The 144,179-nt window shown below is 41.8% G+C and overlaps 6 protein-coding genes across 18 annotated transcripts; 1 reads left to right on the top strand and 5 right to left on the bottom strand.

Annotated features, from left to right (window-relative positions):
- Positions 1-25,406: 25,406 nt before the first annotated feature.
- Positions 25,407-35,506, top strand: REM2 (RRAD and GEM like GTPase 2). Of its 2 annotated transcripts, none has more exons than XM_072150557.1 (5): positions 25,407-25,648; positions 27,531-27,857; positions 27,956-28,029; positions 28,288-28,495; positions 32,440-35,506. In XM_072150557.1, the coding sequence occupies exons 2-5, from the start codon at positions 27,539-27,541 to the stop codon at positions 32,715-32,717; spliced, it is 879 nt and encodes a 292-aa protein (XP_072006658.1). In that variant the 5' UTR covers positions 25,407-25,648; positions 27,531-27,538; the 3' UTR covers positions 32,718-35,506. The 2 variants fall into 2 exon arrangements, with proteins under 2 accessions (XP_072006658.1, XP_072006664.1); XM_072150563.1 differs by lacking the exon at positions 25,407-25,648 and adding an exon at positions 26,647-26,858.
- A 13,089-nt stretch (positions 35,507-48,595) lies between these two features.
- On the bottom strand, positions 48,596-62,662 carry RBM23 (RNA binding motif protein 23). Of its 6 annotated transcripts, none has more exons than XM_072150517.1 (14): positions 62,429-62,661; positions 61,272-61,371; positions 58,294-58,372; positions 55,383-55,424; positions 55,143-55,304; positions 54,648-54,707; positions 52,922-53,039; positions 52,675-52,827; positions 51,156-51,293; positions 51,000-51,065; positions 50,299-50,503; positions 50,004-50,093; positions 49,832-49,916; positions 48,596-49,600 (listed from the first exon to the last, which is right to left on the bottom strand). In XM_072150517.1, exons 2-14 carry the CDS (start codon positions 61,345-61,347, stop codon positions 49,597-49,599), a joined length of 1,278 nt encoding a protein of 425 aa, XP_072006618.1. In that variant the 5' UTR covers positions 61,348-61,371; positions 62,429-62,661; the 3' UTR covers positions 48,596-49,596. The 6 variants fall into 6 exon arrangements, with proteins under 6 accessions (XP_072006618.1, XP_072006633.1, XP_072006649.1 ...); XM_072150532.1 differs by having other exon boundaries at positions 55,383-55,421; XM_072150548.1 differs by lacking the exons at positions 61,272-61,371; positions 62,429-62,661 and adding an exon at positions 58,653-59,054 and having other exon boundaries at positions 58,294-58,376.
- An 8,913-nt stretch (positions 62,663-71,575) lies between these two features.
- On the bottom strand, positions 71,576-85,138 carry PRMT5 (protein arginine methyltransferase 5). 2 transcript variants are annotated; one of them, XM_072150506.1, is made up of 17 exons: positions 85,053-85,138; positions 83,319-83,437; positions 82,365-82,450; positions 79,308-79,442; positions 79,112-79,230; positions 78,985-79,034; positions 78,709-78,872; positions 78,246-78,407; positions 78,012-78,089; positions 77,637-77,695; positions 77,064-77,186; positions 76,804-76,979; positions 75,112-75,221; positions 74,639-74,732; positions 74,203-74,319; positions 74,048-74,112; positions 71,576-71,933 (listed from the first exon to the last, which is right to left on the bottom strand). In XM_072150506.1, the coding sequence occupies exons 2-17, from the start codon at positions 83,419-83,421 to the stop codon at positions 71,781-71,783; spliced, it is 1,794 nt and encodes a 597-aa protein (XP_072006607.1). In that variant the 5' UTR covers positions 83,422-83,437; positions 85,053-85,138; the 3' UTR covers positions 71,576-71,780. The 2 variants fall into 2 exon arrangements, with proteins under 2 accessions (XP_072006607.1, XP_072006600.1); XM_072150499.1 differs by lacking the exon at positions 85,053-85,138 and adding an exon at positions 84,823-84,982.
- A 2,056-nt stretch (positions 85,139-87,194) lies between these two features.
- Positions 87,195-108,818, bottom strand: HAUS4 (HAUS augmin like complex subunit 4). The gene is made up of 9 exons (XM_072150488.1): positions 108,676-108,818; positions 106,687-106,826; positions 102,736-102,867; positions 102,523-102,660; positions 102,334-102,430; positions 100,316-100,461; positions 88,285-88,415; positions 88,142-88,210; positions 87,195-87,950 (listed from the first exon to the last, which is right to left on the bottom strand). Exons 1-9 carry the CDS (start codon positions 108,695-108,697, stop codon positions 87,767-87,769), a joined length of 1,059 nt encoding a protein of 352 aa, XP_072006589.1. The 5' UTR covers positions 108,698-108,818; the 3' UTR covers positions 87,195-87,766.
- On the bottom strand, positions 93,201-95,614 carry LOC140128727 (uncharacterized). Of its 3 annotated transcripts, none has more exons than XM_072150435.1 (3): positions 94,275-95,614; positions 93,892-94,024; positions 93,201-93,819 (listed from the first exon to the last, which is right to left on the bottom strand). In XM_072150435.1, exons 1-3 carry the CDS (start codon positions 95,519-95,521, stop codon positions 93,517-93,519), a joined length of 1,683 nt encoding a protein of 560 aa, XP_072006536.1. In that variant the 5' UTR covers positions 95,522-95,614; the 3' UTR covers positions 93,201-93,516. The 3 variants fall into 3 exon arrangements, with proteins under 3 accessions (XP_072006536.1, XP_072006545.1, XP_072006529.1); XM_072150444.1 differs by having other exon boundaries at positions 93,201-94,024; positions 94,275-94,384; positions 94,493-95,614; XM_072150428.1 differs by having other exon boundaries at positions 93,201-94,024.
- Positions 108,819-110,904: 2,086 nt separating the features above from the next.
- On the bottom strand, positions 110,905-143,439 carry C1H14orf93 (chromosome 1 C14orf93 homolog). 4 transcript variants are annotated; one of them, XM_072150455.1, is made up of 7 exons: positions 143,337-143,439; positions 135,755-136,739; positions 134,393-134,731; positions 133,096-133,157; positions 132,904-133,007; positions 128,876-128,988; positions 110,905-111,443 (listed from the first exon to the last, which is right to left on the bottom strand). In XM_072150455.1, the coding sequence occupies exons 2-7, from the start codon at positions 136,292-136,294 to the stop codon at positions 111,042-111,044; spliced, it is 1,560 nt and encodes a 519-aa protein (XP_072006556.1). In that variant the 5' UTR covers positions 136,295-136,739; positions 143,337-143,439; the 3' UTR covers positions 110,905-111,041. The 4 variants fall into 4 exon arrangements, with proteins under 4 accessions (XP_072006556.1, XP_072006563.1, XP_072006578.1 ...); XM_072150462.1 differs by having other exon boundaries at positions 135,755-136,749; positions 143,320-143,392; XM_072150477.1 differs by lacking the exon at positions 143,337-143,439 and adding an exon at positions 142,869-142,927 and having other exon boundaries at positions 135,755-136,749.
- Positions 143,440-144,179: the final 740 nt, after the last annotated feature.

The raw sequence follows: 144,179 nt of genomic DNA, 5'->3' as shown, positions 1-144,179 counted from the left end.
TATGGGGTTAAATTGTATTTTATTTTGATTTTATGAAAATGATGGAAAGGTTCTCAGCTTTGTTGTAGAGCACTTTGTTCAACTTCATTGAGCCTTGTAATGGAGCACAGTTTCTACATTTTTATTTTACCTTCCCTTTGGCAATAAATGCCACCAATTACTCAAAAGTGCCAAATGTTGATTGGTTTAAAGTGTAACTTAACTTCACATAGGAGTTTAATATATCAGACCTAATGGTGCGGAATCCGTACTACAGGGAGAGACAGTGACAGTCTAAGGCTAGCAGCATCGGAGCCTGGCCAAACTGGAATTACGATTACACTTTGGCGCGGCTGTTCAGCACTTGTAGTCCCATCTTTTGCACTGCCGATCCATGAAATGTGACCAGTGCACTGTCCTTCTTCACGGACCGACTATGGTTGTGTGCCACTTGTCTAAGAGCTCTGAGAAGAGCCAGAGTCATTACATGGAAATGGACAGCATTCGGCGAAGAGCTTACGCTCCTTTGTTTTGCCCTTCCACCTGTTACTGCTCCGCACATGTCTCCCAACATGTGAAAGTGAAGTTCTGCTTTAAGCCTGATGAAATTGTGCTGTTATTGCAGGCTACCAGCATTAGCCACTAAACTATGAACCTATTCAGTGTGGATGCAGTAGATAGAACATGTACATGGATGTTCAGCTCTTTACACCGTGTCTATTTGGTTTCACTTGATCACCACCCATTTTTAGGCTGTTTTGACAATTGGTGAGATAGAATTCCTTTTTCTAGATGAACATTACTGAGCTTTTCCAGACTCCTTTGTGTGGAGATGTATTTTTCTATTGATAAGTATAACTGAATCTCTGAGTATTTTTCCTTTGGTGCACTGGATGTTTAGGTTTAAGAACAGTATTGTGCTGTATTTTGCCTGGGGGAGATGTTTTCCAGAATAAAAATTAAATGACAACTAAAAGTGCATATCCTTCTGTAATAAAAAAAATATCCTTTCTGTTCTGTTACAGACACGGTGTGGCTATTTGCCACCTTGTACTTTCAGGTAAAACAATAACCCTCTACAGGGAGTAATTGGTTTCAGCAAGTGAAAGCCCCATGGGGTCATAAGTGGATGGCCTGTGTAAGATTGTATTATGCATATAGGGGGCTGAATATTTTTTAAAAGTTTTACTCTCTATTTTACTTAAACCCTTAAGTCCAAATTCAGAAAAGAGTACTACTTCTAAAATTTCTAATTCTGTGTGTGTAGATCCAGTTGTTCCCCAAAATGACTGTGGCGCCCTCTGTCGGCCCTCTATGCAATGCCACAGCTGTAAATGACATCCCAGATGCTAAGGAAACTGATCAGGATGTGTTTTATCTTGTCACAGAATGGGTTAATGATTGTGGATTTGTACGCTGTGCTAAATTATTTATTTTCTGTGTTTATAAAAATAAATCTTTTACTGTTCTAAAACATTTGTAAGGAATTTCATTTTGAAGCTTCACACACTTCTTTTGTTGTAGTATCTTGTGATAATGTAGTACTGTGATTCCTCAGACTATTGCTATCACTGCCTATAAGCTCCACTAATGTGGTATTTTTATTCTGTTTCTTAAATGGATCATTAACACCCTATTCATGCAAGGTGGCACTTGCAGTGTGACCTCCACACAAATGGTACATAAGTCCAGTTGGATACGTGTCATTTGTACAGGTCACCGCTGACGTCAGATGGTGCCCTGCTGGTGATGTTGGAGTGGGGCAAGGCGATTCTCCCTCCTTTGGCTGAAAAAAAACATTAAATTACAACATAAGTGTAACAGCTCTTTAAGGTCTATGCACACACTCACATCAATCAATTTCAATTATTGACTTGTATGTGTTTTTAGCTTTAAAGTATATACAGTTTCATCTCACACTGACAATGCGATCTCTATTTCTTCTCTGGCTTCTCATAAATGATCTTTGTATTCATAAACCAGTCTAAAGAGCTTTGAGATGAAGTAGATAGCGTGTGAAGCCTGTCAGTCAGTTTGACACATTAGCTATTGAACAGGCTTCTACAGCTTGTATTGTAGAGATTATACATGAAAGCTGTAGAAGAAAAATAATGCAAAACCCATTTTATTTTAACCCAAAATGCAGGAACCACAATAAAAACATTCCAGATTTCAGTCTGAGGAGCGGCCGGTGATGTCCATTAAGTGATGCCACACTGATTTGCAGAACGCCAAACAAATCATTTTTTCCTTATTTTCTTTCTATGTAGGAGCCACCAACCTATGGTACACGACTCAACAATTGAATCAAAAAGAAACTTGTTGGTCCCTAACAGGGAAATGCACTACAATAAAAAAAAACAATTGATCTATATTATAACATAAATGTACGGTTGTCCTATAACCAAATTGGTATACCATACCAATGTGTTTCAACCTTTTATGTATGGGCTCCTCAGAAGCATAAATGTCAGGACCAAAATATAAAAAAAATTCAACAAATGGAGAGGGAGAACAATCACAAGGTAAACTTTGGATATCACCAATACATTCACATGAACGTAAAGGGGGACCGAAATCCGCCTGCCCTAGTAGCCATTGCTGCCTGCTCCAGTAGTTCCAGTGATGCCTTCCTCCATGCCCAATAGCCAATAATTAAAAAAAAAACGTACCTAGCTGTTGTCGGCCTCTTCTTCAGAGTTACGGCACAGGCAACAAATGCTGACATCAACCTGTGCTAGGTCAGTTTCAGCCATCCAGCCATAGGCCTTTTATTCGGCACAGGCTGACGTTATTTCACGTTGCCTGAACCGCAACAATGAGAAAGATGGAGAGCAGCAGAGCATGGGAGCTGAGAGCTTCAGCTGTGTATCTGGCATCTGCCATTCATTACACCTGTCCAGCAGAGATTCGGCTATCTAATATATGTAGGAGTTTTCCTGAAAAATACCTATATGATTAAAAACCACTGAAATATGGATTAAAGGACATCTACCATCAGATTGCCTGATGGTAGATGATTATTTCTTACCTCCCTGTCGTGTCCAATCTTCTTTTCTTATAGCTTGGAATGGCCGCATTTCAATGACATATAAGTTTTATAACACATGCAAATTAGCCTGCGCTGCTCTGCAGAGCACCACCAGGCTCTGATGTCATATAATTTATTCACGCTCTGGAGGGAGAGAGGCGATGATGTCACCAACTCTCAGAACGCTCTAGGGGCGGTGCCAGCTGCTCCAGGGCCTGAATAAATTATATTATGCTGGAGGTGCTCAGCAGAGCACCTCAGACTAATTTGCATAAGTTATAAACTTATACCTCACTGAAATGCGGCCAATCAAAGTTAAAATATAAGAGGATTGGTACACATGGGAACCGGGGCGGGGAGGTAAGTAATAATCATTTATCATTAGGTAATGGTAGATTTCCTTTAAATATGCTTATAATTTCATAGTTTCATAGTTTATACGGTTGAAAAAAGACACTTGTCCATCAAGTTCAACCAAGGAAGGGTAGGGATTGGATGAGGAAGGGATTTAGGGGAAACAATTCTATATAACATAACCATCAATGGTATTTAGGTGTAAAAAGGCATCTAGACCCTTCTTAAAGCTCTCTGCTGTCCCTGCTGTGACCAGCTCCTGAGGCAGGCTATTCCACAGATTGACCGTTCTCATAGTAAAAAAGCCCTGTCGCCTCCGGTGATTAAACCTTGATTTCTCCAAACGGAGACAGTGCCCCCTCGTCTTTTGATTTGATCTAATCTGAAACAACTTACCACCATATTTTTTGTATGGACCATTCATATATTTATATAAATTTATCATGTCTCCTCGTAGTCGTCTCTTTTCCAGACTAAATAAATCTAGTTGTTTTAATCTTTCCTCATAACCAAGACCCTCCATACCCCTTATCATTTTTGTGGCTCTACGTTGAACCCTCTCCAGCTCCAGGGCATCCTTTTTATGGACCGGTGCCCAGACCTGGACAGCATATTCCAGATGAGGCCGAACCAATGCCTTGTATAGTGGTAATATTACATCCCTATCACGAGAGTCCATACCACTTTTGATACATGACAAGATCCTACTAGCTTTAGAGGCAGCTGATTGACATTGCATGCTGTTATTCAATTTATGATCTACTAGTACCCCCAGGTCCTTCTCAACAAGGGACTCTCCCAGATTTACTCCCCCAAGGACATATTTTGCCTTTGGATTATTGGCCCCCAGGTGCATAACCTTACATTTATCCACATTAAACCTCATTTGCCAAGTGGATGACCAAACATTCAGTTTGTCCAAGTCACCCTGCAGCCTATGAACATCCTCCATAGACTGTATTACACTACACAGTTTGGTGTCATCTGCAAAAATAGACACAGTGCTATTAATTCCTACCTCTATATCATTAATAAATATATTAAATAGTAGTGGGCCAAGCACAGAACCCTGGGGTACACCACTCATAACTGGTGACCATTCCGAGTATGAATCATTGACCACAACTCTCTGGATACGATGCTTCAGCCAGTTTTCAATCCAATTGCAAATGATTTCTGCCAAACCAATAGCCCTAATTTTACCCATCAGACGTCTATGAGGGACAGTGTCAAATGCCTTTGCAAAGTCCAAGAACACAATATCCACAGCTGCTCCTCCATCCAGGCACCTGCTCACCTCTTCATAGAAGCAGATAAGGTTAGTTTGACAACTTCTATTCTTAGTAAACCCATGCTGGCTATCACTTATTATTCTATTTGATGTCACATACTCCAGTATATAGTCTTTTACTAACCCTTCCAATACTTTCCCCACAATGGAAGTTAAGCTTACAGGCCTGTAATTGCCAGGCGAAGTTCTAGAGCCCTTTTTATGTATTGGCACCACATTTGCCTTGCGCCAGTCACTTGGCACCACACCAGACATTATGGAGTCCCTGAAGATTTTAGACAGTGGTACAGCAATAACAGAACTGAGTTCTTTAAGAACTCTGGGGTGTAACCCATCTGGTCCAGGAGCTTTGTACACATTGATTTTATTGAGCTTAGAGTGGATAATGTCTACATTTAGCCAGTCTAGTATATTACAGGGTGCATGACCTGCACTGGCACCACCCACGTCAGAAGTTCTCTCTTCTATTGTATAAACGGAGCTAAAAAACCTATTAAGTAACTCCGCCTTCTCTTGGTCTCCAGTCACCGATGCCCCATTTTCAGAATAAAGGGGTCCAACCTGTTGTGACCCATTTTTTTTTTCAACCGTATAAACTATGAATTTATCATCCATCCGGTACTTTACCCTCTGCACACTGCTCTGTTCCCTGTCTGTGATTTCATGCCTATTAGAGCATGTTATTTTTGTTTTTGCTAATTGTCTAATTTCAATCTAGTTCCTAATTAGTGGTTGGAGACCATTCTCTAGCAAATGAGCGTAAGGTACTGATTCACACAACAATAAAGTCTAATTAACCCCTAAGGTTATTCTCGCTAAAAAATAATTTTTACGTTATTCATACCAAATGTGCAGCGGCAGAAAAGGTTATATCATTAGAAACATCTGACATTATTTCAGAAATCCTGTAGATGCCTGCCCAAAAGAGCAAGTAAAGATGACTTTGTAATTTAGCCTTTACTGAATCAGAGGAACAGCTCATATTTTAATGACTCATGTAAGTTGGTGGTCAAAAGTGCAGGTATAGCTATAATCATCTCCTGTTTTCAACCAGTTAGTCATAAATTCCAAATCCTATCCCTTTGGCTTGGGAAACGGGTAAATGCTGCAGTTTTTTATCTATGAGTCTAATAAGCATGTTCCTTTCCTGAGCAGGATTGTCCAGACTGTATGCTACTACCATTACTCATATGCTGATAAGGCCCATTTCACATCTCCATTAGGCCAGTTATTCATTTTAGTTATTTTGAGCCAAAAATGAAGTGGTTAAACACACAAAACAGGTGCAAGTCTTTTCAGTATACCTGACCTCTGTATAGTCGCTGGTTCTATTCTGCGCGTTCAGCCATAAATGGTTTTGGCTCGAAATAACTTAAGAATTGAGACTTGTGAACTGGGACTTTTCTGGTCAGTATTTTACATTAGCCAAAATCTGCAAAAGTATAATGCAGATTTGTACATCTGGGGGGTATTTTTGATATACACTGGCGCAAAGATGTAGATGGGTTGGACAAAGTGCTTAAATAAGCAAAAAAAAGAGAAAGGAAAAAACCTTCGCTGGTAAGGACAGTGTGCCTCTCCACTGCTACAAACACTACTTAAGTAAAAAACAAGGATACCTGCGCTGGCTATAAAATTAGGACTATTAGGTTCGGATAAACGCTATACCACTAACGGATCTACAATGATTTAAACATCAGTGTGCACGATGCACTAACCTGTAAGTGGCACCCCTCCTGTGTGGGAAGTTTGATTCCTTCCGTTTAGTGAGGTTTTGTCCCGTAGGTCTCGTAAATCTCATGTAGAGCAATAATCTTTTCGTGAGGTGTATTTCACTTCGGATAGCGTTTCCAAGCCAAGTAGTAATCCACAAAATGCAGATCAGCACGCGAGCCCCGGCCGGTGGCTTCGCTGTATCTGACTAACAAGGTACCGGTGACGTCACCCTAGGTACGGTCCGTCTGGTGCAGACCTCAAGATTTGAGCCGAACCGGCATCGGGAAACACGGGGTGCCGGCTGTGACTGATAGCCGGCACCCCAGTGTAACACCCGCGATCGGAGTTGTCTCTGATCGCGGGTGATTAACCCGTTAAATGCCGCGGTCATCGCGACCGCGGCATCTAACATGCATATGGGGTGTCTTACCCCCACGATCGGCCCCCCCGAATCATTTTCGGGGGGCACCGATCACTGCTACGGTATCACTGGGGTCCGATCTGGACCCCAGTGTTACCTGCAGGAACTGCCGGTAAGATGGCGTCTGTGACGTCATCTTACTGGCAGAGTGCCACCCTATGCAAGTGCATAGGCTGACACTGATAATGCCCTGCAATACATAAGTATTGCAGGGTATTATTATGAACAAGCAATCAGATGATTGCTTGTTCATTTCCCATGGTGGAAAAAGTGAAAAAGTAAAAAAAAAAATTATTCAATAAAAAAATAAAGTAATAAATCACCAAAAATGCCCAAAAGCCCCAAAACATATAAAGAGACATATAACTAAAAAAAAAGTCTAAATCATAACACAAACCCCACATATATAGTATCACCGCGTCCGTAACAACCCGTAGAATAAAAATAAATAATTATTGAACCCGCACGATGAACGCCGTAAAAGAAAACTGTTATAAACCCTCCAAAAATTATGATTTTTACCTATTCAATCCCACAAAAAATGCTATAAAAAGTGATCAAAAAAACATATGTACTCTAGAATGATACTGGTGCAAAGTACAACGTGTCCCGCAAAAAACAAGCCATCAACCAGCTCCGTAGCCAAAAACGTAACAAAGTTATGCCACTTGGAAGATGGCAATACAAAAATGATATATTTTTCCCCACAATAGGGTTTTATTTTACAAATTTAGTAAAATGCAAGAAAATATATTCGTGTCTGGTATCCCCGTTATCGTATCGACCCATAGAATGAAGATAATATGATTATTAGTCTATACGGTGAACACCACAAAAAAAAAAGTAAAAAAAACAGAAGAGAATTGATGCTTTTCTACTCCTGCTCTCAAAAAGAAGTTCCTAAATTTTCAACAATAGGTGATACCAACCCCAAAATGGTAACATTGGAAAAAGCATCTCATCCCGCAAAAAAAATGCCGTCACATGACCCTAATAGCGCAAAAGCGAAAATTTTACAGCCTTCAAAAGAGGCCAATGAGGAAAGTAAAATCCTGGCAGCTGCAGGGTGCTCCTTCCCTTCTGCGCCTCACTGTGCCCCCATAAAACAAGTAACGGCCACATGTGGGGGGTCTCTGCACTCGGGAGAAATTGTAGAACAAATTGTATGGTGGGTTTTGTATTTTTATCTTTTGGAAATGTGTAAATTTTAGGGCTAAATGAACGTATAACCGGCACAATTTGACTATTCTAAATTTCGCCTCCATTTTGATGTAATTACTATGAAGATCTCAAGGGGTTAACAATCTTCGTAAAATCTGTTTCTGATAGTTTGAGGGGTGCAGATTTGAAATTGGGTTGGTTATATGGGGGGTTTTGATGCTAAATATGTAAATTTTCATTCAAAACTGTATTTATCCCCAAAATAGTCAATTCTGAAAATCCGGAAAAGCGCTATTCGATTTGTAAGCCGCGTGACATCAAAATAAATTATCCAGACATTTCAAAAATAGTGAAAATGTAAAGTAGACAAATGGGAAATGTTATTCTGCAAGTTATTTAGGTGGTAAATGTATCTGCCTGAAAACGCAATGATTTCAAATTTCAAAAATGGCAAATTTTTCAGAAAATTCATCATATTATCTTTTTTTTGTAAATAAACGCAAAACTTATCAGCCAAAATTTACCACTAAAATGAAGTACAACATGTGGGGAAAAAACAATCTCAGAATCGTTTTGATAAGTAACAGTGTTCAAAAGTTATAACCATATAAAGCGACGCATGTCGGAATCCAAAAAATGGGACTGTCCTTAAGGGGTTAAACCTCCTTACATTAGCAAAATGTTCCCCATGCATATATATGATAATATGAAGTCACAGCATGCCTACATAGAGACATGTGATTTCATCTGATCAGATATATGCATGAGGTACAGTTTGTGAATGTTAGGAGTCTAAAGGACCTGAGATGATATTGAACTGGTCAAATTACATCACTGCTGAACGCTTAGAAGAAGCTGCTGGATTCTAGTGATGGGAAGTCCACCTCTTTTTAGTGAGCTGGATCATGAGGCTCTACTCACTAAAAGGAGTCTGTTCCTCTGGCTCTTGAACGTCTCAATGTATAATAGAGAGCCATCGTCAGCCACTTTAGTGAGTTAAAGGGGGCGTGGTTACCCATTTAGGGGCTCACACACAAGAGCCAGCTCTTAGTGCCGGCCCATTTGCGAACGATCCATCACTACTGGATTCAGCCCAAGGAGGCCACGCCCCCTTGACACCCTCATTTGGCTGTATGCAAAGCAAGTTTATAAAGATGATTTATCTGAGGTAAACAATTTTTAGCTAAAAGAAGGGTGTCTGTTAATAGGGCTCTGTGGAAACCTGTCACTAACTGTATTTGTAAAAGTGTTGTGACAGGTTTCCTTTAAACATACAAATGTTACATCTGGCACAATACGTGGTTTATGCACCGTGCAGTGGCAATATCCTGTAATCATAACACTTCCCCATTTTTTAATTTTTAAGGAAGGGAAAAGATGATCAGTAATCAAATAACCAAATCAGTATTGTAAAGGATAGAAAAAGAATAAGAGGACATATCTCAGTATATGATACTTATGCAGTAAAGAAAACAGGGGAATAGACACAACACAAACAAAAGGGGAAGTCTAAGGGAGGCAGAAAGGGGAGATGGGGGGGGGGGTGTAAATTCTAGAGTTTGCAAATTGATTTTTCAGGTAAATCAATCAGTATGCATTCTACTCCAGTAATTGCCCCATGTCACCCATATTTTATCAAACGTTTCCACCTTAAAGATTTTTTGCCCATGAAAGAAATTCTCAAATTAATTAAATTAATGTTTACACATTAAAGACCATTTTAACCCTTTATGTTACAATTTTACTCAGTTGTATTGCTGTTTTAGCTCCTATCACTCAGTGAAGTTCAGTTCAAAATTCCAGAGTGTGGGCTGGACTCTCTAACCACACACTTTATGATCTATCTAGTTCTGTGAGCTGACAATGTGCTTAGATTATCAGGGTACAGGTTTATATACACTTTAATTTAACTTCTGAACAGAAAACCAAGATGGCAGAAGATACAGGGTCGGAAACTAGGGGCAACAGAAATTGTGTACACCAGGACTTAAAGAAACAGGTTGGAATTATATCTGTGAAATGCTATATTTTTGTTAATAACAGTGAATTAGAGAATGTGTTATCTTATTATCCTGAGTATATTTAAGAAACTTGTCTTTTTGGGAATACCCCTTTAATATTAAAGAGGGCAGTAAAATGTTCCAATCTGCAAACCTCTTGAATTCTTCCTAATAAATCTAAAAGTGATTGAATTTAAGGCCTTTTTTGACTACCCTGCCACAAGGTATCTTGCTGCTGTAAGTTTGGAGGACCCATTTGGGGTACATTCAATGGCATGATCTTGGCATCTAGAGATATTGGTATCACGGTCGCTGCACGTATTTCCTTTTGCACCATTTTCCAGTATGCAACTATATTGGGCCAGGTCCAATAAATGTGAAATAAAACTTCAACTGAGGAACCACACCTCCAGCGTCTGTCACGAGAGTCTGGGAACAATTTATGGAGTAAGGTTGGTGTATAATACCATAGCATGGGAATTTTAAATTGGCTCTCTTTGCATGTCGTACATATAGTTGTTTTAGTAAAAGTTGGTAAATATGCGTTTACATCATAGGACATGTCTTATGTACGCATATATTGTATATATTTATTTTTTCTTTCTCATCTTATTTATGTAAATACATGCATTGCTTTTATTATATTCCTGGATTTTAACTTTAGTTTTATCGTTTTATATAGTTACTTGGCAAACCGGTTTCCATCCAGGGGTGGCTTCCCACATGATGTTATTCATGAATATCAAATACATACTTGTGAAGGTCTGGATATCACACTGGTTGGTCCACGATGGACCCGTATCTGGTGTCTGCAACTAGTTTAATGAATAGAGGATCTGGAGGCTGCTGGTGCCAAACGTGGATCACATGATGGGATCACAACGGACCATCCAAACAATTATGTACAAACTTATATACAAACTTTATATTACTCTGTAGACAGCAGTGAATGTTTTGCCTGTAGACTTAGATTTTATGTAAGTGAATGTAAATATCTAATTTGGAAAATGTGTTCTACTACGATTGTATTGTATTGGTTAAGGCTGATGGGAAGGGAGTGGCTGACGAGCACAGCGGGGACTGGTCAAACTCTGTAGTCATGAATAAGAACACTTAGGTGTGCTAGAAACGCGTTGACAAGCCTGACCGTTCCACCTGTATTTTACCTGTTGGATGACATGAAGTACTAAATAAAGGCAGTTTTATTCTGCACAAAAGCTGGATCCAGAAGTATTTCTTGTGACACGGAACTCTGGATGTTGGCAATTTACTGTACTTTAGCCCTAGGCTACAATAAACAGCTATAACGGTTATCAAAGGCGTCTCTAATGAAGCATTATTGTTAATCCTGGTTTTTATGACAACCCAACATTTTTAAAATCCAATTGTCAAAGAGACCAAAAATTTGTCTGGGTTTACAATGATAAACTATACAGTTCCGACTTACATACAAATTCAACTTAAGAACAAACCTCCAGAACCTATCTTGTACGTAACCCGGGGACCGCCTGTATTATCATGAACAAGCAATCAGATGATTGCTTGTTCATGTTCCATGGTGGAAACAGTGAAAAAGTAAAAAAAAAATCTTATTCAATAAAAAATAAAGTAATAAATCAATAAAAATTCCCATAAGCCCCATAACATATAAAGAGACATATAACACAAAAAAAAGTCTAAATCATAGCACAAACCCCACATATATAGTATCACTGCATCCTTAACAATCCGTAGAATAAAAGTAAATCATTATTGAACCCGCACAATGAATGCCGTAAAAAAACTGTAAATAAACAGCCAAAAATTATGATTTTTACTTACTGAATCTCACAAAAAATGCAATAATAAATGATCAAAAAAACATATGTACTCCAAAATGATACTGTTGCAAAGTACATGTCGCGCAAAAGAACAAGCCATCAACCAGCTCCGTAGCTAAAAAAAGTATAAATGTTATGCCACTTGGAAGACGGTGATGCAAAAATTCTGGATTTGTCCCCACATTAGGGTTTTATTTGGCAAATTTATTAAAACATAAGAAAAAATATTCATCTATGGTATCCCGTAATCGTATCGATTACAGGATAATGCTCATGTTAACGCATATGTTAACATTGTGTTAACAAACACATGCATTAACAATGCGTTAACGGTTGTGTTTTGTAAACGCAAGTGTTAACAGTTGTTTAATTTGGCAAATCTCTCTTCAGATGTTGCAATGTGTTCTTAAACGCATGCGCTAAACACGGCGTGTGGCTGCACCCTCAGAAGTAAGGCCTCTTCAATCATTTTGTTTATCACATCTATCAGGTTTATCGTCCGTCTCGTGTTGTCCCCCGCCCTTATCTTCAGACCACAAATCCCACCTGGTCCTTACTGACCAGATATGGGAGCCACCATTGGCAAGAAGCTTTGTGAATATTTAAGGTGCACATTGAGGAATGCAATTGGTCTATAATTTGCACATAGATATGGATCCTTATCTGGTCATAGTAATGAAGGAGTGAAGTAGGGAAGGAGGGACCAGACCATCATGTGTTTAACATTTTAGTCATATGTCCAACCAATATTTCTGAGAAAGTTTGGTAGTAGAGATAAGTAAAGCCATCGAGGCTTGGCACTTGCCGTTGGGCAAATCTTTTAATACTCCCTTCACTTCCTCCATAGTTAAAGGGGCATTTAACACTGACAATGTTGGGAGTTGAGAGGACTTTAAGTAATCCTAAAATATTGCATCTCTAAGAGACGATTTTAGGGCAATGTACTTGATAAGGATAGTTTGACTTTTTTCATAACTTGTGTATTGGACTGTGCTGTCCTCTCTATTAATTGCCTGGCTAATAGTGTGTATGCTTTATTTCACCTTTCGTTATATCATTGTTTAGTATAGACCATCAGAGGTTTCGCATTATGCATTTCTAAGTCCCATATATTATTCCTATACATTACGACTTTATTTGGGTATATTTGGGAATGTTAATAATTAAGTCTCCCACAACTTTAGCTGGTTTCGAAGTTCAACCAGTTCCCCCTCTACATTTTTCTTAAGCCTAGCCCCTACTGCTAAACAAGCCCCTTGTGCCACAATTTTGTGAGCTACCCACAGTGCAAAAGGGGAGGTGATTAAGTTGAGGTTACCGCTAAAGTGATCTTTAACCCTTTACTAAATTGTGACGTAGAATTACTTCACATGCCGGCAGCGGTAGTATGGAGAGGTAAAAAATTGGGTGTTTGCTGCATATTGAAGCAAATGCCCACCGGTAACACCTGCAGTCGGTGCTGGCTCCAATCGTGGTTGTTAATCCTGTAAATGGCTTGGGCAAAGCTGCTGGAGAAATTTAAATCCTGGTGGCACGTGGGAGTTGCCATCTTGGATACAATCATCACTCCCTTCCTTTACAAGGTCATCGGGGGGGGGGGGCGCCGATCGGTTCCCATGAAGACCTTACGAAGACCCGAGGCTGTCTGAATTTAACCCTTTCATGACAATGTGGTATTTGCACGTTGTCATGAATGAGGAGGAAAATCCCCATATACTGTCATACTCTAGTATATGGTAGGATGAATCGGACAACCTAGGGTTAAAGTATACCCTAGTGGGTCTGAAAAATAGTATATAAGAAAATAAAATAAGTTTAAAAAAATTATATGAAAAAAAAAATTAAAATAAAAAGTGATCAAAAGACCGTACAGTGCCAAATCTGGTAGCATTGAAAACTTTATCAAAAGTCACATAAAATATTGAATATTAAATACTACCACTATGAAGAGCCATTTGTTTTGCAGAAAATAAGCCCTCATACAGCTTTTTACATGGAAAAAAAAAGTTATAGATTTTTGAAGGTGTGGAGTAAAAAATGGAAACGCAAAAATGAAAAAGGGTCTCGACGGGAAGAGGTTAATACCCCAAGCTATCTCCTCTCTGTTAAGAGGGTGTCTAAATATAGATTTGTTTAGGCGCCATCTACACGCTCTGGTATATGTGACTGCATCCTTCAGGTGTACTGTGACAAAGTAATACTATCTATCTCGGGATTTTCCGTGAGGCGAAGAGTTTCCTTTAAAGAAAATGATCCTGGTGTGCCTTTTATGGGCAGGGGAAAATATGCAAAGGTCCAATCCAGGGGATTATCTATCCTGCACATATCTTAAAGAGCAAGCCTACGAAAGCCTAAAGACAAGTTGCGTTTGGTCCATCCTGGAGGGTCATCTCTTGAGGAAGATCTGTCCGAGGTGTTAGAGAAGGTCCTATTAAGGTCTCCTTATAAGGAGGGCGGAAGGTGGCAGTCTTGTTATTCTATTAATTACTCTAGTCAGAACAGAAACTTGGTTGGAGTTGGGGGCATAAATATTACATAAAGTTAGTAGGCTACTATTTAGCTTCCCTTGTAATATTATAAACCTACCACAAGGGTCTAGTTATGAGTCTGGCACTCTAAAAGGGCAAGGGCAAGTAGCTATATAAAGCAATATAGCTACTCCAACCCACTGCCTTACATGAGATATTGGGTATTGTCTCTGTGCAAATGTGAAGTTTCCAGTAGCATCATAATGGGTCTTCTGTGAGAAGACTATGGAGCACATTTACTCACCCGTCCCGTCGCGATCCCCGGTCCGGAAAGTTCGACGAGGATTCGGAGTTGCCGCGATTCACTAATATTGTGTGTCCAATTTCAATTTAAATTCCATGGTTTGTCCGAATCAGTAGGGTTGTCCGACGGGCACGCCCCCCCTGATTTGTGTCCCATGAAAGTCGGCGCCTATGCGGATTATTATTGTAGTTTCCCTCTAAGGTCCCTTAACAGGATCAATCACAGGTGTGGAGAAGGGTCTACAATTATAATCCAGATCTGTCAGCACCTCCTTGCTCTTCCTGCACTTTAACTCACTTAAAAATAATACTGAACGTGGCATGTCTTTGGCTGCCTGTGACTGCAGGAGGAGGTATTGAGTGCAAAATGGTGACCTGGGTGATGGCCTGGGTGCCCACAGAGAGGGCTCAGAGTGCCACCTCTGGCACCCGTGCTATAGGATCGCCACCACTGAGCTCGAGCAATAGCCCATTAACAAAGATAGTAGCTTAACCATTATGATCTGCTATGGGGGAGGAAAATAACATTTGTAGCTTGCCCCATCGCTTAAAGGGGACTAATGAATACCATGGCTCGCTGGAACTATGATTTCCAATCCACACTCTTGTGTACCACCCTGTAATGAATCAGGAGGGAGTGGAGAGAAAAGAAAAGGACACGTGGGCAGGACGACAGGGGTAGAAAAGACAAAGACTATACAAAAATACCAAGACAAAAATGTCTAGGTAAGGGCTCATTCTATGTAGGTTCAGTCTCGCGTGGAAAAGCAAAAGAGAAAGTACAGTTTCTTTTACTTGAAGAAAGGGTAGTTGTTCCCTGGGGGCCGCTAGTTAGCCCAAGAAAGGTAACAGTGAGGAAGAGCTCTAAGAAAATTGTGAATCCATCACCTGTTATCAACATTTTAACTCTTGGGGGAAGGGCCTAAATGTATCATTACCACTTTTATAGATTAATCCTAACATGTGAATAAAAGTGTGTCATATTAAGTCTCTTCTATTTTCATTTCCAGTCAGGGGACCCTGCTAGGGCTCCCGCAGCAGCAGTTGTTATTTTTCTCTGTGAAGGTTGAAGGTTGCCAGGCAGTGGAGCTGGTAACGGATCCTGTATGTCACAATCTGTCAACTCTGTTATAGGAATATCTGAGGCAGCACAGAACTGATCCATCTTGATGGGTGTGTAGGGTAGCCAAATGGCCATTCCTGGAGGCTATGGGAAGTGCAAATGGGAAGGCCCAACAATAAGGTATAGAGTGATCTTTTAATGTTTGCAGTAACAGACGAAGGTGTCTTCTCTTTTTTAAGGTGACCCAGGAGTGGTCTGGGTATATCTGTATTTGGCTTCCTTGAAATGTGATACCTGGTGACTGTTTGGTTTTAACCAGGATAGTCATGTATGCGGTAGATAATATCTCTGGGCTTAGCCACCTTGCTTTTAGGTTGAAGGGTCAGTGCGTGCTATCCATTTTAATTTTGTGGGTGGAGGCCTCCCCCAAGATTTGTTTAAAGAGCTTTTCCAATGTGGCCAGGACATCCTCTGCAACATTCGTCTCAGTTAGGTCCATTACTCTCAAATTATTCCTTCCACCAATATTGTCTAGGTCTTCTATGTGCCACTACAAGGCTCTTGAAGCTTGTACCGCAGTAGTACATTGCAAATGGGAAACATAGGCACATGTGTCATCATGAGATTCTTCCAGATTCTTCAGAGTATGCGCTGACTTTAGTGTATTTTTAAATTCAGCCATTATAGACTTCTCAGTGTTCTGTGTGCTGCTCTGAGACAAGTGCACACGGCAGTGCAGACTCATGATGCTGGGAGCGTGCAGCCGTAGCTAGGTACGCTATAGTAAGGCATCTATTCTCTGACACCCTCTGCCGCTGATTGGATGGTGTCAGAGATTATTAGCATAATCACACACCCCCCCACCCAGGCTGCAGCTCCTCCTCTCTGACGATAGCACAGTGAATGGTCAGATCCCAGGGCTCATATCTCAGGAACGGAGGGGGCTAAGAGGAAAATTCAAAGTGCCCCTGAATCAGGATGCAAGTGCCTATATGATGGCATATTCACTTTAGGATGTTTGGAGTGGTGAAATGTCCTCTTTAAATGTACTCACGATAACAAAATAACACATTCTCTAATTCACTGTTATTAACAAAAATACAGCCTTTCACAGATATAAATCGAGCATGTCTCTATCAGTCCTGGTGTACACAATTTCAGTTGTCCCTGGTTTCCAACCCTGGATCTTCTGACTTTAGGGTCAGCAGCCTTCTTGCTTTTCTGTCTGATGCTGTGGAGCCATGCTCCAGAAGTACTGCTGACCCAACGGAATTGTGTCTTAATTTTACCGGAGTAAAATAAGCCAACTAATAGGGGGTGCAGAGTACGACTAGACCGTCTCACACTAGGAAAGATTTATCACCCAGCTCCAGACACTTATATGAATCTGGGGAGAATAAGACTGTCTAGTCTAACTCTGCATTGTCTAACCTTAAGACACTTTTTATAAATCTGCCCCATTGACTTCCTGCTGGCAAACATCAGCAGCAGCAAGAGGACAGCTACAAGCTACAGTCAGATAAGTTCTTTATCTGTGAGGGAGGCACATCAGATCTGACAGTGTATGTAGATGAGATGTAGCAAGAACTGGAGAGTGTCATTGTGTGTAATAAGCATCTCATGGATTTCATCATCTCTGATCTGTCTCTCTTTCTATGTGTCAGATGCTAGTAGAATGTTCAGAAGGTAAATTAAAGTGTATATAAACTCTGCACCCTGCAATCCCCGAAAAAGGTGCAAAGTTTGACGAAAGTGCAGCGTGTGACCCTTAGTAAATGAGCCCCAATGTGTCTGCTTAGACACAATCCCTGCCCACACTCTGAAATTTTGTACTGACCAGCTGAGGGAGCTAAAACAGCAATAAAACTAAAACTAGAGTAACATTTTTAAGTAAAGGTTTAAGAATGACCTTTATTGTGTAAAATTTTTCTTTCATTGGCAAATCCCTTTCAGCTTATAAAAGAAAGAATACTAAAAAGTGTATTTCATACCCTACCTGAGGAGGCTTGTATCTTAGTTGGGTAAAAGCTGGTGACAGTTTCCTTTAAATGTCCAATGGTCTGGGTGGCAGCTGCTTTAGAAGGTTTTGATTATGTGTTTGTCCTAAGGGACATTAGTCAAGCCAGGAGATGTATCTTCTCTGCCCAATGAGTCCTCAGGTGACTTTTATACGTACAATGTTCAAAGAACTTATTCTGTGCAATGTTGTGTGAAACTGAGTATAAAAGGACATCATCAATTATTGTATCACCATCTAAGTGTCCAAGGGTCTTGTACATCTCTCTTGGTATAATCAGCTTGTCCAGTGCATAAATAAAATGTACGGTTCTGGCGTGTCAATCTCAATTTCATTCTAAATATACATAAGTATCATTTGCCAATATTTACTAAAGCTGTTCTTTTTATCTAAATGGAGAAATTTTGAGTTGTTTATGTCAAATGCATTAAAAGAAACCTATCGCTGGGATAGGGCTGTAACTTCTACCCAACCTCCCTGCTGCCTCTGCATTTTCCCCCGCACGCATTGTGTCGGAATCAAACAGCAGCACAGATCTCTTCTCTGCTGGATTAGTTTATACAAAATGTCGTAAAAGCATTAGGCCTTTTAAAAAATGTGCACATTGCATTGATTTCATATAATGGGCCATTTACTTACAGGTCACTAGAGTTCACTAAAAGTGCATTGTTTGTCTTTAATGCAGTGTGCGTCTATTCACTAAGATCGTGCGCCAGAAATCATGAATGTATCACTTCCCCGCTCAGGTCCGTCAAAGTTCCCCATGTTATTTGTGGTGCATCTTTAACGTAGGGCGTGCGACACAACTTGAAAGTTAAATCTCACACTCGGACTGTGTCCAACGGCTCGCCCCCTAATTTGTGACGCATGGAAGCCAGCACAGCTGCGCCACAATCCGATAGCGTGCAACACAATCTCAGCACACACACTTCTTAAATACCAGTGCAAGCCGTTTTAGCCATGGTCTGACAAGAGTGCAGCTTGCAACCTTTAGTAAATGTGCCCCACTTCATAAATACTGGCAATTAATGATCAGCTTTAATAAAATGTCTGCCCATGCATATACAGATAGTTAGCAAATTAACCCCTTCTGGTCTAAGCCATTTTAGGGCTTTAGGACCAGGCCTGATTTTTAAAATTTGCCCTGTTTCATTATAGGAGGTTATAACTTATAATCTCAGGGATTTCGAGACTGTTTTCTCGTCACACATTGGGGCACATTTACTAACGGTCCGCACGGCGCATTTTTGTCGGGTTTCACAACTATTTCCGATTTGTGCTGCATTTAAGTGGGGTTTTTGGCGCACGCGATCGGATTTTGGCGCAATTGCGCCGACTTGCATGTGACACAAATCGGGGGCGTTGCAGACAGACAACCCAACTGATTCGGACTAAGCGCGGGTTTTATAATTCAAATTGTGTCGCAAGACAAGCACTAACATATACTGGGAAGAAGATGGTGACCTCCGGCGGACCTCAGCGGGGAAGCGACAGATGCAGGACAATGGACGCACGATCTTGAAGAATCGCACCGGACTTCAACCTCGTCGGAGAACGCGCCTTGGGGATCGCGACAGAATGAGGTAAGTAAATGTGCCCCATTGTACTTCAAAGTGACAAAAACATTTTGATGATATCTTTTGTGTTCCGTTATGAAAAGAATGGAAATGTATTATTCATTTTCAAAGTTAAAAATTTTCTGCATTTCAGGCAGAGTCATAGAACTGCCATGACTAAGAACGGCTATCCCGTGGCCAAGACTACTTGCTATAGAATTTTAAGTACTTGCCTAAATAAAGATATGAAGTTGTTCCTGACAAGGCTGGATATCGGAATTTTTTCAGTTGTCCATACGGCCCGAGCGGAGGGGCGATCCGTGCCCTTTACACTTTACACTGCTGGAAGCTGAGCTGAATTTCTACCATTATTGATATAGTCATAGAACCCAAGTAACTTTATAATTAACATTTCCCAAATGTCTGCTTTATATCGGCGTGGCTTTTTATGCATCCTGTCTCTTTTTTAGGTTGTTAGGAGGTTCAGAATTGTAGGTGCAATTTTTCTCATTTTTATGAAAATCGCTAAAACCCTTATTTAGAGGCACCTGCTCAGCTTTCAGTGACTTTGAGAGGCCTATATAGCTGTAAAACCCTACAAATAAATGAGTTTTAGAAACGGCACCCTTCAATGTGTGATAAATCAACTTTAAGAAGTGGGTTAACCCTTTGGATGTTTCACAGGGGTTAAAAACAAAATGGAGGTGTAATTTACAAGCTGTAATTTTTTTTAGACAATACATTAATTTTTGCCACAAATTAAACCATCACAAAGTATTAAATGACAAAAAAATTTCACAAAGTTTGATATCCAATTTCTTCCAAGTATGAGGATGCCCCATGTGTGTTGGTAAACTGCTGTATGGACGCACGGCCGGGCAAAAAAAGGAAGGAGCTCCATTCAGAGCAGATCTGCATTGTCACATTTTACAGGCTATAAACTGTTTATTTTTTTGTAATTTGGACATATGGGGGGTTATTTTTTTGTGGATGAAATCCACTTTTCAGGTACATCATTTCTGGGGGTTCAATAGCTTATTATCAGATTTTATTAACTCTTTCTTAGCGGTGGTTAAAAAAATCATTAATTCTTGTTTATGGTTTTTAGCATTTTTTCCCCCGGACATTCACCATACCATAAAAATAAAGTGTTATCTTTGTTCTATGGATCATTAGGATTACACCAGGACATTGTTAGCAGTAGTGCTGGGAAGTCTGGCTCTTTTTAGTGAGCTGGCTCATTAGGCTAGGCTCACTAAGAAGAGCCAGCTCTTCTGGCTCCTGAACGTCTCCCTATTAAATCTATAATAGGAAGCTGCAGGCCAGTCAATCACCCCACACCACTCCACTTTTAAGCCAATTGAATCGGAATGAAGGGGGCGTGGTGAGACGGTTAGGGGTGGGGTTAAGTGAGCCATCGGCTCACTGAAGGCAGCCGGCTCCCGTCGTTCACAAACAAGAACCGACTCTTAAAGCCAGCTCATTCGAGAACAACACATCACTAGAGAGCAGAGCTACAAGCTACAAGGAGATAAGTGATCCAGGGGAAGGGGGTGACAGGCACAGATCTGTGAGATGTAGCAGAGCTAAAAGTGTAACTATGTAAAAGTCTGTCAGCCTGTGTGTAATAGGTATCATGCATCATGCATCTCTCATCTGTCTCATCTCTCTCTGTCAGTGTGTTAGTACAATGTCAGAAGCCAGATGAAAGTGTATATACACCTGTACCCTGATAATGTAACCACTTTGTCACCCAACATAACTAGATGGATAATACAGTAATGTTTCTGCTTAGAGAGGCTCTGCCCACACCCGGGGATTTTGCACTGAGCAGCATAGGGAGTTATAGGAGCTAAAATAGTAATAACACTGAGTAATATTGTAAAGTAAGCGGTTAAAATGATCTTTATTGTGTTAAAATCACTAGGGGATTGAAATGTAAGAATTTTCTTTTGTGGGAAAACTCCTTTAACCGCATAGGGCAGTGGAGTAATGGGGGGGGGGGAGTCAAGGAGCACATAAAAGCATCTCCCATTCCTTTCCACTCGTATATTCCTTTCCACGGGGTAGGGACTCAAATGGCAGAGGATCACGAAGCTTCATGTCTCTTTGTACCCCTCTGACTCCATGGGGGACATTTATCAGGGCTGCTATGTCTGAAACTGTTGTAGAAATCCTGAAATAATCACAATTGCTAAAGAGAATTGTAATCGTAAACGTGAAGCATGGCACATCCGGTGGGGGAATGGACCATAGCAGTGCATATTTGTAGAAGTAGATGCTTTGTGGCTGCCACACCAGATACATCAGGAGCCTAAACACATGCAGCAGCGTATTATACATTTCCCCCCATATATATCTAACTATAGACCTCCACTGCTGTCCAGGGATGGGAGCAATATGAGAGTATTCCTGGGTCAAATGGATATATACTGTACCCCCCCCCCTCCTCACACAACCCCCCAATGTTTCCCACTCTCCTAACACAACCCCACCATGTTTACCCCTCTTCTCTCACATTCTTTATACCCCCTCCCCCTCTCCAGCCCTCTTATAGTCTACATACCAATGCTGGTACACTTCATTTCCCCGTGGGCCATGTGGACCAATTACATCATTACCGGTCCTGGAGGGAAATGCAATGTACTGCAAAGGTTTATTGCATTTTTGCAACGATTCGCAGCAAAAACACAATGAAACTGAACCGATGGGCGAGGGCTGTACTAGCCCACAAGATTGCGCCACTGTCATCTAGTATGGGGTCCGCCCAAGTCGATTTTCTTGAGTCGCCTCATGGGCTTACTCGGACCTGTTAGTTTATCTTTAAAAAAGCTCCTCCTATGTTGCACTCATTACCCGTAGTAATTGCAGCCGTATAAAAGACAACTTTCCACACAATCAATCACACTCCTTCTCCACCAATGTCCAGACCAGGGCTGGTGTCAGCACAGGGCCCACATAAGGCTGTACATAAGGAATCCACAGGGGTAAGGGGGCTGTATCTAATGAATCCATAGGGGGGGGGGGAAAGGGCTTATAATAAAATAACTATAAGGGGGCTGTTCAGTATGATAAACTAGGGAATGTTTTAGGGAACAGGAGACTGTTTTAGTTTCTGAATTTTTAATGCCACCATGTGAGTTCACTGCGAAGGGGCCCACTGAGGCTCTGTTGCCCAAGGGCCTACTGAAACTATGAGTAATAAAAAAAAAATGTAAACCCCACCTTTCTCTAGAAATTCTAGAAATTGCAGCCATCCTGCAAAAAAGGACACCTTACACAGCTTTGTACACTGAAGTATGAAAAAGTTATTAACATCAAAATATGGCAAAGTGAAGTCTTTATGTGGTACTAAAGATTTTATTTTAAGGTTTTAAAACCTATATAAATTTGGCATTACCGCAATAGTACCAACCCAAAGAATAAAGGGAGCTGCAATTGGGAGCACACAGTGGAAGTCATAACTACAGAGCCCACAAGAAAATGGCGCAGATGCAATTTTTTTACACTGCATTTGGAATTTGTTTCCAAGCTCCCAGTACATGGCATGGAATAATACTGAAACTAAGGAGGACTAGGTCGTCATAGGAACACTCCAGTGAAATCTGATTTATTGAATAAGGACCTGAAGGGAGGAGCATGACTAAACCCTACAGTCATGCTCCTCCCTTCACCCCAATCCTCACCCCAGCCCCTTTCTCCCCAGCCATTTTTTTTTTTTAATTTATTTGTGGTAAATTGATTTAAAGCGATCCGACCTCTTACTAAATAAGAGGTCGGATTCTCCTATCTTGTGTTCTCCTATCATCAGGGGGCCGTTAACACATCCTCTCCAAGCCCCCTGTCTGCGGGGACCTGTAGGAGATGCCGGCTGCAGACTTTCTCCTATACATTGCCGGGCGGCCGCGCTGCACTTACAGCAGCTGCAGCTGTGCCAGGCTTACATACATTGCCGAATCGCTGAGAGCCGGCAGCGATTACGCAATACATAAGACGCTGCCGGCTTCTCCTACAGGTCCCCGCAGACAGGGGGCGTGGAGGGGGTGTGTCGGGCCGCCCCCTAATGAATAAGGCCGACCGCCGGACACAAGATAGGAAAATCCGACCTCTTATTTAGTAAGAGGTCGGATCACTTTAAATCAATTTACCACAAATACATTTTTTTTAAACAGTTTTTATTTGGTTTTGCATTTTTCACACAAAAAATTGACCATACAACAAAAGTGAGGGTATATCGCCCCCTTCAACAATAAACAAGACAAAACATATTGACATTACAACATGGTGCTATGTTTTACATGCTAGGAGTACCCGTAGTTCACATGGCAGAGTGGAACATCAAGATTGGGATACATCATATTAAATATTAAGTTACATAGCAAGTTTATGGTATTCTTAATGGACCCAAGGTGCCCTTCAGGTTTTCCAAAAGGTACCACTGAGTGAGGGTGAAAGGTTGCATTAGTGCTGTGATTTCCCTTTCATTCAAATAAACAACAACCCATTTCCTCCATCTACTAAAGAAATGTTTAGTCTTTAATTTTTTACTCCTCTCCGTCTCCAGTCTTTCTATATACAATTGATGCTTCATTTGTTCTATAATCTGTCGTATGGATGGAAGCTCAGGTTCCAGCCACATTCTCAATATACTTCGAGTGGTCATAAAAGTAATGACATGAAAAAGCTGGGGGATAAATAAGGAGCTATCCTCTGATTCCTCAAGGAAAAAGGTATAATATTGGTTCTAATGGGATTACCCATCCCCACACCTTACGACACATCTCCTGGATCTGTCTCCATAACTGTTGTACATCTGGGCATGACCATAGGCCATGAAACAGATCCGTGGCATCTTCTTGACACTTAGGACAGGCCGTTTTTCTGTCTGGTTTTGCTGGAGAGGAAGGGAGATTAAAGGCATATATTGCCCTATGAAGTATGCGAAAGTTTGTGTCCCTCCATGTTTCATTCAGAACTACTTTCCTGACTGTTTGCCAGCCTTTCACTAATTTCTCCCCTATATCTGTTGTTGTGATATGGCTAGACCATGAGTCAAAAGCTGTTGCTTCCACCTTTTCAGTTATTCTATTTCTTAACTTCGCATAATAAGAGGATATATTGTACCCCCTAGTATCTGGAAATCAAATGGGTTGTTGGATATCTCCTTACTTACGTCACTCAGTTTTGTCATAATTACATCCCTCACTTGGGCATATTGGTCAGTGCCTAAATCAAATTGTTGAGTAAGTTCTTCCATTGTCAACCAGCGAGGTTCAGAGCAGTGAAGTAGCTGCCCCAAATTTATTATTCCTTTTTCTCTCCATTTATGAAACAACCTATTGCTCCGACCCTGCGGTAAAGCAGGGTTGGCCCAAAGCCGCAGGTGTTTTGAAACTGCATAAGACAAACCAAATCTTTTTCTCAGGATTCTCCAGGATGCTGTAGTATCTTTACATATGATTGAACTCTTAAGGTTATATGGTACTTGCGATAGTGGGGAATGCAGTAGTGCTGCTGGGTTGTAAGGGGAGCAGAATGCCTCTTCTAATTCGTAGTCGGAGTAAGAGTTTGTCCTATGTGTCCAGTCAAATATGTGTCTGGCCATACAGGCCAAGTTATATGTTCTTATACATGATAGTCCCATGCCCCCCATTTCTTTTGTCATGATCAGTTTCTCCCTTTTAATTCTGGGTCTTTTCCCATGCTATAGGAAGCGGGAAAATGCAGCATTCATTTTTGCCACATCCACGTGTCTCAGTAATATTGGGACAGTCTGCAACAGGTATAATAATTTTGACACACTTCACAAATAAATTTTTTAAAAAACTGTCTGGGGTGGAGTGAGGATTATGGGGGGGGGGCACATTTTGTGGGGTCATTTTCGGGGTGACAGGTCCTCTTTAAGGCCAGTACATGCTGCATTGTGTTCTATGATGCCACATCTATCACCACCCCCTATAAAATAAGCTAAATTCCCATATATGGACCTATTTCTAGAAGGAGCAAAACTTAATGCTTCAAGTTATTTATTCCTGAAGGAGTTAAATACAAAAAAATTTCTCCTCAGCAATAATAACACTACCATGCGCACGATGGAGCACAAAGCAAAGAAAGCTGAGGCATTATCACATTATCTCCCGTCATGATAGAGTGGGCATTCACCAGGAAACATTGCCGCTACTGGAGCAGCTGAACCTTCAGACTCATCTGGCAGTAACCATCTGACTGACAGAAGAGCGCGGGAAGCATCTCCACGTGATCTGAAGAGGGAATCCCCTGACGTCAGTGCCTCATCTACATATCTATCGTCAGGAGAGGGAGGGTCTCCCCAGCCCATGGTGTGTGTCTACTGGGGGATATTTAAAGGAATGGGGAGGAACGGAGCAGATGGAATAGAGCATCTGCCACATAGAGGACTCAGGCAGAAGACAGGGACAACACACAGGTGCTGAGCCAGGGGAAATACAGGTAGGTGGCAGTGACTAAAGTCATTGGGATCTTCTTTATTATGGATGGTATGAATAATATGTTACAGCAACAGAATAATCACTGAAAATACCAACAAAGTTTATGTAAAATTACACCTTTAACATGTCTTGTACAACTGTGCAGCCTGGCAAAGAAGGGGTTACCAGCAGCCTGTCATAATCTATGTGTATCTGTGCCATGTACCTGTCTAGCCAGAGAGCAAATAAGCAGGATTGACTTTTCTATTATCTTAAGCAGTATTATGCCTACCAAAGCTGACACTGGCATCAATAGACTGGCATATACTGGCAGAAACAAAGACCTGCCTGTAAAATGTCACTGACTTGTTATGAGCCATGGTGGCTGCAGCGGGGAATGTATTAGTCATTGTGTCTCTAGCTGCTAGTCATGACAAAAATGGAAAGAGTTAATTATGTCTGCAGACTATGGAAGAGCAACTGTACGCTGTAACAGGGTACAACCTGTTTTACTGACCATGAGTGGTCTGCAGGGTTTTCTAAATAATACTATTCAATAGTCTAATATCTCCATTAGTAGTTCTAAGAAAGGTGTCTGACATGTGAAACTGGCAGAGCTGATCATTGGTAGCACTGATGGGCAGAAGTAAAGCCAACTATCACCAACATACAGGTGTCCTCTATGGGCACTACGTGATTCATCAACCAAATTGCGAGATGCTTCCGTTATGGCAGTCTTGGCACGGGCGGCAACGCTGCAGAGAGTTATATCACATGCACTGAACACGTTGCTTTGGCATGTGCCCAACCTTATGCTAACCAGAGTCTTGACAAAGAAGACATGTTCATGCAGTGTAATGACTGGCACCTTTGGATCAGAATAAAAATAAATCTTTAAAATTCATCTCAAGAAAAGTTTAGATGATTTGAATGCAGGATGTCAGCATTTTAAAATTCTTTGTTATTGCAGGTTTTCATCAAAGCTTGATAAAAACCAAAATAATTAAATATCCCTGTATTTTTTCACCAAAGCGGACGCTTCTCTGCATTAGACTCTTTCTTTTTTGTCTTGCGAGGGGGTAATCTCTCTTTGTCCTGGATACTGATCAGAGATGATCCAGGATTAGAAAGAAGGCAGAAGTATGATTATACAATTCTGAGGTGCCGACATGGCAATAGAGGGAACCTGGAATATAAGAGCAGTTATTCATAAACGATCCAAACAATTTAACGTAAATATATTATCGGGTAACTTTTGGATTCACTTCTATGTAATGAATGTGTCTACACAACTGTTTAACTACGCTTAAGACATTGTATAATCTACATGTAACATTGTGGTATATCCTATATTGTGTATTCTGATGCCAACCCTTAAAGGTACCAGGGGGAAGAAAACAGTGTTGTTCTATTAAGGAAGACTTAATATATTGCTAGAATATATTAATGCTCACATGATTGTCCACTACTGATCTAATAAGGATCAAAATCATTTTCTAAATGTGGTAATTTACTAATATTTTGTTTATTTGTATTTGTAGTCGCATAGTGCAGAAGCAAGAAGCCAAATTGTAGTTAGTAAATTGCCAGACATCTAACGTTCTCATTTTTTTTACACACAGTAATTTTATGACTACAATTTAGAGCATAGCTGAATATATGGATTAGATCCATTATTTTTTGTAAAAATGAATGCAAGCAGTACCATAAGAGACAATAAAATAAGAGATAAATACGTAGATCTATCGCTGCATTTTTAGGACCCATTTTTAGGTTGGATTAATCCAAAATAGTGATTTGAATAGTCCTCACTTTCAGTTTTAGATAACAATAACATTTTTCTATATACTTGTTTAGTTTTTAGCCTTCTAACATTTTTTAATTTCTGACATTTTTCCCCCCAGATATTGACATGACACTAAACAAAATAGAGAAACTGGGGGGCCTGCGGCAACATAGAGGAAGCCTTCCACTTCCGGCTGACTCACGCCGGCGGGGTAGTATGCCCTTGCCTTACAAACATCAGCTGAGGCGTGCACAAGCTGTAGATGAGCTTGACTGGCCAAGTGTCCATTCCGGGTCATCTGATTCTGTGAGGTCTTCAGACAGTAGCCCAGAGCCTGGCGTCTACAAAGTGATGTTGCTTGGTGACCATGGAGTAGGAAAGACAACCCTTGCTGGCATATTTGGAGGCACACAGGACACCTTTTCCCATGAATCTGACCATCCAGGTAAATTTCTTTGCTGCAGTATTATCATTTTGGGAGGGAAGGGCAGACATTTGTAATAGAACTAATGTTGACTTAGGTTATCATTCTGTTGCCAACAGAGGATACCTATGAGAGAAATCTGGAAGTGGATGGAGAGAAAACAACACTAATGGTATACGATATTTGGGAACAGGTAAGTGCCAAGTTTTCATAGACCTAATAATTTCCTATGCTATAGGTCATTGAAAACTGGTCAAATAGTAAATTCTACATACCAATTCCAAAATAGAGACACCTAAAATAATGTAAAGCAGTATGTCTCATATATTTTTAAGGGGTGTTATATGTGAGTACTTTTGTAAAGAGGATTCAGCCTATTGTGCATGATATGTTATATACCTTAAATCATAGATGTGTTTTTCCCCATGCTAAATGTGACTCTTATCTCCAGTCAGGACCACATACCTGGATGCAAGACAATTGTCTACAGATGGGTGATGCCTTTCTCCTAGTCTTCTCAGTGACAGATCGCGGTAGTTTCCAGCGTCTACCAGGTCTTCTTCTGAGGTTACGAACTGCACGACCACATCGTCAGATTCCAGTGATTCTTGTTGGCAATAAAGGAGACTTGGCCCGCTCCAGAGAGGTCAGCATGGAAGGTACTATCAATTTCAATACTTCAATACTTATAGTAAAAAATATGTAAAGTTGACTATACCTATTACACAGCTTCTGGTTTCTCCATATATTCAGTTAAGCATGCATGTTGCTTAAGGGCCAGTAGGAACCACTAACATTATGTAAGTGTCAGACTTTTATGTGATCCTTGAGCTTAACACAAAATTCTACTCATTGTAAGTAAGATAAAAATGGGAAGCAGGTGCATGGCATCGGTATAAGCATCCACCACTCATCGGCAGGAGAAGCATCATAGCAAGAAGAAAAAAAGGGCATGGGCAAATAGTTTTATAATAATTCCATTTATTGTTTAAAAACTATACAGCAGCATGTTTCATGCTGTACTGTATCTCATGAAAAAGGGCAGCTAGCCAAAAACACATTATATAGTTTTTAAGAATTAAATTGCATTATCATAAAACTATTTGGAGAGTCTGTTTGGCTACCCTGTTCCAGGTTTTTTTCCTCACAACATTGCTACTGATTGAAGTGGACACAGCACAGTTCAACAAACTTTACTTCAGTAAAGGACATAAAGCAGATCGGTTACAGAGAGCAGCACATAGTATTTACAGTCTATTAATAATGGCACACAGCTTGACAGTTCTTAGTAATATGTCCAACTTAGCAGCTGCAGTCTCTAATGAGCTCAGAGCTTAGCAGTTACATGCCTCTGATTGGTACAGAGCTTAGCAGTTACATGCCTCTGATTGGTACAGAGCTTAGTAGTTACAAACCTCTGATTGGCACAGAGCTTAGCAGTTACAAGCCTCTCATTGGCACAGAGCTTGGCGGCTACAAGCCTCTGATTGGCACAGAGCTTAGCAGTTTCAAGCCTCTGATTGGCACACAGCTTAGTGGTTACAAGCCTTTGATTGGCACACAGCTTAGTGGTTACAAGCCTTTGATTGGCACAAAGTTTAGTGGTTACAAGCCTCTGGCACACAACTTAGGGGCTACTAGCCTCTGATTGGTACAGAGTTTAGCGGTTACAAGCCTCTGATTGGCACACAGCTTAGCGGTTACAAGCCTCTCATTGGCACACAGCTTAGCGGTTACAAGCCTCTCATTGGCACACAGCTTAGCGGCTACAAGCCTCTCATTGGCACACAGCTTAGCGGTTACAAGCCTCTCATTGGCACAAAGTTTAGTGGTTACAAGCCTCTCATTGGTACACAGCTTAGTGGTTACAAGCCTCTGATTGGTATATAGCTTTGCAGTTACAGGTCTTTACACAATTATCTTAAAAAGCTCAGTGGTTTTAAGCATTAGATGAGCACATGCTTAATGGTTACAAAACTATAAGTCATACATGTCAAACACAAGGTTCACAGGCCGAATGCAGCCTTCCACCTAAATTTATTTGGCTCCACTGAGGTGCCCTGCCACAGAGGGGATGGTGAATGTTTCTTTATGTAACTACTGCTTAACATTGTGCTTAACCCCTTAACGCTAGAGCTACGGCGCAGAGGTATAGGGAATGTATGAAGAGGGCTCACGGGCTGAGTCCTCTTCATACAGAGGTGGGGGTTGTTGCATACTGCAGCAAACCCCCACCGCTAATAACCGCGGTCAGTGCTTGCACCGATCGTGGCTATTAACCCGTCCGTTGCCGCCGGCAAAGTCGCCGGCGGCATTTAAGCGATCGGTTGCCATGGTAGCCTCAGGTCTTCGTTTGACCCGAGGCTTAATGGCTTCTGCAGATTTGTTACAATGAGCGAGTGGCTCATTGTAATGAATGAGCTGCAAAAATGCCATATATTGCAATACAGAAGGATAAATAACATTACGGGAAAGTTAAATTTGTTACGCACAAAATAAGCCCTCACACAGGTCTGTACACATAAAAATGAAAAAGTTATGGATTTTTGAAGGTGGAGAGCGAGAAATGAGCAAAAAAAAACCTGCGTCCTTAAGGGGTTAACTGTCTACAAGTAGTTATAGCGTATTAAGTCTTACATTTACAATCAGACCTTTTGGTAGCCATAATTTTGATTTGAAAATTAATTTTACACCCCTGAATCCAAAGCAGAAAGCAAAGGGTAAAACCTCATGTTTCTGCTATGGTTAAAGCTGATGGCGGGCTGATTAACAATATTCAACGAGGCTAGAGAGCAACCGTGTCATCCAAGACATACAGGTTGAGGCCACGTTCACAACTGCAGTTGAATTGCGATCTATTTGCAATGCTCAAAGGTTGCATTCATATCATGTTTACGCTAAACACATTGTCAATATTATGTTGACAAACACAAAACAAATACCAAATGTGAACACAGGCTTAGGGTCAAAACCATAAGGTGCGCTAGAAGACATCACTGGCTCCACCTTAGTGTAAAGCCAGTGAGATTTTATACTGATTTCACTCACATGACCAGAGACCATTCTAACCCCCATGCATGACTTTAAATAGTATGGTATATTTGGCACAGTGGCATAGCAAAGATTGTGCTCAGTTCAGAAGCAATACTTTGTTAGGGGTTCTGGTCAGAGTTTAAGGCAGGTTGTGCTGAAGTAGCTTTTCTCCTTTGGGAACACAGTATAAGATATGTTGGGTGGCACTGATCAGTGTGTTCAGACAAATTTTGTTTAATGCTATGGGTAACAAACATTTAAGATAACTTTTGGCCTTTCTTTACATCAGGTTTTAAACAAAATACCAGTGTATGCTCAAAGTGAGAGGAGGAGTGAGCATCGGCAGCAGCCAGTGTCTTCCAAGTTACGTCACTTGTTTCTCCCAAGTGATGTAACTGTTCTTATTTGAATATTTAGATCACTGGGGACCTCCCCAGTTTATGATCAGCAGAGGCAGGGGATGGACACAATACAGTTGAATTCATTCATTGGCTGGAAAAATGCAGCTTGGAGCATGACTTGTCTACTGTCAGCTGTAATGTGGGTTTAGACTCCCTAATCTATCAACAACGTAATCGGTTGTCTATAGGCAAATACAGCTACTAATTGAAGTTTTATTTGCATATGCATAAAAAGACGAATACTTCTGCGTTGCTTCGTCAGTTTATCGCTACAAGGGTAGTGTTTTTTTTTTCATTCTGACTCATCACTATTATTGGTGTTGGGAAGCATTTAGGACATCATAGACCTTTTATGTGGAATGAAAATTAGAGATAACAGTAGCTTTAAGGCTATATAAATAACCATAAAAACACAGGTAAATGAAGATTATAAATGCTTCCAAGTACCGTAACTACAAAACACCCATAATAGCTAAAATTGTAAAACTGTTTAAAAGGAAAAACTGTCTTGTTGCCCAGAACATCCAAGTGAAGCTCAACTGGCATTTCACATTCTGTAACCGAAAGCTATGGTGCAAATGTTTGTTATGGATACCCAAAAATTCTTACTTTTAGATAATTTCATAAATTTGTCTTGTGGTCCATGTAGATTATCTGCTACATATATAGATTTTCAGTATAGTCAACAGGATATAAAGAGGAAAAGCGAGAACTGTCCGTGATAGGCTTCCAGTGAGAGGTGCACCATTTGGTTTTTTAAATACTTTTACTCTTCTGCTATCCAGAACTGCTTTTCTAAGCACAGAAATCTCTAGTTTAGTAACAGGACACTTATTTTGCACTTTGTATAAAATCATTGCACATTAATAAAAATTCTTTAACATTTAAAATTGTTGCATGTAACACAGGTAATATCCAGCCACCCTTTCTCTGCCCAAATTAGTCTAATGATTCATACTGCCTTCTAATTCTGTGCAGTGTACAGAAGCTTTCAGGACATGTGTTGACCCTGAACGCTCCTAAGGCATTGTATTGATCTCTTCCCCGATAACTTAATGTAATAATCCTACTCTATTTGTATTTTTTTCATGGTTATCTATTACCGTACTCCACAACATCAATATTGCCATGACACTGTTGTTTACTCAATTTTTATTTTAATCTTGCAGAGGGACGCTCCCTGGCAGGCATGTTAAGCTGTAAGTACACAGAAACATCTGCTGCCCTTCACCATAATACTCAGGAGCTGCTTGAAGGGGTTGTAAGACAGATTCGTTTACGAAAAGATGAAGGAGAACGCCCTCTACAGACAGCCACACTCTTACCACCAGGACGAAGAGAGAGTTTGACCAAAAGAGCAAGGCGACTCTTGCAAGGGATTATGGGAAAACATAGAGGATTCTTTAAGCAAAGATCAAAATCATGTCACGACCTATCTGTACTGTGAACTATCCTGACCATGTGCCATAAAGGAGTCATGTGAGTTCATGTGGCCAGTCCACCAGTTGAATTATCACCATCTTACATGGGGCTACATCAGCATATGTGCTCCAAAGAATATTCACATCATCAAGCCAAAAGAGACTTGCGATCAAGCAGAAAAAGAATAAAATATCACTATTATTAAAGGAAGTCTTACGGTTGATTCCCCAAATATCCCTCATCTCCGTGCAATTTTTATTATTTTCTAAAATGTACGCTATGGGGCACATTTACTTACTTGTCCTGACGCATTCCCCAAAAGTGTACTGTCCGACGATAATGCACTCTGCCCCAATTCACTAAGATGGTCTGATTTCGTGCTTGTGCCGATATCCCCCCTCAGGTCCGACAAAGTTCACTATCTTCTTCCTGGTGCATGTAAGTGCTTTGTCTTGCGACACAATTTTAAAGTTAAATCCTGCGCTCAGTCCAAATCCGTCAGATCATCCAATGGCCCACCCCCCGATTTCTGTCGCATGAAAGTCAGCGCATCCACGCCACAATCCAGTCGCGTGCGACATAATCCCTTGCTAAATACCTGTCACATCGGCTTAAATCCCGAAAACGTTGGCAAATCTGACGAAAGTGTGTCTGCGCAGGGATGACAGCTCTAAATGCGCAGGGGGACAACTCTGTAGAGGCTACTTGGGTGTGGAGTAGCCATAGTCCGCGCAGCTCACAGAGGTTACTCCATACCCCGGTTTGCATAAAAATTAAATAAAGCTTTAAGACGCATAGGGGGAGGTTTACCAGTAGCGTCTGAGAACAGAACATGGCGACCAGTCAGAGCTCATCTTTCATTTTCCCACAGCTGTTTATAAAATTAACGCTTCTGATAAATCTCCCCATAGTATACATTTTAGAAAATAATAAAATAAACAATAATAAAAATTGTATGAGGGGTTATTTGAGGTGTGTACCGTCAGGGTCAACCAAGTATGTAGATTCCTGATGATGGATTTCCTTTAACCTCACTGCTTGATGTGCCATTCATGAAAGATTCATTACATTTCTAAAGGTTGGGATTGATTGTATAACGAATGATAAAAGAATAGGATTACTTTTTTGTTTTATTTTATTCTTTTTTTTATGCCATCCTTCCTCTTATATTTAGATAATCCAGTGCAAACTAGGATTCTAAGTGAAAATATTAGAACCACACAATACAATGATTGTAAATGATAATTTAAATAATCAGTGTCCGACAGCATAAGTGAATGATCTAAGTATATATAGTAGCGCAAAAAAACCTTCATGCAGTGCTATATTTCATTTTCAATTGCAGGATACTACATTTTGCATAACATTCCATAACTATAGGATAGAAACAAATCAGTTTTTATTTGTATCTTGTATTCATACCAACATTCTTATTAGATCCTTATTGGTTTATACCTGGCATAAAAAGTGTGAAAAATGCCCAAAAACTCTGCTTAAATGTACCCTAAAAGATATTATCATGGTGTTACAATAGAACCTGTGCACCTTGGGCAATAATAAAGCAGCACTGTGATACAGTACTTTTTATACATTTATTTATTGTACTTTTTTTTAATTGTGCCCTACTTAGAAAAAGAAGAAAGAGTATACAGGTGCATTGTATAGTTAGTGCCTGACAAGGTCTATTTCTTTGCTAGGAGACCATATGGATTTTTTGAGTTGTAACTAACAAAAAACAGTGGCGTAACTAGATGCTGGTGGGCCCCATTGCAAAGTCTGTGCCAGGCCCCCGACTATAATGTATGGTTTATAGTAATAGTTTTCTCATATGGGAAAGTGACACTATAAGGGCCCCCTAAACCTCTTGGGCCCAGATGCGATCACAACCTCTGCACCCCCTTACGTTACGCCCCTGACAAAGAATGAACCATTGTCAGGTCTCTGCTTAAAGGAAATCTACCATTTAATTTTATGCATTATGAAGCAATCATACCTTGAGACTGCTGTAGAATATCTTGTTTAGTCCCTGAGCTGAGTGGTTTTGTTGAAAAAACTATTATAACATTCAGGATCTTGGAAAAGCTGGATTGCCTTCAGCCTGTATTAAACGGAGCTTCCTGAACTGTCCTGACAGAACTAATCAATCTGAGCTGGATCACTCATATACAGCAGTTGGGGGGTTGATGCTGTGATTGATTACTTCTGCCTGTCATGCACAACACAGTGATTACACCATCATCTGTGAGAGGCACAGAAGTGACAGAGCTTCATTATCATCATTTTAGAATTATTTTTTTCAGCAAAACCACTCAGCTCAGGGTTAAACAAGATATGCTTCTGCATCAGTGTAGCTATAGCATTCTCAAGGTATGTTTGCTTCATAATGCATGAAATTAAATGAAAGATTTCCTTTAAAGATCATAGGGCCGATACTGTGCTCTTTCCTATTTCGTGGGCTCTGACCAGTTGCCTTTCCAACAACCACCATCTTCCACTTCATGATTGCTTTTGTATTACAGTCCTGCTTGCACAATATGTAACACAAAAGGTTGACAAACGTGGTATCCAGTGGAGTGGTTCTTAGGGTTGCCATTTTGATTGTGCATGACGGAGTGTGGTATAGATGTAGTATACACAGCACTTTTATGCTATAATTCAGCAAAACGGAAGATATCTGATAGATATTGTGCATAGGAGGTGCTGCTGACCTCATGCAGACTGTTGGGTGGTTTGGGAAGGGTTGTGTTTTAGCATGCCCTCCAAGTGAAGAATGTGTAATGCTCAAGCAACGAATAAACACATTTGACTTCTGTGTGTGTAATGTTATCCTTTGTAAGCTACTGGTGTACTATCCATGCTCTATGTTTAGGGCTTTCCCTCCACCTCCATGATTTTGCACAGTACCTTTGCAGTGAGTATACCTTACTCCTTCCCCCTCCCCATAACAATCTCCCTGTCTTCTAACCTTAAAAGGAGAAATTCATTTGAACAGACTTTGTTGTCATGGAGACCAGAAGCCAACTATATTATATTGCTCCCCTGTATCTGGGGGAGACGTTGCCATGGGAACTCATACATGGCATCCCGTACCACAGTGAAGGCTATTGTGATAAGATTGAGAGGAACACAAATAACGAAATTATTCTTTAACCAGCCATTTCAAGGCCTGCAGAAAACATCGCAGGTAAAGAACTGCAGCAATGTCTGCCAGGGAGATCTCGCTACATAGATCTCTGCTATGTGCTGCTTATAATTTTCCATAAATTCTAGCAGAGGTACAGTGAAGCCTTTTGCTGTCAATACTAATAGTGATCTGATGGTAAAGATTTTTTTTTCTAAATGCAAACTGAGATCAGGCTGCTAAAATGCCACCACTAACCCCTTCCTGCCAATGCCGTTTCTTGGTTTTTACGTTTCCATTTTTTGCTCCCCTCATTTAAAAATGTATAGCCTTTTTATTTTTCCATGTACAGAGTTTTATGAGAGCTTCTTTCTGCACTGCACTGTACGTCCTAGTGGCGGTATTGAATATTCTATGCTGTAGACGAGAGGGAATAAATAAAATTCCCAAAGTGGTGAAATTTCTGTAAAAATGCATTTGGGCCAGTTTCCTGTGGGTTCTGTTTTTATGGCTTTCATTTTTAAAAAAAAATTAAAACCTTTAATTTAAAAAAATTATTTATTTCTCCATAAGCTGACGCTAATAAACGAAAGTTTAATGTATCAGTTAAAAATCCTATTGACATCAATGTAAATTTTATGTCATTCCTTATGCAGGTGGGTTTTTTTTAATGGAAAAAATAATGGCGGCTGCAATACATTTTTTCCGGATGTTATAATTTTTACAGTTATTACATAATAAGAGAGAGATAAAGATAGACAGAGTTGGTTAATCTTTTCAGATAGATATAGACAGAGATATTTAATCTACCGTATATACTCGGGTATAAGCCGACCTGAGTATAAGCCGAGGTACCTAATTTTACCATCAAAAACTGGGAAAACCTATTGACTTAAAGATGAGCCTAGTGTGGGAAATGCATTGGTCACAGTCTCCCAGTATATAGCCAGCCAGCCCCCAGTGGTATATAGCCAGCCCCCAGTGGTATACAGCTAGCCCACAGTGGTATACAGCCAGCCTGCCCCCATGTAGTATACAGCCAGCCTGCCCCAGTAGTATACAGCCAGCCTGCCCCCAAGTAGTATACAGCCTGCCCTCATGTAGTATACAGCCAGCCAGCCCCCAGTAGTATACAGCCAGCCTGCCCCCATGTAGTACAGCCAGCCCCCAGTAGTATACAGCCAGCCTGCCCTCATGTAGTATACAGCCAGCCAGCCCCCAGTAGTATACAGCCAGCCTGCCCCCATGTAGTATACAGCCAGCCAGCCCCCATGTAGTATACAGCCAGCCCCCAGTAGTATACAGCCAGCCAGCCCCCATGTAGTATACAGCCAGCCCCCATGTAGTATAGAGCCTGCCAGCCTCAGTAGTATATAGCCAGCCCCCAGTATGACCAGCACATAAAAAAATAAACGCAGTACTCACCATTCCGACGCCCCAGGCAGATCCTCTTCTATCTTCATGTGTGCTGTGGGGTATCGGAATGGTGAGTACTGCGTAAATTTTTTTTATATTAACAAAACTTGAAAGGTTCTATACTTGGTAGGTTCACCACAGATTGGGCCGGGGCGCTGCCATTCCGACGCCCCAGGCAGTTCCTCTTCTATCTTCATAACGCTGCGCTAGCACACAGGGGGCGACCCTCGGCCCGATTGCAAATGGGATATGCGATCGGGCCCGTCCCCTGTGCGCTAGCATTGCGTTATGAACGCAACGCTAGCGGAACCTGCAACTGTGGCTTGAAGGGCTGTGAGGCTGCTGAAAGGAGAAGGAAGACAGAGAGGGGGAAGCTCCGGACCTGAGTAGAAGACTGAGGTAAGTATTATTCTTTTATTTTTAATGGTCACATTTACTAGTGTAAGGGTTGTTAGTAATGAATGGGTAAAAATTAGGAGGGGGCTGTAAATAATCCATGTGGGAAAGGGGGCTACATATAATGTGAAATCTGATGAGGGGGCTGTATTTAATAAATGGCGGATGAGGAGGGGGCTGCATATAAAGTATTGGGGGTGAGGAGGGGGCCGCATATAATGTATTGGGCGTGAGAAGGGGGCTGCATATAATGTATTAGGGGTGGGGAGGGGGCTGCATATAATGTATTGGGGGTGAGGAGGGGGCTGCATATAATGTATTGGGGGTCAGGAGGGGGCTGCATATAAAGTATTGGGGGTGAGGAGGGGGCTGCATATAATGTATTGGGGGTGGGGAGGGGGCTGCATATAATGTATTGGGGGTTAGGAGGGGGCTGCATATAATGTATTGGGGGTGAGGAGGGGGGCTGCATATAATGTATTGGGGGTGAGGAGGGGGGCTGCATATAATATATTGGGGGTGAGGAGGGGGCTGCATATAATGTATTGGGGGTGAGGAGGGGGGCTGCATATAATATATTGGGGGTGAGGAGGGGGCTGCATATAATGTATTGGGGGTGAGGAGGGGGCTGCATATAATGTATTGGGGGTGAGGGGGGGCTGCATATAATGTATTGGGGGTGAGGGGGCTGCATATAATGTATAGGGGGTGAGGAGGGGGCTGCATATAATGTATTGGGGGTGAGGGGGGGCTGCATATAATGTATTGGGGGTCAGGAGGAGCTGCATATAATGTATTGGGGTGAGGAGGGGGTTGCATATAATGTATTGGGGGTGAGGAAGGAGCTGGATATAATGTATTGGGGGTGGGGAAGGGCTGCATATAATGTATTGGGGGTGAGGAAGGGGCTGCATATAATGTATTGGGGGTGAGGGGGGCTGCATATAATGTATTGAGGGTGAGGGGGGCTGCATATAATGTATTGGGAGTGAGGAGGAGGCTGGGCTGTATATAATGAACCCATGCCGTTACACGAGTTTACTGCAAAGGGGCCCACTGAGGCTCTGTCGACCAAGGGCCCACTGAAACCTGGAGCCGGCCCTGCATATATGTATATCACCCTCCAGACACTGAGGGTTTAGTACATCACTCTAGTGATTCACAACTCTTCAGGGACTAGTTGTCCCATTTAGTATATACTTAGAAACCCCCCCCCCCTCCCTTTCCAGTCAACAGGGTGCCAGTTGCCTGTATGCTCAGTAACCTTGTTGGTATAAATATGAAAACACAATACGTCTATATGGACTACTGGTATGGAGTTACTACTCAGAATATGTATAAATATATATAGAGACGATACTAGCTACTCTGCGTACTATGTAGTAACACCACATGCTTATACTGCTAGGCTGGAATCACTGACATGAGGTACAGCTCACTGTGTAACTTGAGTTAATGCCTGTTAGAGTTACACTTTGATGGTAACAGTCCGTTGACTCTATACACTGATGATACTAGACTCTACTCCCTAACAGGAGATACTGCTCACTATCTAGCTAGAGCGATTAATTGTGTACTGACATTGTGACACACTGCTGGTTAAAAAGCAACAGAATAAGCCCCACTACATGTTTCACCAAATCATCATACAGGCCAGCTGGCACCCTGTTGACTGGAAAGTGGGGGTTTCTAAGTGTATACTAAATGGGACAACTAGTCCCTAAAGAGTTGTGAATCACTAGAGTGATGTACTAAACCCTCAGTGTCTAGAGTGGGTTTTCTGGGTGGGTTTTTATTTTTAAATACCACCGCCAGCTTTGCCTGAGGCATTTAACAGGTTAACACAAGTGATCAGTTCTAGCATCGATCGCTGGTGTTTTCAATGGATCTTCTTATATTTGTTATCCATGGTCTCCTTACTTCTAAATTCAACCCTTAAAACTTATGAATGCTATGGGGGACGTTATCAGTGCCCTTCTGTGTGTTGGCTTCTCCTTTCTCTGTAATGGTCCTAAAATAATAACTGTATCATTTTGGTATGCATCCAAATAACAGTGCTACACTTATCTGGCGACATTTATCATAAGACAGGCTTCTTGCGAGAGCTGTTTGTATTTCTAGCTGCACCGCCTTTCAGATTCCTTAAAGTAGCTGTGACCCTTTAAAGGGAACCTGTCAGCAGAAATTGACCTAGTAAACCACTACCAGAATGTTGTCAAGCAGCTGAATACCTTTTAGATCAGATGTCTTTCATGGGCCAGTGTTCATCCAGAAAATTAACTTTGAAGTGAGTATAAATTGGTTGTATAAAGTCAAGGAGGAGTCCAGAATCTGATAAAGCAGATCTGGTGCCCACTAATTGAGCTAAGTCCGGAACTTGCTCTTCTGAATTTAAATATGGAGATACTCCCGCCAGAATGTAGATGGTCTGTAGCTAGAATGCTAGCAGAAGCAAGAAAAGCCATAGCATTATACTGGAAAGAGCCAAAGTGTCCAGATTTAAAATCAGTTATGAGGAATTTTAAGCAAATCTATCAATATGAGAAAATTTTGAACAAGAAAGCCATCTTAATAACAACCAACTTTGATAGTAAAAGGTAAAAATGGATACTGTATGCATCGATCAATGATATATTTTTATAAAAGTTTAAAGCCTTCTATATAATTGTTTTTCTATTCTTATTTTTATTTATTTATTAATTTTTTTTTCTTCTCCCTCTGTCTCCTCTTCTTCTTTTTTGCCGTTTCTCAAGTGCCTACGAGATATTAAAATCTCATGCCTTAATAGGGAATAGACATATTTATGTCTGTTAAGTAGCTGCATTATGTAAAATAGTACCTAAATAGATTCACGACATAGAAACACGTTTTGATGGAACCTTATATATGCTATGATGTACTGTTATTTGTATAAATGTAATGTTAAAATCTTAATAAAAAGAATTAAAAAATAAATAAATAAATAAAGTCAAGGAGGCAGAGATTTTAACACTGATCTCCAGAAGTCCAGCGCATGATGTCAATCACAGGGGAGGAGGGGTTCTGAGGCAGGGAGAGCTTAACTTCCACATTAAACTCCCCGTCCTTGACTTTATGCAACCCATTTACATCTCACTTCAAAGTTGATTTTGTGGATGATGGAACCACGCTGGACCATGAAAGAAACATGATGTGGAAGGTGTAATCGTTTATTAGACCAATTTCTGATGACAGTTTCCCGTTAATGAATGTTTGAAGTGTTCTTACACACTGTTTGCTGTCCAAAAAGTCACAAAATGCATAGAATTTAGCAGCATCTGCCCCAGAAGTTGAGTCACTATTCCTTGAAAAGTCATAAATCTGGATTTACACACTGCTGCACTATCTATGCTTCTGTGTTTCCAGCAAAGCAGAGAGTAATAAGGCATCCAGGCTGAGATGATGGAGTCCATATCACAGAGTTTAACTAGGATGAAGTACAGAATGTTCATATGATGATAAAAATAGATCTTTTTTCATCCATATTATGAAATATTAGATCTCCTTCTGGTTACTATAAATTGGATGCATGGAGCACAGGGGATGTGTTTGTAGCCAAGGAGCCTGGAGCATTACTATGCTGGTATAACGTGTGGATGCATGGTAGAACACTCATGCTCTCTTCTCATACAGATGGCAGTAGACCATATTTCATCATTTATACTTTTACAGAAATGGAAGGGAGGCCCTCAATCTGGTGAGTCAATCTGCTTTATAAAAGGAATGGAGAACAAGCTCTGGGACTGGCAGCACTTGACTATTGTATCTTTAAAAGTCCCTTCAATACAAATTCTTTTTATGGGCGGTACATAATTGTACACACAATGGGGCACATTTACTAAGCTCCGTGCGCCAGTTTTCAGTCTGACTTTGCCGGCTTTGTCCGTTCTTTCTAGTGCAAACTGCTTGTACAGGCATTTAAGAAGGGTCCGTGCCACATATTTGTCAAATGCAACCGTTTTGTGGCGCAGATGCATTAGTCTTCATGTGACACAAATTTCTGCACTGAAGGGGGCGTTCCGGGGCTCACTCCTCAGATTTAACATGCAAAGTGCGACAGAAATGTGTCCCATGCCCCATGTTAAAGGTGCACCAAAAAAAAGTGGTGTGCTCTGTCGGAGCAGTACAAGGAGCGCCAGATTTATGAAGAACGGGTGCTAGAAATCCTAAATCTGGCGCCCTCTGCACACTTCACAGGCAAACTGCACATAAATTTCTAGCCTAATTCTTGCCCAAAAAAACTGGCTTACACCTTTTACGGCATATTTATACAGAAAGTCTGAAAGAAAATAGTTGTGTGTTCAACTAGTACAACAATTTGGAAATTTGTTAACTAAAATGGGTGTGGTTTAGGTTTTGTTAAGCCCTACAATATATTTATTAAAGTAGGAATTCGCATTTGTGTCGGACAATAGACCAAGAAAAAATTGTTCTGCAAAATGATTTTTTCTCTAGCCAGATGCTTGAAAACTACTGGTAATGCATGAGAATGCTGGGAAAAAATCTTCAGGGAAGGAAATAAAAAGTTGTCGCAATAGATATAGAGAAATTGCCTCTCTAAACATAATTCTGAATTATGGCTTTACAACAACAAAGCACACATACCTTGTGGTGTGGTAGGAGCTGTATGCAGAGGGCTCCCTGAGCTCCCATATTGCAGCTCTGCATTTTTCAGGTGCAATATTGGGCCCAGCTAATAGTCAACAGGGCTTTTGCTCTAGAAGTAAAATAACCAGCTCACTTATACTACCTTTTTAAAACTTTAATTTCCGATATTTTTTGGTAAGTGACTAGTTTATTTCAATAACTTTGTAATATATCTTATCATTGGACACTGGGGGAGATTTATCAGAAGTGTCTGAAGGCAAAACTGTTCTAGTTTCCCATGGCAACCACTCTTGGCTTAGGTTGAATTGTATAAACAGCTGTCGGAAAATGAAAGCTGAGTTCTTATTCATTTCTTTGGGCAACTAGAACAGTTCTGCTCTCAGACACTTCTGATAAATCTCCCCTCCTGTCTCTATCTTTTGTTATCAGCTCTTATACAGCCTTTTAATTTCAATGCTCAGATGTATCTGCAGCGAGGAACAGTGGGGAACAGACACAGATCTCAAGGAGCTAGATACCTCTCCCATCAGAGCTTAACAAACATCTATACTGTTCAGTACTGTACTGCTAAACCCTACTGGAATATTGCTATTACATTGCTAAAGGTTTACTGTTGTCTCCCCCTCTATATAGGCATTTGGAGTAAATCCATCTTTTCGTGTTACAATAAATTTTAATGAAACATAAGAGCTCAGAACCTTGGGTGCAAGTGATAACCAAGTAAAACAAATGTACAGTACTGTATAATATATTGTTGAAAAGACACATAGGAAAGCTTAGTACTATGAAATCATGCTGTGCACAAGCGGCTGGTGAGAAAAGCACTCAATCAAATGAAGAATAATTTATATAACCATCTTGAGGAAAGAAAGGCAGAGAAAAAAAAAGAAGAGAATTGAACAAGAAGAGTGTGGATGGGGGTACGGTAATAAGGTCCAGAAAGAAACCACAGAGGTTGCACTATGGGCAGTTAACTGCCCAGATAGTTAAAATTGGGCATGTTTGCCATTTAGAACAAACAATCTCCTAGGACCCATACTACAGTTACTATAGTGCAGTGGTGGCGAACCTATGGCACGAGTGCCAGAAGTGGCACTAGGAGCCCTCTTTTTGGGCACCCAAGCCATCAATATAGCACTCAACATAGAACCCAAAGAATCATCCTGCAGTCCCAGGCGACTCAAAAAATGATGCTCTCAGTGCTATTTTAAAGAAACACATTCTTGATTGCTTGGGACTGCAGGAAGAGGTAGAACATGTGCAAAGGGGAGGATTATCTTTAGAGCTCCTCTAGGCTTCTTCCTGTACAGGGGGGACCATAATGAGATGCTACAACAATAGTACATAGTGAGATAATACAACAAATTTTCCCTTCTTCTTTCAAGTGTTTTGTTGTCCTCTAGAGGCCGATATGATTAAAAGCTGTGGTAGAACAGGTAGCAATAAATTACTATTTAAATTGCCGTGCTGGCACTTTGCAATAAATAAGTGTGTTTTGGTTATAGTTTGGGCACCTGGTCTCTAAAAGGTTCGCCATCACTGCTATAGTGGTTCTGAGAGTCCCTACTTCCCCAGCAGGGACTTCTAGCATCATGGATGACTATGACACAGGGAGTATAGGCTTCTGGCAGTCTTTGGTCAGGAATATACAGGATATACAGGAATGCACAACTGTGCAGCAAACCATAAAATGTGAAGAACATAAACGCAAGTGCCATAGCCACATGTATGTCTTCACTTCTATAAACCAGAGAAAAAAAATACACTCTGAAAATAACTGTGCCAGAATTTATAACATATGCAACAACAACATTGCTTCTCTAAAGGATGCCTTATTTTTTCAATGTATCATTTCTATAACAACATATAATCTTGCCCATTAGTTTGTCTTACACACATAATCGTAATCGTTACGGGTCATTTATAATGAGTTTGCGCCAGAAAGAACAGATTTTTCCGACTATCCCGACTCCTCCGGTTTTTTTTGGGGGGGCGCAAGTGGGCGTGGCATAACTTTTCCACATTATCCGTCACATTTATGTGTATTTTGTCGCCATTTTTGGCGCACAACAGACCAGGAAAAAAATGGCCAGAGAGCAAAATTAAGGCACAGTCCATGTAAGATTTTGGCACACATCTCATTGATGTCGGCATTTTTATGGCGCACGATTATTACCATCTACCCATTATTTACTTACAGCCATGCGCCACTTTAAAAAATAAGACTGTGCTTTCCAGAGACTGATCTCTGATGCCGACAGTCGTGATTGCGCCAGAATTAGTAAATCCCCCCCCAATGAGTTGTACGTCTGTATACACATGACAATGTATGTTTGATAAAGATTTACTTCAGCTAATTCTCATACAACTATGAAAGATGTATTGCTGTTCTATGGGATGTAAAATTCTCATAGCTGATGTCTTTGAGCCCAGCATTGAGCTGTGGTCTCCTTTAATGTAAACTCAAGTAGAGACTGCAATCAGCTACTATGACAACTGGCTCTTCTGTGCCTGTCTATCAGATATGGAAGGATAGGAGGGGCTCACTGAAAGGGAGGAAAGTGAAGGTATTTGTGTGTGGACTGTCACATAGATATGAGTCATCAATTACTATCAATCTTCAGCAGAATGCACCTTGTTCTTGATGCCAACCTAGTGCACAGCATGTACATATTTGGCAGCACCACTTCATCATGAGCAGCAATTTGTTACTGATGGGTTATACATGTAAATCTTAGAACTATAAGAACATTTCTTAAAAAAATGTGCTTTATGCTTTAATTCCCCAGGGTAACTTCTTCCTTTCGTGAATGGAATTAATAGTCCGTAAGCCAAATAAACATAACCGTTTCCTGTTCCGCATCATCTGGTTATCGTGCAATCTCACCAGAATCTGGCTCTAAGTGAGAATTATTTCAATTCAGTGACAGCAAGCAGTAGAAATGTATGTGTCCTTAAAAGAAACTTACCATTTGATTTGATGCATTATGAAGCAAACATACCTGAGAATGTTTTAGCTACACTGATGCAGGATAATATCTTGTTTAATCCCTGAGCTGAGTGGTTTTGCTGGAAAAACAATTTTAACATGCAGGACCTTTGGAAAGCTGGGTCAGGCTGACTCACATAAACACATTAGACACAGGAGCTTGTAATTACAAATGGAGGTTAGTCAAGACATGACTAATCAACCTGAGCTGTATCACTCATACACAGCATATGGGGGATGGTGCAGCAATTGATTATTCTGCCTTCAGGGATTACAGCATCCTCTCCGGCAGAGGGAAAACTCACCTGCTAGGAGAAGCGCTGAACCAGCCATAGAAGAGACAGAGCTTCATTATCATAATGTTATATCTGTTTTATCAGGAAAAACCACTCAGCACAGGGATTAATCAAGATATGATCCTGCATCAGTGTAGCTACAGCATTCTCGAGGTATGTTTGCTTCATAATGCATCAAATCAAATGGTAGGTTTTCTTTAAATATGTACAAAGTATGCAGATGTGTGAGTGTGTATTTATTAGTATACACATGCTAACACTTAATTGGCATCTATATGTATACCATACAGGCCAGTATATATCCCTGGAGTACATAACCTTTGGCCCACACCCTTTTGCTAGGCAGAGGCAGCATAAAAAAAATAATGGTCACTTTCATCACTAATGGAAATGCACATTGGTGCAGGAGCCTGGGTAGCAGTAAGTACATCTGACAGAGAACTGATGGCAGAGGAATCAGGGGACCCTCCAGTGCTAGTGGGCAGAGACTGCAAGGCCAGGGAGCTTTGCCAGAGCTGCTCCCAAGTCATGTCAGCACAACAACCAGTTGGGCAGAACCCACATTCTGCTTCTGGTTTTAGGCACTCCGTACTTCAGCTGGCAAGGGGCAGTGAGGAAGCTGTGGAGGAGGGACCACTGGGAGCAGAGACCCCAAAAGATCCCATCATGGGATGCCTGCAAGACTTTGGTGTGCAGTTGTAGGTGCTGTGAAGTTGTAGGTGTTGGTGTTCACGACTTCCAATTTCTTTGATGATCCTCCTACAATCACTGGATGCCAACGAACCAAGACTGCTGATTGAGATGCTTCGCTCTTGATGAAGATACTGTATGCTCCTACTAAGAACTTCTATTAGAATCTAAGGTTGAGGTTTTCATGTACGGGGGACGGGTCTATAAACTTCCATTAAATGCTGCATAGTGATCGTATATAATAATTGCGTTAGTTTTGAGCTGCTGATCTTTACATCTTTTATTTTTGAATGGATCTGTTATGCTGGATAATGATTATCTTTATATAACCCCATCAAATTTTGTAGCGCTTTACAGATTATGGGGAACATATGCAAATAAAATATGCCATAACATAGTCATATGAAACAAAATGAGTGAGGCCCTGCATGCATGAGGTTATAGTCTGAGGATAACAGGTGTTGCACTTCTCCTTTGCTATGGGTCGCTGGAATTCTCTCATATGTGAGAAGGTTTACAAATATCTTGTAATTTCAGGGGTGGGGGGGTTCTTGGTCAAGAGACAATCTATTTTATAAGCATGGTCGGAAGACCCTTTCCTGTAGGGTCCTATAAATCGTTTTGGGGGGGGGGAGCATAATTCTGGTACCCATGGGGGAATTAGTTAAGTGTATGTCCTGGAACATCAGGGGGAACCAATGCACAGGATGATTTTTGATTATATGAAAGAACAATCAGTATCTATCCTAGATAGACATTCCAATGCTCATATTCCAGACGGGTCAGTTTGCTGGCACATAGGTCACTTCCACTTCTGTGTTACAGTTCATTTGTATTTGAGGAAAGGTTCATTGGGGTGCACTGCAGAATTTTCCACTCAGAATGCATTTTAGTTGTGGTTTTTGGGCCCCCTCCTTTCTCTAACAGGATACTTGAGAAGGCAGCTCAGCTTCTGGAGGACCCTACGATACTGATGGGAAATATTAATATGGTATGGGATAGTATAGTGGATAGGTTCCCAAAGCCATGATCCTTGAGGTCTGACATCCTTGGCTTGCTGATGGGGAGAAGTGGATTTTCTTGACATTTGGGGAGAAGAACCCTGGGGTAAATCAGGTTTCTTCCAGCCATGGTGCATTGTCCAGAAGTGCCATTATATTAAGGACTACAGGAGTGTGGCATGTCTACCTCAAATGTTATTGGATCACTCTCCAGTACTTACTTGCTAAAGGTTTGTAAAAGATTATTAAACATGGAGAGCTGTACTAAGTACACGCCATTGTGGGACAACCCTGTTTTAGGGGAAGTGTTTATGTTACAAGAAATGCAGAGTTGAGAAAGGAGAATGGTAATTAAACGAGGTGAATTTATAAGGGTTGTTGAAGCCGTTCCAGCAGGTTCTTCCAGTATTTGTGCTTGAGGCAATGTTTGTTTTATGGCCTGGTGTGGTGGCATCACTTTGAAATAAACTCTCTACTTTCTTGACATCTTAACACTGAAGTTCAGCTGTTCCTACCTTAAGAGGTAGATCCGAGATGGTAGGTTTCCTTTAAGGTAGATCCGGTGGCAGGTTCCTCTAATAAATACCATTGGAGCCCTTTTTAGGGCTAATCTGTCACTGGCTGATAAGTTTGTAAATCTTTTATTGCCCTAATATGCAAATTAGTGAAAGAGGCTACTGGGACGTGGAGTAGCTAGAGCTAAAGCACGGCGCGGCTACTCCATGCTCCAGTAGCCTCTTGATCCTCCTACCCGGAGATCTTCAGCGCCCAGCTCTTGGGAGCTGTGTGCACTTGTCCACGCGCTCTGCATAGAGTATGTATGAAGAGCCAGCAGCTGCGTGTACTCGGCTCCAATGTCGCAGCCGCCAGCTCAAGCGCAGACAAGTGCGTGCAGCTACCAGGAGCTGCGTGCTGAAGACATAGTAGATGGATCCAAAAAGGCTACTGGAGCGAGGAGTAGCCGCACCATGTAGCTTCAGCTCCGGCTACTTCATGTCCCCAGCAGCCTCTTTCACCAATTTGCTTATTAGGGCAATAAAACTTTTCCAAACTTATTGGGCAGTGAAAGAAGAGCCCTAAAAAGGGCTCCAATGGCATTTATTAGAGGAACCTGCCACCGGATCTACTTTAATAGGTCGGCTATATACTGGGCTGCAGAGGGCTGGCAGTCTATATACTGGGAGGGGAAATGGTACTGGCTAGCTATATACTGGGGTTGGGAATGGAAGTCTGGTCAGCTTTGTACAGGCTGGAGTCTGTGACCAATGCATTCCCCACCTGAGGCTTATACTTAAGTAAATAGGTTTTCAGTTTTTGTGTTAAAATTAGAAATCTCAGCTTTGTTGTGGAGAAATAATAAATACAATATAAATTATTTATATAATTTATTGAACTTTTTTTTTTAAACAAACAAAAAAGAATGACATTACAAAATAAGCTGAAATTATTAAACCTCAGATTTGGTTCAATTTTTGGGAAGAATATTTTAACCGTTTATTGTTCTACAATAAAGGAAATAACGTACTCACAGAGCAAGTCGGCCATACAGTGCATAGGTGGACCCAGGAGCTAATAGGCGATGGATTAGGCTGCATGCCTCACCTCAGATTGTGTAAGGTTAATAAAGTCGATGCAACAATTTTTATATTTTAAGAGTAAGCAATACAACAGAGGCCACCTTGGTCACCACCAGACTCTTTAAGTTGACAGTAATGAACCAATTCCTGCTGTTAATGTAGTAACTGCTACCCATAGACAACTGTGAGGTCTTTATAAGAAAGACATATACAGTATGACAAGTACTATGATGAGCTGGTGTACATACATGACATGCAAGTAGTAGATCAAATTTGTCAGGTTTATGCAGGACCAAATAATTTTTTTTTTTTTTTTGCTTAACAAGCATCTCAAATCCAACCACATCTTGCATGGTGGTCTTCAAAGTCATCTTCAGTGTAGAGTAGTATGCTATGCCTGCATTGCATATGTACACAGAATTCAGCCACACAAAAATCAATATTTACATATTCTACAAAAAAAATTTACAGTTTACTCTGAGGTTAAAGACGAGTGTAAAGACATGTGAAGATGGGTCAAGTATCTACCAAAAAAAAAACAAAACAAAAAAAAACAAAACCCTACTTTAAATGGTGAAAGAACTCCAACCACTGATATTAATGCTGAACGTGTAGGAACATGTAGATACGTACAAAGGGCTGCTATTTCCAATCTAATTTTTACAAAAATAAAAAAGGGGCTGATTCAAGGTTCCCTCACCCAATCAGCAAGATATACATGAAAAGGATCACTACAGGTCGGTACAAGAAGTCTCAGAATGCTTCAGAATCTGTAAAACAAATTGGAGCCTCTTACCTGTGGAAAGATAGGAAGGAAAAAAAAAAATATATTGTTTAAATTCAACACACACACACACACACTCTCCTATCCAGGTCACAAAGCGACCACAGGTGGTCCTTTATGCCAACGGTATACATAAAGAGATTAAAATCTTTTCACCAATAGGGATGTATAATATCCAACCCTTTTTGTCAGGCAGTTACCATATATGGCCATTTACAGAAGAGTTTCCTCACAATTACTCACATAGTTTGTGGGTTGAAGAGGTGTAAAATGGGGAAGCATTGTGTAGCCATAGACTGGGCGACCAAGTTAAGAGCTGGGTTGAAAGCTAAAAAGAAATATAAAACAGAACTTCTTTCAGGAAGGAGGAGTAAACTCTAAATACATTTATGTATACATTTAGTCATGGTCTCACCTGAAATGGCAGGGTTCAGGGCAGTAATTGGAATTGCTCCATTCAGCTGAAGAGCCGCTTGTGCAGCAAGAGGAATCTGCAGTCCAGTCCCTGATGAAAACCACAGAAGGAATATTGTTGGTAGAGATCAGCCAAAAATGACATTTATCATCGTTTCCTTGTTAGACAATCTCCAAACAGAAAACAAAACCTAGTCCAACCTGACAGTACTAAATATGGGTTTACAGATCTTGAAAGGTCTTGCACACAATTTTTACCATGCTTAAAGGCAACATGTATGTGCAGATAAACCCACCTTCTGCTAGTTTAGCCATAAGCTGCAATCGCCCGGTTGCTCCCAAATCAATTCCGCTTCGTTCAAGGTCGTCATTATCAAGGAATGAGGTGTCAGTGGTGCCATCTGCTCGGTCCATCACATGACCAACCCTCATTGGTCGACCAGCCAGTTCAAATCCATTCAACTGATCCAGAGCCCTGCGGGCACATTCAGCATCTACAAACTGAGGACAAACACCATATTTTATAGCTCCTCATCATGTTGAAAATAAGCTACATAAGACAAAACAAATAGAGAAAACGGGTTATTCTACTATAAACACCCTCTCACCTTACTGCCTTTTCAATGGGCAGTAGGCAACTACACCAATGAAAAGTATAGCCAAACCTGATAACCAGGGGCTTTCTAGTTATTCACAAAAGCAATGATCATCACCACTATTTTGCATCCATGCAGTAAATCTGTCACAATTCACAGAAGCAGCAGGAACATTTTGAATCCAATATCTCAACTTTCTGATTGTGCTGCAACAATTAACCTGTAAGTTAACAGGCTGCTAAAAGACCACGGGGTCCCGGCTTTCTTTGACACAGTATTATGATCCCACATAGGCTGATGTCCATAGAATTTTCAAAAACCTTTAAAAACCTTTTTTTCCAGGCATATTATTGAGTGTTTCACATGACTAAAATTGAAAAACTTGTCAAAACATAACTCACAGTAATGAAACCATAGCCCTTGGACCTTCCAGTATCAGGTTCTCTCAAAAGTTGAATATTTTCAATCTGTAAGAAAATTGTGAAAACCATATTGTGAAAATTATATGAAAATTATCTAAAAGTAGATCTCTAGTAAGCAAGGCAAATGGTTGTTACCTTTCCAAAAGGTTCAAAAATGCCCCGTAGCATGTCCTCTGTAATGTTGAAGTGTAAAGATCCTACATACAGACGTACAGGTCCAGAGTTGCCTCTCTGTAAATTATTAGCCATGGCTGCCAAGCGGTTTTTCTCAGCCTAAAAAACAAAAAAAAACAATAAAAGTCAATATTTGATATGGAGATCCACCATGTCAATAGATACAATGAATTCAGCAGCACTCCATGTAGTGAATGAAAAAACAAGTGGATTTATTCCAAACACATCACAATGTTTTAGCTTCTACATGGCTTGACAAAGGCTTCATGTAGAAGCTTAAACGTTGTGATGTGTTTGAAATAAATCCACCTGTTTTTTCATTAACTAAGTGAGGTGCTGCTGAATTCTTTGTATCCATCTATCAAGGCAACATGCATGTACAGATTAACCCGCATTCTGCCAGTTTAGCCATCAGCTGCAAGCGTCCAGTTGCTCCCAAATCAAATCCCTATGGAGTCTCCTATCTCCCCTATATACAGCTATCCCCAACTTGTCGGACCCCACTGATCTCCCATTAATACCCTAGCTAAATGGTCAATCCTGGAGAACGCCTTTAACCCCTTACCGACGCATGACTTGATCTGTACGTCAGGCGTCGGCTGTGGGCGATTTGAGAGGGCTCACGGGCTGAACTCTTTTCCACAATGTATTACAATATGCGATTTGCACATTGTAATACATGATGTGTAAAATCCCCATGTACTGCCATACTGTAGTATGGCGGTATATGGTAGGATCAATCAGACAACCTAGGGTTAAAATAGTAAAAATAAAAGCCTAAAAATTCAAATCACCCCCCTTTCCCTATAACTGATATAAATAAACAGTTAAAAAAAATCAAACATGTTAGGCAACTCGGCATCCAAAAATGTCCAATCAAAATAAAAATAACAGTTTTTTCCCTGCAGTTAACCCCATAACAGAAAATAGCGTCCGTAGTAAACAATGTCACATTTTGCCATTATGAAAAATATAAAATGGTAGCATTGAAAAGTCATCAAAAGCCACAAAACAAAAAAAAAAAAAAAAAAAAACACCACCCACAGTTCCCTTTTAATTTCTGCAAATGTATGAAAACATAAAACTTAGATTAATTTGATAGCCCAGTGATCGTACCGACCCAAAGAAGTACGGGGGACATATCATTTATGGAACTCAGTGAAAGCAGTAAAATCCAAGCCCACAAGAAAACAGCGCAAATGCATTTTTTCACCAATCTCCCTACTTTTTGAATTTTCCACTTTCAATTACATGGCATGGAATATTAAATAGGGTCACTATAATGTGCAATTTGTTACGCAGAACACAAGCCCTGATAGACCTCCTTACATGGAAAAATAAAAAACAAAGTAATTTAGGATTTTTGAAGGCAGGGAGTGAAAAAGTAAAATGCAAAAAACAAAAAGGGACTGGTCATTATGGGGTTAATCCTACATTGTCAACCGTTTCTTTTTGGATAATAGGATTTCAGTTTTCTTACCTGCGAGGCCTGCACAATGATTGGAACGCCCAGCAATCTTTGCCCAGTTAGCCCGATGGCAAGAGGCACAGATTGAAAGTCAACAAATTCAACATATGCAATCCCTTTTGACCTTCGAGAGTTTCTGTCAGAGATTATCCTCACATCACGCACCTGAAAATGTAATTGAAAAATTCAGCCACATGGCAACTAAATAAAGTTAGAATAAGACTTTTTTTTTTTTTTTTTTTTTAAACGGTTTACTAACTTTGCCGACAGCAGAAAAGAAATCTTCCAAGTCTCGGGGACGAATACGTGCCGCCAGCTGCATACAGAACACTGTACGCGCATCCCGTTCTTCTGGGGTCAAATTAGGTTCAGGCTCCCTAAAGAAAGCAAGGTGGCATTTTAAATTTTAATTTCCAAATTTCCTTTACTATACAATATGTTAACTAGAAGGTTAGGGACGTACAACTCGTTGCACCTATGTTTATTAACAGCACCACATAAGTTTGTACAAACATACAAAACCTTTCTGGGTTACAACAACAATGGAGCATTGGGTTCAGGAAATCTACCATCGGGAAACTACTTTGTGAATGTTGCTTATGGCTGCAGCAGCTGCATCTAGTTTTTGGCTTAATCCAGGATGCAGCTGCTGGCAAAATAAACTTTAATTAGCATTTTAAAGAGAACCCGTCATGCAAAATAACCCCCCTAAACTAAATATATTTTCATAAACTGCCATTAGAGAGCATTGCCTCTATCCCTTCATTGTCCCTCTACATGCCTGTAAACCTAAGCAATGAGGTCCTAAATCTGTATGCAAATGACCTGTGAAATGTCCAATGAAGCATTAGCATATTCAAGCTGTCCACTCTATTCATGAGTGGGAGGCACAGCCACACCCCCAGTGCTTGACTGACAGCCTGTATAATGATGTGAGGCTGTATAATGATGTGCTTCCTGGTGCTGGTGGCCACACCCCCTGCAGCCTGTGTGTACATGTGTGTGCGTTTAGGAGAGATACAGCAGCTCCAGGATGCAGCCATGTTACAGCAGAACATGTCAGATTCATGTGTAGCTGATATCTGTCTCTCAACTGTATATTAGGAGGCTGCAGCACACACTAGCCATGCTTTACTATACATTACACACAGACATGAGCAGGGGGAGGGGTAACAGGGGTGACATCACTGCCTCTGACCATGTGACCAGCCTCATTTACATAATAAAGAATAGATGATTTTACAATGAATAATGTATGAAATAACTAGATAAAGGCTGGGATGGGATCCTTGTGAGCTGCTCCAACAGGTAGAGGTGACAGGACTAGTGGCAGAGACCTGATGACAAGTGTCCTTTAAGCAAATAGTTTCAGAGGCTATAGGGTGCGTGTAGTAGCCCAAGAGAGCTCCAGGGGCTAAGATTACTTCATGACCCCCAATAGCCTCTTCATAACCGCTCGTCTTTCTCTTCATTTAGCTGGACTGTAACAGAGCTCTTTACAAGTGAGGCAGCTCCTTTTCTCATGCCGGAGACGCACTTCTCGCTCACTGAAGGAAAAAAGAGGAGCTAATGCACATAGCTTTATCCTCTGCTAGCGTGCCGCGCAAGCATAGAGGCAAAAAGGCTCGTTTACAGGGGCACGGATTAGACAGACCGCAGTGTGGGACATCAGCAGCGCCGGAGGAGGAGAGTACACGTTTATTAATTTAAAAAGCCCGCCCCAGTACTGCTCCAAGTTATTAATAATCCAGAATAACCCCCTTAAGCCCAAATAGGACACTGTGTCACCACTACAAAATCACCATTACAATGCTGTGCAAGGCTGTAGAGCCCGGATGAACATACAGTTGGCCTATTCCACAGGGCTTTAGCAGTCACATATGAATAATTCAATATCAGAAGTAGAACAGCACTTTCATACACCACATTTTCAGACTATAAGATGCACCTGTTGGTCACACACGCGCGCGCACGCTAGAATATACCTGAGTGGGCTCTTTTCTTTGTGTCTAGGACTTCGACTTCTGCTGCGTGTGTAACGCCGCCTATTTAAGGAAAACACAGTAAACACATTGGTTGCTAGGATCTTCCATTTAAGGTAATCAAGATTCAATACAGTAGGCAGAAAAAAAAAAAACTAATCCCGTTACAACCAAATGAAAAAAAGGACCTAAATGACTGTTTAAATTAGTTGACAAGATCACTGATTTAGTTCTTTAATGGGAATGAGTCACCAATTTTTGTTTTGACTCATTAAAACCAGTTAACAAAATCAATTACTTTTTGACGTTCTGTCCATAGATTATGGAAACTGTTGTGTTGCCGAGTTCCAATAACAACATCAAGAGTTTTCTAGGCATTCTCTGTACAAATAGCAAGTGTATTGTCAGCAGCAGAGGCATTGAAGTTATTTTCCATAAAGGAGTTTAAGGGACACCTTCCCATAGACAAACAATATTTATTCCATAATTTTTGCTCACCCAGAACTGCGATGCCTTGAGCGTTCTTCGCGTCGTCGACTACGATCACGGCTCCTAGAGCGGTACTTCCTGCCTCTACTACGGCTTCTGTGGTGGCGGTCACGACTTCTATGTCTATCTCTACTGCTCCGTCTTCTGTGCCGGTCTCTGCTCCGACTACGGCTAATAGAGGACGTGGATTAATTTACATAACTCACATTTAGTTTTAGGAAAATAACGTTTATTTATTAGTTAGTTTACCTTCTACGCCGATCATGGCTTCGAGTTCGACTCCCCTTTCTGCTGCCAAGAGGGGGAGAGGGGAAATGACAATAGTTAGTGGTTTGTGAAACATTCTGTAGGTCTCCCAGTCCCCCTCCCCCTCCATTTTTAGAGAGTCTACCAGCCCTTTGAAGAGGTTGTCCAGGATATGTCCATTGAAGGTACAGCTGTGCTCAAATAACCAATGATTTACCCAAAACTGCCAGAAAAAAAATTTACCCATATCCGGACAATAGCCAAATCATAAAACGTCACTTTTATTATTATAATCTAAAATAGTAGTAGCATTGCTACTGGGTGCTTCATGAAAAACAAATGTGCTTAAAAACAGTGCGACAGTTCTCTGGGCCTATAATGACCAGTTTTATATTTCTGTATTCTGTAACGTACTAGGTAGCCCCACTATGAGTAATGCATTATGTGGGGTTGTGGGGAACGGGCTTAGACAGCAAGTAAAGCGTTTATTCACATGCTCAGATTGGGCTTGAAATGATATAGAGCAGGGGTCTCAAACTCAATTTACCTGGGGGCCGCTGGAGGTAGATTCTGGGTAAGGCTGGGCCGCATCAAGTTTTCCACACAAAATGCGCTTACAAAATATCATTATTCAGATTCAAATGTCATGGCGTCTCCCAGCGCAAGGAAAGCCCCGAGCGGGGAGACGTGTTCTCTCTATGAACGTGTCCTGTGCACCGAGGGGTCCCAAGCTCCTACCGCACTGAGCCCAGTCAGGGACACTCCATCCCCCCCTCCCCCCCGGTACTTGCCTCCCCGTGTCCCTCCCATCGAAGAAGATGAAGTCGCCGCTCTGACCTGCACCAAGTGCGTTCAGAGCGGCGACTTCATCTTCTTCAAGTACCGGAGGGAAGGGGATTAACCGGTTACGGGCCCTTTCCTGTTTTTTCATGTCCATTTTTCACTCCCCACCTTCAAAAATCTATAACTTTTTTATTTTTACACGTAAAGAGCTGTGTGAGGGCTTGTTTTCTGCGTAACAAATTGCACTTCATAGTGATGGTATTAAATATTACATGCCATGTACTCGGAAGCGGGAAAAAAATTCCAAATGCAATGAAAATGCATTCGTGCCATTTTCTTGTGGGCTTGGATATTACGTCTTTCACTGAGCGCCCCAAATGACATGTCTACTTTATTCTTTGGGTCGGTACGATTAAGGGGATACCAAATTTGTATAGGATTTATAATGTTTTCATACATTTACAAAAATGAAAACCTCCTGTACAAAAATTATTTTTTTTGATTTTGCCAACTTCTGGCGCTAATAACTTTTTTATACTTTGGTGTACGGAGCTGTGGGTGGTGTCATTTTTTGCGAAATTTAATAATATTTTCAATGATATCATTTTTAGGACTGTACGACCTTTTGATCACTTTTTATAGATTTTCTTATATTTTTCAAAATGGCAAAAAAGTGCCATTTTCGACTTTGGTCGCTATTTTCCGTAACGGGGTTAAACGCATTGTAAAAAACGTTATCATATTTTGATAGATCGGGCATTTTCGGACGTGTCGATACCTGATGTGTTTATGATTTTTACTGTTTATTTATATTTATGTCAGTTCTAGGGAAAGGGGGGTGATTTGAAATTTAATGTTTTTTTATTATAATTTTTTTTTTTTAACTTTTTTTTATTTTTATTTATACTATTTTTCAGACTCCCCAGGGTACTTTAACCCTAGGTTGTCTGATCGATCCTATCATATACTGCCATACTACAGTATGGCAGTATATGGGGATTTTCCTCCTCATTCATTACAATGTGCTATCAGCACATTGTAATGAAGGGGTTAAAACGAAATAGCCTCGGGTCTTCGGAAGACCCGAGGCTACCATGGAGACAGATCGCCGCCCCCCCGATGACGTCAAGGGGAGCGGCGATCCCAGGTAAGATGGCGGCGCCCATGCGCCGCTATCTTTTTGAGGCTGCCGGCAGCATTGCCGGCAGCCATCGCTGTGAAAGCACCCGCGATCGGTGCTGGCACCGATCGCGGGTGTTACCGGTAAGCCTTTGCTGCAATATGCAGCAAAGACTTACCGGCTATGGAGAGGGCTCAGCCCGTGAGCCCTCTCCATGCAGCGCTTCCCGACGGTGCTTTTCTAGGTGGGGGCCGCAAAATGTTGTCCCGCGGGCCGCGAGTTTGAGACCCCTGATATAGAGGGTGGTCAATAGCGGTATTGTCTTTAATCATAATTCATGTGCTGTAACCTTTATCGTAGTTCATGTAAATGGCGTTACATAAAAGCCGCTCACAAAAGCTAGCAATTGAGACACGTACTGCAAAAATGTCAGAAAAACTGGAGCTGTTGACACACTACTAATTAAAAAAAAAGATCCTAACATTAGCCCCCCCAACATGTTTCACCAGAGAACTGGCTTCATCAGGGGTTTGGGCTAATGCAAATAAGCAATGGGCTCTCTTTACTTCCTTCATACCAAGGATAGGACACCTGTAAAGCAACACTCCAGGAAGAAGTGCAACCTACTGTGCATCTCTATGATGGCTTCTAAGCCCCTCATGCACAGAGCAAGGCAGTGAACTTTTCATTGTACATAAATTATACAGTATTGTTGTGGATTCCAGGGGGTGACTAGGCTGCCACGGTCTGAAAATTATATGACGCAAATCCAACCACTTCCTGGGTTTCTCCCAACACTGGATGAAACAGTGACCTGCTCTAAACATTTAATTTGATGTCGGAAGTTACCAAGGAAGTCAAGTGCAGTGGTGTTTGGGAGAATTGGGAGCATGCGAAATGGGTGTAATCATTTTTTATGCCACTGGCTTACTATGGAGCACATTTATTTTATTAGACAACACACAAATTGTTACAAGAAATGTTAGCAAATAAAACAAATGACTGATTTACCTGCTGCTGCTACTGTGGCTGCTACGGTTTCCAGAACGGCGGCGACTTTCTTGGTCCTTTATCTCTCTACTTGGAATTTCTTCCTGTTCAGCCCAACAAAAAAAATGCCACACCGACAGAAGATGATCAGGCAGGTCCGATGACAGACAAATATAGGAGATGTGGCAAGGTGGGGGGAAATAGCAAAAGACATAACATAAAAAAACCTATTAGCCAATTATCAAAACAATAGTTTGGGGAAGGAATTAGGGAACTGAATACAAAACATGGACTACCTACATACAATCTTTGCAATAATGTGACCTTTAATGAAAGATGAACAAGAGATCAGCAAAGTGGTCCTCACATTTATACCTTACCTGATACATAAATAAGTTATTATGGGCAATTTCCCCACTGTATCTTGACTCTCAAACTCCTCGGCCTGGAGCAAACAGAGGGCATATTGCTTTATGACGTTTAGCAATTACACACTCAAGAGGCTAATATGACAGCTACACAGAAACAAGTGAAGCTTCTGACAAATCATTGAGACTCATTCATGCAATAGATTTAAAAACATACCAAAATTGCTGGAATTTCCCTTTTCTATTCAGAACTTAAAATTTCCAGTTGACTAGAAAACATCAACTGCTAATCAAATGTCTAGAAGTTTTGTAAAGATCATAAATTGTCATTTGGAGATCAAGAAGTAGAAAATTTAGTATTTGCAAGCTCCCCTTTTTTGTTTAATATGTAAAAGGCGGCTTCATGCTCCCACATCAAAATACAAAATACAAGTAACAAGAGGAACTAAACCTCAAAAGACAAAAAGAAACATCTTTTCTTTGATCCTGTTGGTTGTCTTGACTTCTGTAACTTTTCAAGCCCCTTCCCCAGTTGAGCAGGGCAGGGAGGACTAGGTTCTATGAAAAGAAAGGGAGCAGCGTGTTATTGAGCGAGTGACAGAGTGTATTTAAAGGACCAGGAAACAAAACACTTGTGTGAGTTTTCTAGACATATCCCTATTGAGGTAACACTAGTGTCCATACACAGCACCACAAGACATTAGAGATCTGTGTTACCTTTGTAGAGCATCTCACAGTAACACAAAACTCCAAAGAAATGGAATTTACTGCTGCAGGGTCTACAAATATTAACTTCTTTTACAGAGGAATTGTACAGTAGTATTTTTCACTGTATTCTTTCTATACTGCAGTTTCTATTGAGCACAATCCTACTGCCTACATTAGGTACTAAGCAGCTGACATCTCAGCCTCAAATCTGCATGTAAGCATACAGATATTTTCATAGGCGCGAAGATTTATTATTGTATACCTTCCTGCCATAGCTGGACTGCAAACAAAAAAACCTCCAAAATTTTTAGAATACTAAGTGCATCAACATGTTTAAATAAATGATTGATAGGTCGTAAGTTTAAAAAGAATATGTTAGCAGTGTGGACTATACAAAGCTGCATACAGCATTAGGTAGCAGCACTGGAGAGCTGTGTAACTATACCTTGAGTGTTGGTAGCAGAAGGACCATAAAAATGCATTTCTATTCCATAACTGTAGCTGGATTTGGAGCACTGGTATGTGTGAGATTTCTTCACTATACTACTGCATAACCCCTCCCCCGTTCGATAACAGGCTTCTGTTTGAATACTACAGCAGTTACTCAGGCGGAGGGGTTGTGCTGTGGTCAGCGAGGAGATCTCATGCACCAGTGAATTAGAGTACTCTTCATGGCTTCTATCTAACAAGGTCTTCAACTTCCTATGATTAAAACTGCTGATTGAAGCTGTAGTCCTTTTATTGACAATCTTATATTTAAGCCCAGAATAAAGCTCTAGCTGCAATACTTGGGCTACAGAATGAAGGGTTTTACGTCGTGGCTGTGTGTCTAATGGTAGTGGAAGAAATATCTGGTACTGTAGTCAGACATAAATTTCAGCTGAACATGCGGCTATTGAGGCCACTGGCCAATCATCTAATCTAAATGGGGATGACCAAAGCTCCTCCTATAGGAATAGCCACTCATTTGCACAACTTCTGAAGTTTACGGCCAGCTGAAGAGCAGGGTACAGTGTTGCAACCTTTCTGGTGAAAGCTATGAAGTGACAGCTGCACATCACAAATCTGTTACATAAAGCAGTATTTTTTGTCTTCATGTAATGTAAATATTTAGTGCAGTTAGAATATGGGTAGATCAGTCGGGATACAACTCCAGGACTATAGCTTGATACATCCCCATCAGTGGAGTTACAAGATATCATCTTGTAGTGCGGGCCTTAGGCTACATTCACACTGCCGTATGGAGGACGTATATAAAGCCGATATACGTCCCCCATAAACGGCAATGGGTGCACATGTCCTATCTTTCTCCGGAATACGGTGCCATGTGCCATATATTCTTATGGAGAGAGGCGGGGGTGATTGGCGCTCTCCCCCTCGGCACTGCCGTGCTACGGTACGGCGGGCAACAGTAGTGTGAATGTAACCTTAATTTCAACTCTTTAGATCATTTTTGATCTAAAACGTAAACTTCTTGTGCGTATTTCTGCCTGGGACATTTTTCAAAATGAGCTCTGTGCTGCGCTTTTTACTATTTTAAACATTACAGGTTTTATTTGTTTACATAAAAACCTATGTACCGAACATCCTGGCAGTAACGCCACATGCACACAAACCTGCTCATACAGCCAGCTGCAGGAGAGACGATGGTGTCAGTGTGCTCCTCACTTCTCCCCTTTGAAAGTCGAGCGGTCGCCGTCCTGGGCCGGTCACAGTGTGTTGACACATTATCTGCTCACCAGACCGTGAATGACACCATAGATGTCCATGGGGGCTGTGATCTGGCCACAAATTGTGTGGCCGGATTTTGTTTCCCCCATAGGTTTGTGTGCATGGGGCCTAAAAGTGTTGAACTATACAAGAATTTTAAAAGAAAAGAGGAAACCTCTCGATCAACTAAACTGTAAACAAAAATATTTCAACTTGCCTCCTTATCTTGGCTTTGATAGGGAGCCTCCAGCATTGTTTCTATCACAATGTCAAAGTCATCGGATGCCATGTCTGCTCACAGGGGAGTTTTGTTCTGCAGAGAGATGGAAAATTAATTAACTCACAATATACCAATCTATATTCAGCAAGTACTACAGAGTACTACAAAAGAAATGCATCCTATATTGCAACCCTGTCTGCAATGTAATGGGGATGCAGTGGAGGGGGGCAAGAGGTGTCCCCAACCCCTTCCAAGCCCAAGCGTATGGATAAATCATACAAGAGGCTGATGCAAAAATTAGAGATCTGTTACACTCTGATTAAAGTACTGATATTTCAAAGGACCTTCCATAACACGTCTATTATTAATAGTGAGACGTGGGCTACTGTGCCATTTCTTCAGTTATTAATCAAACGTGTAAACAAACGCATGAGCTGTCAATTCAATGTTGACAGCAACGTAATCCAACAAGTCCAACAAAAAGTGTTAATGAAATGTATTAATGTTATTATGATATGTATTTTTGGGAGAATTTCTACTCAAGCTAAATAATATGGGATACTGGGCCAAAGACTACCACAATAGACAGGGGTCAAAACATGGGAAAAACCAGACTAAATAATATATGGTCTTATTTTATTTTCACTAGTTATCATTGTGTAGGTCAAGGTTGGAGACAGACCTGGCGCCTGTAGTTATAGTGTAGGTTATGGTGAGGGTGCTCAGCAAACACTTGTGAGAAATGTCAGCAACTAACAGATGGATGAAGAACTGTCACCTATTCTGTATCATAGATTGTCAGTTCTTGTGGGTGGGGCCCTGCCTCTTATTGTTTATCTGTATTATGCTGTATATGAGCTCCCTGACCTGTAAAGTGCTATAAAAATATAATTATTATGGAAGTGGTAAGGTCCCTATGGAGCAACACTGCCAGACCTCATATACTACAATGATGAAACCTGAAGAGTAAAGACCGTGCACACAGCTCACACATAATCTACAAAGCCAGCACCTCCCGGTGTATCCCCATATACATCACATTCGTCCGTCATTATCCGTTAAGCGACGCACTTATACGTCACACAGTAATACACAATACACCATGTCATAGGACATTCCCCAGCTGAGACTATCCAGAATGACCACTCACCGCTCTCGTCTGTGCACGGTAAGCTCTATGACTAAGATGGCGTCTGGGCCTGAAACCTTCCAGAAGCTTCTCTTCCAGTGATGAAACCAGACAGCCTGGGCCAATAACACTCAGTGGCGTCAGAAAAGTAGGCGGGCTTAACGTGAGCCAGTAATGCAAACTCAGCTGTTAACTGGGGTGAGCGAATCAAGGAAGAGAATCAAAAAGAGGCTTGAGCCGCTTAGTGTCCCCGGCAGGGACGGGAGAAGGAAGTTAAGTAGCCGGAAGTGTAACGTACTGGCTGCCGTTAGTTTCTCATGCAGTGCACTATACATATACACAGATGCGTCATATTCATCTGTATGAAATCCTGCGCGTTCATGTCACTTCACAGGCATTGGCAGTCGTGGCACTGTGCGGGCATATGTCTCCTCTAGGGTCTGTGGCACACTACCACTGACAATATATATAATATATTTATTACACAAACGCACATACATCTCTACTTGTTCCACAATGTTTTTAACATAAGTAACCGCTTTCTGGAGCCCTTTCTGATTTTTTTTTTACTCCCATTTTCCAAAAAACTCAATTTTGATATTTTCTCACAGCAAAGTATGAGGAATTATCTGCGGGACCATTTGTACTTCCCAGTAGCACCATTCAATATTTTGTGCATCTTGTTAGGCTGTAGCAGGCGTGTGACAGTAATAGTATAGGGGACATCGGGAGCGTTGGGACGGAGAGGGCTCATATTTGCAGCAAACACCCGTGGTCAGTGCTGTTATTAACAGTGTAAATTCATCTGGCAAAGCTGCCGGAGGCATTTAAATACCGCCATGTTGGGTTATTGTGCGGGGGCAATCAGTTACTACGACAGCCTTGGAGTCTATACTAGACTACCAGGCCTTGTCATTCTACCAGTATAAGGTAAAAGCGATCAGGCACCCAAGGGTTAAAGTACCCTTGGAATGCTAAAAAAATAATAAAATTAAATATATATATATATAAACCTAAAATTTCAAATTGCCCCCTTTCCATAGAACTGATATAAAAATAAACAAAAAACATCTTAACCCCTTAAGGACACAGCCATTTTACAGCTTAAGGCTGGATTCACACGACCGGTGCCCGCCGTACCGTAGCACGGCGGGCACACGGCAGCGCGCGGGGAGAGGAGGAGGGGGAGAGCGCTGCTCACCCCCGCCCCTCTCCATAGGGATATATGGCGCACGGCGCCGTATGCCCTTAAAAAATAGGACATGTCCTATTTTTTCACGGGGCACGGAGCAGTACGGTGCCGCACGTGTGCTGCACCGTACCGCTCCCGTAGGGCGCCGTGCACCCATTGCCGTCTATGGGGGACGTATATCGGCCGTATATACGTCGGCCGTATATACGTCCCCCTTGCGGTAGTGTGAATGCAGCCTAAGGCTCAGTCCCATTTTTTGGATTCTGACTTGTTTCGCTTTATATGGTTATAACTTTTGAACTCTGTTACTTATCAAAACGATTCTGAGATTGTTTTTTCCCCACATGTTGTACTTCATTTTAGTGGTAAATTTTGGCTGATAAGTTTTGCGTTTATTTACAAAAAAAAAGAAAATATGATGAATTTTCTGAAAAATTTGCCATTTTTGAAATTTGAAATCATTGCGTTTTCAGGCAGATCGATTTACCACTTAAATAAATTGCTGAATAACATTTCCCATATGTCTACTTTACATTTTCACCATTTTTGAAATGTCTGGATAATTTATTTTGATGTCACGCGGCTTACAAATCGAATATCGCTTTTCTGGATTTTCAGAATTGACTATTTTGGGGATAAATACAGTTTTGAATGAAAATTTACATATTTAGCATCAAAACCCCCCATATAACCAACCCAATTTCAAATCTGCACCCCTCAAGCTATCAGAAACAGATTTTACGAAGATTGTTAACCCCTTGAGATCTTCATAGTAATTACATCAAAATGGAGGCGAAATTTAGAATAGTCAAATTGTGCCGGTTATACGTTCATTTAGCCCTAAAATTTACACATTTCCAAAAGATAAAAATACAAAACCCACCATACAATTTGTTCTACAATTTCTCCCGAGTGCAGAGACCCCCCCACATGTGGCCGTGACTTGTTTTATGGGGGCACAGTGAGGCGCAGAAGGGAAGGAGCACCCTGCAGCTGCCAGGATTTTACTTTCCTCATTGGCCTCTTTTGAAGGCTGTAAAATTTTCGCTTTTGCGCTATTTGGGCCATGTGACGGCATTTTTTTTGCGGGATGAGATGCTTTTTCCAATGTTACCATTTTGGGGTTGGTATCACCTATTGTTGAAAATTTAGGAACTTCTTTTTGAGAGCAGGAGTAGAAAAGCATCAATTCTCTACTGTTTTTTTTACTTTATTTTTTGTGGTGTTCACCGTATAGACTAATAATCATATTATCTTCATTCTATGGGTCGATACGATAACGGGGATACCAGACACGAATATATTTTCTTGCATTTTACTAAATTTGTAAAATAAAACCCTATTGTGGGGAAAAATATATCATTTTTGTATTGCCATCTTCCAAGTGGCATAACATTGTTACTTTTTTGGCTACGGAGCTGGTTGATGGCTTGTTTTTTGCGGGACACGTTGTACTTTGCACCAGTATCATTCTAGAGTACATATGTTTTTTTGATCACTTTTTATAGCATTTTTTGTGGGATTGAATAGGTAAAAATCATAATTTTTGGAGGGTTTATAACAGTTTTCTTTTACGGCGTTCATCGTGCGGGTTCAATAATTATTTATTTTTATTCTACGGGTTGTTACGGACGCGGTGATACTATATATGTGGGGTTTGTGTTATGATTTAGACTTTTTTTTTAGTTATATGTCTCTTTATATGTTTTGGGGCTTTTGGGCATTTTTGGTGATTTATTACTTTATTTTTTTATTGAATAATTTTTTTTTTTACTTTTTCCACCATGGGAAATGAACAAGCAATCATCTTATTGCTTGTTCATAATAATACCCTGCAATACTTATGTATTGCAGGGCATTATCAGTGTCAGCCTATGCACTTGCATAGGGTGGCACTCTGCCAGTAAGATGACGTCATAGACGCCATCTTACCGGCAGTTCCTGCAGGTAACACTGGGGTCCAGATCGGACCCCAGTGATACCGTAGCAGTGATCGGTGCCCCCCGAAAATGATTCGGGGGGGCCGATCGTGGGGGAAAGGCATTTAACGGGTTAATCACCCGCGATCAGAGACAACTCCGATCGCGGGTGTTACACTGGGGTGCCGGCTATCAGTCACAGCCGGCACCCCGTGTTTCCAGATGCCGGTTCGGCTCAAATCTTGAGCTGAACCGGCATCGGCTCAGCGTCCGATATATCGGACGCTGAGCGCTAAGTCACTGAGCTCAGCGTCCGATATATCGGACGCTGAGCGTTAAGGGGTTAAACATGTTATGCATCACCGCGTCCCAAAATGTCTCGGCTATTAAAATATAAAAACGATTATTCCCGCTGTTGAATGCTGTTCATCCTACAAAAGATGAGACACATATCTGTAAATTGTAGTATAAAAAAGTTATTAGCACCAGAAGATGGCAATTTTAAGAATTTTCTTTTCGTACTAAAGGTTTTAATTTTTAAAAATGTATTTAAACAAAAAAAGTGGCGCAAACTTGTTTTGTTTTGCCAATTTCACATTTGTAATTTTTCCCCGGCCTCGCAGTACACGGCATGGAATATTAGATACTATCACTGTAAAGTAATATTTATTACACAGAAAACAAGCCCACACTCAGCTCTGTACATGGAAAAATAAAGAATTTATCGATTTTTGAAGGTGGGGAGCAAAAAATGGAAATCAGTCTGAGGGCCTCTCGACATTGATGGATTTTATTGTATGCATGCACCCCTGCTGTAACAGTACCTCCTGCTCCCGGCCAAGGAGCTAGGGAGAGAGCAGACGGCCCTCTGATGTCACCTGCCGGCTCCTAGTACTGTTAGAGCGGTGGGACGTGCATACACTAAAACCTGGTGATGCAGAGAGGCGCACCTCCGACTCATTTACATATTTTGTAAAAGTCGTTTTAGCAGCAAATATGCCCTTTCATTATGCACTAAAAACTATTCTGATTAGTCCATAAAGAAACAAGCATGCAATGTTGTACATCTACAATCAGTCAACCTGAACTTAAGACCCCTAGGCAGTGGTCCCCAACCTTTTTTTGCCCAGGGTCCGGCTCTGAGCATAATTTTTTTCCAGGGGACAGTGGGCAGGGGGGATGGGGTCTGGTGTCATTGTCTCATAGCCAAAAATGTATGTTTCCACTCCCTGTGTGAAAAAGCTCCACCTCACTTATATTGTCCCCTTTTCCTGTATGGCAAACCTCCCCTGCTTCCACTGTCCCCTTTCCTGTAGCTGTCCCCCTTCCAGTAGCATTCCCTCTTTCCATTGTCCCCTCTCTTGTAACATGCCCCCTTCCAATGTCCCCTCTCCTGTAGCATGCCCCCCTCCAATGGACCATCTCCTGTAGCATGCCCCCGTTTCAATGTCCCCTCTCCTGTAGCATGCCATCCTCTTTCCCCTAAATACTCACCTTCTCCATTCCCCCGCAGCAGTTTTCTCTTTTGCATTAATGTATGGCTCTATTGTCGGCAGACACAATGTTATGATATAATGCACTGCTCTATTGCCAGGGTGCGTTAACACGGAAATGAAGTAAGAGAGGACTGCTCGGGGTCGGTGAGTATTTTTTTTTTTCCAGAGATTGCCCACCACCCTGGGCCAGGTACTCCACGGGCCGTCTTGGGGGATGACCCGATAGTAGAACACTGCCCTAGGGGTCATTTTCACTATTTATTTTATATATAAGTTTTCCACTGTAACTGGGGCATCTACAGTGGGGAACAACTCCCTATGGGGGCATATGTCTGGGGCATAGCTAAACTGGGTCTGTTCAGGCAGTTCTTGGCTCCTCTATTCACTGCATAGTGAATAATGCCGCATGTGGCAGGAAGAAGGGGTAATAAACTGTTACTGCCTTCTCCACAAGAGAAACTGCAATGGCGCCAAATGACTAGGGACCTGCACTTTCTGCTATCTAAAGCCAGTTGTAAAAAGTTTAAAAAAAAAAAACAACAAACATTCGAATAGAACATTTTCATTCATTTGGTGTTCTCAAATTTCAATAGTGATGTTTACACAATAAAGATACAGTTTAATCTCTTACTTGAATCAGTTTTATTGCCGTTTTAGCTCCTATCACTCAGTGATGGTCAGTGTAAAATTCCAGAATGTGGGTGGGAACTCTCTAAGCAGACACTTTCTGATTAATCTGTTCTATGAAATGTGTGCTGACAATGGGCTTAGATTATCATGGCCGAGGGTTTATCTACACTTATATTTAGCTTCTGAACATTCTAGTATCTGACACAGAAAAAATGAGAGATGAGACAGATCAGAGATGACAAGATCCATGAGATGGATATGACACACACAAACTATGCTACAACTGAGCTATTACATACACAGAGTGCCTCCCCCCCATGGATAAAGACCTTATCTTATATGTAGCTTGTAGAGAAAGTCTGTGCATGATGCTGCTTGCAGGCAGGAAGTGTCTGTGTGTGAGCTTGTCTTCTAATGCAGAAGTGAGGGACTTGATGCAGAGAGGAGAAGCTATTCATGAGAATCTGCTATGCCCGACCATAATCAAAAGATTGTATACACCTCCCTCTCCCTTTCTTTCATCTACTCCCTACACTCTGCTTAAAGGCCCCAATACCCCCCTAGTTTGTCCCCTCTTCCACCCTGTTGCTGCTCTCCCAGAGACCATCTGGGCTAGTTTGTTTTATGTATTGTTTTAATTTCCTATAGAAAAAAAAAGACGGACACGCACATTGGTCGTGTTTGTAGAATTTATTGTTGAGCTTGCATAAATGACATGTACATTGTTGCCATTCTATGTAACGACCTGTTTTGCTGTCTGTCATCAATAAACGGAATTATATATATAAAAAAAAAAAGATCTGTGAAATGCAGTATTCTTGTTAATAACAGTGAATTAGAGAATGTGTTATTTTGTTATCCAGAGTACATTTAAGAATCTCGTCTTTGTGGGAATACCCCTTTAATTATTTTTTTTTAGGAGATGCTTACCCTTTTATTTATAGAAAATGTATACAGGAACTCCAGCGAGGGTGAAAAAATAAGATATCAAAAAATATTTAGAAAAAACATTAAAACCTAACTTTTAATCCCACGATTAAAAAGCCATGTGCACATGGAGGACAGAAAAGCCATGGTTTTTCTCTCCTCCATGTGCACATGGCTTTTTAATCGTGGGATTAAAAGTTAGGTTTTAATATGTTTTTTCTAAATATTTTTTTGATACCTTATTTTTTCACCCTCGCTGGAGTTCCTGTATACATTTTCTGCATTGTCTCGGAGCGGCCCGACCTTCATACTCCGTGCTACCAGTTCTCATTCGACAATCTCTTCAATGTTTGGTGGGCTGAAAAAGTTTTTTCTTTTATTTATACCAGTTTGGGAAATGTGCAATCTTTGATTATTCTTTTTATTAAAATTGTGAAAAGTAACAATTCGGACTTTGCATAATAGCATAATGATTTTCACATTTTCTTAGATCTGTGTGTGTTGCCTGAGAACAAACAGGAATAATATATGCATGCTGTAAAAGGGTATGAAGAGCAGGGCTGCCATCAGGGTCAGAATAGTTACTAACCCTGGCAGTAAAGGGACCCTGACTCAAAGTATTCGCTCTAACCATTCCTGATTATTTGTACAAATTTGCAGCAGAGCTTCCAGATAACTGTACTCCAGCTGATAGAAAATACAGACTATTAATGCACTGCTCACTCTGGAACCGAGCCAAGTAAATATTATGCATTAAAGGAAATCTACCATTTATTTTTATGCATTGTGAACCAAACATACCTTGAGAATGCTGAAGCGACACCGATACAGAAACATATCTTGTTTAATCCCTGAACTGAGTGGTTTTGCTGGAAAAACAATTACAAAATTATGATAATGAGGCTCTTGTGGCTGCCTCGGTGCTCTCCTCTTACCCTTATTATGCACTGCTCCAGCGTCATCCTGCCTATAAGGCGAGAATACTTCATCACTGTGTTCTAGTGATGGGTCGTTCGCTCATTCGTGTGAACAACGTGAGCCAGCTCACTAAACCCCGCCACTAGACGGCTCACCACACCTCCTTTAGCCCCATAAATATTTAATAGGGAGCCGTTCAGGAGCCAGCTCTTCTTAGTGAGCTCATTATGAAGAGCCGTAATTCCCATCACTACGGTGTTCCTTGAGAAGCAGAGGTAATCGTCCGCAGCACCATCCCCCGGCTGCTGTGAATGAGTCATCCAGCTCAGGCTCATTAGTCCTGTCGTGACAGTTCAGGAAGCTCAGTGTGTAATGTGTTGCACCCAGCTATAATTGTTATTGGAGCAAAACCACTCAAGTTCAGGGAATAACCCCTTCATGCGCTGCAATGGATATATCCGCCACAGAGCTATGAAGGGTGTATGAAGAGGGCTCAACGCGTGTTAAAATCTCAGCATACTCCACTTTTGCATCTCACACGCGTGAAAAGACGCACCATACAAGTCTATGGAGATGCATTAAAAAAATGCTTTGCACTCAGACATGCAAGTGCAATGCGTTTTTCACTGATCAATTGACATAGAAAAGATAGACCTCAGTCCCGAGTCTTCTTCCCACGCGTGAAACACATTGAAGATGCATTGGAAACACAAAAAAAAAGCGTGAAAAACTGAACAAACTTACTGAAAAACAATTGAACTCTGAAGATAAATGTCAGTTTTTTCATCACTGACCAAACCCTGATCACACCCTGATCAGACTCTGACGTTATCTGCAACGCAAGTGTGGAAGAGGCCTTATGTTTTATCAGCCAGTTGCATAATCACCAAGAATAGATATTTATCGCCATCTACTGCCTCTTCCTGTTACTACACATTATTGTAGGTTTGGAAAGTTTCTTGCACAACACAATAATAATAATAATAATAATAATAAGAGGAGAAAAAAAAAATCTTTGAAGATGCATTCACACGTTGCATTTTGGTTGCGTTTTGAAATGCATTACAACAGCTGAGGAGGTGATTTGCCCAATTACATAAATGTTTACCTTTGTAAACAAATGTTAACAGTGATGTAATTAGGCAAATCACTTCTCAGCTGTTGTAATGAGTTTCAAAACGCAATTTGTGAACACAGCCTGAACAAACATTGCAGCCTCCAATAGTGAGAACAGCTTACCAACACCTGATCCTTTACTCCAATACTTCAAAATGTAAAATGACTGAGCCCACCACCAAGCATAACAAATTAAATTGCACTTCATAGTGACGGTATTTAATATTCCATGCCATGCACCGGGATGCTGGAAAAAAAAATTACAAATGCAGTGAAATTAGTAAGAAAAAAAAAAACAAAAAAAAAACATTTGCGCCAGTTTCTTGTGGGCTTGGATTGTAGGGCTTTCACTTTGCGTCCCAAATGACTCGTGTACTTTATTCTTTGGTTCGGTAAGATCACAGGTATACCACATTTATAGGTTTTATAATGTTTATATACAGTTACAAAAATTAAAACCTGTACAAAAAAAATTCTTAATTTTGCAGTCTTCTGGCGCTAATAACCTCTTCATACTTCAGTGTTCGGAGCTGTGGGTGGTGTAATTATTTGCGACTTTTGATGTTTTCAATGTACCATATTAAGGTCTGTACGTACTAGTACATCACACGTTTAATAGATGTATATTGCTAAATTACCTAATATCCTGCCCCCCACACATTACAAAAAAAAGGAGTAAAGTGGCCAACCTTTTTAACCCCACTGCTATCCTCCAACCTCTTTAGATTATACAGCACCTTGACTTTAACTTAGAGGGAAGAGGCAGATTTTTGCAGTGTGCTACAATATATAAAACTTAAGATAAGCCGCACATGGACCTTATAAAAGTTAAGGTAGTATTGGGTGGGCAATGGCAAGCTAACAGGTTTTCTATAAAGTAAATTTAGCACCAAGTCTAAGGCCCAACGTAGATGTCCAATTTTCTAAATCCATGAAAACACACACACACACACACACACACACACACGTATAAGGTAAACATTTAGAAGTTTTTATTATTTCTATTATCACATAATAAAAAAAGAACTAAGAGGGAACCATGTAAGTTTTACAGAAGATTTCTGGTAAGTTCTATACTCCACAATCTAGGAAGTTCAATCTGGAGCTATCCATACAAGGTCTGTATTAAATAGTCTGCTACTAGTAGAGATCACAGCCTTTGTCCTGCATGATGGTCACAGACCAATAGTGTAGGAACGACCAGTGGGGTTGTGAATTGCAGAGCAGTTCGGAGAAGTTACAGCCCACTCATACCAGACTTTCTTGCCATTGTTACAACGCCAAAACCGTACACATACTGTATCTCCCTCTTGTAAAGGAATGGGTTGCTGCAAAATAAAATGAGAAAAAAAAAAATACAATGAAAACAATGCACAACCTTATGTCTAAAGTTATCTATAAATTATCAGTGAGTCAATCTGGCCCAACACAAGTATTAGCTGGAAGGATTGTGCAGATGGTCACACGCTCCATTCATCTCCATTAAATAGGTGGAAATTGCATCTTGGGCTACTTTCACAGGCCACGAACAAGGGACCCAAAGTCCATTTTTTGTGGCCCACGCATACACTGATGAATGGAGAAATGATTCCCATTCTCAGGCTAGAATAGGACCTGCCTTGAGTTTTGAGTCCCAGGGAGTAAATGCATAAAGAGGCCCATGGAAACCACAGTCTCACCTTGGGTGTGCGCGCTAGATGCTGAAACAGCTAGTACGCATCCTAATAAATATTTGTGTGCAAGAGGCCTTATGGATAAGGTGCGGCGACTGTGGGAAAATGCTAAAGTGCCAAACAGGTTTAATAGCTACAAAAAATGGCTTAAAGGACACCTGTCATCAGGTCTCTCTCACTATTTCTGCCACCACTACCTGTTGGAGCAGCTCACAAGGATCCCATCCCAGCCTTTATCTAGTCAATTCATAAATTCATCATTGTAAAATCATCTCTTTATTATGTAAATGAGGCTGGTCACATGGTCAGAGGCAGTGATGTCACCCCTGTTACCCCTCCCCTCTCCCTGCTCATGTCTGTGTGTAATGTATAGTAAAGCATTGCTAGTGTGTGCTGCATCTGCTGACATGCCGCATCCTCCTAATGCACAGACATCAGCTACACAAGTACGTGACATGTTCTGCTATAACATGGCTGTCTGGAGCTGTTGTATCTCTCATACACACACAGGCTGCAGGGGGCATGGCCATTACACCATTATACAGGCTGTCAGTCATGTGTATAGGAGTATCTCATACACACACACAGGCTGCAGGGGGCGCCAGTACCAGGAAGCACATGGAGGAGCCATTACACCATTATACAGGCTGTCAGTCATGTGTATAGGAGTATCTCATACACACAGGGTGCAGGGGGCGCCAGCACCAGGAAGCACATGGAGGAGCCATTACACCATTATACAGGCTGCAAGTCAAGCACTGGGGGTGTGGCTGTGCCTCCCACTCATGAATAAGCTGGACAGCTGAATATGATAATGACTCATTGGACATCTCACAGGTCATTTGCATACAGCTTTAGGACCTCATTGCTTACGTTTACAGGCATGTGGAGGGACAATGAAGGGATAGAGGCAATGCTCTCGAATGGCAGTTTATGAAAACATATTTAGTTTCAGGGGTTAATTTGCCTGACGGGTTCTCTTTAAGAAACAATTACTCATGCAGCAACAGCGATTTTAACATGGGTTCCATAACTGTTCCCTCTCAAATTTTAAAGAACACCCTACCAAAAAGGGCAGCTCACTTAAATATTCTCCTCTCCAGTGATAGCTATTGGTAGAAGTGGACCCAATGTAAGACTTCAAGTCAATGTAACTGGCAAAATGTCTTAAAGTGGTCCATTCATAATCTTTGAGAATGTTCTTGCAATGAAAAGTTTTTAGGTTTCCTAGTTCTCTGCTTGCGGTCAAGCTTCACGGTTTACTTCATGTGGCTAAGAACTGGTCCATGGTCATATAATGTGAAACAGATGAACGGCTCGGATTTCCATCTGTGATATAACGAGTCGTGCATCTGTGTGACATCACATGACCAGGGACCAGTATTTATCAACCTGAAGTAAACAATGAAGCCTCCTGTTGAATGACAGTAAGCAGAGATCTGGGAAACCAAAATAAATTGATACAGAAAATATATTGAAAAATTGTATAACTTTTCATTACACAAGCAATAATTATTTGCTGAAAGTGGACAACCCCATTAAAGGTCTGAGGTGACCCATGTTTTAATTCTGTGAAACAAAGGTTTGCTTTTTCTCCTTATACAGAAGATCTATCATGACATGGTGAATAGTTCAAAGCTGGTATTAGTATTCCCAATATTACCAGTATGTCAAGCATTATGTGGACTTTATTTGTCTGTGTTAATAAGGCATTGAAAGATCTGGTCCTGGACCTATTGAGTGAACTCCAATTCAGAACACCCCCTTACCTTTATTGGAAAGAGAATGGGAAACCAAGAAAACATTCCTGGCGAATGTGATTCTGGGCATATACCTGTAAATTGATATAAATAGGAAAAATACATTTATGCAGGCTCAATCGACAAAGCCAAAAAGTCTTATGCTGTAAAGATCAAATACTAACTTAGAGTGACATCCTTATAGAGTGTCGTATGAAAGTAGCCAGCAAATCCATGCAGTACAGTATTAAGCTTTATGTCATATTTTAGGCAGCAGTAACGGTTGTTGTCAATCACAGGATCTGCAGAGAAAACATGATAATCTATGACAGAAGCACAAACCAAGTATAAACCAATATTAGCTACAAAATTCATCAGTATGGACAAACCACTTTTTCCAACCAGAAAGAAGACTTAAAGTGATAAACATATACACACAAAGACTATTAGGCATATTTACTTAGTAACCCAAGCAGCTACAGGATAAATCTGAGCTGTGTGTCAAGGTTTAATTTTACTATCAAACATTTCGATATATTGTGTGGATACATGAAATAAGATCAAGATGGAAATACTATTAAAAAATAAAACTCACTAGAGAAATACTGTAAAAACACTCACCTTTATTGGGATGTTGAAAAGTGAAACAGGGTAAGGGAGCTGAAAGCTGGTGGAAGTTGTGCAGCCTCACAACGTACGGCATCTCAAACTGAGCCTGTAACGTGAAAGAGAATATTCTGCTGTGACACCATAGCACACTTTACAATTAAGAAGAAAAATCCACCATTTTATATTATGCAGCAAGTGGACAATTCAGTACACAAAGAAGTATAAGAATAAAAATATCTAATCTAATCACATACGCATGAATACACCCTCATGGTTTGGAAAACAGAAAGAAAGGTTTATGGTCTCTGCACACTCACATTAGGCCCAGCAGTATAGTATGAATAGACAGCAAGTCATTCAATAGAACATATGGCAAGTGTTTGTCGGATTTGGTCTCATTATTAAACTCGGAGGTTCAGGAGCAGACATTTGCTTAACCCAGGTTTTGACTGAAGTGAAAAAGATTACAATGACTTCCAACTCACCTCTGGATCTCTGTCCTTTTCTCTGCATGCCCTTACTTCATTGTAAAGTTTTGAGGAAGATATAGGAGCCAAATAGGAGGTATATTCCCCAGGAATACTTACACCACCCTCTGAAAAGAAAAGAATCAAGTTATTAGTATCTCTATGAGCAGCATTTATATGGCTCTTAAAAGTGTTGACCTAAAATTTTGTCATCTCCAATTCTCAAATACAACGGTCAGGTTGAGCATGTCCATCCACTACATATGGGACAAGTTATAGGTTGAATGCATCCAGGGGAACAGGGAAGGATGCAATCATAGGCATCCTAACGGTTGGACCTGTTAAAGTAATTCATTTTACTTAGATTAAATATAGCCAATAGAGAGTTCATTATGGTTTCATTACTTTTATATGCAATAAGATTATCAACTTCTTCACTATATGTGAGAGTGAAGGTAGTCCCGACTGGAAGTATATGACACAGGGAAGTGGTGACTTCTTAGTTAAACAATGGTTGGCCTTGATCTTACCGCACTTTTCTGTGAGAAAGGGTTTAGGAATATAACTAGATGTCTGATTACAATATGATGATAACCTTTGTCTACTTATTCTGCTATGTTTGACTTATTAGGCAGTTATACTGTTTATGTACTATTTTCATGATTCTGCAATGTTCTTGTCTATTTTTGAGGTAATCCGCCTTTAGTTATTTAAGTAAAACCTAAGCCCTCCTATATTTACAAGGGTATAAAACAAAGATACACAGGGGTCTTATCAGATTTCCGTGGCTACAACTATACTTGTTTGTGTCTACGTTATTTGGCCAATATATATTATTTAATTACTTTCTGCCTGGTTGAAATTGGACTACTATTAAAATTTGGAGGCCCCGAATAAGGTCCTGAACCCTGGTCTGAAGACTGAACGGGAAGAGCAGTCCCTTGGTTGAGTAACGCTAATATCCTAGGTAAGTGAGCCCTTGACTCACTGCTTTCCTAAGCTGAGGGGCGCTTTGTGGATCAGTCCGGATTGCAGGTTCCAGGAATCATCGCAGGTAGATCGTAGTTAATTTTTATTCCTTTGTCTGATCAGTGCTTTTTGATATAATATTTTTGAGGGGATTTGGCTTTTGATGATAAGGTTTCTTTTCCATTGGCTTTTGGTTATAATGTTTTTCTTTCCTCTTCCCTGGTTTTTGATTTTTGGTTTAGGTCTCTGAGTACTGCAATATTTGCACACGGCCAACTACTTGGTATATTTACTATATTTTCTGATTTACTGTGAAATGCTACAACTGTTACTGACCATTTGCATAGGTCTATCAGGATAAGCGTGTATACACCAGGGTGTTTCTGTGTCTTCTGTCTATGTTGTATGACTCTTTGTCCTTACTGATCTGCAAGCAGGCGGGATCGCCTTCCTAGCTACAAAGAGGAATTCCCCAGAGAATATCCTCAAGTTATATGGCCAGGATTCTGCATCTAGCTCTCCCCACCTATTTTATAGCATCATCGATTCCATGAGATAAGCGATAAATGGAAATTTCCTTTAAAGCTGCTAATTTTAGATTTTCACTGAACCTAAACAAGATGCACATTGATTAAACAATAAGCAAATTTAAGGCAATTGCTTCCACTGTCTCTTAGGAAATGTCCAAATCAATGCAGTTGTCAATATATATGTGTGTAGAGAAACTAAGCAAAGTCAAACCTTTAAGAAAGTGCTGGGCTCCATCCAGACATTCGGGGGACAGTTCATTGTCTCCAAAAGATCCCAAGAGCTCACTAACAATAATATCTGCTTTTTCAGGAGGATTCCATTCTCTCATATCACTGGACACCACAGTGACCTGACTACCCCATTCTTCATAGCGCCACCCTTCCAACCTAGGTTGGAGAAAAAAAAAAAAAAAAATGATTGAGGTGCAAGATTTGGAATAACTCTTAAAAGTCTCAATGCTGTTGACTCACGTAATTACAGCATTAGGATTTTTCTCCACCGCATACACTTTTATTAAACGTTCAGCTTGCTTGGCAGCTCTTAGTGAAGCATTCACCAGAGGACCTCGGCCTGCTCCAAGAACCATCAAAATCCTAGAAAAGGATATAAACTAGCTGAAATATCTGACTAAGTAGATGTATGGATCCATCACATGTTCACTAACATTTCAACATGCTTTAAATAAATAAGTAGTGACTACAAGAAACTTTGCAACCAAAGGCTTTGTTTTCAGAGTTGATTGGGAGGATATTGGAAAAATCTGTTGTTTCTTTTTAATATTATTTTATTACCACTTTAATGTATAGTGTTCACTATGAGGTTTAAATAACGTCATTCTCCATTGTGGAGACACCAAATCCGTTTAATTTTTTTTTTCACACTGCCTATTCACATTCTTATTGTGTTTTGGCAGAGAGAACAGTAACGGATAAACTGGAGTTGTAATTCATATATTTTTTTTTTATTTCAGTAAGATGCCAACAGAAGTTACCCTATGAATGTAGAATCAATGTACAACTAACACAAATAATATAAGACCTTACTGTGTGTTAGTTTCCTTTTCTTCCTCTGGAACCCTGTCCAGCAAACATTTATACACCGCCTGTAATGGAAGTTATGTTTTAGCTACACATAGTCAGCAACATTTGCAATGTCAATAAATCTGACTTAAACATTTAGGATACACTATAATGGCCATCATGATCAATTATTGCGATCTTGCCCATAAGAGACGAGGGATTGCACTTTCACTCTGCCTCTCATAGCAGAATAATGAAGGCGTATGGGTCATCTTTTGTGGCAGGTTGCATGGTTGCATGATGATGCCATAATCACAAGAGATCATATATTGCTGATCAGCCAAGTTAGAACCTTAATATGCAAAAATGACAACATACAGCAGACATATCGAACCGTACCTGTTGGTATTGTGAATATTTCACGGGATCCTTCTCAAAAACTTCATAGGTTTGAGATTCTAGGTTATCCATCAGTGGCTGTAGAGAGAAACAAGTAAAAGAACAATTCTGTAAAACAAACTGGTAATGTAATCTGCTCAAGTGATTTATTCACAAGAATAACCAACACAATGCTACAATCAATTAGGGAAAAAATGCAATTATTGCTGGTCTCTTGATATGTACATCTCTTACCTGGAGAGGTGACTGTAAATAATCCTCATAGCCTTTTGCAAACATCTCATAAGAATTTGGAGGGGGGCGATTTTGACTCAAATACTCTAGATATTGCAGGTATGAACAGAAATCTTTTTCGGAGTGATGATGTGACCCAGAAATTACAAACTGCACCTCCAGCTAGAGACAAGATAAAACAAGTTAGGGCAATATACCCATGTGGCAAATGAAAGGGGTTGGCCACTAATACAGAAATTTACCAGGGTTAGTACAGGACCTTAATAGGTTCACCCATATTGTACTTGCACGGGTAAACCACCTCTGTAGTAAAGGGGGGGCTGCAGGTGACCCCCAGGCAGTAGGACTTGCTTTTACATCTGGTATCCTGCTGGCGGGTCACATGACCCATGGGTGAAGCTATAAAGGTATTTTATTTAGCCTGGTATTAGTAACCCCCAAAAATATACTGCTCCAAAGTTACCTTAAATAGCCGAAAGATGAGTCGCTGGTGTTGTTTGGACAGGACTGGGAATCCTTTCTTGTTAGTGAGGAATATGCTGGTTGGAAGTACAGCTGCCTTGATGGGTTCACCCAACCAACGATCTATCACATTAATACCTGGCAGATCTGCGCCAACTTCAATAGCTAAAGAGAGGTAATTCAACATTAACATTACAGTGGTCCTGCCCGCATTACTGTCAGATGGGATTATCCAAATCACATATTCAGGATTAGAGCATTAGATTAATCATCTCACCCAAAGCTATTTTCTTGTTGTAATCACAGAGTGTCCTGAAATTATGCCACCTATAGTGCAATAATGACACCAGTCAGCAATATTCATTTCTGATGCCTCTCTGTTCCTACTCTGTCTCCCTTCTTACCAAATCCATGTCCTTTCTTCTCCGACACTATCTTCACCATCACAATCGTGCGCTGGTTCATTTTCTATAAGGTCGTCCCGCAGATCATTGGAAGCCATAAGTGGAACCCTCATCCAGAACTAAAGCAAAATAAACAAAAACATCACTGCAACTATCTGTTAGCCACCAGTGACGACAATAAACAGCGTATACGTACCATGGTGGAATGATGGCCAGTGTGGATGTGGTTTAGGAGGAGCCGAGCCAAGTTGGTGTTCTCCTCCTCAGTAATTGGAATAAGAAATGCAGGAAGCCCCAGATAAGCCGAGAAATTTAACTCCTGTAGCAGAGCCTGCAATTATAATATCCATTTTAGGGAACATTGAACTTACTACCTTTATCTCATTTTAGGAGAGCTAAATTGAAGAAAAGTCATTTTAAAATAAGATTTTTTTTTTTAAACAAAGTTCACCGTACAGTTTCAGTAAAATAAGTTGCTAGGGACTTTGTGTTTGCGGCAATAAGACATGGACATGTTGGTGTGCAGCTGGCCTTATAGGCTGTTTTAACTATGGCTATTTCCTGATCTCTGCTTGCTGTCATCCAATAGTAATATTCTTTGCTCACTTGCAGTGTCCATGGTCATGTAATTAGCTCGGCTCGTTAGCATCACAGATAAATTAGAGCTTTATTATATAATGAGCCTTGCACCTGTGTGACATCACATGACCATGGGCAGATTTATTACCATTTGAAACAGAGAGCTAGAAAACAAAAAGCAAAAGATACAGAAAGTATTCTGGAAAATTGTATTCAATTTCATTTTACTGATAAGAACGTTTGAATGACATCTGCCACCGGGATCAAAGCTTGTAAACCAAGCACATTGACATAATGGTGTGTGCCCCCTCTGGCAGGATCTGATCTTCTTTAAGCTTCATATGCCCTTGTTTTTAAGGCAAAAAGGCTTTAACGTTATGCAAATGAGCCTGTGGGGCTCCGACACCTAAGGCTTATTTGCACAATCAAAAAAGGGACCTAAGAATGTAAAAGAACAAATCCTGCCAGAAGGGGCACACACCAGTATGTCAGCATGCTTGGTTTACAATCTTTTATCCTGGTGATAGATGCCCTTTAAGCCCATTCTACAAGAGTTGTGTTAATTCCAAGAAACTCGCTCAGTGCGTACTGTATGTGGGATTTACAAAACCATACATCTAGTCACATAACTGAACTGACATGCAGAGTACTGTTCATCAGTTCTAGATTCTGACCAGCAAATTCCACATGCACGCAGAGCAAGATATCAGGAGTTAAACACAAAAGAAACCAGCATACCTTAAACATACACCCTCAGGTACAATATAATGGTTTAGATCAGGGGTGCAGAACTCATGGCCCACAGACCCTTGGGTTGAGTCCCCAGTGCAGCAATAGGGCTGCCCTTTTATTACATTTTCACCACAATTCCCTATACAGCCGGGCAGCTCAAGGTCCTGAGGACAGGGTGGAGGGATGAACTAGATTATATATTGTATAATAGTTCTACTCCTGCACATAGGAGGGCAGTATTATAGTAGTTCTACTCCTGCACATAGGAGGGCAGTATTATAGTAGTTCTACTCCTGCACATAGGAGGGCAGTATTATAGTAGTTCTACTCCTGCACATAGGAGGGCAGTATTATAGTAGTTCTACTCCTGCACATAGGAGGGCAGTATTATAGTAGTTCTACTCCTGCACATAGGAGGGCAGTATTATAGTAGTTCTACTCCTGCACATAGGAGGGCAGTATTATAGTAGTTCTACTCCTGCACATAGGAGGGCAGTATTATAGTAGTTCTACTCCTGCACATAGGAGGGCAGTATTATAGTAGTTCTACTCCTGCACATAGGAGGGCAGTATTATAGTAGTTCTACTCCTGCACATAGGAGGGCAGTATTATAGTAGTTCTACTCCTGCACATAGGAGGGCAGTATTATAGTAGTTCTACTCCTGCACATAGGAGGGCAGTATTATAGTAGTTCTACTCCTGCACATAGGAGGGCAGTATTATAGTAGTTCTACTCCTGCACATAGGAGGGCAGTATTATAGTAGTTCTACTCCTGCACATAGGAGGGCAGTATTATAGTAGTTCTACTCCTGCACATAGGAGGGCAGTATTATAGTAGTTCTACTCCTGCACATAGGAGGGCAGTATTATAGTAGTTCTACTCCTGCACATAGGAGGGCAGTATTATAGTAGTTCTACTCCTGCACATAGGAGGGCAGTATTATAGTAGTTCTACTCCTGCACATAGGAGGGCAGTATTATAGTAGTTCTACTCCTGCACATAGGAGGGCAGTATTATAGTAGTTCTACTCCTGCACATAGGAGGGCAGTATTATAGTAGTTCTACTCCTGCACATAGGAGGGCAGTATTATAGTAGTTCTACTCCTGCACATAGGAGGGCAGTATTATAGTAGTTCTACTCCTGCACATAGGAGGGCAGTATTATAGTAGTTCTACTCCTGCACATAGGAGGGCAGTATTATAGTAGTTCTACTCCTGCACATAGGAGGGCAGTAGTATAGTAGTTCTACTCCTGCACATAGGAGGGCAGTAGTATAGTAGTTCTACTCCTGCACATAGGAGGGCAGTAGTATAGTAGTTATATTCCCGTACATAGGAGGGCAGTATTATAGTACAGTAGTTACATTCCTGTACATAGGGGGCAGTAGTATAGTAGGTGTATTCCTGTACAAAGGGGCAGTAATGTACCTGCTGCATGGGTTCAGACAATTTCCATCGTTATTATCGTCTTGTTTGTGCGCTGTATTGTAGTCTGCTCTAGGGTCTATGTTAATTATTGTACAAATACAGTGTTATGCACTAGTGGTTTCTGGGGGGTATTTGCTCTGTACTTTGCTTTTTGGAGCATCTAAGGTTTTGGTTTATAGGGTGTCCCCCGGAAGGGTTGCATAATAACAATGTGGCCCTCACCAGAATTTACTCCACTAAATTAAAACTCATCCACTATAGTACCAGTGTAAATTGCTATGCTATCGTGTGGACTCCCCCCAAGCTACCATGCCATGACTTCTATGATCAATTATCCTCCAAGTGCACCAGATTTCCTATAGAAATAGAGGATCTTGCAAGTCACTTGTTCTGCCAATGACAGGGAGTCCCAGCAGTTAAATCCCGCATGACCGCACATTTATGATCCTTTTCTGTGGATAGTAGAAAAATATCCTAAATGGAAAAATCTCTAATTAGCATTTTCTCTTACGGATTCTGAAGCTTTGCGAATTGAAGGTATTTCTGAATCTGCTTTGATCCATTCGGAAAGCTTCCCCACAATAAGGGTGTTCCAGTCTGGAAGAAGAATATATAATTATAGATTGAATACCATAAATTTCACTCCCTGGTAATTTTGACACTGGGCAATTACAAATGGTTTCCTCTATGTATTAAGTCTAGGTATCAGTGTCCCTAAATATTCAACCTATGATTACTAAAGCTCTAGAGAAGGTGGAAACTGCCTCTATCATTCATTGGGAGGATGAACCTGATCAAAATGGTGCTAATGCCAATATTTCTGTATTCCACAATTCACCAGTATGGATCCCGCTGTTGTATTTCTACCGTATACAAAAAATCTTCAGGTCCCTTATTTGACGAAAAATGTAACCCTGAACCCGCTTACTCAAATGAGCTTACTGTACATATAGTAATTGAACAGCATGTAGTGAGCCCCCTCTCGCAGTGTTTGGTGACAGACTGTTCTGTTTTCGACCTGAGGACTGTGGAGCTTAATGAAAGGCATGAAATTCCAAACATTATCAATATATATTACAATTTGAATAATGGAATATATATCCATGGATATGCTATGTATATAAAGTGGACAGACATATGCAGCACATATTTTATATGTTTCCCTACACTTCCCCTACAGGGTGTACAGAATGAAAATACTTGAGAATAGGACATGCACAATAGGACAGTACACAGTATGGCCATTGAAATGGATGGGGCCGTATGGTACATGTATATACAGCCAGTTTCATACGTTAGTGTGCATGAGGCCTTCTGAAAACGCTATTCCTTTCTAATGGAGTTCACCTCTATTATTACTACAAAGCCTGATACGACCCAATTAATCTTGTATAAGATTGAGAAATGTGTTACCTCTGCAAGACTCTAAGATAAAAGAAATATGGGGAGCCATTCAACAACGCACCTCTGCCAGAAAGGAGAAGATCTGAACGAGTCTGTGGTCCAGGTCGAGACTTGGCGGGCTCCAGATGGAACTCTCTCTTAAAGCGAGGGTGGAATATCGGCATACACAGGAAGTCAAAGCTACAGAAAGAGTGAGAACCGTACACTAGGTAGTGCCAAAAACTAAGTACATTGTACATTGGATAGGATTGTATGTACTCTCACTTAATCACTTACTGTACTGAAGTAGAAACCAAGATTGGGATTATTTACATTATCAGAGATGTTTAACGCAGTAAGGACAGGTTCACACCTGCGCTTGCCAGGTAACGTTACACATTCCATTATTAATAGCTGATGTGCATACCCCGCTATTAATAACTGATGTGCAACATAACGTCCATTAAAGATACCAGCAGGCTGAAGGACTGACATACTGGTGTGTGCCCCTCTGACAGGATCTGCTCTTCAAACTTCTTACACCCCTGTTTTTAAGAAAAAAAATGCTTTAAAAACGCTCCATTAACAACTAAGAAGCCCAGACTCATTTGCATATATTTAAAAGACCCTTTTTTTTGTAAAATTCAGGACATACGAAGTTAAAAAAAAGAGCATATCCTGCCAGAGGGAGCACACACCAGTATATCATTGCGCTTGGTTTACATTCCTTCACCCTGGTGGTGGATGTCTTTTTAAGTCCGTAGGGAGCTGAGGACCTTCCATTTTTAGTTTCAATTACAATCTCCAGAGAGCGTAACAGAAAGCCTGATGCAGGTGTGAACTGGAACTTGCTTTGGATGCTTCCTGTTAGGATATGCCCGGAGGCATACATCGGCGCTGCTCACCCCCGCCCTTCTCCATAGGAATATACAGCGCACGGCGCCGTATTCCGTAGAAAGATAGGACATGTCCTATCTTTCTACGGGCTACTGAGCGGTACGGTGCCGTGAAGCCATGGAGGTGTATGGGGGACGTATATATGTCCCCCATACGTGTGTGTGTGTGTGAATGCAGCCTTACACATACTCTAAAGCCCCACATGTATGGACAATGTTAGTGTGTGAATACGTATAAATCCTAGCACTAGTGGTTGTGGAATTACTGTTCTGGTAATATATCATGTCCTGCACTGCCAGGCACCCGTGACGGGGTGACACAAGCACAGCCTGCACTACCACACACTTTATAGAAGAATTCCCATACTTTGTGAATGGAGGAACAAACAGTTCACAATGTTAGTGTTACCACTAGTGATACTGGCAGGAGCGGTGAAGGTAACGGGACACGGCCGCCTTATAATAAGTATCAATGGCGGTCTGGCCTTGTTGATGAATGAGTGACGAGCATCACCTCAGGGAGTACCTGAGGGCAGCTGTGTATAATATCTATCTCCTGAGCACATGGCTGCGGGCACAGGCACCGGCACGCCGTGCACTGGTGATGCTCCATGTGTGCCAAACCTACATATCACATGCACATGTCCCCTTATTCCCCACCCACGTGACCAGAACGTAGCGCAGTCTCACCCCTGCTTAGCAACAGCCCCCAGGGTCTCGGCCACATCAGGGACGCAGCTAAGATCCCGACCGCTAGACACCCGGCCTCCCCCGCTGCCCGCTGACGCCATCTTGAACAGAGAATCACTCCACGCGCGCTGGGCAAGCCACACCCCTCCCTTGTGACAACTGTCACGGTCATCCAATAGTAACGAAGAATGTGCGGTGAATGAGCAGCCAATCACGTCAGCTCTAGCTACCTCTGTTCAAGAACGTAATGGGGTGTTGGTATAGCAGAAGCAGCAGGTGCCTATCAGGATGCTGTTAGCAGAAAAGGGGCGTTCCGTTTAAAGGCACTGGCGTATTCTTCGTATGGGAACACGCCCATACAAAACCATAGCAACGGTCAAGCAAACCAATCACGTTAGCAGGAATTCCCCTCATAGGATCTGATTGATCAGTCAGTACATGTCAAGGGGCCAGTGGCGCAATGGATAACGCGTCTGACTACGGATCAGAAGATTCTAGGTTCGACTCCTGGCTGGCTCGAATTGACATTTTTTTTTACTTTTTAGCGTAAATGAAGATCACAACAATCCTTTCTGACTCATGTATATTTGAAGCGTACTTGTTTTAACTATGAAATTTCTTTATACATAGATAAGATCCTTTACTGGGTTTAATCTAATTTTAGTGTTAATTTTACTGTTCCACCACTTGTATCTCATCCCTGTACTGTGACATCACTGTATGTATATCTGTACTGTTTCACCTCCTGTACATTATCCCTGTCTTGTGACATCACTGTGTGTATTACATCTGTACTGTTCCACCACTTGCATCAAATCCCTGTTTGAGACCTCACTGTGTGCATTATATCTGTACTGTTCCACCACTTGCATCGTATCCCTGTACTGTGACATCACTGTGTATAATAGCTGTAATGTTCCACCACATGTACATTATCCCTGTATTGTGACATCACTGCATGTATATCTGTACTGTTCCACCACTTGTATCGTATCCCTGTACTGTGACATCACTTGTCTATTATACCAATAAAGCATAATAACAAGTGGAGGAGAGAGGGAAAGCAGTAAGGGGGGGGGGGGGGGATGAGAGGGAGGAGAGAGAGAAAGGGACAACATTAGGAGGGGAGTGGGAACGGCTGAGAATATACAGTAGGGTCATTGATCTAAGCATTATATGGTGTGGGAATACTAGCTAGTGGGATATGGAGCAGGGCAAGGGGCAAGTTTTGAGAGGTTGGTAATCTTTACTGTTACATTACTTGTATGTTGTCCCTGGATTGTGACATCACTGTGTTTATTATCCTTATGCTTCAACAACAGATGCCGACACAGCGGATAAGTGGCAATAGAAAGAACTATGAACTCATGATTCTGCAGCATATCTTCTGCGCTTCACCTCTGATTTTTTTCCCCAATGAAGGACGCAGGAGAGGTGAGCGCTGCCACTCTTGCACAGTTTGATGAGCTCATTGTAACTATGGCCCCTTTGAGAGATATATATAAAAAATGGATGCACTAGCATAGCCTCGCTTGTACATCAAGGGAATTGGATCATTTGCCCAAAACAGAGATTTGGGAAAACTTTAAACTGATGCTTTAAACAGCATGACTGCACGGTGGGACGGCGCACACGCCATAGCAATGCAGGACTCATCACAGCTTTTACCTTCTCAAAAGTCACTTGTGGGCTAGGAGATCCAGATATAAAGAAAGTTTCTTGGCTTAAGGCAAATTATATTGTTCCCCTGAGGATCTTACATGAAACACGTGGCAACCTCCTTTGTCTAGTTAGGGCGACTTGGTCTGCATAGGGAGAGTTTGGGGTATCGCCCTTGTTAGTCAAATTGTGGGGACCAGGGTTTGTCACAGAATACGACAGAGAGAGGTGATGTGCATTAAACATCATTGAAGACCTTTTTGCTCTGAATATACGTGAGACCTACCCTTTACTTATTTATTGTAATTGACTGTACCCCATATTCTGTTACCCTGTAGGGGTTGTTTTCGCAAATTGTGATTCAGGTCTGGCAGTCCAATTACCCCCTCACTCAATTTTTGTTGTCATGGTAGGTCAAAGGAGTGATGCAAGACAATAATGGATTTAAAATATTAAATGTTATGTTTTAGATATTCACTACATCCTGCTGTACCCTATAAGGCTGCATTGACACAGCTGTTAAGGGACATTATATACGTCCCCCATGGGCCGGCAATGGACGTGCAGCACGGTTCAGGAAAAGATAGGACGTGTCACCCCCTCCTCCTCTCCCGGGCCCCATCGCGTGCCCGCAGTGTATGGTACGGCAGGCACACGGTCGTGTGAATGTAGCCTTAGGTACCAAGCAGGAGACACATACTGTAACACACATAATAGGTAATAGTAAGCTGCTTTTATTTTATTATACATGGGTTTGGAAAGTAACTTGGTGACAAAGATGAGATAAAATATTAAAAAGGTTTGAGAAATTTATTTACAATGCATTAAGTTACATTTTTAACATTAGAAGAAAAAAAGCTCTTAAAATATGCCATTAGGATATTATGTATTGATATTAGATTACACTGCCAAGGGTGAGATTTCAGAGTGGGAGAAGACCAGGCAGGAATAGGACAGGATCAGCCACGTAGCAATGAATAAAGTATGTTTGTTATGTAGGAAGCTGAGCACTATTAAAGTAGAAAACTATAATACTACTATAACAAAATATCAATAGCTCAGCTAGATCACTGAATATATGAAAACATCTGCCGTTCTGCTTGAAAAGAAAACATTAAAATGGCCCCAAATCAGAGTATACGTATGATTCATGTGCAGAAAGACAAAAAAAAATTAACAGAGAAACTGATTAGGAAGATCCCTGAGTCGCAAGTATACAATTTTAGAGAAGACCATTCCTATTGCTTAAAAGGCTGAGCTTGGAAACTTCTGATTTTGTCATCTCTCACGGTAAGGTTTTGCTCAGTTCCTGAATTGCCCAGCGATTGTCCTTAATTTTATCTCTTAGGCGAGTATATTCTTGGACAAGCTCCTCAAATTTCGTGCCCAAGAATTCATAGGAGGCAAGGATCTGTCTGGATGCTGATAGTTCAGTCTTCTCAGATTTCACAGCAGACTCCAAATTGGACCTGAAAATTGGAGTAAGAATTATATTCCCTTTACAATGGTTCTCCGGTTTTAAAAAGCAATCACTTATCCTATATATAAGAGATCAATTTAGATGGGGGTCTGACATGTGGGACCGCTGCCACCTGATGTACACAAGAAGTTGAGACTACAACTCACAGGAACTAAATACATATCTTTCCCCTTGCTTTACCTGATGTATTTGTGAACTTCAACCTTCTCAGGAGTGTAAGTATCTGTGAGAACTTGAAGCTCTTCTATCCTGTAAGGGAAAAGAAACGCGGTGAGAAAGATCTGTTTGAACAGAATGAATTAACGCCTTTCTGCAATTCTTACCGTAGTTTTAACAAGTAAGCGTTACTCTTGGTTTCCAAGTATTCAGCGTTCATCCTGTCTATGTCAGTTTGTGCCTGAAGACGGAGATCTGAGGCAGCCTGCCGGAGGAGTGCGAGGCATCGTAAAAGCACCTAAAACACAACAGCAGCCAATGAAATCTGAAAGCTTTAGTTAACTTTAAAAGCAAGTTTTCAATCTAAAGCCATTATCCAGTGTAGTTACTTTAACTGTCATCTGAAAGAATAGGTGTGCTATTGAAGCCCCAGTAAAAAACACTTTATTCCACACCTGTACTACTTACCCTACTGCAGCGTACATAACAAAAGTGCCCTGTGAGACAATATCCCTGGGCGTGGAAGGGTTAAATCAGAGCTACTGGGTCCTATAATACCCAGTACAACTCTGTTAAAGACATGTGCCTCCTTAGGCTGTCTTTTTTCACTGAAAATTGGACTCTCTATGAAAAAGAATAAAAATTAAAAACTTGTGAACCCTTAGAATTAAAAAAAAATAAAATAAAAATAAAATAATATATGATAGAGAGCGCGAGAGAACAAGAGAAATATATATTAATATTTCCAAATTAGTAAAAAAAAAAATCCCCACCCACACTATGAAAAATATTGCAGTTCTCGCTCCAGTTATTGCCATATAATTAAAATTATAAATGACTTGCCTACTGCGTGACATTTTACCTTTATGCTAATTTGAGGGAGAAAAAGCCTTTGGTACTGTACCAAAAAGAACTTTTCAGTTTTTATAACTTTAACCCCAAATTTAAAAAAAAAAAAAAAAAAAAAAAAATTGCCTTTTTTTTATGGAAAGGGCCAGTTAAAATGACCACCACCAATTTTAATTTAATCCCTTCCACCAATGCACCTTTTACCCTTTTTATTTTGCCACGTATGTAGCTTTTTAAAGGACTCACTTTCTGCATAACCAATTGTTCTTCCTAGTGGCAGTATTTTATATTCTATGCTGTGTATTGGGAAGTAGGACAAAAAATCCAAATGCAGTGAACTTGACAAAAAAAACGCTTACGCTGCATTTTTTCATGGGCTTTTACAGTTTTAAAATTCTAGGATCGGAGTGTCAGCTATCCGAGCGGGCGTGGGATATCCAGTAGTCAGGTACTTTATACATACAATGGTAACGCGCCGATTCTTATATGGTGCAGATGATGGCCCATTTCATAAAATAGAGTAAACAATATGTACTATCATTGGACCTAACATGAGATAGTGATGACAACTTTGGCTTTCTCTGTGAAATTACAAACTGCAACCACAAGATATATATATGAAAGTCAGATCCCCAGCACCAGCCAAATCCACCCTATAGTATCTATAGAATGTGTGTGTTTGGAGAGGAACAGGCAGCAGCCTTGCATCTGATCAATATAGGCGTTTTTAAACTCTGCCCATGAAGCAGCGAGGGCCCTGGTAGAGCGAGTCTTCAGGTGACTTTGAAGCATACAAAGCATTAGGTCAACCTGCACAGAGATGGCAGACCTTATCCAGGCGGCCTCGGTAAAAGAAGCTTTAGCTCACTTGTTAGCTCCCCTGGATACAATAAATAGGTTGTCTGATTTTCTAAAGGCTGCAGAAATGACAGAACTAAAGGCAGGTTTGGTAGACTTAGATCTAACGGAACTTTGTCCGAAAATCCGAAAGCCTGAGGTAATTGGTTTTGGGGTTGTCCAGAGACGAGATAAAAAGAACCACTAGCTTCCCTCGATGTCTGAGGAAGGAGGAACTCCCTCCGAAACCTCACAGGACTCACCAGGCGTTCAGCGTCTCAGTGGAAGCCATGGAAGTATGGACTTTTAATTTGGACTACAGCATGCTACAACCGAAGAGGGGTAAAGTACTCATGCCAAATGTGTCTTTTTGTATTGCTTAAAAACCAGTGATTTTCAACCTTTTTTGAGCCGCGGCACACTTTTTATACTTAGAAAATCCTGGGGCACACCACCAACCAAAATAGCACAAAATGACACTAAAACAGTCATATTATACATATAGTTAATAATATAGATTCTAAATTTATTTTACTCACTCATTGTGAAACCTGGGCCTGTTTCGATAAACACAAAAGGGATATCCTGGTAGGAATGGTGGAAAGACACACATGAAGCTCTTCCTCAACAGTTCTCAGTTTCTCCCTGTTTTTAGTATATGGTGCTGATTATTATGTGGCTCATATACTGCAAAATAAAGGGGTACAATGAGAAGTACTATGGCCATGAGGCCAGAGTACAAGTGTCAGCTCATATACTCAGCATATGAGCTGGTACTTGTAGTACTACAGCCTCATGACTATAGTATTTCTCATTTTACATTTCTCTGGGAAACAAAACAGAGGGGGTACCATAGTAAGAGGAACTTTCCTCGCGGCACACCCGACCATGTGTCGCGGCACACTGGTTGAAAATCACTGGCTTAAACTATAAAGTATATTGAACTTGACGGTGGTCTAAGTCAACTTCAATCCTTAACCTGTCCAGGTCTATGTTGGGCAGAGAAGGACCTTCAAAAGGGTTTAAAAGATCTATGCCTCAAAGTTTCTGTAGGCGGCCGGGAACCCCTTCTTTTTGTCCCCTGCTTTTTTGAGGAGGTCCTCCAGGGTTGGGCCAAACAGGGTCTTACCCTCTCAAGGTATGCTCAAGTCCACTGACCAACTCTTCAGCCAGAGAGCACGCCTAGCAGTATTGGAAAACGCTTCCCCCTGGCCGATAGCCTCACTGCCTCTACCGATGTGTCTGATAAAAAGTTGCCCCTTTTCGCACAATAGACACTGAGGAAATGAGGTTCTCTCTAAGCACTTTACTTTCAATGTCCACACGTAATTGATCAAGCCAGAGAACTAGGGAGTGGGCTACACAAGTCGCAGCGACATTAGGCTTAAATGAAGCCGCTGAAGCTCCCCAGATTTTCCTCAGAAAACCTTCTGCTTTTTTTTGTACATGGGGGCCTTAAGGAACCCCATGTCTTTGAAAGGGAGAGAGGCCTTCTTTGAGATCTTGGAAATAGATACATCTATCTTGTGGACCCCCACCCTAGAGGACAAGTCATCTTCAGCATTTTATAGCCCTTGGTATGAACATCCTACGGTCCGGTCTCTTCCATTCATTCTTAATCAGCTCCTTTACATAATTATGAATGGGAAATACTTTCTTTTGCTTATCCTTCAGCCCCTCAAACATTACATCCTGGACGGATTTTGGTTCTCTCACTTCTTCAATGTCCATGGTAGCCCAGACTAATTGATCCACTGGTCTCTTCTGGTAAGAAGCTTGGCTTCCCTGAAGCATCCTCCTCTGCTGTGTCAGATAAGGACAACGAGTGGCTACCACTCAGCTGACCCTCTTCCTCCGAGACAGAATCGCCATCCCCTTGTACAGTAGTAGAACACCCCAAGATATGACAAGGCAAAACCATACATACATTCTTTTGCAGCTTTCTTTAGGGAGTTACAGACTTCTTCCCCTATGATGGTACAAAAGGAATCAATTAATGCTGTCGATACTATTCTTCCCCAAACAAGGTGCACAAGTAAGCTTCTGATAGCCTGAGGGAAGTTTATCCTCGCACACCCTAAATTGCTTATGGCAGGTTTTAAGTGTGGCTTTCTTTGGGACATCCTCACCCTAAAATACATGAGGGGGGAACCCCATTAGCCCAGAAAGAGAGCGGTATCAAACGGACTCACCACTTAGCTGTCCGTACCAAGAATCTCAGTTGGGTGCTGGTGCAGAGTCCACACATGGACGCTCGGGTGATGCACATCAAGAGCCAAACAGCTACAGGGGAGTTTTTTATCCAGCTGTCTCCGCTCCTCCCCCTGGAGTATTAACCCCCTCCTAGCAGCGGCTGTAGTCACTCATCAAGGCCCTGCCAGAAGGATCTTCTTAAGGAGGCGAGGCCCACACCTCAGGCTGATGCTGTATTGCCAACTCCCTTCTGCCACATCAATTCTGGGGGCCGCGCCGCCTGCAATATCATCAACCGGAGCGTTAATCTCCAAGCCCCTGTTTGAGCCCAGCCCGCGGCACCGCCACTACTGGTCGGCTCCCACTGAACAGGGCGTCCAGGTAATTTCCTTCGCCCCAGCACTCAGGTTCCCTCCGGGACAGGAAACCAATGAGGCTGGTGGGGGGGGGAGCATTCATTTTATGCTCGGGTTTCCTGTCCCAGGGCGGACGCTCTCTTGGTTGGTGCTGTCGTGACGAATGAGAAAAATCCACATGAACCACATAGAGGTATTAAAAAGCAAACCTGTCACCAGGGAACCCCCACAAGCCACACACAGTACCTTTTAGAGGTCTCTATACATGTTTCATTGATGCCTCTATCCATGGGATTAGAGACCGCATTGAGAGAAAAAAAAAAAAAAAAAACACTTACTGATGTCCACCAGTCATGGAGGAGAGCTGCAGTGTACAGTGTGTATACCCCACCTTCTCACTGAGGAGGAGGTTATGAGAGAGACAGTGGATCTGCTGTAGCATAAACCACTCCCTCAGAAAGTAGAGCGACTCTGGCTGTGTGAAGGGCAATTCACCTTTCTCTTCATCTCCGCAAGGAGGGTGGGATAGGTTGACTGTATACTGCAGCTTCCCACTTCTGTGTCCGGAACAGAGGACATCAATGAAAGTCTTTTTTTTAGGAAAATGGAGTCAAGAATCCCATGGCTAGAGGCATCAGTGAAAAATAGATAAAATGGTGTGTATGTGTATTGGGGGAAGGGGGAGGGGGAAAGAGACCTGCTAACAGGTTCTCAATCACAACCCAGATTATATTACAAAAAATGGACCAATTGTCACGGCAGGGAGTTTATTAACTGAGGAGCACAAAACTGCGTTTAGCAGAAGAAATTGTGAATTAGACTCACCGGTAATTCGGTTTCCATCTAGTCCTCCATGACGGCCCACTAGGAGGATGACCCTTGACCTCTGTAGGGACAGGAAGCAGAGAGGTTAAAAGCCTCCCCCCACATCCTCCCGCCAGTGTCTACCAAATAACTACACCAGTGGAAGATACAACATATTTTTATTCTGTCTTGTTAGAATCACATACAGAATTTTCAAAGAAGTGAAAGAAACATGGGAGGGAAAAATATATAGGCCGTCATGGAGGACTAGATGGAAACCGAATTACCGGTGAGTCTAATTCACAATTTCCATAACGTCCCCCATGACGGCCCACTAGGAGATCTACAAAATTAGTAGAGTTAGGGTGGGACCACAGCCTGGAGAACCTTCTGACCGAAGGCGAGATCCTGTGAGTTGGGTAAGTCCAGCCGATAGTGTTTTGCAAAGGTGGATGAAGAAACCCAGGTGGCGGCTCTGCAGATTTGTTCAAGAGAAGCGCCCCTCTTCTCTGCCCAGGAGGCGGATATGGCTCTGGTGGAATGGGCTTTAAGGTTAGGAGGAACTTCCTTCCCTTGTTCTGTGTAACAGGAGGCTATGGCAGTCTTTAACCATCTGGCGATCGTGGTTTTGGATGCCTTTACCCCTTTGTTCTTCCCCTGAAACTGAACAAAGAGATTGTGATCTTTGCGCCAAGGTTTCGTAGCTTTTAAGTACTCTAAGACCGAGCGCCTTACATCCAGGGAATGCCACTCCAATTCCTTGCTTGAAGAAGGATTCCCGTAGAATGATGGAAGAATTATTTCTTGGTTCTTGTGAAACCTGGACGCCACTTTAGGAACAAAGCTTGGATCCAGAGTCAAAGTTATCCTGTCAGGGAGAATACACATATAGGGTTCTCTAATAGAAATGGCTTGGAGTTCCCCCAGCCTTCTAGCTGAGGTCACAGCTACTAATAAGGAAGTTTTTAAGGTTAGGTTTTTTATACTAGCGTCTTTTATAAGGCTCAAAGGGAGGCCTGGAGAGAGCATCTAGAACCAGGGAGAGATCCCAGGAGGGAACCCGTTTCAGAACCTGAGGCCTAATTCTATTTGCAGCAGCAATAAATCTTTTGACCCACCTGTGGTCCGCCAGGGGTTGGTCGAAGAATGCGCTCAGAGCCGAAATTTGGACTTTCAAAGTGCTAGTAGAAAGACCAATTTCTAGTCCTTTTTGCAGGAAGTCTAGTACCTGTAAAATATTTGGGTTAGACTGAGAGGGGGGATTAGCCCCACAAAAGGTCACAAACTTTTTCCATATCTTATGGTATATGGCGAAAGTAACCTTTTTCCTACTTGCCTTCAACGTAGTTATTACGGCCCGAGAGAGACCTTGGGACCTTAGGAACTCGAACTCAGGATCCAAGCCGCCAGACGGAGTCTTCCTGGATCGGGATGGAAAATCGGACCTTGGTATAGCAGGTCCTTCTGAATCGGTAGAATAAAGGGTTGCTGGACAGATAGGGACCTCAGCAGTGGGTACCAGCTTCTTTTTGGCCAGTTTGGGCAGATCAGGATCACCCTTGACCGGTCGAGCAAGATTTTCCTGAGTACTCTCGCAATTAGGGGAATTGGGGGAAAGGCATACATAAGACTTCCGCTCCAACGATGGCTGAACGCGTCCAAGTGATCTCTGGACTCGCCGGCCTCCAGAGAGAAGTATTGTTGGCATTTTGAATTCTCCCTCGTGGCGAATAGGTCTATTTGGGGCATGCCCCAGACGCTGGTTAGATGTAGGAAGATTTCCTGGTTGAGACACCATTCGTTCGGTAGGATCTCTCTCCTGCTGAGATAATCCGCTTCTCTGTTGAGGGATCCCTTCAAATGGGTGGCAGAGATGGAAAGGATGTTTTCTTCCGCCCACTGGAAGATGGTACGAGCCAGACTCGATAATACTGGAGATCTTGTACCCCCTTGTCTCCTTAAATAGGACACTGTCGAGACGTTGTCCGAGAGAATGTGGATATGATGATCCCTCAGATAGGCTGTGTTCGATCTTAGCGCTTCCCAGACCGCTCTTAACTCCCTGTAGTTTGAGCTGCTTTTTGCTTGGGCTAGAGTCCAGGACCCCTGCTCGTAGTGGGAAGGAAGGATTGCTCCCCAGCCTGAGCTGCTTGCGTCCGTCACTATGGTGATGGTTGGGAGGTGGTGCCAACATACTCCTTTCTCTAGGTTCCTTGATTCCATCCACCACAGCAGGTCCCTCTTTACAAAGGAAGGAATCCGGATCTTCTTGTCTAGACCTGAAGACTTCCTGTTCCAGAAGGTTAGGATCCAACTCTGAAGGATCCGAGTATGGCTCTGACTCCAGGCGACCGCAGGTAGGCATGCTGTGAGGAGCCCCAGGATCTTCATCGCCTGTCTGACTGGTACAGAGTCCTTCCGTCTGAATGAACGAATCTGATGCCTTATGTTGGATATTTTCACCGACTCCATGCGAAATCTTCTGTAAACGATGAAGCGGTTTAGCTCTTTCAAGTTGATAATTAGGCGATTTGATCCGTCTGGTTTTTTGACAAGGAACAACGGGGAGTAGAATCCCAATTTTTCTTGTTCTTGAGGGACCGGCACCACCACTCCCATGTGGATTAGATGAAACACTTCCTGCCAAATGAAGGAATGTGTAGAATGAGAGAGAGAGGGTAAGGGAGCGACAAACCTTGGAGAAGGGGGGGGTGATGAGAATTCTATCCTGTAGCCTGATTCCAAGATAGATAGTACCCAGGGATTCGAGGTGACCTTTGTCCACTGGGATAGGAATCCCAGGAGACGCCCCCCCACTCTGGCGTCATTGTTTCTTGTTTCCTGGACCCTCTGGGAGGTTAGAGAAAAGGAACCCCCTTCCCCTTCCTCCTTTGGGATAACTCCACCGTCCTTGCTTACCTTTGCCACGGTAAGTCTCTCCGGTGTTCCTAAAAGGACGAAAGGAAGATTTCTTGGGTACTGTTTTGGACTCTGGAAATCCCCTTTTTCTGTCGGACGCCTTTCCGAGTATAGCGTCCAATTCGGGTCCGAACACAAAGTCTCCGGAGAAAGGAATGCTGCACAATTTGGATTTAGAGCGGATGTCCCCGCTCCACTGTTTCAGCCATAAGGCCCTCCTGGTGGCATTGGTAAGAGCTCCTTCTTTTGCAGCAAACCTTATTCCTTCGGCAGATGCGTCAGCAAGGAAGGCAGTAGCAGATCTTAACAATGGTATGCTTTCCAGTAAGTCTTCTCTGGGAGTACCCTCCCGGATATGGGACTCTAATTTCCCCAGCCAGAAATATAGTGTTCTTGCTACCGAAGTGGCTCCTAAGTTCGATTTTAGGCTTAGCATGGAAGTTTCCCACGCTTTCTTTAAAAGGGCTTCTGATTTCCTGTCCATTGGGTCTCTTAACTGAGCCGAATCTTCAAAGGGCAGGTCCAACTTCCTAGAGACCTTGGAAACCTGTACATCAACTTTGGGGAACGAGTCCCAATCCTTTGACTCTTCAGGGTCGAAGACTAAGCGTTTCCTGAAATTCTTAGAGACCGCGATTTTCCTCTCAGGGTCTCTCCATTCCTGACTAATTAGACCCCTAAGGGTATCATTGAGGGGAAAGACACGCTGTTTCCTGGCTTTGAGTCCCCCAAATAGTTCATCTTCGCGAGAAAGAGGGGGTTCCTCGTCCTCGAGGTTCAATGTATCTCTCATAGCTTTCAGAAGATCGTCCAGATCCTCATTTTGGAATAAGTAGCGGGAACATGTTGCTTGCTCACGATCCTGATGATCCTGGTCTCCCGCCAGAGAGCAGGAGGGAGAGTCTGAAATACACCCCTCTTCTTCCTCTGAGGAGGAAGCCGATACTATCCGAGCTTTCTTACGTGGGGGTGGGGCTCCCTGCGTAGCCGCCGCCACTGAAGAAACCACCTTCTCGTCTATAAAGGACTTAAGCTCGTCCATAAAAGACGTTTTCTCCTCCCGCATGAATTCTTCTATGCAGAGTCTGCAGATCGGTTTCTTATAGCCCTCTAGTAGTGTACGGAAGCACATACTGCATTTTTTAACAGGAATCCTGCTTTTTTCAGGTTTTTCTCTACTCTTTTCCTTTCCTGATTTCTCTTCCTTGCCTTTCCCCTTAGAAACTTGCTCCTAGGGAAGGAAGGCAAGGAGACAATGACTTGGAGCTCACACAAAAAACAGTTGTATATGTTGCCATACAGCACCACTCACGTGCACCGGGGGGTGGAGTAGGCCCAAGTCTGCCTCATCAGCCATTATGATGTCTGGGACGGCCGGCCAAGAAGAAAACGAGTCATAGACCTCAGACCAACTGACTACCCGCTATTTGAGGATTTAAATACCTGCATGGGGAGCCCATCCCCCTGTCGGTGGCTCCTACTGCGTCCCGCGCCCGGTCCGCGGTCACTTCCGGTCGCGACCGGAAGTCGTCATCGAACAGGGGGAATTCTGGGAAACGTAGTTTCCTGCGTCCGCGCGAGAGTCTGGTGACCAGCCCGCCGGAGAGGACGCCAGCCGGAACGAAGATAACTTCCAGGGAGAGCCCGCAGCCGCCGGGCTAACCGAGGATCTGTCCGGAGGGGAACTTGGACCGCAGTCGGCGTAACCCCAGGTAAGGCTTGGTGAGTATGGAGATCCTTCTCCGTTTTTTTTTTTTTTTTTTTTTTTTCAAAACGTCCCCCCCCCCCCTTAGGAGGAGAGAGACCCTCTCTTGACCTGACCCCTGTAGGGACAGGAAGACACTGGCGGGAGGATGTGGGGGGAGGCTTTTAACCTCTCTGCTTCCTGTCCCTACAGAGGTCAAGGGTCATCCTCCTAGTGGGCCGTCATGGGGGACGTTATGGAAATACCCATATCCGGACAGGAAAAAGTAATGTCTAGTTATAAAACGTCACTTTTATTAAATGTCAATTAAAAGAAAAATTGTGTGTGAAGACATTACTACAAGGTGCCTTAGAAAGTTGTGATTAAAAGCACAGTAGGGTAGGCTCAGTATGTCAATGAGGAGTGGTTCACTCACTATTAGTGTATCACATTGACATCAAGCATGCATTATAAGGTCACATAGAAGTGGTTGTGGCATAAAAGGCAATGTGATAGACTCCACTGAAACTATGATATTCGGGGTTTATTTGTAGGTAGTTTGGTCCTAGGTGTTATGACAGATGTTCGCCTGTCCACGGTCTAGACGAAGATAATACTATATAGATTCCTTCAGGTGTCTCACTGACATTCATGTCTAAAGGTAGAGAGACCAATTTTTACTAACCCCCTCCGAGTGTATATGGGTTGGTCATATAGTATGACCAGAGCCCTACACAGCAGGAGTCTAATAGTAGATGGAATTCTATTAGCCACGCTATGCTGTAGCCCTACCCCTGATGAAGCCAGCTTGCTGGCGAAACATGTCGGGGGGCTTTTGTGTGTCCTTGTTTTAACTAGCAGTATAGTTAGGCTCTGAGACAAATCTAATTATTTAGCGTGCATTATCTACCTACAGCATAGCGTGGCTAATAGAATTCCATCTACTATTAGACTCCTGCTGTGTAGGGCTCTGGTCATACTATATGACCAACCCATATACACTCGGAGGGGGTTAGTAAAAATTGGTCTCTCTACCTTTAGACATGAATGTCAGTGAGACACCTGAAGGAATCTATATAGTATTATCTTCGTCTAGACCGTGGACAGGCGAACATCTGTCATAACACCTAGGACCAAACTACCTACAAATAAACCCCGAATATCATAGTTTCAGTGGAGTCTATCACATTGCCTTTTATGCCACAACCACTTCTATGTGACCTTATAATGCATGCTTGATGTCAATGTGATACACTAATAGTGAGTGAACCACTCCTCATTGACATACTGAGCCTACCCTACTGTGCTTTTAATCACAACTTTCTAAGGCACCTTGTAGTAATGTCTCCACACACAATTTTTCTTTTAATTGACATTTAATAAAAGTGACGTTTTATAACTAGATATTACCCATATCCGGACAGGAAAAAGTATTTCTTCTGCTAAACGCAGTTTTGTGCTCCTCAATCACAACCCAAACACTTCATTATGGTCACTTTTGTATGTGTTAAATGGGTATTCCCATTTCGGCAAAATAACGTTATGGCATGTATTATAAGAGTTTATACAATTTTCCAATATACTTTTGGTATCAATTACTCATAGTCTCCTAGATCTCTGCTTGCTGTCCTTCTATAGAAAGCTTTTTTTTTTTTTATTTACTACCAGTGGACAGAAATCTGATCATGGTCACACAGATGCACATCTCATTATAACCCACAGCTCTGATTACTCCCTGTGATAACAACGTGCTGCGCTCCTGTGTGACCATGGTCAGATTTCTGCAGGGAATTGATGCAGAAACTACATTAGAAAATCGTATAACTTCTTACAATACAAATAAAAAGATTAAATTTGCAGAAGTGGGAATACCCCTTTGATGTTTTCTTGCTGGAGATGCTACCTAAGTAGTTTTCTTTTAAGAATTCAATTTAAGGGCCAGTTATAATGCAGATTAAACATTTTAAAAATAAAAGTGTCTCCCAGTACTGTGATGTTATGTTCTTTATTTGCTCAAGTTAAAAAGTCACACTCGAGACACACCCAACAGATGCTTTTCGAGCCTCAAATGCTCTTAGTCGCATATTGAAAAGTGTCACTGTATGATTTTAAAAACTATGGAACATACAAAATCGGCATAAACCAAAACCGTGTGCAGGAGACGTGGCACGCCGCTAATGCGAGGCTCCGTATATGCCATCACAGTCCATTCACACTGTATAAATACCCAAACGAAAATGTACACGTATCTATAACTATATCTAGGTTGCTAGAAAAAGTACATCGCTATATTAAAAAACACATGAATAAACAAGGTGCATAAGTACAAAATGGTTATAAGTTCATGGAATAACTTTTGCATATTCAAACTTACTACCCCTGTGTAAAAAGTAGTAGGAGCTTTATGTGAATTAACCAAAAACCTCATGCACTTCTTCTCATTTAATCCCAATAGTCGACGTCGAGGAGGATCCTGCGCCAAGCTTATTTCTCCATATCAGGTTCTTACGCAGAAATAGCAGACATGCAATTATATGTAGATATCCATTTACTTACAGAAGGATACATCTCCTGCTGCTTTTCAAGTAACTCTCCCATTTCATGATGTTTCTCTTGTTCATTTTTTAACCTTCTTTTTTCATCCTCTAGTGTCGTAGCCAGGCGGAGAGCTTTAGCTGCACGGAGCACTTCACCTTCCTCATCTAAGACAAAAATGCTAAATTATGTATAGTCATAGTAAAGCTACTAACCATTTCTTTACTGCACTGAGCAAATATACTTTTTACTTTCTCTTCCTAGTCCAACACCAATTCCTATCAAGGACCTATAGATGAAGATCTTGGTCTGATTATACTGCCTGGTTTACAAAACATGATACTTAACATCAGATATAGTTTGCACTGTGTCCTTTTATACAATATTTAATCTGTCCCACAATCTTGTAAAATAAATTAACATACCATAAAGGTATGGATATGTTACTTCATGCGCACACACACTGAACTACTGTTTTCAGCAATGTTTGTTTACGCAGGACATGATATCACTGTACAAAGAGAAGTGACTTGCTACCCCTGAAGTACTATTACACCAAGGTTCTGGCACCGACTCACAATCGGACCAGATGCCAGCAGTTTCTGGTGTCAGGTGTATATTATAGCCAACCCCTTGTAGAAATGTGCCTGTTGCCCCATTAGTCAACATCTAACAACCCCCCTCCCCTTCCCCCCCCCCCCCCACCCCCCAGCTCCATGTCGCTTACCGGGGGATCGGATCTTCCTACTGAAGCCAGAATTGAGTATTTTTTTTAAACCTCCACACATTAAAGAGTTAACATTTCATCAATTAGACAAAGACCCCTTAAAATTAAGTATTTGTAAAGTACATCTTATCCTGCAAAAAATGTCCAAATCCCCCCCCCCCCCCCAAAAAAAAAAAAAAAAAATTTGTGGACCGTTTTGGCATCTTATCCATTGTGAATGTGTACATTTTAAAAAATACATTCATTTAGCAAGAAAAATTCTAAATTGCACCCCCATTTTCTCTTATCCCCAACACTAAAAGAGGTAACAAATTTCATACAAATTGATTTACATACGTTGAGAGTAGTTTCATTAATGGGATAATTTATGATAATAAATCATCACTTGTTCACCTCCCACCCTAGGACAAAATATGGCTGCATTCAGACGAACGTATGCCCGCAAGGCTACAGCCGGGTGGGCATATGGCCACTGCGATGTAGAGGAGGAGGGGTGACCCCTCTCCATAGAAATGTAATGCTTTCAGGCCATGCACACAGGGAAAGATAGGACATGTCCTATCTTTTCCCCCCCGTGTACCGAGTGCTACAATGCCGGACATGTGTCACCGTACCACTCCATGTGGCCATTGCCATCTATGGGGGACGCATGTATGGCACATATGTCCCCCAAACGTGTGAGTGTAGCTTATAACAGTACACACACACACTAAAAGTCCCCTCAAGTTGAATACCATGTAATAATCAAATGTAACAAAGTAAAAAAAAAAAATCACCCCCAAAAAACAACAAACAACATATTGGGCATCACAATGTCCGTAAAAACCCGTACAATAAAACTGTCCCTGAACCTAAGATTTAATAACTTGCTATTGAATCTCCCGGAAATTATGTAAAAAGTGATAACTTACCCATAAAAAAAAAAATAACACCGCCCTATAGTAAGCAGCTCCTAGTGCTTAAACAAACGCTGCAGTGTTGGAGTGATAGCGTTACCGGAAACCTCTGGTAACGCTATCTAACACTGCAGCGGAGTACAATGTAAACAGCGGACCGCTCGCCAAGCGGTCCGATGTATTCATGAGGGGGCAGGATTGGGGCAGGAATAGGGCTTATGAAGCGAGCGGGGCAGTCCGGGGAAGAGGCAGCACTGTACTCCACCGCAGTGTTAGAGGTTTCCGGTAACGCTATCACTCCAACACTGCGACATTTGTTTAAGCACTAGGAGCTGCTTTTGCTTACTCTTATGCATTAATTTCAAGAGAAAAAATTAGGGATAGTAGGAAATGAAGGGCAATATAAGTGAACACACCGGTTTCTGGTTGGTGAAAAGATAAAAAATTAAAGCATTTCTTTCGCAGGGCATCTTCCAGCTGCTTGTGCAATCTTTCTCTTAGCCAAAGAACATCCTAAAATAAGAGGGAACAAGTGACACAGGGCACCAAACCAAGACAATGCAGGACCTTCTGCAGTATGACGAGATAGGTTAGCTTTATGTCACCATTTGTGATGGCAGAAGATCATGCAGGTCTTGCTTCTCTAATCCAAGAAGGGGTACAGAGCCAGGAACTGGGTCCGGATCAGAAAGGAGACGTGAGCATTCAGAGACCAATAGGCACTGCTGAAGACCATCCTGAAACTGGAGGTTATGACAGAAGACGATATTAAATAAAATAAATGAAATATAAAGGTACATTATTGATAAAACACTAACCTTATTCTCCTCATCAGTTATTGTACCTTCTTGTTTCTTCACCTGCAATTCTATTAGTATCTCCTGTATAAGCCGATAAATAACTTCAGACCTGAACCAAAGCTTCCTCTGGATTCGCATCTCTCTGTGTGACTTAAAAAGGAAAGGCCAGAGTATGGTCAGTCATTATTCAAAACCCCAACCCTACAATACTGATAAGTGTTACAGGAGGGTTACGATGGAGCTACCAATTTTCTCTTCACATGACTTAAATTGCTGTGTACAGTTCCCTGTCCTTGTGATCATTCTTCATTGCTATAAAAATGCCCTAAGGGAGAGATTTCACTGTTATCTTGTGCTGGACAAATCCAAACCAGCTAGAGGGGACATAAATCAAGAAACAGGCAGTGCCACCCAAAATAGTGCTTTCCGTTAATCACACGTATAGTCAAGGAGAGGTAACAGAGAAGGGTCCTATATCTCAGGATGCTCAGAAATAGGAGGACAGCACACAGTACCAGACACTGCCAGCTCCACACATTACAGAGAGTTATTAGATGATTATAGATGACCTTGCCAGATTAAAAATATGGGCAAAATGCAATGACAGGTGGTAACAAGCTGAACGGTGGCAGCCAAGCACAAAGAAAGCCTTCCTTCTGCAGCAACCAAACTATCAGCACCAAGATAAATATTTAAATATATTTTTATATTATAAAAGGGTGCACATAATAAAATATCACTTAAAGGGGACCTGCCAGGGTGATTTGGAGCCATAAACCAGCCAGAGGTCCTCATATACCTGAGGTTTAGTGTCCCAAATTGTCCTGTATTATTTTTTGTCAGGCAATTTAGCACACTCCATGAGGAGCTATAGTTGGTCTTGAAGCTTCCTGCTGCCCTGCATTTACCCCAGATTATGGACACCACTAGGAGAAGCTATTCAGCCATTCTTTGGTCAGACCAGTGAGCCAGGTTACCAGATGAAGTGCGGTATTTTATGTTACACAGCCAGTTTGGTCCTTAATGCACATCCTGTACTTTGGAACTGTGTAATAATTTTAGGACGCTTTAAAGGGTTTGTCCAAGACTTTACCAAAAAACGTGGCCGGGAGGGGGCTGCACACACAAATAAACATGACACCCTCCGGATGTCCCACACTGCTGTCCGTGCCCATGTAAACAAACATGGCCGCGGAAGCCGCACTGCTTTCAGCCAGCCTAGGTGGCCGGCTACGCCCATCCGTCCCTATTCACAGAATTGTATACGTGGGACGGATGGGTGTCCCCCTCTAAGACGACCCTGACTTTTGAAAAGGTTTTCGGGTGTTAAAGCTCTCTAAACCACTCAGCTCAGGGATTAAACAAGATATGCTTCTGCATCAGTGTAGCTACAGCATTCTCAAGGTATGTTTGCGTCATAATGCATCAAATGGAAGATTTTTTTAACCCCTGAAAATCTTTTCAAAAGTCAGGGTCGTCTTATAAGTCTGGTGAAGGGGAATATATATTGGAAATATAGGAAAAAAAATGTGATTAAAAAAATGAAAAACAAACAAATATTCAAAATCAAATCTTTTAAGATGTAACAGTCTTTTGAAATAATTTTAATATTGTGTTTGTTAACATTTTTCTAATACAGTTTATTAAAGGGAACCTACCACCACGATTCTACCTATAAAGGTAGAACTGGCGATAGGGTGGATGTAAGGGACGTGAGGATAGCTCTTTTTAGAGAAAACCCTCACGTCCCGCTAACTTTTGGTAAACTTTATTCCCCTAATATGAAATTTTTTTTATGTGGCTACTGGGGCGTGGAGTAGCCAGGCACGAGGCTACACGGCGCGGCTACTCCACGCCCCAGTAGCCACGTTACTCCTCCTACCCTGTTGTGTGCAGCGCGCAGCATGCGCAGTAGCCGGCTTGTCGGACGAGGGCGCGCAGCTACGAGGAGCTGCGCACCGCACACAACAGGGTAGGAGGAGTAACGTGGCTACTGGGGCGTGGAGTAGCCAAGCCGTGTAGTGTGTGTCTATGGAGACAGAATATGAGCTGACATATAATATCCTTGTGTTTATTTACACGGCTGTGAGGATGAACACCTTAATAGCTTCATCCAACGAAGATTTCAGGACCCAGTGTCCTTCTGGTGTTAGGGCTGGGCTCTGTTATCACAGCCCAGACCAGGACTAGCACCCGGGATTGGAAAAGCTTATTTTCTGTGGGATGGCTTTTACTTCTCAGTGACATTATTCATTATTCCATGCCGTGTAGAGGGAAACTGGAGAAAAAATTCCAAAAGGTGGTGAAATTGGTAAAAAAAAAAAAAAAAAAAAAAATGCATTTGGCCCCCAGTTTTTATAACTTTCACTATCTACTTTATTCTTCGGGGAGGTACGATCATGGTGATATCAAATTCATACAGGTTTTGTGGTTTAATACATTTTCACAAATTATAACAATGTGTACGAAAAATGGTTCTGCCATCTTCTGACGCTAATAACTTTTTCATACTTTTTAATAAGTTTTTCATAGTGTCAAAGACGTGTTTCAGACATCTGGGAGCCATTTTCCTTTATGGGGTTCACAGCCGGCAATAACTGTTTTTATACTCTGGGATGCTGCGATACCCAAGTGTTTGTGATATTTACTGTTTTTTTTGTTTTATATCAGTTTTAGGGAAAGGGGGTGATTAGAAATTTGATTAATTTTTTTACATTTTTTAAACTTTTTCCCCCCCACCATTTCTTATACCCTCTAGGGCAGTGATGGCGGACCTTCTACCAGCAGAGTGCCCAAACTGTAACCCTAAACCCCCCCTTATTTATCGCGAGGTGCCAACCAAAAATTAAAGCAGTAACTTCTTGCTCCCTGTTCTTCAACAACGTTCAATCATACTCGCCTCCCTGAGGACAGAAATACAGTAGAAAGAAAAATGGAAAATTTGCATCATTTTAGCTTCTTTCCAGTGTCCCTCTGTACACAGAGAATTGTGGGGCCAGCAGTAGGTCCTTCAAGGAGAATTTGGTCCTGTCTATTTATTCTCCTTCTTCCTACTGTCCCAAGTAGCAAGTAAGTATCACTTTAATATATGACTGAAAGCAGCATCTTTTAAGTTGCTTGGAACTACAGGAAGATTCTTTGAGCCCTTCCTGGTGTGCTGTGGCAATTGGCCCGGGTGCCCACAAAAAGGTCTCCGAGTGCCGTCTCTGGCACTCGTGCCATAGGTTCGCTACCACTGCTCTAGGGTACTTTAACCCTATATGGTCGGATCTTTCCTACCATATACTATGATATTACTGTATTGCATTGTATGGCGTTTCTTAATAGGATACATTACAATGAGCCACTGGCTCATTGTAACGAATCTTCAGAAACCAGACAGCCTCGGTTCTGCCGAAGACCCAAGGATGTCATGGCAACTGATCGCTGGCCCCCACGCACAGCCGACGGATATATCAGTCAGTGAGGGTGAAGGAGTTAATCCATTGTGAATGAGTAGTTTTTGGCCTAAATGAATGCATTTTCCCATAAAATTCACCCCTGTGAAACACCTTAAGTATTAACAGACTTTGTAAACGTAGTTTTAAATACATTAAAGAATGTAGTATCTAAGTGGGGTTATTTTTTAGGGTTTTACTATTAGTCCTCTCAAAGTCACGTAAAAGTGGTATTGTCTATCAAAACTTGAGTCTTGGCAATTTTCAAGAAAATTTGAAAAATCGCACCTAAAGTTCTAAGCCTCGTAAGCACCCACCACCATCAGCTAATCTACATGGTCTTTAAAAATCAATAATTTTATTAGGACATTTGAAAATTTACAAATCAAACAGGAGCTTATCAATTTTTTCAGTCTGATGGCATGTCAAAAAGGCGTGAATAATAGAAACATCTTATAAAACATTTTCTAAACCGCAATTTTAGAATTCGAGAATTCCAAAACTGCAGAAAAGGATTCAACAGGGAAATTACCTCTTCCAGCTCATTGCACAACCAGACACTAGCCCCACTTGCCTCCAAAAACTGGCACATTTCTAGTAAAAGTTTACTAAATTGAGGATTCTTCTCCAGATCTTCTTCCTCTACCTGAAGCATTGGGAGACGGGCAGTCACTGAAATAGAAAAAATAAAGTATTATGCATTGAAGACTTGCGCATGTACTCACAGCGGATTGGCATCCATAACAACTGTAACTACCAATTTATATTACCAAGAATATAAAACACAACCAAAATAGTAATTTAGTTCACTCCGCCTCTCACAAAATGGAATAAACAGTTATTTAAAACATTAAAATTACAAATGAAATATTTTATACAAATGAAAGCTGCAAAAATTAACTTCTACTGTCGCCATAATCAACATCCCATCACAAAGCACCACAAGATAGGGGATACCTGTATGATCAGTGGATCCTTCCTGATCACAGGATTCACCATCTATGGGAAGCAGTTTAGAGCAGCATTCTGCCTTTTCCTGCACCCCCACTGGGTGGGTGGGGGGCTACCTGCAGGCAAATCCCCACTGCTCACAATGTTATCCCTTGTCCTCTGGAGTAGAACATTATACTTGACACAACCCCCTTAATGTATTCAAGCCTATTAAACTTCTAAAGTGGAGCCATCAGGGCAATTTGGGACACTAAAAATTTCTGTCGTTTCCCTATATCATTTATAACCCATTGGCTACCTTCACACGATGAAGTAGTAAGGGTCTGCGCTAGCCGTATTTTCTACAGCTAGCACGCGTCCTCATTTGCTTGTATGGCCTCATGCAAACTGCTGTGAATTTCATGAACTGCACAAGACGCAAAAGATAGAAGTTATATTCCTGCCGGTGTTTGCGTCCCAGGCAGAGATTTTCATTGGTCACTGGCGCATGCAAAAGTCTAAGGGACCCTTGTTTGCAGGTGCAGCCTTCTATTTACACACCAGCTCCCTCCACAGGTGCTCTACACCAGTGTTCCCCAACCACCGGTCCATGGCCGCGCTGGACCTCTGTAAAAACAAACAAAAGAAAATATACTCACCTTCCCCGTTCCCCTGCAGCAGTCTTCTCTCCCATTACCTAATTTCCATGTAAATGCACTGTTCTATTGACGGTGAGCGAAGAGAAGACTGCTGCAGGGGAACAGGGAAGGCGAATATTTTTTTGGTTTTTAGTTCAGCTGGGAAAGTAGAAGGTGGGGGGGCCTCTTCAGGAAATTGGACAATATAAGCCACCTACTGGTCCCTGGAGAAAATATATGTTTACAGCCGGTTCCAGGGCAAAAAAAGGTTGGGGACCACTGCTCTACACCAACTTCAGTCACTGTCTTATTAGTTGCGCCCTGACAGAGTTGACATCAGGCAATTTGTAACCTTAAAACCACAACTCCATAAAGAACTGTGGGTGCTTTAGTGTCCCACTCGCACAAGTTCCTTTTAAGCACTTCATTAAGGGCACGGTCACACATTCCGCTGAGGTTGCGTTCATAACCCAACGCTAGCACACAGGGGGCGGGCCTTGGCCCAAACGCATATGCGTTTCCAGAGAAGCACGTATGCGATGGGGCCGAGGACCGCCCCCTGTGCGCTAGCATCGGGTTATGAACACAACACTAGCAAAACGTGTGACCGCGCCCTGAGGCTCTCAAAGGGAAAGTCCCAAGTAAGATAGCTCTTGTATGACATCCTGTCATAATAATGCTCTGCCCCTTTAGCTTCCATACTCACAGAGAGCAGCACAGTATTTATACCATATATTTGGCTTTCTACAGTGTTTATATGACATTATAATTCCTTATTATACACTTATCCCAACTTCACCACAGAACTGCAATGAACCTGACATCTTCGGCAGAGGCTTGTGCTTCCCACACATATGGTGTGGACTCTACAGACTTGCCTTCTCCATATGTATGTGAGGGTCAAGTCTCTACATAGAATGTAATGGATTACAATGTGTGGTTCAGATCCTCACCATACTGCAGGTTCCGTGACATGTTCACTGTTTGAAGCGCAGGATCTCCCGCCCAGTCTCCACTTTAAGTCTGTATATCCTAGAGATCTGAAGGACCTTCCATGACGTCAGTGCCATGTGACCGCCCTCGTGTATGTGTGTGGGAGGAGTAATATGGTGTTATACGGGGAAGCCAAGTGCAGGGCTGGTGGAAGGAATGAGAGAACTGTGTCCCCTCTGTTATAGCTTATGTATCATAGAAGCAGGACAGATGGAGTATGGGGTTACTCATGACACAGGAGAGCTTTGGTACTTCATATACTTTGGAGGAAGTCTGCAGCTTCTCATATTGCCATTGCTGAAAGTGCAGTTTGGATGTTTTTATCCACCGTGGGATCCCCAGTAAATCCATCATGATAAACCAAGGGCTGTTACTCCTAGATCAAGGCACCGAGACTGGTGTAATCTTCTTATATTTGTTATCCATGGTGCCTTTTGCCTTTTAAAATCAACTTTTTTCATTTTGCTAATGAGGTAAGTGTTTCCAGAGCCCCTCGGAGCTGTAGCTTTGCAGGCTGTTACACTGAGCTGAGATCTCCATTACCCCAGCTTTTCCTGTTGCTACTAGACTACACAGGGAGAGTGAGCAGGGGGGAGACATGTTCTGCTCATTGTAGCCTGTGAAACTGCAGCACTGTTGTGCTCTAGTTTACGCCCATATTTCTGAATCATTTGCATAATTTTATAAGTTGATTTCAGAAGGAAGTAGGCCTTGGATAAGACATATAAGATACTTATGAGTAAATGGATTTTGATGGTAGGCTTCCCATCACCAATAGTGGTGTCCTTTATTCTATTTACCCATCAGACGCCTGAAGGGTAAAATAAGGTCTGTTAGTTTGGAAGGAATCATTTGCAGTTGGATTGAAAAGTGGCTGAAGGATCATATCCAGAGAGTTGTGGTCAATGATTCCTACTCAGAATGGTCATCAGTTATATTGATGACACCAAACCGTGTAGTGTAATACAGTCCATTGAGGATGCTCATAGGCTGCAGAGGGACTTGGACAAACTGAGTGTTTGGTCATCCACTTGGCAATTGAGGTTCAATGTGGATAAATGTAAGGTTATGCACCTGGGGGCTAATAATCCTCAGGCAACATATGTCCTTGGGGGATTAAATCTGGGAGAGTCCCTCAGGCACTGGTCACAGTAGGGACAGCAGAGAGATTCAAGAAGGATCTAGATTGTTTTATTACATCCAAATTATATTGACTCTTATGTTATAAAGAATTGTTTCTCCTGTTTATCCAATCCCTTCCCTTCCTTGTTTGAACTTGATGGACATGTCTTTTTTCAACCGTATAAACTATGTAACTATGTCTTCTAACAAAGTTTCTCTTTAATCTCACAACACAAAATAATTGCGCTGCAGCCATTGTTATTTTTGCTGTCATACATTACTGATGACCTATTTAGCTCTCCTGCTAGCACCTACAACTCCCCACTCCCATGTCTCCAGCATACCACAAAGAAGTCTTGGTATATCTGCAGCTTAAGAAACCCTTAGATTGGCATCACTATATCACTGGTATCCAGTTGAAAATAAATGACCGGATCGACAATATCATCGATCCATATAGAACACTATGAAACTCTTCCTTCCACTTTCAGAAGAAAACCTTTGCCTGTTTTATGACAGAACCTATATTTCATCTAGGAAATGTGTTTGTGGAAGAGGTCTAATGGCAGGTCAAGATCTCAGTGATGACAGGAGTGTGTACGTGTGTCCAGCATATTTATGGTTACACTGGCAGAAGGCCGCGTTTGTGAGACTCACATTGTGAGTATGCTACAGGTCTATCAAGGATACATTTTCTCACCTGCGTCCATCTTTTTAAAACCGCTGCTAAGACTTCCATGCCAGGGATGTAATGCACCCACGTGCTTAGAATACAACTGGATGTTCTATCAAAGTCAGCTTTTTTATATGTATGTTGAGGATGGAAAGAGTGCTTTTGTCCAGTGTCGTGCCGATGACGTATGAGAATGAGTTGCCGCATGTCTCTCCACAAATCCAAACACCCTGGATCGTAGGAAAGGGAGTTAACAGTGTCAGAAAGAAATAAGAATGAATTTCCACATCCATTCAGCGGTGTATTCAGAATGTTGCCACTTCACTACTGCATTATAAGAGTTTTCTAACTTGTATATGAAAGATTTCTGCAGACACAACACAATAAGAGCACATATGTTAAAAATAAGACTTTATTATTCTGGATGAACAGAAGAAGGCTTCTACCACATGGGAAGCTGGATCCACACTGTGTGCACAAATACATATCTTGCACATACATCTTATAGTCCAGTCATTTTCTAGAAAGCCATTATTCATCCTTTTCCACTTTTATCTGTATAAAGGCGTTTAGGTCAGGACAAAAGGATTTTCTGCCTCTACCTCCGCTGGTCAGATCCTCCCCTTCCCCTTCTCTTTCCCAGTTTGGATTGTAAAGATGCGGAGGTAGAAGCTGAATCTCTGTGGAAGGTAACCGATCAGACAGAGCGCCATAAACACGATTGGTTTTATTGCCATGCTTGGAGTGCGAGTCAATGCCGTAGCAGAGCCTGGTCAGCTCTGGTGCCCGGAAGCGAGGTGGACGGGCAACCCAGACCCCGGGCTCAGACAGACTGTCCTCTTCATCAGACATTAACTCCTCAGTCACACCCTCCCAAAGAGCTTGTTCTTCTGGTGGAAACTGCTGGATGCCCCATGAACGATTTGCAAAAAGCTGCAGAGAAACAATTTGTCCAGGTTAAAGTTTATTTTTGCTATGTTTTACATTTAATTGATATATTCCAATAACTTTAACCTTTATCTTTCCATTAACAGAGTTTATTTTTTTATGGGTATAGTCATTATATTATTATTTATCAATAGAAAAACGACTAGTTTCCTGGTTCTCAGTATTTTAAAAGGGGGTTCACACATATTACATAGAGAGACACAGATACATGGAGCTGTAAAATTAGAAGGAGAAAGTAAGCAGGCACTCCAGCGAGGGTAAACATGAAAAATATAAAAAAAAATTTTGGAAAAACATTAAAACCTAACTTTTAATCGTATAGTTAAAAGCCATGTGCACATGGGATCGGGAAAGCCATTGACGCGTTTTGGATATTACTCCTTAGTCATAGTGGCGTGGACATATATGGAAACAGTCGGCATTTAACAGGTAAGGAAACGCCCACAAGGGAAGGAAATAAGGAAATGACGTAGGAGAAACACTCCTTAGGAAAACGTAACATCAAGATAAGTTACAATATTAGTAGTAACATTAGAAAAAATGCATCAGATCAGATCTTAGATTTAAACCGTGGGGGTGACTGGTGTTCAGAGTTAATATCCAGAAAGCTTCTCTGGTAAGTAGAATTTTTCGCCAGTCTCCTCCCCGTTTCGGTGCAAAGACTTTTTCTATGATCGTAGCTGACATATGAGAGAAAGAATCATTATGGATAGTTTTGAAATGTTTGGCTACATTGGATACATTACGGAAAGATGTTTTATCCTCATCCTTAATGTGCTCATATAGACATGTTTTGAATTTTCTGGTTGTACAACCTACGTATTGTAAATGACAGTGAGTGCAGCTAATAAGGTACACTATATGGTGACTGTTACAGTTTACATATTTGTTGATGTTATAAGACGTGGGATGGGGGTGGCTATAGCTGCGAAAGGTAGTAGTTTTTAACATAAATTTGCAAGTATTGCATCTTGATTGTCCACATTTGAAATTACCTTTCAGATGAAGCCAAGTAGATACATTGATGCCTTGTGTACTGGAAAAAATATTAGGTGATACAATGTTGCCAATAGTAGTAGCTCGTTTGGCAACAAATTGAACTCCATTAGACAGTATTTGTTTTATTATGGGATCCTGATGCAGTAATGGCAAATTGTTTGAAATGATGCTGCGAACCATGGAAAAATCTTCACTATAGGTGGTACTAAACACTAATTTGTTTGTAGAAGATGCTTGTGCTTTGTTTTTTCTTGAAAATAGATAATCTGTGCGTGGTTTGCTAGCCACTGTGTGCTTGGCTCGTTCCAGGGTATGAGTTTTGTAACCCCTGTTATTAAATCGTTCATCCATAGTTTGGGTTTCTGTTAGATATGTGTCTGATGTAGAACAAGACCTACATGCCCTGATGTATTCACCCGCCGGTAAATTTCTGATGATATATTTAGGGTGACAAGAGTGCGCATGGAGAGTTGTATTACCTGAGGTGGGTTTCCTAAAGAGACGGGAAGAAACAGTATGTAAGGAAATGTGGCCTGTTAGCGTGATATCTAAAAAAATCAGTAGTTACAGCAGAGCCGGATTAAAGGGGGGGCGCACGGGGCGAGTGCCCCGGGGCCCCCACCACTTCGCCCCCTTAAATGGGCCCCCACTAAGTGTGGTGATTCGGGCGGTCCCATTGCCCGCAATCGCCCACTCAGTGCTCCGATATTTATACCGCTTGTCGCGCGGTAGCGGCGGCTGCCAGTACATGTGTGTCTATGGCAGCCGCCATAAAACACAGCGCACGGGATGTCGGCTTCGCTGTGCGGGCGGCGCGGAGTGTGACGTCACACTCCGCGCCGCCTGCAGGAGGATGCAGATATCCCGTGCGCTGTGTTTTATGGCGGCTGCCATAGACACACATGTTCTGGCGGCATCCCGAAAGAGGAGCAGGAGGTCGCCGCCCATCGTGGGAACGGGAGGTGAGTACAGATTTATTATTTTACTGGGGACTTGTTATGAATTATGGGGGGCTGTATTTATAACTGCTGGGCTGTATATTCATGAAAGGCTACTGTATATTCATGGGGGGTTGCTGTTTATTGGGGTGGCTACTGTATATTATTGGGGGGCTGTATATTCATGGGAGGCTACTGTATATCATTCGGGGGCTGTATGTATGACTTGGGGGCTGTTTATTCATGGGGGACATACTGTATATTATTAGGGGTTTATGTATAACTGGGGGGTCTCTATATTTATGGGGGGCTGCTGTATATTACCGGGGGGCTGTAGATATAACTGGGGGCTGTATATTCATAGGGGGATGCTGTATACTATTGGGGGCTGTATGTATAACTGGAGGGCTGTACATTCATGGGAGGCTGCTGTATATTATTGGGGGGGGGGGGTGTATGTATAAATGGGGGGCTGTATATTCATGGGGGGCTGCTGTATATTACGGGGGGGTTGTAGGTATAACTGGGGGCTGTATATTCATAGGGGGATGCTGTATACTATTGGGGGGCTGTATGTATAACTGGGGGGCTGTATATTCATGGGAGGCTGCTGTATATTATTGGGGGGGGTGTATGTATAAATGGGGGGCTGTATATTCATGGGGGGCTGCTGTATATTATTGGGGGGTGTATGTATAAATGGGGGGCTGCTGTATATTACGGGGGGGCTGTAGGTATAACTGGGGGCTGTATATTCATAGGGGGATGCTGTATACTATTGGGGGGCTGTATGTATAACTGGGGGGCTGTAATTATAACTGTGGGGGCTTTATATATCACCAGAGGGCTGTATAAATAACAGCAGGCTATATATATATATAACTTGGGGGCTGTACATATTAATTACTGAGGGATGTATGTTTATGAATTACTCTGGGTTGTATCTATTAATTACTGGGGGCTTTATATCTAATACTGGGGGATGTATATATTATTACAAGGGACTGTATATCTATTAATTACTGGGGGAATGTATACAATAATTACTATGGAATGTACATTTATATATTACTGGGGGCTGTAGACATCTATGTCAGATTGTGCGATCATGGACCCATTTACATTTTTGTGCATGATGCCTAAGGGGGAAACGTGTCTTACATGGATTACTGACTAAGGGGGGACCCTACCTATTCTATGGATGCTAAATGTGTACCCTGTCTGGGCTACATTCTGTAGAGGGGCCCCCACCAATCTTAATCCGGCCCTGAGTTACAGTATTAAAGTTATGGGTAAACCTGAGGTTTAGGGTATTATCGTTTATGTAACGTACAAAATTAGAAATGTTAGGTACATCGCCAGACCAAACAAGAATGCAATAGTCTATGTACCTTCCGTACCATCGGATAGAGGCAACGAAAGGATTGGAATCGGAGAAAATATGGAATTCTTCCCACCATGCCATATAAAGATTGGCTAGGGAGGGGGAAATTTAGCCCCCATAGGGCAACCTTGTACCTGCAAATAAAATTTGTTATCAAAAGAAAAGAAATTATGAGAAAGAAGAAATTTCAAAACATCCAAAATAAACCCCTGTAGCACATTAGAATAGTTACTATATCTGCTCATATGGTGAGCAACCGCTGTAACGGCTAGATTGTGTGGTATCGCCGTATACAGAGAGCATACATCACATGTGACCCAAACTGACTTCTCATCCCATTGAAAATTAGACATGATTTTTAGGACTTCCCGACTGTCCTTAATGTAACCCGGGATGCGTAATATAAGCGGTTGCAACATACTGTCCAGCAATTTGCCCAATTGTTCTGTGAGGGAACCCACTCCGGATATTATAGGTCGCATTGGAGGAGGGAAGACTTCTTTATGAACTTTAGGTAGGGTATACAGGATAGAAATTATGGGATGGGCTGGCAGTAGAGCTTCTATTGTTTTATCATCAAAAATATTCATAGCTTTACCCTCCTGTAGTAGTAGCATCATTTTTCTATGAATGCATTCTGTAGGGTTATCATCCAATTTTCCACCACGTCCCCCATGACGGCCACCTGGAGGATGCCCTTTGACCTCTGTGGGAACAGGAAGGAGAGAGGTTAAAAGTCCCCTCCCAGCATCCTCCCACCAGTGTTCTTCCTGTTCCCACAGGGTCAGGATGGAGAGAAGATCTCTCCTTGCATCATCCAGGTGTAAGGGGGGACGCAAACACTAACCGTCGGGCGGTCCTCGACCAAGCCACGCAGGTCGGGTCCATGGGCGGCTCCGGCCCTCCCTGGTCATCCCCGTCCGGCCTGGTAAGCACCGCTCGTCCCGCTGGCAGCGGCGCCTAAGGGAGAGCGGTGGCGCTCCGTGAGCCTTAAATCCCGGTGTGTCGCGCGGAGGCAGATGACGACTTCCGGCGCGACCGGAAGTGACGCTCCGATGCCGGGTCCCGGAGCATGAACGCCGGCTGCAGCCTTCAACAGGGGGATGGGCTCCCCTAGAAGGTATTTAAGTCAGGTTTTTGCGGGTACACGTTGATCTGAGGTCTAAGATCACAGTTTGTTCTGGACTCTCGTGCAGCCGTGTGTTTTGTCTCCCTGCCGTCACAGCCATGTCTGAAGAGGCAGATGCAGGCTCTCTCCACCCGCTGGTACTTGTAAGTGCGCTGGAGGTGTCCTCCACATGCTATATGTGTAAATATTTGTGTGTTTTTTACGGTCTCCTGCAACAAATTCTCCTCCTTCCCTTCCAGGAGGAATCTGGTGGAAAGGGGAAAGGCAAGGAGGAGAAGCAGGAGAAAGGGGGCAAAGTGGCGAGATCCAAATCAAAATCATCTGATGTTCAGAGCAGAAGATGTAATATGTGCATTAGCAAGTTACCTGATACGCATAAGAAACCGATATGTAAATCTTGCATAGATAAAATTATTGAGAGATGAAAAAACCTCCTTTATGGATGAGATTAAAGGGGTATTCCAATATGGGCATTTACATTTAATTAAATTCATTTGCCTTATATAAACATTTCTTCAATTGGATGTTAAGTAAAAAAAATTTCCTGTATGAAGATAATTTCTCATAAATGAGGTTATGTTGTCCCTTAGAAACGAGATAGCTTCCTCGGATACGACCACGTCACACTCTGGCAGCAGTGGCCAGACTTGCGCTATAGAGTCCTGCCCAACCACTAGGATTCAGCAATCATTACCATAGGATGGCTGTGCGACATGTTGTAACTCCCGGACATTTTATATACAATAACCTTTTGTTTCTTTGTGCACTCAATCCATCAGAGGTGGCCGTATCTGAGGAAGCAATCTCGTTTCTAAGGGACAAAATGTCTACATTTGAGAAATTATCTTCACACAGGAACATTTTTTTTAATAACATCTAATTGAAGAAATGTTTACATATGGCAGATTAATGAAACTGAATGTGAGTGCCCAGATGAGAATACCCCTTTAAGGAGTTTATCGAAGAAAAATTTGTATCCCTCGCCTCAACCTCTCAGGCTCTTCAGGGTCCCTCCCCTAAAAGAGCCCGTATGGATCCAGATTTAGCCACTCCGGTATCAGATTCAGATGTTTCTGAATCTCCGTCATGTTCTTATAGAGATTCAGAAGTAACACATTCTGACTTACAAGAATCTGAAGCCAGGTATCTGTTTCCTATTGAAGAAATGGAAAGACTACTCAAAGCAGTAAGGGATACTCTAAACATTGAAGATATAATCCCTCCTAGATCAGTCGAAAAGGATCTCTTTGGAGGACTGAGGACTAAAAAGCGAAGGGTCTTTCCTGTCAATGATACTTTGAAAGATCTTATTACGGCAGAATGGCAAGAACCCAAAAAGAAAATAACGGTTTCCAAAAATTTCAAGAAACTACTTCTGTTCGAACCTAATGATTCGAAGATCTGGGACGCCTGTCCTAAAGTGGACGTACAAGTCTCCAAGGTATCCAAGAAGATGGATTTCTAGAAGAAGCCGGGGAGACCAGGCGAAACACGTGTCGGGACACTATTAATTTATCCATGATCACAGTTTAGGGACAGATTCTATTAGGGACAGCAGCAAATCAAAAATAATAGAAATTAGCTACCAGTGTACCAAATAACTGTTAGCCTCAACGGCGTGAGCACACGCCAGCTGAGACGACTGGTCAACGCTGCAGCAGTGAAGGAGACGCGGCACATATACAACATAGCCGCGATCCTATTACTATCTACTGCTGGCGCGACACAGCACCGCTAGTCAGGGAGCGACACATTCATATATCATCACGATCGCTCTCTTGAAAACCATAACAGATGTTATCACCGCAGCACATCAGGCTGCGAGTTAACACTGGAGCTGTTTAATTCTAACTCCTGTCCCTATTCCCTGATCCCCACACAAGGGATAAGTGGGATAAAGATTAAACTCGGGAGGGTAAAATAAATTATAAGGGCACCCATACCCGTTTTCAATACCCGGGGTGTACACATATCACCCTTGTGACTTGGATATAAATAAGGCAGTTTATAATACTGTTACACTAGAAGTTATCAGACCAGCATGAGTATGTACTCAAGTATTTTAAATAATTAATAAAAGTGAAATTTTAAAATTACACTCACACCTTTATCCTTCTATCCCTTTTCCTTTCCCCCATATTTCCCACCCCCTTCCCCCTGCTGTGGTTATCAGATTTTCAGCTAAAGAAGGGGCCCTATCCAACGCATCAAGGAGAGTGCTTTGGCTAAAGCAATGGGGAGGAGACATACGTTCCAAAAACAAAATTGTGAGGAATCCCCTTTTCAGGCGAGTTAGTCTTCGGCCCGGACCTCGATGCCATTCTGGAGAAAGCTGCCGACAAGAAGATGGGGTTTCCGGAAAATCGACCTGACACCAAAAGAAAATTTTTTCGTGGCCCCAAGGACCAAAGGGAGAGCTACAGAGGGAAGGGCAAACAAGGCCGTTGGAGCTTTCCCAAGGGAGGCAGAGGTCATGGCTTCTTGTTCTCCTCAAACAGTGACCCATCCAAAAGTAAGAAGCAGTGACGCCAGGGTTGGGGGAAGACTCAAGTTTTTTACTTCTCAGTGGGAGAAGATAACATCAAATCTCTGGGCAAGAGACATTGTAAAAAATGGTTACAGAATAGAATTCTCCCGTCTTCCCCCACAAAGATACTTCTGTCCATCTTCATCATCTCCTTCTACACAGGTCACCATCTGGCAGGAGGTCCAGAACCTGCTACAACTGGGGGCCATCCTGAGAGTTCCGCTCAATCAAGAGGAACAAGGTTTCTACTCCCCTCTGTTCACAGTGAAAAAGCCCAACGGATCGAACCGCCTCATAATAAACTTGAGAGGATTAAATCGCTTCATAATATACAGACGCTTCAAGATGGAGTCGGTAAGATCTGCTATACCCCTCATCCACCAAAACTCCTTTATGTGCACCATAGACCTAAAGGACGCCTATTATCACGCTCCTATCCATCCTTCCTCTCAGAAATATTTAAGATTCTCTGTTCTTTCCTTGGAAGGGGTAACTCACCACTTTCAATTTTGTGCACTACCCTTCGGAATATCTTCCGCTCCCAGGGTATTTTCCAAACTGATGATAGAGGTGGTGGCTTTCTTAAGAAATCAGGAAGTGTCTGTCGTTCCCTACCTAGACGACTTTCTGATTATAGCCAATACCAGCTTAGACCTAGTCAGGTCTCGGGATTTCACGATTTCTACACTCACAAGTCTGGGGTGGATCGTCAACTTTCAGAAGTCAAGTCTTTCCCCCCTTACCCAGATAAAATTCTTGGGGGTAATCTTAGACTCATGTCATCAAATCTGTTCTCTTCCGCAGGACAAGAAGGACAACATCAGACACCTCGTACCATCATTCAGAAAAAAGCCAAGTGTTTCAATCCGGACAGCTATGAAGCTTTTAGGACAGATGACCAGTATCAGCCAGTATCCCAGCAGTATCATGGTGCCAAAACCATTCCAGATCTCTCCAAAACTGGATCCTTTCATCCTGGGACAGATCACCAAGAGGCTTAGAGAAAAGGGTCCAGATCCCGCTGAGTGTGAGACGAGATCTTCTGTGGTGGCTAAGTACAAGGAACTTAGGAAGGGGCGTCCCATGGATCCAACAGCCCTTGATTACCAACCAGGCCGATGCAAGCAAGTCAGGTTGGGGCGCTTGTTTCCAAGATCAGTTGGTACAGGGTCAATGGACTCAGGAAATCAATGCCAAATCCTCCAACTTCAGAGAATTACGTGCGGTTTGGGAAACTCTGAGATCCAACAGGTCTCACCTAAGGAATTCACACCTCCTGATATTATCCGACAACACCACCACTGTATCATATCTGAGGAGACAAGGGGGAACCAGGTCTCCGGATTTACTGGCCCTATCACAGAAGATCTTCAAATGGGCAGAGGACAATTGCCAATCTCTCTCTGCGACCCATCTTCGTGGAAGAGAGAATCTAACAGCAGACTTCCTGAGCAGAAAAACACTCTTACCGAACGAATGGTGCCTAAAGCAGGAGATTTACGACCATCTGATCACCTTATGGGGACAACCACTCATAGATCTGTTTGCCTCAAGAGAGAATACAAAGTGCAACCTTTTTTATTCTCTAGACACAAGAGAACCTTTCTCGACTCTGGACGCATTCAGCCATACTTGGGACCAGCCACTAGCATATGCCTGTCCCCCAATTCCCCTGATTTCAAAGGTGCTACGCAAAATCTACCTGGACAAGGCCAGGGTAATACTAATCTGCCCGAACTGGAGGAAGAAGAGTTGGTACCCTCTTCTGAGATCCATGGCTCTTCAGGAACCCATCCTACTTCCTCCGGAGAACGATTTCCTATTCCAAGGCCCAGTTCTTCATCCAAGGCCGAGCTACTTCGACCTATCGGCATGGATCCTGAAAGGGAACTCCTGTTAAGGAAGGGTCTTTCATCAAAGGTGGTGAACACTCTACAGGCGAGTAGAAAACCAGTGCCATATATCATAAAATATGGAAAAAAATTTGTATCTTTTTGTGGGGATAAACCTCCATCACAAGATAACCCTAATGTCTTTCAGGTGTTGGAGTTCCTGCAAGCTGGATTAGAAAGGGGTCTATCCACAAGCACTTTAAAAGTGCAGGTGTCTGCCCTTGGTGCCTTTCATGACTGCTGCCTTATGGACAATAGGTGGGTAAAAAGATTCATAAGATTTATATTTGGTAGACACTGGTGGGAGGATGCTGGGAGGGGACTTTTAACCTCTCTCCTTCCTGTTCCCACAGAGGTCAAAGGGTATCCTCCAGGTGGCTGTCATGGTGGACTAGTGGAAACTGATTTACCGGTAGGTTTCTAAATCTTAATTTCTATAGGTGGAAGAATCTTGTAGCATGGACATAATTTCTTGGGCATATAGGTCTGAATCTAAGACTACAACAGAGCCGCCTTTGTCGGCATTTCTAACCACTATGTGTGGATTGTGTTTTAGTGCACGTAAGGCTCGTTGTTCTCCAGAAGTGAGATTATTTTTATGTGAGTCCTATATTTCAGACGATTTTTTAAGGTCTCTTTCTACAGCTGTTTGAACAATGTCCATAGCCGGAGTCCTAGTTTGTATAGGATAAAAAAATGGATTAGACCATGGAACTTTGTGACAGGTATTGTGAACTTGAGTGACTGGATCCTGGTTTTCCGTCATAAGAGTATTAAGACTTGACACCAAAATTTGATCACTTAGATTGAAATCCAAGGGAAAAAGTGTAGATCCACGTTTGTTGAGATCAGGTAAGGCATTATTGATAGGACTGGTAGAAATTTCCGAATCAAAAAAGTGGCGTTTGACAGTGATGAGTCTAATGAATCTGTTGACATCGCGAATAGTGTTGTATAGATTCATGCGACAGGTGGGAGCGAAATTCAGTCCTTTAGCAAGTACTTGCATTTGTTTTGTGAGTATGCAAGCCGACATGTTTACAACACTATTAGAGGTCGAATTGGTTACTTGTTGTTCTGAGATTTGTGGTGTTGTGCCCTTGTTTTTATGTTTGCGACCTGCTCTCCTCCTGTATCTTTTGTTTTCGTAGAGACTCCCTCGTTTTTTGTGAATGAGGTTAATATGTTTATTTGGCATGGTGGGAAGAATTCCATATTTTCTCTGATTCCAATCCTTTCGTTGCCTCTATCCGATGGTACGGAAGGTACATAGACGATTGCATTCTTGTTTGGTCTGGCGATGTACCTAACATTTCTAATTTTGTACGTTACATAAACGTTAATACCCTAAACCTCAGGTTTACCCATAACTTTAATACTGTAACTACTGATTTTTTAGATATCACGCTAACAGGCCACATTTCCTTACATACTGTTTCTTCCCATCTCTTTAGGAAACCCACCTCAGGTAATACAACTCTCCATACGCACTCTTGTCACCCTAAAGATATTATCAGAAATTTACCAGCGGGTGAATACATCAGGGCACGTAGGTCTTGTTCTACATCAGACACATATCTATCAGAAACCCAAACTATGGATGAACGATTTAATAACAGGGGTTACAAAACTCATACCCTGGAACGAGCCAAGCACACAGTGGCTAGCAAACCACGCACAGATTATCTATTTTCAAGAAAAAACAAAGCACAAGCATCTTCTACAAACAAATTAGTGTTTAGTACCACCTATAGTGAAGATTTTTCCATGGTTCGCAGCATCATTTCAAACAATTTGCCATTACTGCATCAGGATCCCATAATAAAACAAATACTGTCTAATGGAGTTCAATTTGTTGCCAAACGAGCTACTACTATTGGCAACATTGTATCACCTAATATTTTTTCCAGTACACAAGGCATCAATGTATCTACTTGGCTTCATCTGAAAGGTAATTTCAAATGTGGACAATCAAGATGCAATACTTGCAAATTTATGTTAAAAACTACTACCTTTCGCAGCTATAGCCACCCCCATCCCACGTCTTATAACATCAACAAATATGTAAACTGTAACAGTCACCATGTAGTGTACCTTATTAGCTGCACTGTCATTTACAATACGTAGGTTGTACAATCAGAAAATTCAAAACACGTCTATATGAGCACATTAACCCCTAGGCGCACCAGGACGTTATAGTACGTCCCCGGGGCTAGAGACTTAGCGCACGGGGACGTTCTATAACGTCCTGCTTCTGGCACCGGCTCACGAACGGAGCCGGTACCAGAAGCAGTGGCTGTCAGCTGTCTAGTACAGCTGACAGCCTGCGCTAACACCCGCGATCGGAGCCGGCTCCGATCGCGGGTGTTAACCCCTTACACGCCGCGGTCAAGCATGACCGCGGCGTGTAAGGGTGTTTGCGCTGTGGATCGGATCCCCCGTGCCGCTTACCGGGGGATCCAATCCACTTCTGGGCAGCTCCGAGGACTGGCATGTGCCCCGGAGCTGCCCGGTCTCCATGGCAGCCAGACCCCTTCCGGGTCTGACTGTAAACTGTATGAGCATGCGCAAGCTTGCTCAGACAGTTTACACTGCTCTACAATAAAATAGTATTGTAGAGCAGTGTATTGAACTTAAACCAGTGATCAGAGCATCACTGGTTCAAGTATGTATAATTAAAAAAAGTCAAAAACACTAAAGTTAATACATTAGAATAAATAAAAAATAAATGCATTAAAATATAAGCCCCTAAAATGTCACTTTCCTTTAAAAACACTTAATAAAGTATAAAAAACACAAAAAACCCCTGCATATTTGGTATTGCCGTGTCCGTAACAATCTGTATAATAGAACAGAATCGTTACTGGACCCGCACGGTACATGCCGTAGAAAAAAAACGCAAAAACGTTCCGAAAAAAGATTTTTTTAATTAATACCTTATAAAAAAAGGTTCTAAAAAGTAATTTAAAAAATGTTATGCACTCCAAAATAAGCCCACTCTTCTCGCAAAAAATAAGCCCCTAACCAGATTTGTCAGCCGAAAATTAAAAAAGTTATGCATATGAAAAGATGGTGATGCTAAAATGAACAAGATTTTCTCCAAATTGGTTTTTATTCAGTACAATTGAATAAAATACACAAAACCCCCACATATTTGGTATCCCTGCGTCCGTAACAATCTGCATAATAAAACAGAATCGTTATTAGATCCGCAAAGTGAACCCCGTAAAAAAAACAAAAAAAAAAGCTCCAGAAAAAATATCATTTTCAATTAATACCCTATAAAAATGCTCTAAAAAGTGATTTAAAAAATGTTATGTACTCTAAAATAAGACCACTAAAAAGAACAATCTTTCTCGCAAAAAATAAACCATAAAACAGATTTGTGAGGCGAAAAATAAAAAAGTTATGCATATGAAAGACGGTGATGCTAAAATTAACAACATTTTTGCCAAAATACTTTTTATTCAGTAAAAATGGGAAAAAATAAAAAATCTATATACATGAGGTCTTTTTGTAATCGTAGCGACCCATAGAATAAAAATAATATACTATTTTTATGGTATGGTAAACGGCCAAAAAAAACCCCATAAAAATCTTCCTGAAAAGTGATGATTTTCATTTCCTCCACCAACAAAGAGTTAATAAAATCTCACCAATTAGCCTATAGATTCCCCCAAATTACGTACCAGAAAAGTGCATCTCATGTGGCAAAAGAAATAAGCCCCTATAGGTCCACATTAAAAAAAAGAAAAAAAAAATTATAGTCTGTACAATGTGACATAGCAAATCTGCTCTGCATGGCGCCTCCTTCCCTTCTATGCCCGGCCGTGCGCCCATACAGCAGGTTACCACCACATATGGGGTATCCGTGTACTCGGGAGAGATTGGGTAACAAACTTTGTGGAGCCTTTATTCATTTAATCCATTGTAAATGTTTAATTTTCCACCCAAAATGGGTGTATTGTGAAAAAATATTACAATTTGCAGACAGCACCTCCATTTTGTTTTAACCCCTATAAAACACGTAAAGGGTTAACAAACTTCTTAAAAGTGGTTTTTCATACGTTGAGGTGTGTAGTTTCCACAATGGGGTAATTTACGAGTCTCACTATTATTTAGGCCTCTCAGTGTCAATTAGAAGTTGAGCAGGTTCATCTAAATACGGGTTTTGGTGATTTTACAAAAAAATGGCACCTAAATTCTGAGCCTCATAACATTCTAGTAAAATATGTGGAATCTTAAAAAACCATGCCAACATAAAGCAGACATTTGGAAAATGTAAGTTATGAATTTATTTGGGAGCTATGACTATCTGCATCAAAAGTAGAGAATTTAGAATGTTGAAAATAAAGAATTTTTCCAAATTTTTGCCAAATTTTGTTTTTTTTCATAACTAAACACAAAAGATTTCATCCAAATTTTTAAACTAATTTGAAGTACAATGTGTCACGAGAAAACAATCTCAAAATCCCCTGGATATCTCATAGCGTTCCAATACTATAACCACTTATAGTGACACAGGTCAGTCCCGTAGGGGTTAAGGATGCGGATAAAACATCTTTCCGTAATGTATCCAATGTAGCCAAACATTTCAAAACTATCCATAATGATTCTTTCTCTCATATGTCAGCTACGATCATAGAAAAAGTCTTTGCACCGAAACGGGGAGGAGACTGGCGAAAAATTCTACTTACCAGAGAAGCTTTCTGGATATTAACTCTGAACACCAGTCACCCCCACGGTTTAAATCTAAGATCTGATCTGATGCATTTTTTCTAATGTTACTACTAATATTGTAACTTATCTTGATGTTACGTTTTCCTAAGGAGTGTTTCTCCTACGTCATTTCCTTATTTCCTTCCCTTGTGGGCGTTTCCTTATCTGTTAACCCCTTCCCGACATTTGACGTACTATTACTGCATGGCGGGAGGTGCGTTCCCGCAATATGCAGTAATAGTACGTCAAACTTCTGGCCCTGGCTCCTGAATGGAGCCGGGGCCAGAAGCTGCGGGTGTCGGCTATATATTATAGCCGACACCCTCCTCTAACACCCGCGATCGGAGATTTCTCCGATCGCGGTGTTAACCCCTAACACGCCGCGGTCGCGCTGACCGCGGCGTGCTAGGGGCATTTAACTAGATTCGGACCCCCCCGCGGCGCTTACCGGGGGGGTCCCGCTCCTCTGATCGCAGCCCCGGGACTGCCGGTGCCCGGGGCTGACCGATCTCCTTCCGCTCAGTGTTTCACATAATACAGTGTAATACATCTGTATTACACTGTATTAGGTGAAGAATAGCTTGAACAAGTGATCAGTGGATCACTTGTTCAAGCTAACCTGTAAAAGTAAAGAAAAAAGTTAAAAACACTGAATAAACACAATTTTTAATAAAAATAATTAATTAAATAGAGTTAAAGTCCCCTAAACACAAACATTCCCTATACACATCTAATAAAGTAAAAATACCTGAAAATCACCAAAACCCCCCACATATTTGGTATCGCCGCGTCCGAAACAATCTGTACAATAAGTTAGAAACATTATTGGACCCGTACGGTGAACACCGTAAAAACAAAACCCGAAAAACTCGCCAAAAATATACATTTTCATAAAATCCCTTCACAAAAATGTTCTAAAAAGTGATCAAAAAAAGTTATGTGCCCCAAAATGGTACCAATTGAAAGAACAACTCAACACGTAAAAAATAAGCCCTAAACTAGCTCTGTCAACCAAAAAATATTAAGGTTAAGTTCCCGAAAAGATGGCGATGCAGAAACAAAATGAGATTTCCTCTATATTAGTTTTTCTCCAGTAAAATTGTAAAAATAAATGAAAAACTATATAAATGAGGTATCACCGTAATCGTAGTGATCTATAGAATGAAAATATTATAGTATTTTTAGTGTATGGTGTACGACCCCCAAAATATACAAAAAAAAAGAAACCCCAAATTGACAATTTTCTTTTCCTCCATACATTAAAGAGTTAATGAAATCTCATCGAAAAGCTACAGATCCACTTAAATGAAGTATTTGTAAAGTGCATCTCATGTCGCAAAAAAATAAGCCCTTATATGTCCAAATTGCCAAAAAAATAAAGATTGTATAGCCAATAAAAAGTGACAATGCATAATCTGCTCTGAATGGCGCAGCTTCCCTTCCATGCCCTGGGGTGTGCCCATACAGGAGGTTAACACCACATATGGGGTATTGTTATACGCGGGAGAGATTGGGGATCAAATTTTGAGGAGCGTTTTGGAATTTTATCCACTGAGAATTTGTACATTTTATGAAAAACACATTCATTTAGCCAAATAAAATGCAATTTCGAAATTGCATCCGATTTTGTTTTAACCCCTGTAAACCAATTAAAGGGTTAACAAACTTCATAAAAGTTGTTTTACGTACGTTGAGGGGTTTAGTTTCTATAATGGGGTAATTTATCGGGTTTTACTTTATTTAGGCCTCTCAAAGTGACTTGAAACCTGAGCAGGTCCCTCAATAGCAGGATTTTGCTTTTTTTATGAAAATGTGAAAAATTGCACCTAACGTTCAAAGCCCCATAACATCTTACAAAAATAAGAGTATGCATAAAAAACCACGGAGGTATAAAGTAGACATTCGGTGAATGTTAGTTATTACGTTTTTTGGTGTTATGACTCATGTGTGGAAAAAGTAGAAAATTTAGAATTTCGAAAATTGCTAATTTTTCCAAATTTTCACCAAATATCTGATTTTCTCATAAATAAATGCAAAACATACCACCAAAATTTTTTAACTAACATGAAGTACAATGTGTCACGAGAAAACAATTTCAAAATCACTTGGATATGTTAAAGCGTTCCAAAGTTATAACCACTTATAGTGACACAGGGCAGATTTGAAAAAATGGGCCGTGTCAGGAAGGTGAAAAGTGGCTTCAGCGTTAAGGGGTTAAATGCCGACTGTTTCCATATATGTCCACGCCACTATGACTAAGGAGTAATATCAGAAACGCGTCAATGGCTTTCCCGATCCCATGTGCACATGGCTTTTAACTATACGATTAAAAGTTAGGTTTTAATATGTTTTTCCCAAAAAATTTTAGATATTTTTCATGTTTACCCTCGCTGGAGTGCCTGCTTACTTTCTCCATATTGACTTGGAGTGGCCCGACTCCTTTACTCCGTGCGACTGGTCTGACACGGCAGCCTCTGCAATGTTTGGTGAGCTGAAAACAACATTTTTTTCTTTTAAAATTAGAAGGAGCCCACCCTGCTTGTGAGGGCTCACAATCTATACAGGATGGTAGATGGAAGCCTTTGTTCAGGGAAACAAACAGTAATGTTATTTTTAGGTTACATACATCTGCTAAATTACACAAAGACTATAACCTCACTTTATTACACTAAACATTTGCAGGACAATGAGACTTAACCCCTTCCCGCCGCGGCCCTTTTTCGATTTTGCGTTTTCATTTTTCACTCCTCACATTCAAAAATCTGTAACTTTTTTATTTTTCCACGTACAGAGCTGTATGATGGCTTATTTTCTGCGTAACAAATTACACTTCAAAATGGTGGTATTTAATATTTCATGCCGTGTACCGGGAAAAAAAATCCAAGTGCAGTGAAATTGGTAAAAAAAAACGCATTTTTGCCGTATTCTTGTGGGCTTGGATTTTACTGTGCACCCCAAATGACATGTCTACTTCTTTGGGTCGGTACGATTAGGGGGTTACCAAATTTGTATAGGTTTTATAACGTTTTCATACATTTAAAAAAATTAAAACCTCCTGTACAAAATTTTTTTGGAGGATTTTGCCATCTTCTGGGGCTAATAACTTTTTCATACTTTGGTGTATGGAGCTGTGGGTGGTGTAGTTTTTTGCGGATTTTGATGACGTTTACAATGTTATCATTTTTAGGACTGTACGACCTTTTGATCACTTTTTATAGAATTTTAACAAATTTTTTAAAATGGCAAAAAAGTGCCATTTTCGACTTTGGGCGTGATTTTCCGTTACAGGGTTAAACGCAGTGAAAAACCGCAGTGAAAAACCGTTATCATATTTTGATAGATCTGGCATTTTCAGACGCGGTGATACCTAATGTGTTTATGATTTTTACTGTTTATTTATATTTATATCAATTCTTTTTTTTAATTCTTATTTTTACCATTTTTCAGACTCCCTAGGGTACTTTAACCCTAGGTTGTCTGATCGATCCTATCATATACTGCCATACTACAGTATGGCAGTATATGGGGATTTTACTACTCATACATTACCATGTGCTGACAGCACATGGTAAAGAATGGGTTAACCCGAAGTAGCTTCGGGTCTTCGTGAGACCCGAAGCTACCATGGCAACGGATCGCCGCTCCCTGATGACGTCACGGGGAGCGACGATCCACGGAAAGATGGCGACGCATGCAAAGACTCAACGGATATGGAGAGGGCTCGGCCCGCGAGCCCTCTCCATGTACCGGGACCCGACATGTGACGTACTATTAAGGGGTTAAGGAGAATGTGAGCATATAGCTGAATTCTAGATCTATTTGTTCTCACCCGGTATCGACGACTTCTCAACTTCTTATCTTCTTTCTCTTTTAAACTTTTGAAGGGATTCATGGAATTGCGGTATTCTCTTCTCTTTGTCAAAAAATAGGCAACACAGGCACCTAAAGCAGAATACATAACATATAACTTTAACACACAATTGAGGGTATATTTATAATCTAAATATATAAATAATCAACATAATGCAGGCACAGTAGGACACACTCTGTAGCTATATCTAAAAGCGGTAAATCACTGCCGCTTTGGATGTACAGTTTGCGGCGTGGGGTTAAGATACACCAATGTATGCCAATATTCTGCTGCTAAATAAGCCAATAGATGAGGGTCATAAACTTAGAGTAGAAAGTATAAGATGCAATAGATTTATCATCCAGCATCAGCTACTGTGATAAATCTGATGCATTTTCAGACGGTCTGTTCTAAGCTTACACTGGTTTTGAAAAATACACATCATTATTTATACACTCTAAAGACTGCATTCACTATTCGGCAGAATTTAGAGATTTTAGCTCCAAGTTTTCCCCACACCACAAAATACTTGGGCCTTGGGTGGTGTAAAAATAACCCAACTTATACCTTGGTCCTTCACTTCAGGTTCGGTTCCAGGTTTCATTAGGCAGTGAACTCACGTGGCGGCATTGAAAAATTTAGAAACTAAAACAGGCTTCTGTTCACTAACATATCCCCTATTTAATACCAAACAGCCCCCTCATGGTTATTTAATATACAGGCCTACCCATATATCCCCTATATACAGCCTTATGTGGTTCCTCGAACAGCTCTGGGCCCCAGCACTTGCCCAGGTATGCACAGTGCTGGCATCGGCCCTGCTTCAATCCTTATCTTTGTTGGTTTTCAGAGGCTCAGCAGTGACGTCATGTTGACAATGCTGCAGCCTCTATTAGGCTGTAGTGAGTGTGCACTGTTAAAATGGTGTCACCGTTGACCCTATGCATACAATGAGAGGCCGACAATCACAGGTGGCACCGCACTAGACTAGAGGTAAGTAGAAATTCTTTATTATTTTTACACCACTTGGGATCCATGACAACCCATGATATGAGCATAGCCCCCTCTCCACCACAATGCGTTATGGAAAGAAAAAAAATCCGTCTGTTTTATATGGTTTCTGCAACTCCTATTGAGGCTGTTTCAAAAAGTGACAGAAACAGCACTCCCAAATGCATATGGCTTTAACTAAATGTGTTTCAACTGTAAAATTGCATTAAATTTAAATTTTGCCTACTTTTGGAAAGGGTTTAAAGAAGGAAAAGAAGGGAGGACAAGACAAAAAGACAATGTAAAAGTCTGTAAATCCAGATGACAGATAGCCCATCAGGCTCATCAGCATACTTTTAAAAAGTTGATTTAAAAGAAAAGACCATGGATAACACATACAAGAAGATTATCACATCATGTGCCTTGATCTATGAGTAAGTATCCCTGGTTTATCATGCTTGATCTTGTTGGTAGAGTTCCATTAAGTGGGAGCTGGGACGCAGAATATGAGGGGCCACAAGATCAGGGCTTCCTCGGGGCCATATGGGGGGGGCAGGGGCGCACCTGCCATGAGGCGAGTTGAGATTCTCGCCTCAGGCGGAGCGCTTCCTGCTATACTAGGGGGCGGCGTCGGGCTCCCGCCCGCCGGAATGTGTTACGGCCGGGACATCTCCCCGACCCCCCGCACATTCCGCCGCCCATCACATCCACCCGCCCGCGGCCGGCACATGTACCTGCGCGCGGGCCGTCACTTCCGCCACAGCCCGCCCATCCATCCATCCATCCATCCATCCATCCATTCAACACGCGCGCGCGCGGCTGTACCTGCGCACCCACAGAAATTTCCCCCTGCGCACCGCCCTACACTTCCCCTTGCGCGCCCGCTGACACTTCCACCCCCCGCAGCCCGCCTAGCTCATCCACCGGCCCGGCACAAGTACCACCCCCCGCCCCAGCCCAATGTCCGCGCTGGTCCCGCCCCCCCCCTTCACGCTCCGTTTTCGAACCCCCCTCGGTCCGTGTCACTGCCAATACCACCCCCCCCACCCCCGCTCCGACATCCCCGGCAACACCCTCCCCCCCCCCCCCGCTCCGACATCCCCAGCAAACCCCCTCCCCGCTCCGACATCCCCAGCAAACCCCCTCCCCGCCCCCCGCTCCGACATCCCCGGCAACCCCCCCCTCCTTCCACCAGAGGACAAGGCCAAAGAGAAAAGAAGAAAAAAGAGTAAAGGTAACTTCTATGTATGTATATGTGTGTGTATGTATAGATTTGTCTGTGTGTATTTGTATGTATATGTGTATGTATATATGTAAATATACATATATATATATATATATATGTATGTCTGTATATTTGCTGTATATACTGTATATATATATATATATATATATATATATATATATATCTCTGTATGTCTGTGTGTACATTTATCGTGCCACCATTTAAAATATACTATATGGCGGCACGCTGTATGTATGATATGGTATATGGCGGCACGCTGTATGTATGATATGGTATATGGCGGCACGCTGTATGTATGATATGGTATATGGCGGCACGCTGTATGTATGATATGGTATATGGCGGCACGCTGTATGTATGATATGGTATATGGCGGCACGCTGTATGTATGATATGGTATATGGCGGCACGCTGTATGTATGATATGGTATATGGCGGCACGCTGTATGTATGATATGGATATACGGCGGCACGCTGTATGTATTATATGGTATATGGCGGCACGCTGTATGTATGATATGGTATATGGCGGCACGCTGTATGTATGATATGGTATATGGCGGCACGCTGTATGTATGATATGGTATATGGCGGCACGCTGTATGTATTATATGGTATATGGCGGCACCCTGTATGTATTATATGGTATATGGCGGCACCCTGTATGTATTATATGGTATATGGCGGCACCCTGTATGTATTATATGGTATATGGCGGCACCCTGTATGTATTATATGGTATATGGCGGCACCCTGTATGTATTATATGGTATATGGCGGTATGCTGTATGTATTATATGGTATATGGCGGCACACTGTATGTATTATATGGTATATAGTGGCACACTATGTATTATATGGTATATGGCGGCACACTGTATGTATTATGTGGTATATGGCGGCACCCTGTATGTATTATATGGTATATGGCGGCACCCTGTATTGATTTTATATTATATGGCGGATCGTTTTATGTATATTGTTCTTTGTAGTAGCTCGCTGTGTGTATTATATAGTTCAAAGAGGGAAGCTTTATGTATTTTGCATTGCTTTATTTTCACATTTTTCACATTGGGTCTGGTCCTGACACTCCTCGATATTTTACATGTATAGGGGGGGGGGGGGGGGCGTTTTTCTATAGTTCGCCTCAGGCAGCAGAAAGGCTAGGTGCACCCCTGGGGGGGGGGGGGGTGTCATAATAAGAAATGTTGCATGGTGGCTCAGTGGTTAGCACTGCAGCCTTGCAGATCTGGGGTCCTGGTTTCAAGTCCCATCAAAATCAGCTTTTGCAAAGAGTTTGTATGTTCTCTCCGTGTTGGCGTGGGTTTCCTCCCACCTTCTGGTAGGTTGATTAGATTGTGAGCACCATGCGGGACAGAGACAAATTTGGCAAGTTCTGTGCAGCGATGTGTAGTATGTTTGCGCTGTATAAATAAAGGAATTATTATTATGAAAGGGTCACAATGTGAGGGGGAGCTGGGCATGATATGAGGGGGCCACAATGTGAGGGGCAGATGGTGGGCTCCAAGGGGGGAATTATACTGTGTGGGGATGAACAAATGACAGAGCTTAGCCCAAAAGCTTCCATCCTTTGTTGGGAGGTATGCTAGCCTACAATCTGCCTGCATATCACTATGTGTACCTCACTCACTGTACATTAAGCTGTGGCTAACCTTATAACAAATTTCTACTTTCCACTATTAAGCCTTCAATGTTCTCTATGTTGTGAACACATTTATCATGAACATATTTTATATAATGTTACTGTCACCTTTCAGCTCTTTGTCTGTATAGCGATGGTTACTAGACACAAGTTCTTGCTTCAGCTTCTCCACCAGGAACTTTAAAACGGAAATATTCCAAGAAGATTTGATGCTATGGACAGATATTACACCAGATAAAGATCTCACAGTAATACAGGATTACAGTAGTAAAACTCACACCACTAACATCACTCACTCACCTCTCTGAGCCATTGAAGCGCTTGTTGTTAGAGATGTGATTGTGAATATTATGAACCAGTTTCTGAAATAAAAAAAATAAATAAGTACACCATACACATACTATTCAGAGTGTTATGGCTCTTTCAATATAGCATACATTGTAACATTAGATACATTAGATTTATTTTTGTAACATAAACAATATGTACATTTTTCCATTGTTAACCTTTCAAGGAATAAATTGTACTATCTAGTGGTACTATGTAATATTTGACCCCCGCTTTACTACACTATTGATAATATGTCTGAATTTATTACACTGCACTGATTACATTGATTATTGTATAGGAGGGCACCACAGCTTCTTCAATTAGCTAATGTGTCAGTTATTACTACCAACCAGAACTCCCATGAAAGGACTTATATGTTATATTTAAATCTACGTTTATTAACAATAAAGGAAAAACAGCATATACAAATAAAATTCTCATAGCATGAAGGGTGGTCTCGCAGGACCCCAGCAATAAAACATATGCAGCATCATATTGCAGAATAAGGACAGGCTGCAGGGTTGCACCGGGGCAGGGATCATAATTATAACACATTGCCAGGATACCGCCCACCCAGGACTTATATGTTATAGTGCATGTAGCAGCCACAGTGACACCACTATTTCTATTGCAGGCTCCCTTTAAAAGAACATAGAAAATATTCCAATGTTTGGGGTTTGGACCAGTGAATCCAGCATAAGGACGGAGTTACACTATTTAAACTTATTGTGTGAAACATGTTCTTTACTGGGAGCATCACAGAGAATCCTACCAGAACATTCTTATCTTTGAGTGTAAAAGGTTTTTGATTTTTATTTCCCTAAAAAACACACAAGCAGAACAGATATAGTTAGGACTCTCCACTGCCAGCAGTTTAGTGTTCCAAATTATCCTGACCGATTCCAATTGAAGGAACAGTAATTCTACATTGTGACCTCTAGGTGGCGCTGTGAGAATCTGTAATACATACATGGCCTTTCTATAGTACAGTACATAGAAACATTGTAGCTGAAAAGATGTGGGGTTGCATGTACTGTATAAATATTTACACTATTGAGTGTAAAAAATAAAGTGCCCAATAGGATCCTTTATGATTGGGATGATAAATTGCCAAAAACACTACAGAAGCTTTCTCCCCCTGTTTTATTTAAAAGATAGGCATATTTGCCAAAACAAAGCTTGCAAGTGTATGGGGAAGGGCGAGTGTTCAGTCAACAGATGTCTTATGAGGACAATCAGTCTAAGGGGGAATAATGAATATACTCACCGACAATACTAGGTCTCGTTTTCGTCGGGAACATTTCTGCCCGTTGCTACGCTGCCGACTGTTACAGCTACTATAAAACTGTGCAAATGGCGGAGGAGAATTTGGAGGCCGCATGTCTGATTCGGACGACGTTTCCGCCACCATTAATCCTCCTGGACTAAGGGATCCATCTTTCTGTATTAAGATATGGGAATGACTTGATTTCACTACTGAAGGAGTGGGCTCATTAAGATTTTCCATTGGATCCCTGTGAGGGCGTGTGTCTGTCAGCTGCTTAACAAAGTTGGAAGTTAAAATCCGCTGGGCGGAGGACTCTGAGTTTAAGAAATCATCAATGACCTATAAAAATAAAATCATGTATTTGTGAAGAGAAAATATAATGCAGATTGGAAAGTGCAGTGTTAAACTACATAGAGGTAGCTGGCGGTAGGAAGCCCAGGCTTTGAGCATGCACACAGCAGATGGTATAAAGATGACACACCTGCCAGAATTGCTGCAAACAGAAGCTGTCCCTATTAAAAGTGACAGACTGTGTCTCCCACTGGAGTGCAATAGAATGGAGACTAAGCATAAACAGACTGCAAGCTGATAGCTTATGCACACATACTCATGGCATGCAGCTCAAGAGCGCAAGGCCAAATGACTGCCTCACTACAGTATAAGCATCTGTAACCTTGGCCTGTAACGAGATTTGTGGTGACCACATCCATGTATTCTTAGGCTACATGCACTCGACCGTTATTGTGGCCGCACCAGATCATGGCCACAATAGAGAGGTCTATAGAACTGTCTATAGAACAGTTCAGCAAGAATGGTTAGAACACGTTGGCTCACCACACTGCGACCTGGCCGGGCGTCAGCGCTCCAATATATAGGGCATGTCCTATCTTTTGCTGGATTGTGGCAGAGGGGAGAGGTGACAAGTGTCCGGCAGTGTACTTGTACATATAGCCCTAGCCCTTGTTTTAGTTGTATAAGCTTAGCTTACCAATGATTGTTCTTGTTCTACATTAGCCATACCTTATCATGTTCTGCTTTTTTCACATATCACGGGTAATATATCAAGTGGTATAGGCCAGGTAAGTATAGACTAATGTAACTTGTAAATGGCTAAACATAAAAGATTGGTTTAAATTAATAATTTACTATATTCAGCAAGATAAATCTTATTAAATGCAATGTTAACACCCTTTAAGAACAAATCTTGTACATAACCCGGGGTTTGTCTGTATTGTAGAAAATAGGCAGCAAGTAAATATCATCCAAAGCTCATGAAAAGCCAAAAAATACCCTGTGTAGGTAAATTTACATGCAAATAAAAGCTAAGCCAACGATGAATGTTTACTTCATGTGTTCACTTACCGGCATATGGACAGGACTAAGGAGGGATGGAGCTTCAGTAGGAGGACATCCTGTTAAGCAACTTTCTCTTGTCCTGTCTAGAACTGGAGGGTGAAGCCCAGGAACTAATGAGGCAGATGCTGCCCCGAGCTGCCTTAGCTCCTCAATGACAACCTGAACTCCTCCAATTTCTTCAACTTCTTCTTCGTCTGATACCTTACATCTTGCACTGATCTCTGGTGGTGACTTTGGTGGCTCCGGTCTTTCAATCGTCCGCTTAAGACTACTGACCTCTTCTTGAAGTTCACTGAGAAGGCTACTGTTTGCCTTGGCAACATTAAGTGCAGCTTCGGCTAGTCCCACCGCTTTCTCCACGCGTTGATAGATGAGATGAAGTAGCTGCTCACAACCTTGCACTGCTACTCCTTGCCCATTTACTGTGATAGGGGTAGCCCCATCAATAGACACAGAACCCCCTTGGGTGCTTTCGACTTTGCATGCACATTTGCCATCATTTTGCCCCGGTGGAGGGGTGAACAAAATAGTAGCACTAAATGACATTTTAAGGGAAATTTGCTCAATCTGTCTGAATTAGGGGTCTAACTGATCAATGTAAGTAGTGGTTTCTACAGCCGATATCAAATAGATATTTTAGAAAAATACATGTACTGTTTTTTTAATATTAGCTTTCTGGTGAATGTCTATGTAATGGTATATATTACACCTAAATAATTCAAGTCCGAGTAATGCTCCTGTACGTGGTGTCATCTGTGATATATTATTTAATATATTCATGTTGTTTTCCTATGATTGTCACAAATTCCTGCGGGGACATTTTCTATTCCTGCTGTCAGGCTGCAAACACATCCCACAAGATTTATCTTGTCCCTCACACCGATTATTTCAGTTCTTCTATGTCTTTTAGGCCATTGGTTTCATACTTGTTGACTTCTTATGGAGCTGGCGTCTGATAAATTACTGAAGTATTCAAATTTCTAGGAAATATCTGACAAAAGCTAAGGAACAAAAACATTCACAAACATGACAATAAACAGATATTTAGGAATATGATAACAATAAATATAATACTTTTCTTTGAATACAGACATAAAAAAGTACTCCCTAACACAAACTTAACCCCTTCAGGACCAGCCTATTTTTTTTTTTTACCTTAGGTGTGTTTATCCAGTTTTATTGATATTCCCTAACCACAGTTTAGTGGATAATCAGATTTTTTTTTAACCCCTAGGCGCACCACGACGTTATACTACGTCCCCGGGGCTAGATGTTTAGCGCACCGGGACGTAGTATAACGTCCAGCTTCTGGGACCGGCTCACGAACGGAGCCGGTACCAGAAGCAGCGGCTGTCAGCTGTCTATCACAGCTGACACCGCGCTGTAACACCCGCGATCGGAGCCGACTCCGATCGCGGGTGTTAACCCCTTACACGCCGCGGTCAAGCATGACCGCGGCGTGTAAGGGTGTTCCTGCTGTGGATCGGATCCCCCGTGCCGCTTACCGGGGGATCCGATCCTCTTCCGGGCAGCTCCGAGGACTGGCATGTGCCCCGGAGCTGCCCGGTCTCCATGGCAGCCAGACCCCTTCCGGGTCTGACTGCAAACTGTCTGAGCATGCGCAAGCTTGCTCAGACAGTTTACACTGCTCTACAATAAAATAGTATTGTAGAGCAGTGTATTGGACTTAAACCAGTGATCAGAGCATCACTGGTTTAAGTTCAAGTATGTATAAGTAAAAAAAATGCAAAAACAGTTAACACTACACATTATAATAAATAAAAAATAAATACATAAAATATAAGCCCCTAAAATGTCACTTTCCCATAAAAAACTTAATAAAGTATAAAAAAACATAAAAACACAAAAAAACCCTGCATATTTGGTATTGCCGCGTCCGTAACAATCTGCATAATAAAACAGAATTGTTACTGGACCCGCACGGTAAACGCCGGAGGAAAAAAACGCAAAAAACGTTCCGAAAAAAAGATAATTTTTAATTAATACCCTATAAAAAATGCTCTAAAAAGTGATTTAAAAAATTTTATGCACTCTAAAATAAGCCCACTAAAAAGAACAACTGTTCTCGCAAAAAATAAGCCCCTAACAAGATTTGTCAGCCAAAAAATAAAAAAGTTATGCATATAAAAAGATGGTGATGCTAAAATGAATAAGATTTTCTCCAAATTAGTTTTTATTCAGTACAATTGAATAAAATACACAAAACCCCCACATATTTGGTATCCCTGCGTCCGTAATCTGTATAATCTGTATAATAAAACAGAATTGTTATTAGATCCGCAAAGTGAACCCCGTAAAAAACAACCTAAAAAAACTCTCTCTGAAAAAGATGGTTTTTTATTAATGCCCTTTAAAAATGCTCTAAAAAAAGTGATTTTAAAAAGTTACGCAATCCAAAATAAGACCACTAAAAAGAGCCATCATTCTTGCAAAAAATAAGCCCTTAAACAGATTTGTGAGGTGAAAAATAAAAAAGTTATACATATGAAAGACGGTGATGCTAAAATTAACAACAATTTTGCCAAATTACTTTTTATTCAGTAAAAATGGTAAAAAATAAAAAATATATATAAATGAAGTATTTTCATAATCGTGGCGACCCATAGAATAAAAATAATATACTATTTTTATGGTATGGTTAACGGCCAAAAAAAAAAACACATAAAAATTTTCCTAAAAATTGATGATTTTCATTTCCTCCACCAACAAAGAGTTAATTAAATCTCACCAATTAGCTGTAGATGCCCCAAAATTATGTATTAGAAAAGTGCATCTCATGTGGCAAAAGAAATAAGCCCCTATAGGTCCTCAATAAAAAAAAGAAAAAAATTATAGCCTGTACAATGTGACAATGTAAATCTGCTCTGGATGGCGCCTCCTTCCCTCCTATGCCCGGCCGTGCGCCCATACAGCAGGTTACCACCACATATGGGGTATCCGTGTACTCGGGAGAAATTGGGTATCAAACTTTGTGGAGCCTTTTTTAATTTAATCCATTTTAAATGTTTAATTTTCCACCCAAAATGAGTGTATTGTGAAAAAATATTACAATTTGCAGACTCCACCTCCGTTTTGTTTTAACCCCTATAAAACACGTAAAGGGTTAACAAACTTCTTAAAAGTAGTTTTTCATACGTTGAGGGGTGTAGTTTCCACAATGGGGTAATTTATGAGTCTCGCTATTATTTAGGCCTCTCAGTGTCAATTAGAAGTTGAGCAGGTCCATCTAAGTACGGGTTTTGGCGATTTTACAAAAAATGTGAAAAATGGCACCCAAATTCTGAGCCTCATAACATTCTAGTAAAATATGTGGAATCTTAAAAAACCATGCCAACATAAAGCAGACATTTGGGAAATGTAAGTTATGAATTTATTTGGGTGCTTTGACTATCTGCATCAAAAGTAGAGAATTTAGAACGTTGAAAATAAAGAATTTTTCAAAATTTTTGCCAAATTTTGTTTTTTTTCATAACTAAACGCAAAAGATTTCATCCAAATTTTTAAACTAATTTGAAGTACAATGTGTCACGAGAAAACAATCTCAAAATCCCCTGGATATCTCACAGCGTTCCCACACTATAACCACTTATAGTGACACAGGCCAGATTTGAAAAATGGGGCCGCGTCCTTTAGGCCAAAAGATGCTGAGTCCCCTAGGGGTTAAACCCTTTCTATGGAAGGATGCAAGAAAAGAAACAGCAATTTTGGCACTTTTTTGTAGTTCTGAATTTTGTGCCATACACAATGTGGCGCACATATAATTTACCTATAGACTGTGGACACAAAAAAAATGTGCTGAAAAACCTCACCTCGGCTTATACACGAGTCAATAAAAAAAAACCTTTATACTCACCCTCCGGCCCCGATGTCGCCGCGGCTCCTCTTCTTACGGGGCCATGTTATTTGGCGGCCGGCGCATACTACGACGTCAGCAGCGGCCGCATCCTAATATACTCTTGCCGGCAGAGCGCATGGTCGTGTCTCTGCCCGCTAATACAGAAGATAGAACAAAGAAGAGGAGCCATGTTTGTTTGTTTTTTTAAGAGCTGGGTGGGCTGGCCGTATACTACGTGGGGGCGGGCTGGCCGTATAATACGTGGGGGCGGGCAATAGGTTTTCCCATTTTTTGGTGGTAAAATTAGGGGCCTCGGCTTATACCCCGGCCGGCTTACATTCGGGTATATACAGTAATATCTGCTGCACACATCCTGGAACTATTCTGTCTGTGTAAAAAAAATAAATTAGCTGAAAACTTCTGGTTTTCTTGCGTCTTAAAACAACAATTTACTAGCAGCGGTTGGGCTGCAACATTCATTCTCTGCAATTCTGCACCAAAAACTCGCAAACATGCAGCCTTAATTTCTTTGCATTACGTAGTTTGGCTGCATAGATAATGCACAGTATACCTAAGCTTGGACTATTCTGTACTAAGAGAAATCCACTCGTGGCAGCCCTGGGGACCTTTTGAGCCTCTTAGTTGACAAGACTAGTGGTGTAGCCATAGGGGTTGCAAAGGTAACATCTGTGACTCCTTGTCACTGACACTGAGGGTGCGGTGACATGTTAGCACTTTGACACTGTGTAGAGCGCCACATTTGAGGTATTTGCAGCTATTAAATGGGTCCCCAAGTCGTCTTTAGAGGGATTATAATGGAGACTCGACTTGGCCAGTAACAATTTGGCTGGGGTAAGGCCGACTGCGCACAAACTTATTCACCCCGCGGAAACAAGTATCTGTGCCAGTTTTGTGTCGCGGCTGCACTGTGTCCAATAAGACAGAAAATATGTGCACCTAAAGGGGAGTGTTACTGCTCAGAGCTTGCGCCACATTACTAATGACGTGCACCACAATTCTACATGATGAACAAAGTGAACCAAACAAATGGTGCATTCTGCTAGAGTAGTGCAGGGGTTGCCAGATCAATAAAGACTGTGCACCAATTTTGTAAACTGCACACAGTACAGACTGAAATAGTTTGAACAAATGTGGCCCAATGTGTAGGAAGGAAGTCCTTGCCTCCTGGAGTCCTTGCATCATGTTTCTGTATAATGCAAGGTCTCCCCTTGCGATGTAATGTGTTCAGTTAGTGGAATCGGACAGGTCAACATGTAGGTCAAATTCCATGGGCAGCATATGTTTGTGTGCGCCAGCCTGGCGGCATTCAAACAAACCTGGAATTTCTCCAGTCTTGTGTTTCCGTACTGTGTGAGTCCTTATGAATCCATATATACATGCCGTTTGTCATCCGTATGGCACCGTATCTGTACAAAATACGGAGGGCTGGCAAATAGTGGATGGCTGACTATTGGCTGGATGACAGAATGCACCTCCCACTGGTTCTGGATACTGCACATATATATGACAGCCCGTATTTTATATGTTCCCATTGACTTCTATGGGGCATACGAACGCAAATAGGTGAGAAAATAGGAGTGCTCTATATTTTTATATGGCTCAAAAACGGTATAGTGCACAATACGGCCATTCAATGGAAGGCTGTATTACCCATAGAAAAGAATGGGGACGTATGTTATGCGTATATAGGGCCGTTTTCACACGTTCATGTGAATGTAACCTCAGACTGATAAGAGAGTCAGTCACAGTCTGGATAGTTTTTACTACATGTAGCCAAAAGGAGAAAGTCCCACCATACTTGTCAGGTGCTGTCTGTAGGTGAATTGCTTTGCCAGCACAATTTACATGCCAGTAAGTCAGTCAGTAAGCCAGCCACAAGTATATAACAAGCCCTCAGTACATAGCCAGTCTGCCCCCGGTATATAGCCAGCCAGACCCCTGCCCCCCAGTATATAGCCAGCCCCTGTCCCAGTAAATAGCCAGCCAGGTTGCCCCCAGTACATAGCCAGACCCCTGCTCTCCAGTATATAGACAGCAAGCCCCCAGTATATAGGCAGCCGGCCCGCCTGGCCCCCAGTATATAGGCAGCCGGCCAGCCTGGCCCCCAGTATATAGGCAGCCGGCCAGCCTGGCCCCCAGTATATAGGCAGCCGGCCAGCCTGGCCCCCAGTATATAGGCAGCCGGCCAGCCTGGCCCCCAGTATATAGGCAGCCGGCCAGCCTGGCCCCCAGTATATAGGCAGCCGGCCAGCCTGGCCCCCAGTATATAGGCAGCCGGCCAGCCTGGCCCCCAGTATATAGGCAGCCGGCCAGCCTGGCCCCCAGTATATAGGCAGCCGGCCAGCCTGGCCCCCAGTATATAGGCAGCCGGCCAGCCTGGCCCCCAGTATATAGGCAGCCGGCCAGCCTGGCCCCCAGTATATAGGCAGCCGGCCAGCCTGGCCCCCAGTATATAGGCAGCCGGCCAGCCTGGCCCCCAGAATATAGGCAGCCGGCCAGCCTGGCCCCCAGAATATAGGCAGCCGGCCAGCCTGGCCCCCAGTATATAGGCAGCCGGCCAGCCTGGCCCCCAGTATATAGGCAGCCGGCCAGCCTGGCCCCCAGTATATAGGCCGCCCGGCCAGCCTGGCCCCCAGTATATAGGCAGCCGGCCAGCCTGGCGTTTTTAAATGCAGCGCTAGCGGTATGTATGAAGGCACCTCGGTATGCTTTTAGACTACATCGTTTTCATTCCATTTTCAAACAGAATCAAAACGCACATGGGACAGGCAACAGCAGGTCACATTCCTAGGCAGAAGCATTTGGAAATCAGCGCCTCGTGTCTTGCATTTAGACAATGGAAGACACCTGGTTGCCGATTGCATTCATTTGCATACACTCGGCCGTGTCCTGCACCGATGCGTTTTGATTGCGTGCTTGTGCTGCTTCCTCAGTAGGTCCAGCCCTATCACTCCTTCCCCACCCATTTACTGCATAAACCTCCCCACTTCTCCAACATCACTTCGTTGGGCGTGGCCAGTACACGCAAATTCTCACGTGACCACTAGAATGTACGCGCTACATACTGAGCTCCGTGTACATAACGCGCAGGTAGAGATCCACCCACCGCTTTAGATTGGGTGAACTCGCTTAACCCCGATTCGCTGCAGTATGCTGCCAATCGATGCTACTCTCCAGCCATTAGTGTTACAGAAGAAGTAGCGGCCTACGTCATCATAGACACAGCCAATAGAAGAACGTTACCCTCAACCGAGTTCCTCTGTTAACACTTTGCCTGCCAGACAGGAAACCGTGTCATAAGCCGCTGAACGGCGTTCACCGTGCGGGGACTGCTCCGGGTTTGTGTGGCTGTAGAAGCTGCTAGACAGGTGCGCGCTGTGTACATGAGCGGGCTGCACACTCCGATAATGGGCTCGCACTGCGCTCCAACTAGCGCTGTGTACACACCGATACAGGAGGCGTTCACAGGCGACAATACAAACACATACGAGCTCCGAACCGACGTGTTCACGAGCAGAAAGTTCCCTGCGCCATCCTACCACAGCTATACGCAGGGGGATACAGCGCGGGGGATGGGAGGGAACGCATATACCAAGACCCCCGGAAAAAGCCTCCGCATAGCAGCGAAAGGGTTAATAAAGTGTACACCGCAATACAATCCCGTGTATAAAGACCCCAAATAGCGACATCCCACCTTGTCTTAAAGGATACGTGAAGGTCAGCGTGTCCCCTTTGTATTCTTGGAGCTGTGTGTGCAAAGACGAGTGCACAGCAGGTACACGCCTCTGCCGGGAGCTGATTGGTAGCAGAGGGACCGGGGGCGTGTACAGCGGCCCTGCACGGGAACTGTGTATATGTTACCAGTGCACAATGTCCCGATATCACAGCATGAAACCGTGTATGAGCCTTGTGTATATGTCACCAGTGCACAATGTCCCCTGATATCACAGCATGACACCATGTATGAGCCTTGTGTATATGTCACCAGTGCACAGTGTCCCCTGATATCACAGCATGAAACCATGTATGAGCCTTGTGTATATGTCACCAGTGCACAATGTCCCCTGATATCACAGCATGAAACCATGTATGAGCCGTGTGTATATGTCACCAGTGCACAATGTCCCCTGATATCACAGCATGAAACCATGTATGAGCCTTGTGTATATGTCACCAGTGCACAATGTCCCGATATCACAGCATGAAACCATGTATGAGCCTTGTGTATATGTCACCAGTGCACAATGTCCCCTGATATCACAGCATGACACCATGTATGAGCCTTGTGTATATGTCACCAGTGCACAATGTCCCCTGATATCACAGCATGACACCATGCATGAGCCTTGTGTATATGTCACCAGTGCACAATGTCCCCTGATATCACAGCATGAAACCATGTATGAGCCTTGTGTATATGTCACCAGTGCACAATGTCCCCTGATATCACAGCATGAAACCATGTATGAGCCGTGTGTATATGTCACCAGTGCACAATGTCCCCTGATATCACAGCATGAAACCATGTATGAGCCTTGTGTATATGTCACCAGT

Source organism: Engystomops pustulosus, chromosome 1, assembly GCF_040894005.1.
Source record: "Engystomops pustulosus chromosome 1, aEngPut4.maternal, whole genome shotgun sequence".
Taxonomy (NCBI): Eukaryota; Metazoa; Chordata; class Amphibia; order Anura; family Leptodactylidae; genus Engystomops; species Engystomops pustulosus.
Note: the sequence above shows the minus strand (reverse complement) of the source record. Positions and strands in the feature narration are given on the sequence as shown.

Bases quoted from the DNA above. Each gene is read 5' to 3' on its own strand.
- REM2 (XM_072150557.1), top strand. From the start codon at position 27,539: ATGACACTAAACAAAATAGAGAAACTGGGGGGCCTGCGGCAACATAGA. The intron at 27,858-27,955 runs GTAAATTTCTTT...TGTTGCCAACAG, and splicing joins CCATGAATCTGACCATCCAG to AGGATACCTATGAGAGAAAT. The intron at 28,496-32,439 runs GTACTATCAATT...TTAATCTTGCAG, and splicing joins CAGAGAGGTCAGCATGGAAG to AGGGACGCTCCCTGGCAGGC.
- RBM23 (XM_072150524.1), bottom strand. From the start codon at position 61,347: ATGGCATCCGATGACTTTGACATTGTGATAGAAACAATGCTGGAGGCT. The intron at 58,373-61,271 runs GTTGAAATATTT...CTGAACAGGAAG, and splicing joins AAGCCAAGATAAGGAGGCAA to AAATTCCAAGTAGAGAGATA. The intron at 51,294-52,674 runs GTAAGAAAACTG...TTTGTTTTTTAG, and splicing joins TCATTGTGCAGGCCTCGCAG to GCTGAGAAAAACCGCTTGGC.
- PRMT5 (XM_072150499.1), bottom strand. From the start codon at position 84,923: ATGGCGTCAGCGGGCAGCGGGGGAGGCCGGGTGTCTAGCGGTCGGGAT. The intron at 79,035-79,111 runs GTAAGAAGGGAG...ATTGCACTATAG, and splicing joins GAAGAAAGGACATGGATTTG to GTGGCATAATTTCAGGACAC. The intron at 74,113-74,202 runs GTTAGTATTTGA...ATCAATTTACAG, and splicing joins CTATAAGGATGTCACTCTAA to GTATATGCCCAGAATCACAT.
- LOC140128727 (XM_072150428.1), bottom strand. From the start codon at position 95,521: ATGCCTACCTGCGGTCGCCTGGAGTCAGAGCCATACTCGGATCCTTCA. The intron at 94,025-94,274 runs GTGGGTCAAAAG...TCTCCCTGACAG, and splicing joins CAACCCCTGGCGGACCACAG to GATAACTTTGACTCTGGATC.
- HAUS4 (XM_072150488.1), bottom strand. From the start codon at position 108,697: ATGTCACGGAACCTGCAGTATG. The intron at 100,462-102,333 runs GTGTGTTCACTT...TTTTTGTCTTAG, and splicing joins TTTTCACCAACCAGAAACCG to ATGAGGAAGGTGAAGTGCTC. The intron at 88,211-88,284 runs GTAAGAATTGCA...TTTCCCTTACAG, and splicing joins GCTTACTTGTTAAAACTACG to GATAGAAGAGCTTCAAGTTC.
- C1H14orf93 (XM_072150455.1), bottom strand. From the start codon at position 136,294: ATGTCATTTAGTGCTACTATTTTGTTCACCCCTCCACCGGGGCAAAAT. The intron at 134,732-135,754 runs GTAAGTGAACAC...TTATTTTTATAG, and splicing joins TTAGTCCTGTCCATATGCCG to GTCATTGATGATTTCTTAAA. The intron at 128,989-132,903 runs GTGACAGTAACA...ATTCTGCTTTAG, and splicing joins TACAGACAAAGAGCTGAAAG to GTGCCTGTGTTGCCTATTTT.